Source organism: Acomys russatus, chromosome 2 (assembly GCF_903995435.1).
Source record: "Acomys russatus chromosome 2, mAcoRus1.1, whole genome shotgun sequence".
In the NCBI taxonomy this organism is placed as follows: Eukaryota; Metazoa; Chordata; class Mammalia; order Rodentia; family Muridae; genus Acomys; species Acomys russatus.
This window is the reverse complement of record NC_067138.1, coordinates 27,087,243-27,209,911: the sequence shown is the minus strand read 5'-3', so window position 1 is coordinate 27,209,911 and position 122,669 is coordinate 27,087,243. Positions and strand designations below refer to the sequence as shown.

General features: G+C 42.0%; 1 protein-coding gene across 1 annotated transcript; it reads right to left on the bottom strand.

Annotated features, from left to right (window-relative positions):
• Window positions 1-9,109: 9,109 nt before the first annotated feature.
• On the bottom strand, window positions 9,110-85,682 carry Rgs20 (regulator of G protein signaling 20). Its single transcript, XM_051159569.1, has 5 exons — window positions 85,293-85,682; window positions 24,230-24,378; window positions 17,783-17,866; window positions 12,129-12,363; window positions 9,110-9,792 (listed from the first exon to the last, which is right to left on the bottom strand). The coding sequence occupies exons 1-5, from the start codon at window positions 85,359-85,361 to the stop codon at window positions 9,604-9,606; spliced, it is 726 nt and encodes a 241-aa protein (XP_051015526.1). The 5' UTR covers window positions 85,362-85,682; the 3' UTR covers window positions 9,110-9,603.
• Window positions 85,683-122,669: the final 36,987 nt, after the last annotated feature.

Sequence of the window (122,669 nt, the reverse complement as noted above, 5' to 3'; positions counted from 1 at the left end):
CTGTTCTACTTAAACTTCATCATACTCAGGTCAAAACTGGTATTAAAGCCAAGTGTGGCGGTGCACACCTTTAATCCCAGCACTTGGGAGGCAGAAGCAGGTGGATCTCTGAGTTCAAGGTCTTCCTGGTCTGTAGAGTGAGTTCTAGGACAGCCAGGGCTACACAGAGAAGTGGGTGTCGGGAGGGTGGGCGGGACACTGGTATTGGACAGTGGTGAGAGCTTCTCATTTTCTTTTCTTTGCCTGAACTCCTGCTGGCATAGAGAGCAGCAATTCTCAAGCACATGAGCTCATCTTACATTCACACAGTGTCCCATGTGACTTTCTTTTGAAGAATATTGGATGTGTTCTTAGAGACTTTATTTTATACTTACTTCCCAGACACAGTGAGTGAACTCAGGGAAAGTGACTTGAACAAATAAATACATTTGCAAATAATGAGCCATAACTATTGTGTAAAGAGAAAGTAACAACCATGAACCTTCTTGCCTCTCGGAGTGCTGGTGAACATTGATTTCTAAATTTTGCTAGACCATGACAAATATTTTTAAATAATTATATAAGCTCAACTATCCAAATCTATATACAGTTTACAAATGAAAAGTATTTGAAGAATTAACAAAACAAGAAAGCAGCACCAGATGTGGTGGCTCATGCCTTCAATCTCAGCACAAAGTAGTCATAGTCTCTGAGTTCAAGGCCAGTCTGGTCTATACAGCAAGTTCCAAGCCACTGGAGGCAAGGTAGAGAAAGCGTGTTTCAGAGGGAGAGTGGACGTAGGAGTAAAAGGAAAATTCAAAGTGTGATATGGGGGTTTCAAATTAAAAACAGATTAAGGAGTTGTCATTTGGGACGTGTTTATTTTTGTTTTTCTTTCAAGACGATCTCACTCTGTACTTCTTGCTGTCCTAGGACTCACTATGTTTTTGTGGCTGTCCTCAAACTCATAGATCTGCCTACTTCTGCCTCCCAGGTGCTGGGATTACAGGTGTGTGCCACTTGACCTGCCTTCCTTGGGGAAGTTTCAACCAACAGATAGCTTCTGCCTCTACCTTCATTTAGCCGAGGGAAACTAGTCATTTGCAAAGACATGAAGTGCATGCTTTTAATCCCAGCTTTCAGGAGTTCATTCCATGGTTACATACGAATCCAAAGCCAACCTGTCTCCAAGACAGGTTAAAAATAAAGGAGCGTACCACTGGGAAATGTGATAGGCTAATCAGTGGTAGGGAACTAACTCGTGGACATGATATATGGATCAGTAAAAGTACTAACCACACTGGAAATTGTATTTGAAGCACTACTTCACAGAGAGCTTTCAGTGAGTTCCTAGTTAATAATGGGAGAATAATTAGCATGTGCTAACCAGAGTGTTGGAAGACCTCAAGACTGGCTATCCCATAACCAATAGCTACAGCTTTATAAAATTGAACTCTGGAAAGCCCTGGAGCAGGTTTTCTGTGGCTTTGCAGCTAGGAGAATGTCTGGTCACATAGTATTGAGTTCCTGAAATGATTTTATTAGTCAAAGTGATTCAGCAGTATTAATTCCAAGTTTTAGGAGTTTTTCCAAATCAACTCTGTACTAATGTCCAACTGGGGACAAAAAAAATAATAGTACAGGAAATTGCCTAGAATGAGTCATCTGTTCTGGTGACCTCTAAGACAAAAGCATAGAAGTGATAGAGTCTGGCAAAATTAGCCTGTATTTTTTCCTTAACTGGGTACTTGAACCTGCTTTGTTTGAAAATTTTCTAATGCAATGTGAAACTTAACTGACATTTGGAAAAATAAAAGAACTTTGGAGTTGGGGTGGCAAGGCCTTATGCTTCAGGCACTGGTTCCTGTATACTTCTCTGACTTATATAAGGGTCAATGACCCTCATGGGTCTCATTCACAGTGTCCTACCCCATGCCACATTATATTGAGTATGCTGAATAAACTGGTTGCTAAGCCAACGGGAGCTGTGTCTAGGGTTCTTTGCTTTTGTCTTTTGCAAGCAAACAAAATCTTTTATGGTGAAGCCAAGGACAGTTGATGCTTGGACCCAGGCCAAACAGGTGAAAATTAAGGCTACTGTAGATTTCCTTGTAAGAATAACTCCACGGAAGTTTCTGTTACCAGTAATTTAAAAAATAATTAGATGGGTTGAGTATTGGAGTTCAATAGAAGAACACGGGAAAGGGTGAAGAGATAGCTCAGGGGTTTAGAGCACTTGCTGCACTACTAAAAGGCCTATAGCTCTAGTACTATCTAGCGGATCTGTCACCCTCTTCTGGCTTCCACATGCACCTGCGTACACATAATACACGTAAACTCATCCAGGGGCATGCATGCACACACAAATCTTAGTAAACATATTGAGTGTACTGATAGCTATATACTGAAATAAGGGAAAATAGAAAATAAGACAGTATTCAGTAGTGGAGTATATTAAAGAAGACCATGTGAGGTGATAATCAGTACAGTGCCAAAAGCAAGATAAAGCCAAGACAAACAAAAACGTAGCAGCTATTGATAGATTTATAAATGGGGTTCAGGTACTTGTATTTAAATTGTATTTGTATTTAAGATGTTAAAGGCTAGAGTAATGGCCCAACAGTTGGCTGTTCTTCCAGCAAATCAAGGTTTGAGTTTTAGCATCCATGTGACAATTAATGTTTATCGCTAACCCCAGTTTCAAGAGATTTGATGCCCTCCTTTGGCCTCTGTGAGCACTGCACACATGTGCATAGTCATGTGCAAAACAGGTGTACAGATAAATTTGGGGCAGTGCTTGGGGGGTGGAGAGAGGGTTTCTCTGACTCCTTTTATACACCAAGCTGGCCTTGAACTCAGATCCACCTGCTTCTGCCTCCCCGAGTGCTGGGATTAAAGGCATGTGCCACCATGCCTGTGTCAATTTTTTTATTTTTTTGGTTTTTCGAGACAGGGTTTGTCAGTGTAGTCTTGGCTGTCCTAGACTCGCTTTGTAGACCAGGCTGGCATTGAACTCAAAGCGATCCTCCTGCTTTTGCCTCCGGAGTGCTGGGATTAAAGGCGTGCGCCACCACCGCCCTGCTGTAATTTTTAAAAGTTAAGATATATTTGAGGGCCAGGCATGGTGGCGCACACCTTTAATCCCAGCACTCAGGAGGCCAAGGCAGGCGGATCTCTGAGTTCAAGGCCAGTCTGGTCTACAAAGCAAGTCCAGTACATCCAGGACTACAAGAGAAACCCTGTCTTGAAAAAAACAAAACAAGATATATTTGAGGTTGTAGAGATTCAAACTGTAAATGTTATTTTAGAACATATTTTGATCTGGGCCTTTATCTACCTTGAATTGGTGTCAGCAAACACCAGAACTAGTGTAATTTTGACTAGGTTCATATTTATTGCCTTAGCTGCTATAAATGTCCCAGTTAGCCACATCTTAGAACTTTTGTCTGGAGAACTGTGATGCTTTGAGTGAGAATGGTCCCTATGGGCTCATAGGTTTTGAATGGTTGGTTCACAGTGGATAGAACTATTTGGGAAGGATTTAGAGGTGTGGCCTTTTTGGAGGAAGTGTGTCACTAGGGCTGTGTATTGATGTTTCTTTTTTTTTTAATTTTTTTTTTATTAATTTATTCTTGTTACATCTCAATGTTTATCCCATCCCTTGTATCCTCCCATTCCTCCCCCCCCCCATTTTCCCATTATTCCCCTCCCCTATGACTGTTCCTGAGGGGGATCACCTCCCCCTATATATTCTCATAGGGTATCAAGTCTCTTCTTGGCTACCTGCTGTCCTTCCTCTGAGTGCCACCAGGTCTCCCCCTCCAGGGGACATGGTCAAATGTGAGGCACCATAGTACTTGAGAAAGTCATATCACACTCTCCACTCAACTGTGGAGAATATTCTGACCATTGGCTAGATCTGGGAAGGGGTTTAAAGTTTACCTCCTGCTCAAAAACCCTTGCCATTCCCAGTTAGCTTTCTCTGCCTGGTGCTTGTGCTTCAGGATGTGAACCTCACAGATACTGCTTCAGTGCCATGCCTGCTTTCCTGTTGCTGTGGTCCCTGCCATGAGGGTCATAAACTCTTAACCCTTTGGAACTTGCGCCTCAAATTAAATTCTTTCTTTTATAAAGGTTTTATTATAGAAATAGCAAAGTAACTAAAACATGAAGTAAACTGTGAGTCTAGGAATGTTCTCTAACTTTCAGGCAAGGACTCCCAGTGCTATGTCTTGTGTTGCCTGTGTATGGGGTCAGTGTTGAGCTTGGCATTGACAGCTATAATTCCTTCGGCTTTGGGACATGCTTATTAACACTAGTCACTATATAAGTCCATTTAATAAATGATTCTCAGTTATTGATTAAGTCAAAGAATGAAGGTTTATTATTGGAGAAAAAACACATTTTTAAACGTCATATCAAGAGTCACCAAGATGGGACTAGAGAGATGACTCAGCAGTTAAGAGCATAGACTGCTTTTGCAGAGGACCTGAGTTCAGTTCAAAGCACACATGGTAGATGGCTCAGAACTATCTGTAACTCTAGCCCCAGGGGATCCAGCATCTTCTTTCCTCTCTGGGCACAGCACTCATGTGCGTATACCCCCCCCCACATATATGTAATTAATAAAATCTTAAAAGAATTGCCCAAGGTGCCTCACTGGCCATAGCCCACTTTTTGATAATCAATGAGGATCTAAGGCTTAACAGGCATCAACAACATCATTTTAAAATGACCTTTTTCCTCTTTGGTTTTAAATTGGACATGAAATAAACCCTGAAAAATGTGGACTGTTTTGCTGTTGATGAGTATTTTTGGTCAATGGTAATAACAGAGGAAAACACAGACTTGCCTTTGTTTTTATTTTATTATTTTTATTTTTATTTTTTTGGTTTTTCAAGACAGGGTTTCTCTGTGTAGCCTTGGCCATCCTGGACTCACTTTGTAGACCAGGCTGGCCTCAAACTCACAACAATCCGCCTGCCTCTGCCTCCCAAGTGCTGGGATTAAAGGCGTGTGCCACCACGCCCGGCTTGCCTTTGTTTTTATACCTTAATGTCATTCTTGTAAATTAAAATTTCTCTTTAAAATGTAACATAATAGTTTTTGGAAGTGTGTGTGTGTGTGTGTGTGTGTGTGTGTGTGTGTGTGTGTGTGTGTGTAGAAAGAGAGACTTCACAGCATATCAGCATATCACATGCAAAATAAGCTTGCCTAGATACTGAATGTCCCTGCCTGTTCGTTTTATTGGGGTTGTTGTTTTGAAACAGGGTCTATGTATTAGTCAGGGTTCTCTAGAGTAACAATTTATAGAGTGAATTTCTACCTATATATAGAAAGGAGATTTATTAGAGTGAGTTACAGGCTGTGGTTCACCTAATCCAACAATGGCTACTTTTGTATAGAAAGACCAAGAATCCAGTAATTGTTCAGTCCAGAAGGCTGGATGTCTCAGCTGATCTTCAGTAGATGCTGGGATTCTGAAGACAAATATTTATATCCATTTTACATATATTACAGCCTTAATAAAAATATACCTGGGCCGGAGAAATGGCTCAGCAGTTAAGAGGATGCAGGTTCAATTCCCAGCACCTACATGACAACTCACAACTTGTCTGTAACTGCAGTTCCAAAGGATCTGACATCCTCACACCAATACACATAAAATAAAAATAAATAAATTATTTTAAAAAGAAGTATAATTTAAATTTATACCTATCATTTGTATGTTAAGAATATGGCTGAAAAATAAATTTATAGTAAATAAAATTTTATGTGTGTGTACATGTTCCTGTGTGTTCATGTGCATATATGTGAATACACATAGAGCTGGAGGTCAACCTTAAGCATTGTTCCTAAGGCCATTTATATTTTTCAGATAGAATATCTCACTGGCCTGGTGCTTACTGATTTTGCAGCCTCAGTGGCTAGCAAACATCAGATCCTCTTGTCTCCTCCTTTTTAGCACTAGAATTGTAAGTACACACACACTCATTTTTTGCTTTTTTAGATGAGCTCTGCAGATTAAACGCAAGTCCTTACATGGTAAGCAGTTTATTAAGTGAGTTATCGCCCAGCCCTAGTAAAAGGATCTTAAATTTACATTATTTAGTTTTTTTTAAATACAAGTCAGTTTTATTTCCTTTTTTTTTTTTTTTTTTACTTTTGCCTCTTAAATAATTTTTTTTTTTTTTTTTTTTTTTTTTTTTTTGGAGATAGAGCCTCACTGTATATTAGTTTCTTTGGTTCCTGTATTAAAACACCAAGACCAAAAACAAACTATGAAAGAGTTCATTTTGTTCCAGAGGGAGAGTCCTTAAATGGCATGGAGGTTGATCCATGATCAGGCACAGGCTGGAAGAGAAAGAGCCAGCTGCAACTGGGCCAAGGCTATAAACTTCCCAAGCCTGTCCCCTGTGACATACTTCCTCTAGCAAGGCTGCACCACCACCCCAAACAACAACAGCTGTGGACAAGGATTTCAGGAGCCTCCATGAAAACCACCTGATTGGGCTGGAACTTATTAAGAACCTCATGCTGCTGTTCTCAGACTCACAAAGATCTGCCTGTGTCTGCCTCCCAAGTGCTGGAATTAAAGATGTGTACCACCATGCCTGATGCATCCACCCCCAATTTGAAGGGGAAAAAAAGCTGAAGCCTGTTTTGGAATAAAAATTTTAGCAAGTTCAATGTATTCTACATTAAACTTTATAGCTTGATGAAGTGTTTATGATTCCAATGAATGTTTTATGTAAACAGTACCATTTTGAGAGTCAAGACAGGCTAAATATCTCTTATTTGTGAGATATAGTATATGTCCATATAGAAGCTGACTCAAATTCATGAATGATTTCAAACCTGACCCTGGTTTGGTAGACATTTGGTGCATTTTAAGTAAATAGAAGAGACATCAGGGAAAAGTAAGCCAAACCCCACAATTCAGGGGCCATCACTTTCAATAAGCAGGTGATAGTAGTGATTAGCTTGCTGTGTTTATTTGGAGTCTACATGGATTTCTCCAAGTCTTCATAGAGTGCTAGTGTTACCCCGAGTCTACCAAGGAGAACAAGCCCAGAAACCCACCCCAACTGGCATGCTTGTGGGGTTGGAAGGAACTCTATCTGGGAAACCCCTGTGCCTAGCTACTGTGGTCTGCTGCCCAAAGGAGAACGGAGAAGGGTACACGGAGTGTACAGCGCTAGGAGACAGAGGACTAGTGATTCTAGGAAGAAATCACCCATAATGTGGGGAGCCTGGGATCATCATAAGGTTGGAAACGACATGCTTTAGACCAACAGATGCCCTCTTAGGTCAGTCACAGAACCCTCCTGTGTGACTATGAATGAGGAGATGAGGTGGGGCAGTAGACAACTGCTGTGAAAGTCTAGTGAGGGAGGAGTGTCAACTGTGCTAATGGACACAGGCTTGTTCTTATGTGGGAAGTGGAGCAAGCCTACAGTTCATTTTGCTCCAGAAGGGGTGTCCTTACATGACAGGGAAGAGTCCAGGCAAGGATGATGGTGTGGGAGAACAGACAAAGCTTAGGTAAGCGGAATTTGGCTTGCCCATAGGAAATGCTACTAGTCCTCTGCTGGAAACATCTAATACCTGCAGGGCTCTCTTCCTTCTTACCTATAGCAAGGCAAGCTCTTCAAGCCTTTGAGACTCGCCTCTCTGCTCATCCACACAAAAGCTTGTCTGCAGTCTTCATGCTTTACCTCCCCAGGGATTCTCAAATGTCTGTGTGCTGAAAATGCCCAACCAGTCCTCCAGCCTAGACTCTGTATTGTCATTGTTATAGCAGAGTCTCTCTTATCCAGACTTCAAACTCAGAATCCCTACTCCAGCCTCCGGAGTGCTAGGAATGCAGGTATGTTCCACCACACTCAGCTCCAAGCCTGGACTCTTGGCCATGGAGGTCCCTCTACACACATCATCTCTCCTAGTGTCCTTTTCTTTGCCTTACATGTCCTTAACGACATGCACTTGGAGTCACTCAAATACCTTCTTCACCTGCACTAACTACTGGCAGGACATATACACTCTTTCTATAGGGTTAAACTCTAATGGAACTTGCGCCAAAATATTTACTTAACCTTCAAAATTCTTTGAGCTGGGTTTGCTCCTTTCTAGGACTTAAACAACACATTGTAGGTGCCCTTTGCATGTAACCCATTGGAGAACCATAGTTATAGCCTTATTCAATGAAAATAATGGTTGGATGAATGGAATCAGAAGCGTATGCAAGGGACTGTAACCAAGGAAAATACAAGACTACGTTTTTTCTGAGAGGTACTGAAGGAGGTGAGAGATGCTGGTCTGCACATATTCATAGGTTCATAGATAGTGGAAGGGGTGAGGGACAATATTTATGAAAAGTTAGAGGTGAGGTGGTTTGTTGAGGATGAGTTCTATTTGAGGATGGGCTGAGTAATGAAACCAGTCACGATCAGGCAAAGGGGAGGCCAGGATTCCTGTACAAGGGCTGGAACTGGTGTGCTCTTTGTAGATTAAATGTCTAACCTGCTCCTGAAATATGTCTTGTTTATTGTATTTCCCAGTCATTGCAGCCATTGAATTCTTCAGGGCAGTTTAGGTCTACAACTACTTTTACCTGTTAACTCTGAGTCATCCTATTTGCTGTGATTTAAAAAGATCCTGGGATCTAAAGACAATACTCATTGGGAGGTGAAAGATGTACTGCATGCATCCCTACATGATCCATGTTCCCCAGTAATTACATATGAAGCAATACAAAATTGAGAGAAATTTGTGTTTTATTTTTCAGAGTGAAAAATACCCACATTTCTTTCAATAAAAACTCAAATGTGCTTATTTGAGGATTTGTAACCATGACAAGCTATGAACTTGAAAATTCATTCTTCAGGTTGATAGATTCTGATAATACAGTCACCCTTTCTGACTGAAGAATCACTTAAGCCTTGCTTCCCTTATCAAATCCTCGAGAGTGACTCACCTAGAGTACAGTGTGTTCCACCAACTACAACAGATGCATGCGCACGCACGGACGCATACACGCACACACACACACACACACACACACACACACACACAGAGAGAGAGAGAGAGAGAGAGAGAGAGAGAGAGAGAGAGAGAGAGAGAGAGAGAGAGAGGGTTACCATTTTTACAAGAAATAGTCACATCTCCATGAAATGTGACCCTCAGTCCTTGCATGGTGCTAAGTGAAGTGTTCAGACTGAAGGAAGGGTTAGTTGAGAAAGACTTAACTGCCTTTTCTTTGGAGGGTTATATGCTATTGAACTCATGCAAAACAAACATGTTTCCATTTGTTCTGTGTGTGTCTACGCTGCAGGCAGAACAGAGGCTAGTGCATGCCCCGCCCTTGAGAACATGCTACTGTAACTGTGAATGTGAGTATACTATTTTTCTAAGGCTGTCATATCCCTTTTTTTTCTGACAAGTATCACTACAGGTGGCTGCAGTGTCCATTGTGAATCTATAGTTCTCTGTGGAGGAAGAATCTGTTATAACAACAGTCCAAGAATCACTCTAGCACAAGACATCCTATCTCTAAATTCCCTGTGCTAGACATGGTCCATGAATTATCTTTCTTTTATTAATAATAAATATATTTGAAACCAGCTATGCTTCAACTGCTTTCTCAGCTAACGACTTCAGCAAATCCTTATAGACTGCAGAGTTCATGAACCGGGGATAGGAGTCTCTGTGCATTAGGGTGTAAATCTGCAGCTGAGCGTCATCAAATATGTGTTGGGATGGATCCACCATGTTTCTGTTGATGACCTCTCGTACTCGCGAGTCCAAGCTGACCTGTGGAGAGATGTAGCAGCTGTAATTTCTCTTTTGAAATCCATTTAAACTCCCAGAGTTGTTTTATCTTTCAAAAGACCCCCAAACCAAACAAGATGTTCTAAAGTTCTGAACTGTGGAGAGAGACTAACAGGTGAATGAAAGGGAACTCTGGAACTTAAGTGGCTCCAGTGGCCCCTGGAGGCCTGTGAAACAGATTGCTGGCCCAGTGCCAGAGGATTTGATCATACTGAGGGTCAGCATTGTATTTTCACAGGTTTAAGGAATGCTGACTTTTTGGCGGTGGTGGTGCACACCTTTAATCCCAGCACTTTGGAGGCAGAGGCAGGTGGATTGCTGTGAGTTCGAGGCCAGCCTGGTCTACAAAGCAAGCCCAGGACAGTCAAGGCTACACAGAGAAACCCTGTCTTGAAAAACAAAACAAAATGAAAAAACAAACAAACAAACAAAAAAAAAAACCACACACTGCTTTGCTTCTTTTAAATAAGTGTAAGATTCCTTTGAAGGTAGAAGCTAGCGTGTATAGATGTATCCCTGTTAATGAAGGCAAAAACCTGGGTGCTGTGGCTCCTGCCCAGCTAGACACTGGGCATAGGTTTCTGATGGGAGTCCAGGTCAACAAAAGGTGTCTGTAAAGTGAAGTGCTCAAATCAGAGGGCCTGAGAGCCAGTGGCATCCAGCTTTCTAGTCCAGCAGTCACTGCTGTATCTATAGTAAGCGTTGTCTCTATGTCTTTTTATATCCTAAGAAACTGTGTATGCCATTAGTGAACTGATTGTGGAAAATGAAGTGATGGTTGTTTTCAGGCTTGCTAGTTTATAAGTATTTTAGTAGAAATAAATACCTCCTTTCCCTCTGCCATGTCCTATGCTTGCTGGATTTGTGTCATAGCCTCCCAGCTGGCCTTTTGGAGTTGGCTCACTACCTCTCCCAACACATTCTGTGATTTGGCCAAGGGTTTTGTTTTTTTCTTTTTTTAAGTGCAAAATCTATCCTGACACTCAACTCTGTCTTGTCCTGGTTGTTGACTCTCAGGATGAAGGCAAAGTGTACAGTCCCAAGGTTATGCTTTTGAGCCCATGGCCGTTTGCTTCCTGAAATCTCCAACTCCATTTTACTATTCCGCTCAAAAACAGTCTGGACCACTTGGGATTTAAAGAAGGAAGGAGTTAGAAAGGTCTTGCTTTTGTTTCTTCTTTCTGGGACAGCCTTTTCCTCTGCTCTGCCCAAGGAAGTCCACTAGAAAATCCTCATAGGAAGCCAGAACACTCTTTAGTGGTGAGCCTTGCCATGGGCCAAGCTGGCAGTTTTTACTGCAGAAAACTTTTAAAAGTTTTAGTTCTCAAACAAGGCATAAAGGGAACCTCATTTTGTATAACTTTGCCATGAAGACTCTCCCTTTTCTAGGTCTGCTGCTACCCACCACAGCTCTGATAATTTGCCGGCACCCTGCACTGCAGGAGCACCGTCGGCTGCAATGTTCACTGCTCATCCACAACACTCTCACCCTTGGCTTAACTAGTCCTAGACCCAAGGGTGTTCTCGTTTCCTTGTGCTTCTGGCAATTTCCTTTTCATTATCCTTTGTCCATGTTCATCCTCTCTTCTTCATGACTTACTTTACTATCTCACACTGAGTATGTTGGGCCATCATCATACCAGGGATGCTGCGGGCTCTTCCTTCCTGTCTCCTCCGTGAGGTCCTTGACCTCAGAAGAGAAGCCTGCTTTATTAACCATATTCTTAGCTGAACACAGCAGGAGATAACCATGATGGTGAAGTTGGTGATACAAGGCACCTGATTTTAAAAAAAACAACCTAACTGCAGGCAGATTTGAAGAAACAAACACTAAGAGGTGGAAACTCTTAGGCATCTTTTGTGATATTAAGAAGAAGGGGCAAACCTTTGCAGTTCCAGTACTCAGTCAGCAATTCAGTAACTAGAAAGACACCTGAGAAAAAAGTGTACTCAAAATAGTGGGATTTTATTTAAATGGGTGTTTATAGGGCACTGTGTGTTTAAACAGGAAGGCTGGAAAGAACACACTCAGCATGTGGGTGGCCCTGGGTTTCTCCTTAGAAGCACAAAACAGAAAGCAAAGCAAATGAAACCCAGTATCAGTGAGAGTGCCTGGACTCTGGGGAAAACCTGATGTGAATTGTTGGTGCTTTTTCTAGGAAAAAAACCTGAAAAAATGCTTCATACTTTTTCAGGGTCTGCTGGATCTGAATGCTACTGAGTGGGCAGGGCCATGAGTATGCAAGCAGCAAGGATCCAAAAACAGCCTTGGGCAAGTTTAGCAATGGCTCTAATGAGACAGTTTTGCAGACACACACCTCTTTAGGAGAGAGAATAGAAATGTAGTCTTCGTATATTATCCTTGCTTTCTCCTCAATAGTGCTTTTATTCGCTTCCCTTTTCAGTTCTTCACAGGCCATCCAGAAAAGCATGTTTTCTTCACTGAACTCTGTACGGAGGAATTCCCGGAATGCGTTTCTTCCAGCTGGAGTGACCATTAGGTTGTCAAATGACTGGGCCCAGGCACACACTTCTTCCAGGGTGGGAATGGGGCTGAGTGGTGGTCAAAGGAAAAGGAATAAGAGGAAGATGTTACTGGTGGTGAACTCAGTTTTTGTTCCATACCTTTTCATCTCTGATACAAAAACGCATGAATGTTGGGCCCTTTTAGGAAGAGAGAGCACTATTCTCATTGGCTTAAGCTTTTGGCAAAAACACAAAACGGATGTCTGCAAATGGCTCTGTGGGACTAAAGGCATGTGCCACCACACCCAGTGCACTGTAACTTTTTGACTAACCTTATGGCCATACTTTCTTTGCATCTGGGCACATCTGACTGTACTTGGGCGTGGTGGCGCAGGCCTTTAATCCAAGTGCTCGGGAGGCAGAGGCAGGCGGATCGCTGTGAGTTTGAGGCCAGCCTAGTCTACAAAGTTAGTCCAGGACAGGCAAGGCTACACAGAGAAACCCTGTCTAAAAAGAAGAAGAAGAAGAAGAAAAATCCTGCAACCATCTGACACCAAGCTTCCCAATTTTCCCTGACAGAACTAAGTTATACGTCATACTGGCCCAACAGAACGTGAATGGGCAATGTCCACTGACTACTTTTTAAGATTCATTTAACACTGATATAAATCCAAGTTATGAGGGGGCAGCAACAAAATAATCAGCTAGGAATGGATCCTCGACCTGAAGAGCCAGAGCATTCTCGAAGGGAAGGCGCTCATCCTGAGAGAACAGCTGGACTGGACTTTGGGCTACCATGATTGCGTTTAGTTTAACTGCACTGAGATCAGGAAAAGCCTAATTAACAGTGATCATTAATATCTACTTTCTCTTGTATTTTCACAGTTGCATATTTGTATGTTTCCCTGAAGAATATATTCTGTGGCTTTCAACAATGTTTATAAAATGGCCAACCCCTTGTCTTCTGTGACTTGTTTTTCCCACTTCATTAAGTCTCTTGGGATTTACCCATAATGCTCTGCAAGTAGGACTCGAATCTCACTTTCTGGTTTTGTACAGATTTTGGCATCATAGGTAATAGCAGCCTCTTAGGTATCATATAGATAAGGAAGTATTGTAGAAGTAGTCCTTGAAACCATCTGGATACAACGTTGATTCTGGATACAATGTTCCTCGTTGGATTGTGTCATCCAAAGGCAGTCCAAATAAATGCCCAGACTCAAAGTGCTATAGGTGTCAGCATACAGGCCATTAAGCTGGCTGCCCCAGGGACCTAGCAACATCTTATATTATTACCTGCTGCCACCACCAGATGTGCCAGGTATATGGGGCCTATAAAAGGACCACCTTCCTACACACACACACACACACACACACACACACACACACACACACACACACACACAGCCCTCCCCCACCTGTCTCTCTCACTGTGTCCTGGCCACCTCCTTTCTCTCTACTGTCATGGCTCACTCCCCTTCCTTCCCCCTCAATAAACCTCCTTTATACCAGACCTGTTGTGTGACATAATTCCTCAGGGGGGTACAGCTTGGCATCGGCTTGCCATGGTGCCACCCCACTGCTGCAGCATCCTCATTATAGATCAGAACATTGGTGTCAAAGACTGAGGGTGGGGCGCTGCTCTCCTGGTGTCTGGACAAACTGGGACCCCTTCTGCTACATCCACCCTCAGCAGATCTGCTTTCTGGTTCACCAATAGCTCAGTGCCCTTTCTACCTCTGACACTCAGGTAAATTTCACTTGTCTCCAGCCTACCATCCTCATTGCTGCAAACCTGCAGTTTTCATTCTTTCTGTCTTTTCTTTTTTCTTTTTCTTTCTTTTTTTTTTTTTTTTTTTGCTTTGTTTTGTTGAGACAGGGTTTCTTTGTGTTGCCTTGGCTGTCCTGGACTTGCTTTGTAGACCAGGCTGACCTCGAACTCACATCAATTTGCTTTCCTCTGCTTCCCTAAGTGCTGGGACTAAAGGCATGCGCCACCATGCCTGGTTTCCCTGCAGTTTTAGGCCCTACTGGGCTTCTTTGCTCCTGCACTGCTTCCTGTTCCTCCATCATCTCCACTCTGGAGCTTCCTGCAAGTCCCACAGCTCTTCTAGGCCCTCAGGGCTTTTGTGATTCTGTTCCTCAGTCCTTTCCTGTAGATGAAATCCTACTATGAGAGCTCAGTTTTCTTCCTCACCTTCTGGCTTAACCAGGCTAAGCCTTTGATCCGTATAAGTGTGGTAATGGCTTGGGTCTTTGTTTGGTCCTCCTTGAGTGTAGGGATGCCCAGGACTACAGGCTGCAGTGACAACTTCCTTCCTGTCTCTTATCCATAGGAATGGTGTCTTCATGTTTTCTCACTCCCCTTTGGGATACATCTCCAGCCTCTACACCTGAAATGCTACCCTAAGGGCTCTAAATCTCTTTGCCTTTCCAATTAAATTTCTAATATTATTTAGGAACACTAAAAGCAAGCGAGGGAATGGAAAGCGGTTCCTGACTCTGTTTCTCTTTTTTTCCAAGCCCTGCCTCTTTCTCTCAGATCTCCCACCCCATGCTGCTTAACCATCTTGTCTGTAAATTGCAACAGTTCAGGACAGGTAAGACCAGAGACTGCAAAACAGCCAAGTGCTCCCACCAGTGGCTGCTCCAAACCAAGCCGCTGATCTAACCACTTCTGAGGTACGTGCACGTCATTTGTCTGTGAATTTGATTCCAAACTCTAGCTTGAGTCTGATTTCCCCAAATGGCTCTAGCTCCCAGCCCACCCACCATGCGTCACCCTCTCATCTCTCCTGGCTTCCTAATGCCAGCCTGAACTAAGTCAATCGCACTTTTCCTTCATGGACCGAGATTTTATTTTAAAAAAAACATGGCGCCAGTCAAAGGCCAGAAATTAGGACACCTGATTTCCAACTTTTCACTGGCACAGACAAGTGATCCCCAAATAGTTTATACATAAACTTGCTTTGCTTTGCTTTAGGCTCCCAAATTCTCTTATCCCTAAGCCTCTCCTTCCCTATTCTTTAAAAAAAAAAAAAAAACTTTTATCTCTGATATCTTTTTTTTTTTAAATCTCTGATTTCTTTGTACTCTATTCTCTAAAGAAAAGGTAACATCTTCAGATTATATATCTTAAGATACTCACTGGGTATGGTTTAAATCTATATAATCTACAAATTAGGACAAAAGGGCAATGGCTCCATGGTGAACCACTGTGAGCATCTACACCAAAAAGCAGACAGTTTATCATTTCGTATTTTATTAACTGGCTGTGACGTGGAACAAAGCCAGGCCAAACTACACTGGATACAAGTGCTCTGTTACAAGTGCCTCACTTCCCTACTCAGTATTCACAACCACCACGGGTTGGCTTAGCTACAACAAACTATGTAGAGGTGACCTTCATCCATATTGTATTAAGGTGTGTCTCTGTAGATTAGGTTGTTCATGGCTGAAATGGCAGTGAGCTAAATGCTAACAGACTCTGGTACTGTCATTGCTATTGGGGAATCTCCTGTCTCAATGCTGTGAAAAATTACTCCCCAATTATCTCTGCTTTGTTAATAAAGAAGCTGAAAAGCCTATGACTGGGTAGAGGTAGAGTGGACAATAAGTGGGACTGAGACTTCTGTTCCCAGTCAAAGGGGAGGGGGGGAAAGGAGAGAGGATGGGAGAGAGAGGGAGGGAGGGAGAGGGACAGAGAGAGAGAGAGAGAGAGAGAGAGAGAGAGAGAGAGAGAGAGAGAGAGAGAGAGAGAGAGAGAGAGAAGAAGAAGAAGAAGAAGAAGGAGGAGGAGGAGGAGGAGGAGGAGGAGGAGGAGGAGGAGGAGGAAGAGGAGGTCGTCACCATGGAGGTGTCGCCATGAGGACAAGGATGGAGCTTGAGGCACCTAAAGCAAGACTAGAAGACAGGAACAAGGCACATGGCTGGGAAGTAGGCCAAGCTAGCACGCGTGAGTTAGAGTAGATTAGAAGCTGATCACCTTATGGTGCTTGAAGCTCATTAATAAATGTAACAGGTCTCTGTCTCATTATCTGGGAGCTAGAGCGGACATAGAAGAAAAACTTTAATTGCTACAAACTATTATCATCCCTGCTACACACACACACACACACACACACACACACACACACACACACACACACACACACAAATGGAGGCAGAATGCGGCCATTATTGGGCCAAGGCTGAAGGTTGAGATACACCTTTCTGCTCTTTATCCTAATGCTTGGGAGCTGTGGCATGGAATTCAGTGTCCTGGGGTCTATGAGACACCTGCTACTTCTAACAAACTCATATACTGTGAGAAGTGCCAGAGGGTGTTGCTGTATCTCCCAGACTTTGAAAACCAGGGCAAATATACATAAGGTAAAGATGAAAGGAAATTTACCTAACCTTGATAAACTATTATTCTATCTGCAAAAATAAATAATATAAAACCATTTAACAATGCTATCAGGATATCTGCCTAATGTCTGCAGTAAAAAAGACATAATATTAAGAATAGATATGAAGTGGCTGGAGAAAGGTAGCATTTACCAACACTGGCTGTTCTTGAGGAGGACTAGGGATTGATTCCAAGCACCCACGTGGTGGCTCACAACCTTTTGCAACTCCAGTCCTAGAGGACCCAACAACCTTTCTGGTATCCATAGGCACCAGGCATGTACCTGGTGTACATATATACATGCAAGTAAAACACTCATATACATAAAATAAATATTTTAAAAAGAGCAAAATAAAGAACAGAGGTAACAATGGTTAAAGGAAGGTAAGTCAATAGGAAAATTGATAAGAGAAAAGAGTCGGGGGAAGAAATAGAAAAAGAAAAGCAATACAAAGCTGCTATGGGTGATGCACACTAAAACCCAGTGCTCAAGAGGGGCAGAAGGAGGGCTGTAAGGTTCCAAGCTCATCCTGCATCAAATACCCCAAAATCAAACATTAAAAATAGAAACAAAAAATCAAAAGTAAAAACATTACATTATGTACTTTTTTCTTCAAAGCACTTAGATTTTAAGTAGCAGATTGGTTGTGGTTTCCACTGAATCCACTCTTCTGCAGGGAGGAGAGGCTCACAAGACACAGGAAGTAAATTAAATATGGCATCCGGGGATCTCACAAGGCACTTCCTCGAGATTGCACAAGCAGTCATGATCCAGAGGCAGAGGACTCTTAGACCCCCCAATGCCTGTGAGGTGTGCAGAGAGCCCCAGGGGCGCTGCATTTGTGAGCTGTCACAGTGATGAGTGGGCCTGCGGGGATGAGTCTGCCTTGGGGTCACCCACATAAGTAACTATTTGCCTATGCTTATGCCAGTAACCCCAATACACCCACCAGCTCATTAAGCTGGGCTTGAGTGGACCTGTTTCTTTGATTTGCTGTCAGCGCCCTTACACACACACACACACACACACACACACACACACACACACACACAAAGCAAAAGAGAGATGCTGGCATCACTGTCAGTACTGTGAGCTAATAAAATGCAAGAGTTCACCTTTCTTCACAGGCTGGAATGTCTGTTCTGAGTTCGTGGGATGCTCTTTGGGGTCTCTGTTCTTCTTGGTTTCTGACAGTGAGGCTGTAAGAAACAAGAGGATTATATGTTGACTGAGGTGCCTGAGGAACATATTCCCTAAGTGAATATTTTCAAAGACAATTTTAGATACTCAAGTAGAATTACTTTTGTAAAAAAGAAGAAGAAGAAGAAGAAGAAGAAGAAGAAGAAGGAGGAGGAGGAGGAGGAGGAGGAGGAGGAGGAGGAGGAGGAGGAGGAGGAGGAGAAGAAGAAGAAGAAGAAGAAGAAGAAGAAGAAGAAGAAGAAGAAGAAGAAGAAGAAGAAGAGACCTTGATTATTATTTTTAAGAAAACCAAGACTGTGCTGGAGAGATGGCTGAATGGTTAAAACACATTCTGCAGAGATCCCAGGTTCAGGTCCCGGCACTCACATGGAGGCTCAAGTTCCAAGGGACTGAATGTCTTCTTCTGACCTTTGTGGCCACGTGTCACACATGTGCTACACTAACATGTCTGCAGGCAGAACAAGTACATAAAAATAAAAATATATAACTCTTAAAAACAACACAGCACCAAGAAGAGACTTGATACCCTATGAGCATATACAGGGGAAGGTCTCCCTCAGTCACAGTCATAGGGGAGGTGGGTAAGGGAAAATGGGAGAGAGGAAGGAATGAAGAGGATACAAGGCATGGGATAACAATTGAGATGTAATATGAATAAATTAATAAAATTTTAAAAATCAGCACAACACAAAGCAGGAAAACAAGGCAGGGTTTGTGACACATACCTTTAAGGCCAGCATTCAGAAGGCAGAGGCAAGTCTATATGTTGTGAGTTCTAGGCCAGTCAGGGCTACTCTGTCTCAAAAATCAAAACAAAGAGAAAGAAAATAAGACTAGGGGGTGGGTGGGAGGGTACTGGTGAAATGGCTCAGAGGGTAAAAGATCCTACTGCTAAACTTCTGTATAGTCACAGCCACGAAGCAGAGGATCCACTCCCACCACCCAAGGAACTCCCAATCTATTTGCCTGGACGGCTGGACCAGTCCACACTCCTTCTGCAATGTCTGAGAAGTCTCAAGTCTTGGATCCTTTCTCAACAGTTGGTAGCTCAGTGGATATGAAAGGTCACTGTGATTTTGATTTGCATTTTACTAATGACTGATGATGTCAAGCCTCTTTCCATATAATATGAGCTGTCACACATTTGCTCTGACCTGTGTTTATCTGATCCCTGACATTTAAATCCCAGTTTATCTTTTGTTTTTGAGAAAGATTTGATTTTTATGTACATGGGTGTTTTGCCTGCATTTATGTCTGTGTACCATACGCCAGTGTGCATGGTGTCTGCAGAGGTCAGAAAAGGGCACTGGATGGATCCCTTGGAACTGATGTTTCAGATGCTTGAGAGCAGCTGTGTGGATGCTGGGAACTGAGCTCATGTTCCCTGCAAGAGCAGCCAGTACTCTTAACTCTGGTAGCTTTATACATTTTAGATGCAAGCTCAAATGATAGTTATTTTCATGGACTTTATATCCTTCGGATCTACTCATGAGCTCTAATAATGGTTGTTTTGGACTTTTGAGGTATGTTTGCATCATCTAAAAATAGGGGGGATTTTCTCTCTAAGTTGTAGGCTCTAACTAAATGCTTCCTCTTGGCAGATGCCTACAACACAATGTCAGACAGTGGTAGAGACTATGATGTCCTTGGCTTATTCTTGAAATTAGCAGGAAAGTTCCAATATCCTAACTGCTTAAAATAAAGTTTTGTTTTGGTATTAAAGACCAAACCTACTGCTTCATGCCTGCTGAGCATGTGTTTGACCACTGAACAGTCCCATCAACCTCTGAAAGTGGATTTTTATCATTCATGATTGAAGCTTTTTTGTTTTGCTATGGCATCATTAGTGTTCCGCTTTTCCTTAACATGTTTATGAGAGTCTTTCAGCTTCCTTTTAGCAATCAGCTTTTTAAGTTTTTAGTATGCGCGCGCACGTGTGTGTGTGTGTGTGAGAGAGAGAGAGAGAGAGAGAGAGAGAGAGAGAGAGAGAGAGAGAGAGAGAGACAGACAGACAGACAGACAGACAGACAGACAGACAGACAGACAGACAGTCAGAGACAGAGACAGAGAAACAGAGAGAAGAGAGTAAGGGGTCTATTTTCTTGTAAAGGCAAAAATCATTAAAAATGCAGGAATCCTTTTGATTTATTTCTTTTATGATGCTATGCCGAAAACATTTCAATAAATAATGGTTTTTAAAAATGAAACAAAACAGAAAAATCCTTGAGAGGCACTGGGGTGGCACCCTGTCTGGCAGAGTATTTATCCTGCCTGACTTCCTGGCTTCTTTGTAAGCAGAACACATGACTGCACAGTGGGTGTGAAGAAAGCAAAGAAAAAAGGAGTTATGAATTTGACTCAAGGGTGCAAAGAGAATTGGAAGCTATATTGTGACCTGAATAATGTAAAATTTACTTGAGCTTTGACATTTTTCCATCTTATTTTGCTAAAGCTGAAATAGTTTAAAGGGAATGATGTACTCCAGAGAAAAAGCACAGACTTTGTTTACCAGGGTCTGCTGTGGCTGGTCCTCCAGAAGAAGATGATGAACAGAACCAAGACAGTGTTTGCTATACTTTAGCAATGTTCTGTAAGACTGGGGCGAGGCGGGGTGGGGGCTTCCCTTTTTAGTGAGAAAGGAAGGGAACACCCTCCAGCATTACAGAAAAAGCTTATCACTTTTATTAGCACATACTAGCTGTATATAATAACATTTTCACATGCATATAATGAATTTTTATCGTATTTACCTCATTATTCTCCCTTCTCCCCTTCTTGCTCCCCTGACCCACTTCGTCTTTCCAATCGGTTCTACTTTTAGGCCCTCTTCTGTTTCTTTCTGGTGGGCCAGAGTTAGACTTCCTTGCCTGAGCATGGGTGACGTGTTATGTCCAGGAGCAATGCATCGAAGGCCGAAAAGTTTATATTTTACAGAATAAAAATCTGAATGTTTCTCATTATATTCAAAGGCCACAGACTGAAATTCTAAGAGAAATGCCATTAGGGTTTAAGAAAATATTGCTAGTTTTCATTCTAGAAAATTTACTCTGCTATGTATGCCAACACAGACGCATCTTAAAAGAGTGCTGGGGGGGGGGGAGATCAGGAAATTGAATTGTTTTCCACTGATGTAAAAACAAAGCATATTTTGGTATAATTACGACTCCATTGATTTTGGAAAAAAAATTCTCAGCATACATAGACTTTGTTCTGTACTCTCCCTGTGTATCTGGCATCTAAATAACCACCGAGCTGATTTTGCCCTTCATTCTCATCCACACTTATGGCACCATGCAATATGTGCACTTTAGATATTTCATAAGCATTACTTTACAATATCCATTGCCTTGTAATCGCTTTCCCTCCTGTAGCACAGGAGTTTAAGTGCCAACAGCATGAAGACACCATGAGGCATGGATCCATCTATTTCCTGTTTGTGACCTAGGGAACTGCTTTCCATTTTCTCATGGAGACTGATGCCACATCTCACAGACACTTCTGTGAGATCACTATCTCTTAGGTGGCTTTCTAGGTACACATTTAAAAGGGAGTATATTTAACTTGCTCTTTTGTTTTTGTTTTGGCTTGATTTTTTTTGTTTTTCTTTTTGTTTTGTTTGTTTGTTTGTTTGTTTGTTTTTGTTTTTGAGACAGGGTTTCTTTGTCCTGAACTCACTTTGTAGACCAGGCTGGCCTCAAACTCACAGAGATCCATGGGCCGCTGCCTCCCGAGTGCTAGTATGAAATGTTTGGGCCACCATGCCAGGCTATCATCTTGCATTTATGTTAGTGTTACTGGCAGGATCACATATAGATTATCTTTTCTGTGCCATTTCATTTGCTTGTTTTTTATTTGGTCATTATGCTATGTCCCGAAACCCTGGATATTAATTGTTTTTGTTTTTGTTTTGTTTTGTTTTGTTTTTGAGAAAAAGTGTCTGATTAGCTGGAGCTGGGCTGGCTGGCCAGTGAGTCCCAAGGATCAGCTTGCCTCAGTCTCTGAGACACTGGGGCAAAGGTCTAGCATGATAGCTACCATGCCAAAGTTAGGATTTTTTCTTTCCTTCTTTTTGAAAGCTTTTATAAAGCATATTTCAATTGTTAAAATTTTGTATGTATTGGTGTTTTGCCTGCATGTATGTCTGTGTGAGGGAGATGGATCCCCTGGAACTGGAGTTACAGACAGTTGTGAGCTGCTGTGTGGGTGCTGGGACTTGAACCTGGGTCCATTGGAAGAGTAACCAGTGCTCTTAACCACTGAGCCATCTCTCCAGGCCCAGGGGACTTTTCTCTTTACAACAGATGTATGTATGTATGTATGTATGTATGTATGTATGTATGTATGTATGCATGCATGTATGTATTGTTTTTCAAGACACAGTTTCTCTGTGTAGCCTTGGCTGTCCTGGACTTGCTATGTAGACCAGGCTGTCCTGGAACTCACAGAGAACCACCTGCCTCTGCCTCCTTGAGTGCTGGGATTACAAATGTGTGCCACTGTGCCTGGCAGTAGTTTTTAGTTTTAGAAGTGGAGAGATGGCTCAGAGGTTAAGAGCATGACTGCTCTTCCGGAGGTCTTGAGTTCAATTCCCAGCAACCACATGGTGGCTCACAACCATGTATAATGTCATCAGACTCCCTCTTCTGGTCTGCCGGTGTACATGCAGGCAGAGCATGTATACATAGTAATAAATAAATAAATCTTTAAAAGTAACCCATTCCATTTGTAGGAGCCAGAGGAGAAAAGGACAGCACAAGAAAACCCATAGAATGAACTAACCTGGGCCCATAGAGGGTCACAGAGACTGAACGGACAAGCAGGGAGGCTCTGTGGATACGACCCAGGCTCTCTGCATATGTGTTCTTCCTGTGGGATTCCTAACAGTGGGAACAGGGGCTGTCTCTGGCTCTTTTGCCTGCTCTTGTTACTCTTTTCTTCCAACTGGGTCACCTCATCTAGCCTTAATCCGAGGGGAGGTGACTAGTCGTATTGAAACTTGATATGCCATGTTTGTTTCACATCCCTGAAAGGCCTGCCTTTTTCTGAAGGTGAATGGAGGGGGTGGGAGAGGGACTGGGAAGAGAGAAGGGAGGGAAAACTGTGGCTGGGATTATATATATACACATATATATGATATATACATGATATACATATACATAATATATATATATATATATGAGAGAGAGAACTCTTTCCAATATCAGTGTCATAAAGATGGTGTATTACATTTTCTTCTTGGCTTTTAAGCCACCTAAAATTTAGCTTGGGTCTCATGTTATTATTTTTTTTCAAGATGAGGATTTGATATGTTGCCCAAGACTAACCTCAATCTCCTGTACTCAGGGGATCAGTCAAACTTTGTGCCTCAACCTCCCAAGTAGCCGCCTGGCCTTGCCTTTCATTTTAAGGTAGATTTGTATATGATGCATACATAATGTATACATACATATTCTTTTCTATATTTGGTTACCAGTGGGTAAAGGCTCTCATAGCTGGGAACCTCAATTTGATCCCTGGAACCCGCATAAAGGTGGAAGGAGGGAACCAACTCCAAAGTCGTCCTCTGACTGCACACATGGGTTGCGGCACACAAGGCCACATACACAATAACGATCATGATAGACTTGACATCTCTAAGTGATGCCAAGTTTAGCTGGCACTAAGCATAACCTTATGTGCCAATAACATAGACACTTTACATCTTAGCCTCTGAGCCTCTCACTCATATTCATCCTTCTGGACTAGATATTTTGAAATTTTCTGTCTCTATTTTAGGCACATACTTTGACATTTATGTTATTAAAAAACAAAATTAACAACATGAAAGCAAAAGATGGTAACATTTAAGGCTTCGTAACTCTTGTTTCAAAGACACATCTTCAATTCCAACTCCCCCTCAAAGCCAGTAGGTAAAAGGAGGGACATTTTTAGGGATCTATCTACGCAGCATTTCTACCCAAACATGTGCTCATAGCTTTTTTTTTTATATGTTCTCTGGGTGTTCATCTATGCTAGCTTCAGCTGAAGTATCTATAACTTTCTCAACAATTAGCTGTAGACATTTGATGTGTGTGTGTGTGTGTGTGTGTGTGTATGTATGTGTCTTTCATAGGGACATAGTAGCTGTTTAAAACATATTTTCAAGCCAGACATGGTACATGCCTGTAATCCTAGCATGTGAGGAACAGAGACAGAGGGATCAGGAGTTCAAAGTTCTCCTTGATCACCAACAAAGGCTCTGAGGGCAACCTGGGCTACAAACAAGCCAAACCAACGCCCCCCCTTACTGTATGTATCATAAAAAGGCTGTACTCAAAGATTTCCTCCCAAATAGCACCTTAGTGAAAAGCCCCCAGCATTACCAAGAACAGCTGCAGCAGCAGCACCAGCAGAAGCAGCAAGCATTGGAGCCTCGGCTACCCACGCCCTGCTGGCTTGGGATGGAGCCCTGGGTCTCACTTCCGCTGCACATCTGCCGCATCCGCATCTCAGTCTGCTCGGGTCCCACAGGCTGTGAAAGAAAAAGACCCAGTTGGACTAGGATGTAGTGCTTTTGGGGCTTAAACCCAGGTGGTCATCTGTTTGGCTCACAGAGAAAACATCACATGATAATATCCAGGCCATTTCTGCAAACTGGTGAAATGTGCTTATACTTGCAATGATAGCTTATTTAGCAAAGGTAATGGAACATGGTATCAAGTTTTGGGAGTAAACTAGAGAACAGGCTTGGCCTTCGGTAGTTTACTAAGGGAGGTATACACGGGTCGCTGGTAAGTTACAAGCACAGCATTTCCAGGCTCCCGGTTCCTCCTGGACTGAACCACAACAGAGCAGTTACAAGGAAAAGTACAACCAATCACCCTGCCCAGGAGTCTGAGCACAGATATGGATGGGTACAATCTCTGCCAGAAAGATGAGCCACACTAACCTGGCTCCCAGAATGCTCAGGGGGTGCAGGGCTCCAGTGTACGGCTAGATCCATGTACACTATTAACATCTTCACTAGCTTTGTAGCATTTTACAAGAACCCTAACTCCCCGAGAGCTACATAGCACCAAGAACACTGCTTACTGTGTAGCAATTACTTAGTATTTCCCAGGAAGCCAGGCCTAGAGGCAGCCTGGGGCCTCCCCCAGTCGTTGGAGAGACAATGTGCTTTCCCATGTCCATGGGTTCAAAGCCATCTAACAGATCTATGACCTTCAGCCTGGTTTTGGTTGTTGTTGAAGATTAGAAGACTGAATGACAGGTGGGCCATATTAGTAGCACAAGAAAGGAGAACTTGCTATATCCAACTTTGCTTTTGATAACTATCTTTCATTTTATCTTTCATTTCTTGATGGAGCTAATTGAAAGCTAAAACAACAACAACAACAACAACAACAACACACACACACACACCTTAAATAGGACTTTAAAATTAAGTCCTTGTTTGTTTCCATTGACTGTGATGTAACCCTATGTGCAATTGGATTAATTTACCCATTCATTCATTCATTCATTTGTTCACTCACTCACTCACTCACTCTCTCACTCACTCCATTAATTAATTAATTCAGAAATGAGGTCTTGCTTTGTTGCTCTGGCTGGCTCTGAACTTATATGCTCCTCCTGCCTAAGACTTTTTATTTTTTATTTTTTGTGAAGAATGGCATTCTTTTAATTAGCCTAACATGTAGGTTTTGGGACAGCAAAGGAGAACTAGCAAATAGCTTCCTGGCCATTTAGGCTCACAGTACCCACACTGCCAGTCCATAACATCTTAGTCTGGACTAAACAGGCCAAAGGTTCACAAGCCTGTGTAGCCTTCTTGGTCAGAAGCGGGAGGCAGAGATATTTACCAAATTATCTACCATGTTCTATGGGCCCCACTGGGAGATGGTTTCAAGACAGAAAGATTCTCAGCTGTCCCCAGGGTAGAAACACCAGGCATCAGGTTCTCAGCTCGTCTGTGGCATTGCAACAGAAACGCAGGCAAACAGGGGTTTAATCTCTCTTCAGGACGGTCAGGCGTAAAGATGAGCCAGCACGACTCCCCGAGACCCCAGACGGCTGTTACGTTCTAAAAGACTTCGATACAACTTTTGGAGACAGTGAGGAGGATCCACCTGTCTCTGGGATGCCTGGCAGGTTTCGGGCACTGCCTAACACAGTGGAGAACACTGTTAAAATAAAAATCAATGTTGATATGTCCTTATTTTAAGGATCCTTTCCATATTTATTTTCCTGTAAATCATCTACTAAAAATGTTAGTGGGTGGGACAATCTGACTTTCCAACAGATGCAGACTCTTCCCTGGGCCTTGGGTACCTCGGCAAAGGGTTGTCAATGAGGCAGCCTGCCGAATCACCCTTAGACTAGCACCAGCAATCAGGAAGATACTGCCGCATGAAACTCCCAGGAAACAGCTGCAACTTCAAGGACCCTTACAGTGATATTCTCTTTATTCATACCTATTTCTTGTAAAACCTGAACAAATCCTGAGTACATGAGCATGGTTTAGAGACTATTCTGATGTAGGCAAGACTAAATATAACCTTATCAGTCAAATGTTAAATCATTAAAATTGGTTCTTACATATTTTCAAAAATCTGCTTTTTCAAGATTTTACTGATAGTCAATAGAGTGCATATGTTTAGAGCACATAATTAGATAAATCTGACCTGTGTAATACACTTGTGAAGTTACTGTCACAATCAAGATGCTAAAAACATGTCCTGAGCCTCTTGCCTCCTTCTCTCAGGACTGGCCTGATCCCAGCAGGGACACCTCTGGAAGGTGAGCCACTTGGTGTAGGCCAGTTGGTAGTTTTTTGTTTTTGTTTTTGTTTTTTTGAGACAGGGTTTCTCTGTGTAGCCTTGGCTGTCCTGAAATGGCTTTGTAGACCAGGCTGGCCTTGAACTTAGAGATCTGCCTGCCTCTGCCTCCCTGAGTGTCAGCTTGCTTTCTTACACACGCAAGGACCACTTGCCCAGGGGAGGCATTGCCCCCAGTGGGCAGGGCCTTCCCACATTAGTCTCTAAGCATGTCTTGGTCTTTTTCTTTGGCTTATTTTTTTCTTGTTTGGTTGTGTGGTCACATGCCATTTTATTTGTTTTTTATTTATCTTATTTTATTTTGTTTTATTTCTTAGGTGCTTGTTTGTTTTCTAACAAGACACAGAAAAGGTATGGATTTGAATGGGAGGGGAGGTTTGGGAAAACAGGGAAGAGTAGAGGCAGGGAAAACTATAACCAGGAAAAAAAAAAAGAAAAAGAAAAAATATAAGTTATTTTTCTCTTTTTTGATTTCTCTGTTAGCCCTGGCTGTCTTAAAACTTACTTTGTAGATCAGGCTGGTCTCTAAGTCAGATCAGCCTGCTTCTGCCTCCTAAGTGCTGAAATTGAGGCATGTGCCACAATGCCTAGATGAAAAAAAAATCTACTTTCAATAAAAGAAAAAAAAAAAAGACAACTACATAATGCTGTACAGAAGAGGTGCCTTTCTTTTAAAATCATAAATTTTTATTAGTCTAGGCTGGTCTTGAACACTTGATTCTCCTGCCTCAAATTTCTGAGTGCTTGAATCATACATTTATGACACTACGCTCAGCTGAGAGTTGGATTTTTATGTCAATAATTTTGATAAAGAATAAGTATTTTAAATGAGTTAACAATGAATATTAAGTTTAAAAGTATATATTAAATTTTACATATTTATAAGTTATTAACAGCATGCTATTGGGTGTATATGTTGTTTTGGGCACTTCTGTATGATGTGACTAACTGTCTTAGTTACTGTTCTATTGCTGTGAAGAGACATGACCACCAAGGCACTTCTTATAAAGGAGAGCATCTCATTGGGGTTGGCTTACAGTTTGAGGGGAGCATGGCAGCACACATCCAGATGTGGAGCTGGAGAAGTAGCTGAGAGTTCTACCCCGGGACTCATAAGCAGCAGGAAGAGAGAGAGAGAGAGAGAGAGACTGGGCCTGGCATGGTCTTTTGAAACCTCAAAGCCCACCCACTTCCAGTGACACACTTCCAAGAACAAGGCCACACCTCCCAATTTTTCTAATCATTTCAAAGACCTCTATTCTCTAATGACCAGGCATTAAAGTAGATGAGCCTATGGCGGTATTGTTTTTCAAACCACCACATTAACCAAACTAACTTCGCATGCCTTTTCACTTGGCTTCAGCCACAAGAGCGCTCTCTTTATTCTTCATCACTACTGATTCTTTCTCAGTCACACAGAAGCCATGCTACTTGCTGCTGTTATTCTATTTGTATGTGTGTGTGTGTGTGTGTGTGTCATTTTGCTGTCTACTGGGAAGACACTGCATGTGGTTTGCAGCGTCCTTTACGTACTGGCCAACAAGCCTAACAGTTCAGGATGAGTGTAAAATCCATGTCGATAATCTCAGATGCTTGACTTATAATTATGGAATTTCAAAACTGCAGAGGGCACAGATTCTTTTTTATTAATTTTTTTTTACAATTTATTACACATATATTCAATAAACTACCTACAGCAAGAAGAACCATGAAACAACCAGGAATTATATAAAAGTTACACTCTTAGTGTTTTGGCTATTTGTATTCCTATTCCTTCTCAAGTCCTGGTTGGGTTTGAAGACTAGATAGTTTAGTTTTACAATTAAGCTTAGTTGTTTAGGGCTTAAGACGTTTTTAGGTCTAGACAGATGTTTTTTTTTTTTTGTTTTTTTTTTGTTTTGTTTTTCGAGACAGGGTTTCTCTGTGTAGCCTTGGCCATCCTGGACTCACTTTGTAGACCAGGCTGGCCTTGAACTCACAGCGATCCGCCTGCCTCTGCCTCCCGAGCGCTGGGATTAAAGGTGTGCGCCACCACCGCCTGGCTTAGACAGATGTTTTAAGTTGATAATGACAAGATACGATAGATATTGATTTACATTCAGAATTTTACAGGCACAAGATCCTTGTGCTCACAGATAGCACTAGGGGAGCCAGAAACATTAAACCACAGGCTTTCTCTTCAACAGAAGGACTTTACTCCTATTTTCCTCTCAGAAAGCTGGGATTTAATGTAGTTAATAACCTGGATATCTAGAGCCAGGACTCACCCAAATTCCTCAGACTCCTGAGCACTGCTAATATGCTTATTCCTAGACTTTTATCCTATTGTTGTAGAAGAGGCCACAGGTACATTGACTTAAGCTTTGCTATCATGAGGAAACTTTCCCCAAAGTTGTATTGTGCTTAAATATGTTTTAAAAAAAAAACTGCTCAGGGTCAGACTCTAGAAGTTTGAGGCAGCACCAGCACAATTAAATACTTCTTACGTCACATGGATTGTTCTCTGCCAGCTGTAGTGTTTGCAGGAGCCCCCACATCAAACCAGCCCGAGGCAATGGGAAATAGGACTAAGACTGATGGTGTCTTATAATTTCAGATTGCAATTAAGAGATAATCTAAGGCTAACAAAGTCTGAATATTCCTAGGAACTAGACATTTAAGGGGATCTTTCAAACGTTCATCTAAATGCCAGGGCAAACTCTTATTTTAAAAAAATTATTGTGTATCTTGTGTAGGTAAGGCAGAGTATGTGTGTGTGATATGGTGTGCCTGTGTATGATGTATGTGTGTGTGATGTGGGTATGAGTGTGAGAGGAGGGGGTAGAAAGGGAGGGAGGGAGGAGAAGAGAGAGAGAGAGAGAGAGAGAGAGAGAGAGAGAGAGAGAGAGAGAGAGAGAGAGAGAGAACAATCAATATAATGAAAATGAAGTACTATGAAGAGAAAACAAGTCTTCTATTTATGGCCAAGACACAGGTTCTCATTTCATGAGGATATTGAATCATAGATGAGGTCCTAGCGATGGAAAACAAATAAATTGAAAGGGCAGAGACTCAGAGACCTTTATAAATGTGGAACCCCTGCCATCGTGACTCCATGTTAATGCTAGACTTAGGCTTGTCCTCAAGGTCACCCCAGTTACTGTAAAAACCACAAACTTTTCCAGGAAAAGAACTACCCTAGGCCTGAGCCAATCAGGGGACAGCAAGAAAGCACCTAAGGTCCCCAGATGTTAAGCATTTTGCGATCAGGTTCGACCAATCCTCTAGCGCCAACCCAACCTTGCTAGTTGTCAACCAATCCGATAACTGCCGAACTGGAAACTCCTGTTCTTTGACATAACCATGATAAAAACCCTGCCTAACGGCAGTTTGGGACTCTCTTACTAATCCACTGCTTGGTGAGGTTCGAGAGAGTCCTTGGGCTCGAGTCTAAAAAAAAGACCCCTTACTTTTGCATATGGCTTTGGACTCCTCATGGTCTTTGGAGATCTAGCGATCTGGGCATAACAAGAAACAGGATCCTACCTCCAAGAGATGCTTGTAGTCCCCCATATATAGACCAGAATATAAAGGCATTTGAAAGGACAAAAAAGTGTGTGTGTGTCTGTGTGTGTGTGTGTGTTATGTGGGGCAAGTGCATTTACCTGCTGAGTCATCCCATTAGTCTACACTGTTAATTTTGATTTCATTCTTTTATTAATTTGAATTAAAAGTAATGTCACTAGTCAGAAGAATATTCAGCTTTAATTAGCTCAGTAAAATTATTTTGAATTCTTGCTGAATTTAAACAAAATGACTTTATTTCATTAGTTTATGTTCATTATAGCTATTGTAGTTTACAATTTTTAAAAATAGTCATTATTGAGTCACACACTGAGAATATAATCAATATAGTAAAAACTACCTAATATGGAGGGGGAAACATCTCTTGTCTTTATGGCCAAGACACAAGTTCTTGCTTCATGAAGACACTGAGTCATAGATGAGGTCCAGTGAAGGGAAGCAAAGACATTGAAAGAGCAGAGACTCAAGGATCCTTAGAAACAAGAGGTAATGCCAAGGGATGCTTGTAGCCTCCTAGATTTTGAGCAGACTATAAATGCATTTGAAAGGACATGTCCCAGGAGATCCAAATTTCAAACTCATTTATAGCAGCACCTCTCAGTTCCTTTGCTTTGCTGTACTAAGTATTTCTCCATATGCAGTCGGCTAATCTGTGGCTGCTCTGTGGGGAAGGGTCTCAGCTAAATATGCACTCCTCAGAGTACTTGCCAGTAGGCCCTCTGTCACCAGCATCAGGCATTTGGACTGAGCTCTGACATCAGTCCCAGCAGGCCACAGGAATCTCTGTGCCACCTGTGCTGAAGCCCTGTGCCACCATGCTAAAGCTGGGTTATTCTTGTAACCTTTGGTGGGGTCAGGAGGCAGAGAAACAGTCGCCAAGTTTCCAATGAGGTCAGTTTTAGCCACCTGAGAAGATCCCTCTTGGTTGGCCTTCGAAGGAAAAAGAACTTTGAAAGAGCCAATCGAGTGTGTTTTAGGTTTGTCCTTCTCAGCCCTTTCCTACCTGTACAGCTGACATCTTTACACTGGCTGATGCAAACGCTGACTCCATTTCACAGAATGAGTCTAGAATCACAAATGCAGATCACCAGTGAAGATCTTCACACCAACTTTGTTGTGACTTTGGTATTTCTTATTTAGTCTTAACTTGCCATTTTATATTACTGCCCAGAACCCAAGCTCTGATCTTTTTCTTCTACCATAGGCTTTGCTATTACTTTGATCAAATTCTGTTCCTAGATCTTTTATTCCTGCCTTCTGTGTCCTGTTGATATATCACTATCTATCCAGAAAACTATTGAGAAACACTACAGCAAGACACATGGAAACTAGAAGTCTGACGTTTTTAAATCCACATTTCAGTTGGGGTGGGGAGTCTAATCAAGCTGAGGTGCTAAGTTCCTACTCTGGTCATCCATTGTTTCCAGCCCAAAATCTAGACATGGCTGAGTTGGAAAATAAGGTAATTGTATGACTAAACCAGAAAGGCAATGGACACATCAGTCATTAGCTGGAACAGCAGGGGACCTCCTTGGATTTCAGGCTAAGTAAGAGGTATGGATAATGCTACTCCAGAAGGTAACAGGGATTAAAGTAAGCCCAGGCTAATTGAGGTCTGGAGATGGGTTCACTGTTCCTGATGCATAGGTGGGGATTGGGAGTGCAGTCTAGCCGGTGGAGTGTTAGCACGCAAGGAGCAGGAGCTCAGTTCAGTTCCCAGGGTCACATACAATCCAGGCGTGGCAGGGCACCTGTGATCACAGCACTAGGGAAGTGAAAGGGAGAAAGATCAGAAGTTTGGTGTCACCCTCGGCTCCACAGTGGGTTCAATGCCAGTCTGGCCTACGTGAGGCTCTGCTTCAAACAATAATGATGACAACAAACAGCAAGAAAGGGTTGGTCTGAGACAGGAAGGAAGGTTAACAGCCCTTGTATTCCAAGAAATGAAGGTCCATTTGTACTGCATACTGTAAGAAGGAATCTGAACACCCATACTGTGAACAGTTCAGTACACACTGCTAGTATCTGTCTGTTCTAAATTAACCCTTGACCTACGCTGCATTTGGGGAGGATTGAGTGTGAGAGCACAGAAACTATCAGGAGTGAAGGGAGAGAGACAAACTGTCACCCTCCGAGGCCTGAGGAGTTCCCATAGGCTTTTTATGGGCCTCCGCTCAGAAGTCTGATCCATTGCTTCACTACTGAAAGAATGACAGCTTATGAGGCAGAGTTGGAGATTTTATTAAAATATTTAAATAAAGCCAGGCGCACGCCTTTAATCCCAGCACTCAGGAGGCAGAGGCAGGTGGATCGCTGTGAGTTCGAGGCCAGCCTGGTCTACAAAGCGACTCCAGGACAGCCAAGGCTAACACAGAGAGAACCTGTCTCAAAAAAAAAAAAAAAAAAAAAAAAAAAAAAAATTTAAATAAAGGCCTAAGTGTGAATGTTAAGAGAAAGAGAGGTTGTCAGTCTAGTCAGACACAGAGAGGATGAATGTGGGCCTCTCAAAGAATGAGTTGCAGAAAGAAAGGCATTCAAGTGTGCTGGGAACTTCTCAGGAAGACAGCAATTCATCATCTTAGTGTCAGACATTTTGATGACTCTCAAGTTACATCTCAAAAGGTTGCTAGGAAACCGTACCACCAACACCCCCCCTTTTCTCATTTAATAAGGGTGGTGGTTCTGGAGATGACTTAGAATCATAATCAGATAGGGTGAAGCCAGGAGTCATTGGGACTGCGGAGGGTCAGGATAGCCCTCTGCTCATAAAAGGGTTGCAGGTGGGATTCCTGGAGACTGGAAGCAGTTGATAATAACTGTGCCTCTGGAGTTGCTGCCCCGCAGCTGGCAAAGGCTTCAGTGGATTCCAGGGCCACGCGGCTCCTTTCCCTTCTCATGTCCCCCACATTTGCCTTTCCTTTCTCGCCTTCCTCATTTTCCCTTCTGAAATTTTGATCCCTAAAGCGTGCAAACAGAATTTCTTATGGTGCAAGGAAAAAGAATGTGTAGTTCACAACACAATCTCTACTGGACTTGTTTCAGACAAAAGGGGAGAAGCTGGGATTTTTGATGTTTAACAAGCTACTTTGACAACAGTGGTATATGTAAAAATGTTCTAGATATTTGGAAGGATGAAAATTCAACTAGTCTGTCATGAATACTTTTCCTTCCCTTGAATCTTCATCTTTAGAATAATATACTTTAAAGAAATGGTGAGGATTATATTCATGAATTTTTCATAAATATAGATATGATTAAGAGGGTATTTTGACAACTTTGTTTATGGAACCAAATGTAAAATGTTAATAAAGGTTATGTCTGTGGGTTTTTTTTTTAACCCCACAGAATTGAGTAGTTGTTACAAGCTGTAGAATAGCTGGGCCCTGAGGGTATAATCTCTTGCGTACTGTATGGCTTCTTCACCTGTCAATAAACATATGATCCGCCAATAGCTGAGGCAGGAAGTAGGAGGGAGGAGTTCCAGTAGAGAGAGTGAATGCCGGGGTGGAGTGAAGTGTGGGAGGGAATTTGCTCTGGGACACTGAGGAGGACAGATGCGTAAAACCTGAGCAGAAGTAACCAGCCACGTGGCAGAACTTAGAATAGAATAAATGGGAATATTAGTTATGAGCAAGTCAGGAAAAATGCCTAGCTATATTGGCCTAGGCGGTTGTAAATATATGTAAATATATCAGAGTAGGTATTTCTGGGAATCAGGGCATGGATAAAAAGCATGGGCTTTGGAAAACCCCAGTGTGTGTGTGTGTGTGTGTGTGTGTGTGTGGTTTTACTTTTTTGAGACAGGGTTTCTCTGTGTACCCCTGACTGTTCTGGAACTGGCTTTGTAGACCAGGCTGTCCTTGATCCCACATAGATCTGCCTGCCTCTGCCTTCTGAGTGTTGAGATTAAAGATGTTTGCCATCTCGCCCAGCTAAAAATCCCATTCTTCAAGGCCCAGTTGTACACTCTCTAGCACTAGGGAGGCAGAGACAGGCAAAGCTCTGTGAGTTTGAGGCCAGCCTGGTCTACCTTGTGAGTTACAAGCCAGCCAGGGATGTATAGTAAAACCTTGTATCAAAAAATAAATAAAATAAAAATCAAGCCCCTTCTCCTACCCCTATCCTCCAAATTATAGACTAAATGTGTGACTTACTTAAAATAGAAAGAGAAAACTACAGCCCCAATTAGAGGCCAGGAGCAGTGAGCACACCTTTAATCCCAACATGCAGAAGACAGAGGCAGGAAGATTCAAAGTCTGAGGCCAACCTGAGCTATAGAGAGAGAGCCTGTCTTAAAAAAAAAAAAAAAAAAAAAGTAAACTGGAACTTAGGTATATAAACACTAAACCACTAAACTCCCTATACTGTAAAGGGAATAAGAAAACAGAAATTGGGAGAGTGAAAAGAATTTATTTATAACTTGGTCAGAACTAGTGGGGAACTACTTCTTAGCTTCTCACTGCCTCTCAAGATGTGCTGTTCCAATTCATAAGAAGTAATGAGCCTGTGTTGAACACCTGTGAGATAAGCTGCCAGGACTGAGAAATCTCTTCCTAGAAGCAGGTTCCTCCACTGGCACCCCTGAATTCATTGCTGGGGTCCACTACTTTAGAGTCCTGGGTATGTCTCCCTAAGTCTGACTGTTAGAAGTCAGGGGTGACCACTCCTCTCCAGCTCCTTCTGATACATGGTGCTGCCTTCATCCCAGGACCTTTCATCCACCATCATCAGCTCAGTGTTGCAGAAAGTCTGTCGTTGGTGAGTGTGGCGATCTGAATGAGAATGGCCACCATAAGTTCATGGTCTGTGCTGTCACCAGAAACCACATGCTGGCCCATGATCCACACTCTTGATGGCTGTGAAGAGTAAGGGGGTGCTACTCTTGCTATTATATTGATAACTGCAGATGCACAATTGAAAGGAAGGACCATGGGAGCTTCTGTGACAAATTCTTACTCCCACCCTCCCCTCCAAGTACCAACCTAGACAGGAGGCCACCAAAGAGCGCTCTTTTTTTTTTTTTTTTCCAAAGAGCGCTCTTAAAAATTGTGATAAGGATGCTGAAGTGTAGCTCTCCACAATTGATGGCTTCTGGTGGGGATGTGGGAGGGGAGCAGCTCAGTTCTATTTAAGGAGTAGGCCACTGAGAGTTTGACCCTGCTCCCGTGAGTAATAGATAACATAAACTGGACTTTTTTTTAGTTCTTATTTTCATTTTTACTTTTTTTTTGGGAGGAGGTCACAAGGGGGTGGACAGACATGGAAAGACTGGAAAGTGTGATGGAGTTCATCATGTAAAATTCCCAGAGAATCAATAAAAATGTTATGTTGAAGGAGGTGTGCCACTGGGGTGGACTTTGGGGTTTCAAAAGGCCACAGCATTCTCTCTTTCTCTCTGCCTCTTGCATGTGGATCAGATGAAAGCTCTCAGCAGAAGCTCCAGCACCTGCCTATCGCCATGCTTGCTGCCATGATGGTCCTGGCTTTTCTGGAATGGTGAGCTCCAAATTAAATGCTTTCTTTTATAAGTTGCCTTGAGCTGGGTGTGGTGGCGCATGCCTTTAATCCCAGCACTCAGGAGGCAGAGGCAGAGGCAGGTGGATCACTGGGAGTTTGAGGCCAGCCTGGTCTACAAAGTGAGTCCAGGACAGGCAAGGATAATACAGAGAGACCCTGTCTCAAAAAAGAAAAAAAAAAAAAAAAGTTGCCTTGGTACTGTTCTTTTTTTCTCTCACAGTGTTTGAAAAGTAATTAAGACAGTGAGTGTGGCCAAGGCAACAAGGCTCCCTTCCTGCTATAGTCCCCATCCTTAGGACAGAAGCTCTAGATTGCTAATAAAGATTCCACAGGGGCTGAAAAGATAGATTAATGGTTAGGAGCACTTTCTACTCTTACAGAGGACTCAGGTTTGGTTCCCAGGACTCAAATGGGTGGCTCACAACCACCCAGATCCTCATTCTAGGGGATCTGATGCTGTCTTCTCATCTCAATGGGCACTGCACACATGTGGTGCACAGACGCACACAGGCAAAACAAACTAACGAAATCTAAAAACAATTCTACTGTGAGAGGAGCTATCTGGGAAGACTAGGCGGTCCATCCATAGTCTCAGAGTAGAGACGTAGCTACAAGAACATGTGCTGCATATATCGTACCCTCTTGCTGAGGAGTTCTAGACCTTCAAGGTAAAAACTTTGAAGTTCTACCTGAGGGAACTGCATGTAGTGGAAGAGTAAATGCTTAAAACTGACAGAAGGTGATGACTGTAGTGCTAATCAATTAAGTCAGGACTGGTACTCCTTGATACTTGCAGCAATACACAAAACGCAGACAAGGCCATGTTCAATAGGACTTCCAAGGGTGAAAGACATGGCTGGGCAAAGTGGGAGAGGCCAGTGTGCAGACTCCCTAGACCTTCCTATGTCATGAGTAGCCACAGAGAACACACTTCCCCAGCAACATGTATGTAGTGTCTCATACATGGAGTCATGCTGTCCATTATTTTGGTTGAGCACTGGGGATACTGGCATTCTGGCTAACAAAAACAAAATTCCAGACTCCTAAAGTGAAAGCAGGTGTTCAGCATACATCACATTGTTTGTACAACACCCCAGGGAAGAACTGCCACCATGTAACTGTTGACTAAAAACACTGAAAGCCAAGTCCCCAGATGCCAGCCAGGAGCTGATATTGCAAGCAGAACTGGAAATATTCTAAAGATAGCAACCTACAGCTTGCTGTGTTAATTATCTTAACTACTGGGACAGAAGAAAATACTTGGCTGAGTATGGTGGCACACACCTTTAGTCCCAGCACTTGAGAGGCAGAAGCAAGTGGATCCAGGTGACGTCAAAGATAGCCTTGTTTACCAAACAAACAAAAATTGAAGAAATAATGGCCTTTAACATACATACCCAGCAGCAGCGATCAACTGTAAACTGTAAACTGAAAAGCCACAATCAAAACATAGAGGGGGGGGGAAGCAGAAGAAAAAAGATTCATCATAAACAAGCAAATCATAAGAAGATTAAGGCTGATTTATTTTTGTCACAAACAACAGACAAGGAAACAGTGGGACAACATATTCAAAATGCCGAAAGATAAAACCATCAACTAAAAAGTCTATGTTCAAGCAAGTGCACCTTTTAAAAAAGGAAGTCAATCACCCTGTACAAAACTCAAGTCCAAGTGTATCAAAGACCTCAACATAAAACCTTATTAATGGGCTGGAGAAATGGCTTAGAGGTTACGAGCACTGGCTGCTCTTCCAGAGGCTCTGAGTTCAATTTCCAGCAACCACATGGTGGCTCACAACCATCTATAATGTGATCTGATGCCCTCCGCTGGTCTGCAGGTATACATGCAGGCAGAGCACTGTATACATAATAATGAATAAATAAATCCTTAAAAAAACATATTCACTAAATCTATTAGAAGAGAACGTGGGGGGAAGAGCCTTGAATTCACTGGCACAGGAGACAACTTCCTGAACAGAACACCAACAAACAGCTCAGACTCTAGGATCAATAATTAATAAATTTTACTTCATGAAAATGAAAAGCTTCTATAAGGCAAAGGACACTGTTGATAGAAGGGAACAGCAACCTACAGATTGGGAAAAGATCCTCACCAATCCTACATCTGACAAAGGGATAATATCCAAAATATATAAAGAACTCAAAAAAATTAAATACCAACAAACAAAATAACCCAACTAAGAAATGGGACACAGAGCTAAACAGAGAATTCTCAACAAAGAAATATTGAATAGCCAAGAAACACTTAGAGAAATGTTCAACGTCCTTAGTCACCAGGGAAATGAAAATCAAAATGACTCTGAGGTTCCATCTTACATCTATCAGTATGGCTAAGATAAAAAAACTCAAGTGACAGCACATGCCGGTGAAGATACGGAGAAAGCAGAACACTCCTTCATTGCTAGTGGGAGTACAAGCTTGTACAATCACTTTGGAAATTAATCTGGCACTTTCTCAGAAAACTGAGAATAGCTCTACTTCAATGCACAGCTTTAATCCCAGCACTTGGGAGGCAGAGGCAGGTGGATCCCTGTGAGTTTGAGGCCAGCCTGGTCTACAAAGTGAGTTTAGGACTGACAAGTAATACAGAAAACCTGTCTCCAAAAACTAAAAAAAAAAAAAAAAATTTAAAAATAGCCCTACGTCAAGACCCAGCTATAACATTTTTGAGCATACACCCAAAAATGCTCCACTATCCAACAAGGACATTTGCTCAACTACATTCATAGCAGCTTTATTCATAATAGGTAGAATCTGGAAACTACGAAGATATCCCTGAGCCAAAGAATGGATAAAGGAACTTTGGTACATTTACCCAATGGAATACTACTCAGCTACTAAAAACAAGGAAATCATGAAACTTGCAGGCAAATGGATAGAACTAGAAAAGATCACCCTAAATGAGGTAACCCATTCCCAGAATGACATACACAGTATATACTCACTTATAAGCAGAATTTAGCCATTTAGTGCAGGTAAACATACTACAAAGAAGATAAGTAACAAGGCCGTCCCAAGAGAAGATGCTTAAATCTCACTCAGAAGGGGAAATGCAATAGACAAAGGTAGTGATTGAGGAGAGGGAACAAGGCAGAAGAGGGAGGGCAGTGAGAAATAAGAGTGGAGATCAGGTTAGGCTTCACTCAGCAGCAGTTCAAAACAGATGCTGACACTCATATAGGGAGTTTAGTGGAAAAGTGGAGGGGGGAGTGTAAAAGGACCTAGAGGTGACAAGAGCGCCACAAGAAGGCCAAGAGAGCCAGCTAACCAGGGCCCAGAGGGGCCTGTGGAGTCTGAAGCACTAACGAAGGACCGTGCATGAGCTGGACGTAGGTCCTCCACATAGATGTAGCCGACGGGAAGCTCATACTTCATGTGTGTCCTCTAGTAAGGGGAGAGGGAACTGTCTCTGACATGGACTCTGTTGCCTGCTTTTCGATTACTTCCCCCTGATGGGACTGCCTTGCCAGGCCACAGCGAAAGAGGATGAACTCAGCCCTGATGTGATTTGATGAGATGGGGTAGGTAGGTAAGGGGACTCCCCTTTTCTGAGTAATAGAGGAGGGGGCTATGACCAGAATGTAAAGTGAATAAGTAAATAAAGTAATAATAACATTTTGAAAAAGGAAGTCAAAATAAAGATATTTCCAGATAAGTAAAAAGAGTAGAGGGGATGGGTGAAGAATTGGTAGGAAGGGAGTGAGGGATAGATTTGATCCAAATATCATCATATGAATGTATAAAACTCCAAAAAGAAGTCAAACAGAACATTAGTTAAATACAAAGCGATGTAACTCCTTCAGAGTACATATTAACTCTTTTTTTGTTTGTTTTATTTTTTTATTATTATTAATTTATTCTTGTTACATCTCAATGGTTATCCCATCCCTTGTGTCCTCCCATTCTTCCCTCCCTCCCCTTTTCCCCTTATTCCCCTCCCCTATGACTGTTCCTGAGGGGGATTACCTCCCCCTGTATATGCTCATAGGGTATCAAGTCTCTTCTTGGTAACCTGCTGTCCTTCCTCTGAGTGCCACCAGGCCTCCCCCTCCAGGGGACATGGTCAAATGTGAGGCACCAGAGTACGTGAGAAAGTCATATCACACTCTCCACTCAACTGTGAAGAATGTTCTGACCATTGGCTAGATCTGGGTAGGGGTTTAAAGTTTACCGCCTGTATTGTCCTTGGCTGGTGCCTTAGTTTGAGCGGGACTCCTGGGCCCAAATCTGCCTATCATAATGTTCTACTTGTAGGTCTCTAGGACCCTCTGGATCCTTCTACTTTGCCATTTTCCCGTGCTTCTCTCATCTAGAGTCCCAATAGAATGTCCTCCCCTCTGTCCCAGTTTCCTGGTAAGTGAAGGCTTTCGTGGGACATGCCCCTTGGGCTGGTATGCAGATATAAGTGAGTATATACCATTTGAGTCTTTCTGCTTCTGGGTTAACTCACTCATTATGATAATTTCTAGCTCAATCCATTTACCCACAAATTTCAGGAATTCCTTGTTTTTAATAACTGAGTAGTATTCCATAGTGTATATGTACCACAGTTTCTTTATCCATTCTTCTACTGAGGGACACTTAGGCTGTTTTCATGATCTGGCTATTATGAATAAGGCTGCTATGAACATGGTTGAGCAAATTTTCTTGTTGTGTGCGGGAGCATCTTTTGGGTATATTCTAAGGAGTGGAATAGCTGGGTCTTGAGGAAGCCCTATTCCCATTTTTGTGAGATAGCACCAGATAGATTTCCAAAGTGGCTGTACTAGTTTGCATTCCCACCAGCAATGAAGGAGTGTTCCTCTCTCCCCACATCCTCACCAGCATGTGGTGTCACTTGAGTTTTAGATCTTAGCCATTCTGATGGGTGTAAGATGGAATCTCAGAGTTGTTTTGATTTGCATTTCCCTGATGACTAAGGAGGTTGAGCATTTCTTTAAGTGTTTCTCAGCCATTTGATACTCCTCTGTTGAGAATTCTCTGTTTAGTTCCAAGCCCCATTTCTCTATTGGGTTATTTGGTTTGGTGGTGTTTAGCTTTTTGAGTTCTTTATATATTTTGGATATTAGACCTTTGTCAGATGTAGGGTTGGTGAAGACCTTTTCCCAGTCTGTAGGCTGTCGCTTTGTTCTCTTGACAGTGTCTCCTGCCTTACAGAAGCTTCTCAGCCTCATGAGGTCCCATTTATTAGTGGTTGACATTAAGGCCTGGGCTGTTGGTGTTCTGTTCAGGAAGTTGTCTCCTGTGCCAATATGTTCCAGGCTCTTCCCAACTTTTTCTTCTAAGTGACTTAGTGTCTCTGGTTTTATGTTGAGGTCTTTAATCCACTTGGATTTGAGTTTTGTGCAAGGTGACAAATATGGGTCCAGTTGCATTTTTTTACATGGAGACATCCAGTTAGACCAGCACCATTTGTTGAAGAGGCTATCCTTTTTCCATTGAATGGGTTTGGCTTCTTTGTTGAAAATCAAGTGACCATATGTGTGTGGATTCATATCTGGGTCTTCGATTCGATTCCACTCATCAACCAGCCTGTTGCTGTGCCAGTACCAAGCTGTTTTAATTACTATTGCTTTATAGTACAGTTTGAGATCAGGTATGGAGATTCCTCCGGAGCACCTTTTATTGTACAAGACTGTTTTAGCTATTCTGGGTTTTTGTTTTTCCATATGAAGTTCAGAATTGAACTTTCAATGTCTTTAAAAAATTGTGGAGGTATTTTGATAGGGATTGCATTGAATCTGTAGATTGCTTTTGGTAGGATGGCCATTTTTACTATGTCAATTCTCCCGATCCATGAGCAAGGAAGACCATTCCATCTTCTCAGGTCATCTTCAATCTCTTTCTTCAGAGTTTTGAAATTTTTTTCAAACAAGTCCTTCACTTGCTTAGTTAGAGTGACTCCTAGATATTTTATATTGCGTGTGGCTAATGTGAAGGGTGTAGCTTTCTTAATTTCTTCCTCTGCAAGCTTGTCATTTGTGTATAGTAAGGCTACAGACTTTTTTGAGTTAATTTTGTATCCAGCTAATTTGCTGAAGGTGTTTATCAGCTGTAGGAGTTCTCTGGTGGAATTTTGAGGGTCACTTATGTACACTATCATATCATCTGCAAACGGATAATTTGACTTCCTCCTTTCCCATTTGGATACCCTTGATCTTCTTTTGTTGTCCTATTGCTCTGGCTAGAACTTTGAGTACTATATTGAAGAGATATGGAGAGAATGGGCAGCCTTGCCTTGTTCCCGATTTTAGAGGAATTTCAACTCTTTTTTTTTTTTTAAGGGTTTCGAGGCAGGGTTTCTCTGTATAATAGCCCTGGCTGTCCTAGACTCACTTTGTAGACCAGGCTGGCCTCAAACTCACAGAGATCCACCTGCCTCTGCCTCCTCAGTGCTGGGATTAAAGGTGTGGACCATCACACCTGGCAACACATGGCCTCTTAGAGCCAATGGAAATTCTTTATTTGCTGGCTAATGGGCTACATGGGAACTTGTTCAAAGAGTGGTAGACACGAGCCTTACTGTTCTTGGACTTTTATGCATGGAAGCCATAGTTGGTTGGCACATTTCAATCATCAAAAATAGTTACCAATAAGTAGAGCTACAGAAGTCAAAAGGCAAGGCTAGTACATTTAGAGTCTTTCCCAGAACAGAGGACTATGATGGATTATGTCTTCATTCTTATTTTGGCAGGTCTTGGGGTCTATATGGGCTCTCAGGTCAGAATGCTGCCTTGGTGTTTCTAACACGGTGTCAGTTGTGCTAAGGTGTGGGGGCCTGCTACATCATAAAATCATCAGCTGGTTATTATTATTATATTTTTAATCAACAAAACTAACAGACCTTGAGTAGCTTGACCAAGACAGAAAGTGGAGAAGGGGCAGGGGCTCAACTTAAATCAGAAATCAAAGATGTGACATTACAATCAATAGTGCAGAAATACAAAGGGTTAAAGCAATGCTGTGAATGGCTCTGGGTCAACAAATCAGAAGACTTTGATGAACCTTAACAAGAGATTGAATTATTTAATAATAAGAAAGAAAATTCCCTGGAAGAACAGCACAGATGACAATGCTGTCACTGATGAGTTCTATTGCACAGTTAGCGGGAAGGATCTGTTTTTTGAGAGCTTTCATAAAATGGAAGGAAACCACCTCCGAACTCATTCTCTGAGACCAACATTATACTAACACCAATCCCAGGTGCAGACTCATCACAACCTTTTTTTTTTTTTTTTTTTTTTTTTAAGCACACTTGCAAGCCTCTTCATCATAATACTAGCAAACTGAATAAAAAAAAAAACACATGGAAACACATAATCCTATGACTGCCAATTTACACATTAAACATCAATAATCATATTAATAGAATGAGGGGCAAATGACTTCAATAAAAAAAAAGGCTAGGAACATTCCCTATGTTTCATGATAAAAGCACATAGCAAAAACATGATCCAGATCATTAACAAACCTACTGTTCTTATTACACCACACACTAAAAGGCTAAGGCTTTGTTCCTGGGAATAGGAAAAGAATAGCAGCTCCCACAACTTTTATTCAGCACTGCATTGGGATTCCATCTAGGGTGCTGAGCTGAAAACAATGAATGAAAGGCACTGGAAAGAACGGGAAGTGGAGTAAGTGTGTATGTGTGCATGCACAGAGGCCAGAGGGTCAAGCAAGGAGCCTTTCTTGATAGCTCTTGACATTATTTTGTGAGACAGGCTCTCTCACTGAATCAGGAGTTCATTGGTGGCTAGTCTCTATGGCCAGAAAGTTCCAGAGATCAGTCCGCTTCAACACCCTCAGTGCTGAGGCTGCAGGGTTTGCTGCATAAGAGTGCTGGGGATTTGAACTCTGGTTCCTTGTGCAGAAAACACCTCAGTCACTGAGCCATCCTCCTAGCCTAAGTAAAACTACTTGTAATATCAGTGACATGATCTTAAGCAAAAGATTTCTAAGAAGCCTGCTAGAAAAAAACCTTAATAAGTTCATGAATGTTAGAAGGAACAAAGTGAATGCACAAAACTGGATTGTGAAGCGAGGCATGGTGGTATTTGTTTGCAACCCCAACACTCAGAAGGCCAATCCAGGACAATTAAGAGTTCCAGACAAATTCTTTGTCAGCCTGGGCTACAGAAGACTTTGTCTTAAACCAAACCAAACCAAATTGAACTGAAACAACAAGTAAAAACAACAGATGTATTTCTGCACATGAGTTATGATATTAAAATAATTTGAACTACAATATTGTGAAAAAGAATAATATAACTGGAATAAATTTAATAAATATACACAATTTGTATTTTGAAAACTACAAAACATGGTTGAGTACAAAGATCTATATAAATGGGAAACCATCCCATTGTCATAAACCATAAGCCTTTATATTAAGATGAAAATATTTTTAAATTGATTCATAGATGCAATAAAGTTCCTACTAAAATCCCCACCAAATTTGTGCAGAAATTGTCAAGTTAATCATAAAATTCAAATAGAAATAAACGATTCCCAGAAAAATCTAAGCAACTTTGGGGAAAAAAAGAGAATATTGGTGAAGGCCACTTGCTGTTTTCAAATCTCTCTAACAAAATGACAGATGTCAAGTCACTGCAATATGAGGAGCAGCCACAGCCATCACCTGCAAGTTCAGACACTGACACCCAAGGCCAATTGATGATTGACAAAAGGACAAAGAAAAGTCAGTGACAGAACAGTCTTTCCAACAAATGCTGCGACACATGCAAAAGAATGAAATTATACCCCTTGCTCACACCATGGATGAAAATGAATGCAAGCAGACCAGACCTGAATCTAAGAGTAGGAACTATAGAATACTTAGGAGAAAACCCAGGAGTAAATATGGACCAAAAGCACAGGTAGTAAAGTAAAAGATTTGGGGATGATGAGATGGCTCAGTGCATGAAGGTGCTAATCCTTAATCAACAAACAACAAAATAAGATGTAATAAAATGTTTAAATGAAAAGATTTGGTAAGTTGGACTAATAAAATTAAAATCTTATGTTTCAAAAGACATCACTGAGAATATGAAAATAACCTTCAGGTAGGAGAATTTTTTAGAAGCTGTATGTCAGGTAAAGAATTTGTATCTAGAATATAGAAAGAACTGAACACACATACACACACACACACACACACACACACACACACACACTGACATATGTGCATATGCACATGTGGGCATATACAAATTTAAGAAAGAATTTGACTATATCTTTCTCCAAATAATATGTTGAAAATATTTATGCCAATGCACACAGGGAAAGAAGGTCACCATCCTCATCACTGGCATGTGAAATGCAAATCTCAGTGAAACACCACTCTTTTTTTTTTTTTTAATTTTATTTATTTTCATTTTATGTCCATTGATGTTTTGCCCGCATGTCTGTCTGTGTGAGGGTATCAGATCTTGGAGTTACAGACAGTTGTGAGCATCCATGTGGGTGCTGGGAATTGAACTCCGGTTCTTTGGAAGAGCAGTCAGTGCTCTTAACCGCTGAGCCATCTCTCCAGCCCCAACACCACTCTTTTCTGGGATGGGTAAACTAAAAAAGGACAGCAATAATTAGTGTTGACCAGACCGTGTTGAAACTTGAATTCTCATTTCTTACAGGTATGAATGTAAAATGGCTTAGCTGGTTTAGAAAACAAATGGGCAGATTTTCAAAGTGTAAAATACAGAGTTTCTAAATAACCCATCAATTCCACTCCTACACATACCAAACAGAATTGAAAACAAGTTCACATAGAAACGTATATACAAAAGCTCACACTGGCCATAAGAACTTAGACATATTTATCAACAGATGAGTGGGCCTCATCAGTTATGGTGCCTCTACCAGTATCTACATCAGTCATCTGTAGACAGGAATGAAGTAGTGGATGCTACTGTACCAGGGCTAAGCCCTGAAAATATGCTATGGTGGTTTGAATGAAAATGGCTCCGATAGGCTTATGCATTTGAATCTTTGGTTCCCAGCTGGTGGACTATTTAGGAAGTAATGGTATGGCCTTGTTGGAGGAGGTGTGTCACTGGGGTGGGCTTTGAGGTTTCAAAAGTCCATGCCAGGATCTCCTCTCTCTCTCTCTCTCTCTCTCTCTCTCTCTCTCTCTCTGTAACTTTTGGATCAGAGGTGAGCTCTCTGCTATTGTTCCAGTGCCGTGCCTGTCTGCCTGCCGCCATGCTTCCCGTCATGCTGGTCATGGACTCTAATCCTCTTAAACTGTAAGCAAGGCCCCCAATTAAGTGCTTTCTTCTATAAGCTGCCTTGGTGATTGTGTCTGTTACCAGCAATAGAACAGTAACTAAGACATATGGTAAATGACTAAAGGAAGATACAGAAGGCCATGTTTTCAAATTGTATTCATAAGAAATGTTTAGCTTAGGCATAGCTATAGGGGCTGAAAATAAACCATCAGTTTCCAGGTGCTGGGGGCCATGAGATTTGGTAGCTACAGTTAGTGACTACACAGAGTTTCTCTTGGGGCAATGAAAGTGTTCTGGAATTAGAATGAATGACCATCACACAACTTTATAGCAGTACTAAAACCCACACAATTTTACACTTTACAATGCTGAATTTGAGTCCAGTAAGATGACTCTGTAGGTAAGGCTGCTTGCTGCCGAGCAAGCCTGACGGCCTGGGTTTGATCCCTGGAACCCACAAGTAGGAGAGAACTAATTTTCACACATTGTCCTCTGATGCCCCCTCCCCCAACCCCACATGTTGTGGCACACACATGCATACACACACAATTCAACAACTGTAGAAAAAACTTAAATCATAAGTTTTAAGATGAATGACACAATTCACTCTATGGCATCCTTATATCTTAAAACTGTTTCACTAAGTGAAAGGATAGAACCCCAAAGGGAAATATTGTGTAATACCAGTTACATGAAGTTTTCTTAAGTAAATCCAGAGGACAGAGAACAGGTTAGAACAGGAAGGACTACTAATGGGTACAAAGCTCATTTGATAAAAGTGCCCTATTCATGTACCACGATGATGGCTGCACAAAGTGAAGTTCATAGTGGGTATTACAGTTTCTATATGAAATGTATCCCTTCCCCCTCCCCCGAGGCTCTGGTGTTTGGATACTTGGTCCTCAGCTGGTGGCGCTGTTTTGGGAGGTGTAGAACCTTTTGAGCAGTGCCTAGCAGGGACAGGAGGGCCTTAGGGGTGAGGCTTATGATTGATGGCCTTGTTCTGGCACCCACTTGTTGATTCTGCAAGCTCTTATCATCCCTGACAGTCTCAACCCCCACCTCTCCCCCTCCCCCATGAGACGATGAGCTCAAATGAATTCTCCCCTAGCTTGCTCCTTGTTAGGGATTTGGTCGGAATGAGAAGAAAAGTAAAGCTATATGCATATTTTATCCCAGTACTGGAAATGTAGTTCAGTTGGTAGCACCTCCACCCAGCATGCACGGTGCATTGATAGATGAACTTTCTATGAGATTGGATGTGGCAACATAAATACAGTCTTTGCTCCCTCTTCTGTATAGGGTCTTCCCTCACCCATCTGTCTGTTTTTTTAAAACACAATTTTCTTTTTTGGTTTTTCAAGACAGGGTCTCTCTGTGTAGCCTTGGCTGTCTTAGACTCACTTTGTAGTCTAGGCTGGCCTCAAACTCACAGTGACCCACCTGCCTCTACCTCCCGAGTGCTGGGAGTGAAAGTGTCATGCACCACCATGTCCCACTTTAAAACTCTATTTTCTGACAAGGAAAATGTTGTTGGATAATTAGGCCCACCTTCACCTAGCATGACCTCACTTTACTTTACACCTGACCCTATTTCCAAACTGGTGACATTCTGTGACTAGGGTCAGACCATAAAGTAGAATATATCCCAAGACCCCAGCTGTGCTAGTTTCCGTTCTGTTTCTTTGACAAAACATTGACCAAAATCAACTGGGGGAGAAAGGGGTTTATTTTATCTTACTGCTTAGAGTGCATCAGGGAGGGAAGTCCATGCAGGATCTTGTCCAGGAACCTAGTAGCAGGAACTGAAACAGAGAACATGGAGGAGCGCAGGTTCTTGCCTTGCTCCTCATATATTGCTCATCTTGCGTTTGTTTTTGGTTTGTTTATTTTCATCCAACTCAGGGCCACCTTTCCAGTGCTGCCACCACTAACCATGGGCTGGGCACCCCCTCATATCAATCATTAATCAATAAAATGCCCCATAGACTGACCTGACAGAGGCCTTTTATCAACTGAGGTTCCTTCCTCCCAGATGATTCTATTTGGGTCAATCTTCCAAAAACTAACTAGCACACGAATGCATGTCTAACACATGCCACGGGTAGTATCAAACCTATGCAAACAATGTTAGTTACTATTCATACTTACTGACGAAAATGTTTAGTTCACTAATTGGACTTTGTAAGCAATTAACCATAATATTGAAATAGAGCAGTTAACAGTGTACTGTAATAAAAGGTATGCAAATGTGGCTGCAACAGCTAGTCTGATAGCAGGAACAGCTAAACGATGATAGAGTGTAGTGCATGCAGCATGGATGAGGGGATGAAAAGGTGGGATACTCTGGGGAACAGGTGAGTTAGTTTTAACTGTCAACTTGATACAGCCTAGAGTCCCCGTAGAAAGAACTCTCAGTTGGGAGATTACCTAGATAATATTAGCCTGTGGTGTGTTTGTGAGGGATTGTCTTTACTATTAATTGATAGAGAAGGGCACATCCTACTGGGTGGTACTATTCCCTGGGCAGGTATTCCTGAGAAGCGTGAAAAAAACAATTCTAAGCAGGAGCCAATGATCAATGTGGCAGTCATCCAGGGTTTCTGCATGGAGTTCCTGCCTGGACACTGTAGCCCGGAAGTGTAAGCCAAATAAATCCATTCTTTCCCTAAGTTGCTTTTGATCAGAGTGTTTTTATAACATCAACAGAAGGGAATTAGAACATGAAGGACATGGCTCTACTACAGTAGGGTCTATGGAGGGAGGGACTCCTATGAAGCTAATCAATGTTTCAGTAGTTATTGCTGTGCACATTCGCATCATGATGATTTCATACTCTAGTTTAGAGTTGACTACAACTGTGATAAGTTGTTAATGAGAGCGTCTTAGTTTAGGTTTTACTACTATCAAGAGGCACCATGACCATGGCAACTCTTATAAAGGAAACCATTTAATTGGGGCTGGTTTACAGTTTTAGAGTTTAGCCCATTTATCGTCACGGCAAGAAAAATGGTGGCACACAGGCAGGAACGAAGCTGGAGAAGGAACAGAGAGTTGTACATCTTGATCAAGAGGCAGCAGAAGTGACTTTGATCAAGACTAGGTATAGCTTGAGCATATGAGACCTCAAAGCCTGCCCCTACAGTGACACACTTCCTCCAACAAGGCCACACCTGCTCCAACAAGGTCACACTTGTTAATAGTGCCACTCCAGATGGGCCAAGCATTCACACACATGAGTCTATGAGGGGCCTTTCCTACTCAAACCACGACAGGGAGGTTTTCAAAAGTCATCCATAAAAATTAAGACAACAAATACACATTATAGGAAAAACATACAAAATTGGGAGATTTTTAAAGAAAGCTATTTTGCAGAGGAAAACATCATCATGGAGTTTCTTGTCTCTACTTATGTCTACACACACGTACACCAATATAAGAAAACTGCAGCATGTACTACTGCTTTATGCTTCTTTATTTAGCTGGCAGGAATGTGGAACCCTTCTCATGTTAGTGCAAACATAGTTATGCTTACACAGTGTGTTAGATTTTTTTTTTTAACCAATGTATGGTAGTCCCAGTTGTTATTTTTGTATCCCAGAAATAACAAACATATAATCAAAATGTCAATGAATATAGTATTTGGTTATTGTGGTGCTTTGAATGAGAATTGCCCCCATATGCTCATTTGTTTGAATACTTGTTTCAGAGTTGGTAGGATTTTTGGGGAAGATTAGAAGGCATGGCCTTATTAGAAGAGGTGTGTCACTAGGCATGGGTTTTGAGAATTGAAAAAAACCTTCTGTTCCCAGTGGGATCTCTTGGCCACCTGCTTATGAGTCAAGATCTAAGATTTCAGACATAACTGCTTTTGTTCAGCCATCATGGACTCTAATGTGTAATGATAAGAATATGGTTTAGTTTTAATCCCAAGTGTAGGGATGTGGGGTCCTTTGAACTGTCCACAGCAGCTGGCTATGATTTGTCTCATGCTCTAACAGAAGTGTGGTTTTGCCAGCTGTAGACAATTTCTGGGATTGTGTGACATTTGAAATTCTGGGAACTTTTCAGAAAGTACATAAATTTGAGGGCCATGAGGGTTGGGGTTGGTGGTTGGTGGTCATTTAGAAGGGGGTTGGTTGGGTTTTGTTAGTAGTTGTGCTCAAAGAAAAAACAGGAAGAAAGAAATTACATTCAGAGACACCCCCTCTATCTCTGTCTACCTCCTCTATCTTTCTTTTTCTCCCATATAATGATAACAGGTAAAACTGAGGGGGGCAATAAAGGGTATGAAAAAGAAGAACCCATCAAGTAGTAAAAGTCAAGCTACACCAACCTTCTAAAACTCTAAGCCAAGTTAGACACTTTCTTTTGAAAGTTAGCTTTGTCATAGTAATAGAAAATTAACTAAGACAAAAGTTAGTACCAGGAGTGGGGTTTGGATATGGCAGAATTGATCATGATGTTTTTTTAAGGAACGTAGGAGACTTTGGAACTCTAAACTGGAGAAGTGATTGAATTTGATAAGCAGGGCTTCATAAGCCATCCTAATAGGAGCCTGGCAGACGATACAAAGAGAAATGTGAACTATGAAGGTCCAGCTCAAGAAAATTTTTATTTATTTTTACTTTATGTGAATGGTGTTTTGCCTGCATGCATGTGTGATGGTGTCTAATCTCAGAGTTACAGATAGTTGTGAGCTGACATGTGGGTGCTGGGAGTTGAACCCAGGTCCTTTGGAAGAATAGTTAGTACTCTTAACCGCTGAGCCATCTCTCCAGCCTCCCAGCTCAAGAGATTTTAAGAGGAACAAATTGCAACTGAGTTAGAGATCATTCTTGTGATATTTTGGCAAACAATGTGGCTTTTTTCTGCTTTTTTTTTCCTAACAAACTGTCTGAGGATAAAATGAAAAGCAAAAGTGATAGATTTATTTACATGGGAGAGGAGATTGCAAGAAAACTTAATGTTGGCATTATGATGTGATGCATACAATGTAGGGCAGAAAAGAAATACAAAATGTATAGTTTGAAGAGAAAAAGAGCTCCAGAAAATTTAATTCTGGAGCCATGGGTTGTGCTGAAACAGATGAGATTATGGAGTAGCCTGATATGCACTGGAATAAAGGAAAGGGTGTCTTCAGGGCAATACTCCACACAACTGAACTTCTAGCCTATGAAAGTTGAAAGCCTAGAAAATTTTCAGCTATTAAAAAACAGAGACAAAGAAAAGCAGCAAATGTGATTCAAGCGGGCCAAGCTCCATCCCAAGTGGAAAGCTGAAACTGACAACTTCCTCGTGGTTCTGGCTTTAGGGTCATGAAGCGATGCATGAGTAACAGGGTTATGTACTATTTCTTCATGGTTAAGGAGAGCCACTGTAGCCAGACAACTTGTGGCAGGGCAGCCTTTACATGAAAGTCCTGAGATGCCATTGCATGAAGCTGTAAAAGTGAAGTCTGGATTTTACTGGAGATAACAAGATACTGGAGCAAGATACTGGTACTTAACCTTCATCATTCGTCTGCCACAAACATTCACTGATGCTTTTCTTTACTACAGAAGTAGTGATATTAAGGTATCAATGTGAATCTTTCCAGAGCCATTTCTATAAATTTAAAAACATAAATGACTTTAGTTTAAAATGGCTTTAGGGCATATATCTAAATGTCATTAGACTATATGTATGTATACTTTTGTTTACTCAGAGGCCCTGCTGCACTCTCTGATCTTAAGTGACTTGGGTGGCAGGCATCTGCCCCCCTCCCTTCTTTTCCTCTGGGCTTGTTCTTTTCAGGTTAGCCAGTCTTGAAAGACAATGAGGTGGACCCTCAGCCAATGGGGAAAGACATAGTCACCACTTGGTTTAGAGCAAAACTCAAGCACACATCCTGTCCCAGTGTTCTTGCTCTTCTGCCTTTGAATGCAGCACATAGTTCTGATAAGAATTAAACCCTTATTTGTGGAGACACTCTAATTGGAGAGATGGTCTTTTCCTTTGACCTCAAACTTGGTTCTAACACACATGGTTATATATTTATGGTACCTCTGTTCTGCTGTGGTGGAGACTAAACCTGACCCCTGCAAACACTCTACCACCAAGAGTGTTTACTTACTTTTATTTTTTAAATGACTCAAAAATATTCTGTGATGGTTTGTATAGCTTTATTACATTCATTTTAATAGCTGGATAGTATTTTATAGCTAAGAGGTTTTTTTTTTTTATCTAAATAGTAAATTTGTTTAATAGTTCCCAGTAGCCATATGTAATAAGCTGGCAGATTGATTATATGTAAATGCTAAATTTCTGATGCACAAGAGAAAATACAAACAAGGCTGCTGCTGGTCAAGAACGGGCAAACTGAAACATAAATAGTATCAGTGGGTCTGGAGAGATGGCTCCGTGGCTAAACTCACTGGCTACTCTTTCAGAGGACGTGGTTCAAGTCATAGCACCCACAAGCTGCTAATCGTAATTCCAATTCCAGGGGCTCCAGTGTCCTTTTACGCTCTTTGAGGGCACTAGGCACACACATGGTGTGTAGACATTCATGCAAGCAAAATACCTATACACATAACATTTTTAGCTTATATATATTAGCAACACTAATACTAAAAATCCTCACTGATAATTTCTAGATTTTAGAGAATCAAATGACTATGAATGCTGGTAAATAAGGGGCATGAAACATACTTTTATCCTGCTTTTCCCATATAAACTGCAAGTGTGTGTGTGTGTAATTAAATCACCTATAAAGGAAGGTTAGTTTCTACCATATTTAAAAGACTCCTGGCATTCCCAGCAGAGTGTCAGAACAGCTTAACAAGTACCCAAAAGGATGAACTCATTTGAGAGAATGACTTCCCAAGTATTCGTGTTACAAAAGAAAAAAAAAAAAGTGTGATTCAAATATAAGAAATAAAATCTGTAAGGAGATAAGTTATGGAATGGGGAGGATTGAAATTTAAAGCCAAGGATCACATTTTACCTCTCAGATTTCCAAAACTTTTTTTTTTTTTAATCAGAAAGCAATCACACATTGATAAAAATTAGGATTTGAGGAAAGTGATTTAAATCCCAGTTTCAAGGCTAATCATCTGAAGTTGTCGCATCTCTGGAGACCTGCCTATCTTAGCCACAGGAGTGAGATGCAGAGAAGTAAGGGTTAGTGTGAACACGGCAGTGAAGCAGCTGAGCTGTGCTGGCAACACACAGTGGCACTCAATAACCGTCTGCCAAGCAGTGCTTCCTATGTGCAGGAATCGCTCTTTTGAGTTCTGTGGCTTGTGTGAATAGGGTGTCTCTTCATGAATTTTCTTGTTTGGGCCACCCTCATCTGAGTTAAGCCTTCTAAGTCTGTTCTGTGGTAAACTGAGGTTAGACGGTTTAGTTGGGGTCTTTACACGCTGGAACATGGGAGCCATCTGTTCCTTGAGGCGATGGTGCAACCCACAAATTCCTCTGGGTCTGATGCATTTCTAAGGGTCTGATTTCTTAATATCTGCTATAGTTTAGATGAGACATGACCTTACCAGCTTGCTTGAACATTTAGTCCCTAACTGCGATAGCCATTTGCAGGAGGTTGTGGAACCTTGGGAGTGTGGTCTAGCTAGCACACGTGGGTTGCCGGAGGCAGCCTTCAGGGTGACAACCACTTCCGACTGTGGCTGTATTCTGTGCTTTCTGGGCCCTGTAGCTGTGAAGAACCCAGTCACACCACGAGGGAACCTGAGCCAAAATGCACCTTTCTGCCCCTGTGTGGTTTTGTTAGATATTACCATTGAGAATGTTATTAAATTAACATCCTTTCAATTTATTCTGTACAGTATTTTCATGTGATTAATAATTTCCAAGTTCGATGTAACCAAAGGGCTTTTTGTTGTTTTGTTGTTGTTTGCTTGTTTGTTTGCTGTTATTTTGGTTTGCTTTTGCTGTGTGTGTGTGTGTGTGTGTGTGTGTATGTGTGTGTGTATGTGTGTGTGTGTGTCCATGATTGAAGTCAGGGCCTTGTAAAGGTAGGCAAACATTCTACTACTAAACTATATTCCCCATGCTATAACATTTTAAACATATTTTCTCAGAAAACTGTCAATTCTATGTAAGATTTCCAAATACACGGTTACAGACTTGCACACATTGCTTTTGCTTTAAAATACCTCCATCTCTGGCTGTGCGCCACAACTCACTCCTGATGCTTTACAGATCCTTAGTTAACACAGAGCTACCCTTACGTGCTATGGATCAGCCTTACTTTTTGTCAAGTGACACTTTCACTGCCCCTAGCTTCGCTTCCCATCACACCATGCTTGTCTGCTTTCTTTAAAGCTGGCCTGGGTGGGGAAAACAGAGGTAGGAGGCTCACAAACTCAAAAGCCTCCATTTCAAGGAAGCAAACCCAAACAACAGTCTCGTTTTTCATGGCTGTGGTGTTCTCAGTTACTGTTTCTTCTCTAATAAAAGCCCTCAGGGCGAACCGGCAGGCGCCCTCCGCCGACTTCCTTGCAGCAGGGCAGGAAGCTATCATTTTACCTTATTTCCTCAGTGCTGCTGGGCTTTGAGTGGCCTCCAATTATCAGGCTCTATTGCTGTTCCCTATTAGGAACAAAGCTTCATTCCTCCTGAGTCCTATTCTAGTTCATTTTCCGGCTTAGAGAGGCCCTGGGGACTAAGGTACCTCAGTGCGTGAAAAGCAGACACACACATATTCCAGGAATATCCTCAGCCTGTGGCCTTCAGAGACACCCTCACTTCTTGTTCTCTGAAGCCACGTTTCTGAGTAATTTAGCACAATATGCTCCAATTTGCTCCTTCTTTTTCCCTCCTGTTGGTTTTCCTGCCTTCTAGGTTTACCTTACCCCTGGAAAGCTTTTCCTGTTGAGTTTTGGCCTGGGTGCAGCATACCTTTCACAGATATACAATTTCGAGTACGTTCTGATGTGGCCGACTAACAGATGAGAAAGCAGACAAGTCTGGAGGGGCAAAGTGGCTGAGGGTTGGGCAGGAGCATCATGTATGTTTCTCAAACTGAGTGTTCATTGGTGGGTGAAGAAGAAGGAATTGACCAAGGCACCCCTGTTAGCCCATGCCTCTCCATCTGGGCAGGACTACAGGGAATCAGCTGAACTGACTGGAGTATGACAATAAATAAATAAATAAATAAATAAATAAATAAATAAATAAATAGCCAACTTGGCCTGGAGAGAAGACTGAAGAGTGTTGAGGTGGGAGGTACCTCAGATGTATCGCCATTAGCTTATAGAGACCAAAGAGTGGTCCAGGAAGACGTTGGCTTCCCGGCTGCTGTTCAGCCCACAGGAAGTCTTTGACAGGCCGCTCATTTTCTCTCCTTCAAGAATGCACACAAGGCTTGGAAACATCCACCGGGGCAGCAGGGCAGATTGCCTGCTAAGCCTTCTCTGGGTTTAGCAGCCTCTGAAAATAGCAACAGGTTGAAAGCAGATTCTGTGAATCACATCCTCCCTCCCAGCATAATGCTGGATCACCTGATGCTAATTAAATCACAAGCAGGCACTCTGCCAGCCCAAGGTTGCCACCTGTTATTATTAGCAGCTGGGAAACAAGCGACCCTGGCACAACAGAGGTTTCTATTTTGCTTCGTAGGATGCTGAAATGAGCTGATCTTTAAGTTTGACTGGATGCTGGTACAATATCCTGTAGCATAGCCATCACTATTAAGCCAATTTAGTTCCAGCTCATGAATAGTAATGAAGACCTAGGATGAGATGGACCTCGGAATAAGTAGACCGAAAACCTAACAAGAGCTTTGTCTTTGACTACATACAATCCTGCCAGACAGACAGCCTTTGATGATGGGTGCATATTAGCGGCCCTTCTCCATGCAATAACACTATAATGGACTTTGAAAAGTTGCTGCCTCTAAGATTTATTGTCTGAATAATTTGGGGTCCATGTGAAGAAAAGGTTGTCTCAGCTGTTACTCACACAGAGTCTGCTGATGGCATAGTAACAAAAGACTGCTCTCTGAGCCCTAGTCTCTTCCAGATGGCTGCTCACACATGCCCCCATCTTTTGAAAAGCCACTGAAGTGTGCTACTGTATGGCAGGAACTTGGAAATTTTTACAGTTTTGTTGAGATAGCTGTTGCCAAATTTGTAAGTCATTGCAGGTTTGAAGACACAGAAGACTCCAAGACTGTAACAGTTGCTTCTTCTTTTCTGCTCTTACTAATTAAATACTGCACGAGACAACTCTGGCTGTTATTTGGGAGGAAATATCAGATGTAAGAATAGTACCTGGAGGAAATGAACAAGTTATGCAATTTTTCCTGTTCATTTCCCATTGCTTTTCTTTCTTTTTTTAAAAAAAAATATATTTTATTAATATATTCATATTACATCTCAATTGTTCCCCTTGCTTTTCAAGCCAGGGTTTCATGCAGTCTGGCTGATGCTCACCTTCAGCTTCTAACCTTCCTCTTTGCACTTCCTGAGTTCTTGGTATTGAGGCCTGAGCTATCAACTGGCTACCTGTCTTAGCAGCAACAGATGACCAAGGAGCTTGCCAACACTGAATGAGCCCAGCCTGGCTCTCTGTATCCTGGGAAATAATGGACATTGCTTGGGAAGAATGGAGTCGGGTTGCATCTCCAATGATAAGCCAGCCCTGGGTACTTTTGAAAGCATTTGGTACTTATTAAGCCTTTTGTCTGAGGGAGAGCCTGGGATCTCTTCAGCTGTCTGCAGAAGCCTGTGCCAGGCAGTCCTTAACGTTTTGTGTCAGAATGTCTTCTAGCTTTTTAGGTTCCTGGCAAGGAAAGAACTCTCCTTTGAGAACTGTAGATTAATCATTACAAATCACACACACACACACACACACACACACACACACACACACACACACACACACACGCATGCACTCACGATATACTACAATATGAAAACATCAATTGGTAAAATCAAACAGCATCTCCCTAGAAAAACAAACCCATTCACATGCTTTTTTTCCATACCTTGGTAATGGACATTGCTCTTTGCCCGGTAGTTTAAAAAAAAAAAAGTTGCCAGCCATGACAGTGAATATCTGTAATCTCTCAGGGGTAGCTGAGGCAGGGGGATCTTGAGTTCAAAATCAGCCTTATTTGCATAATGAGACCCTACGTCCCCACAAAACTGAGATGGGGTGTGGGAGGGAGGGAGGGGGAGGGAGATAGAGAAGGAGAGAGATAGGGAGAGGGAGAGAGAGAAGAGAAGAGTTCCCTTTGGCTTCTCTACTTCTAACTCATAACAAAATCAAATGAAGTTTTTATTTCCTAGAGGCCCTTTGTGTTTATCTTGGCTCTACATCTTGGGCCTAGATTTTTTTAAAAAAAATATTTATTTATTTTATGTGTATGAGTGCTCTATCTGCATGTACACCTGCATGCCCTAAGAGAGCATTAGATCACATCAGATCTCAGTATAGATGGTCCTGAGCCACCATGTGGTTGCTGGGAATTGAACTCAGGACCTCTGGAAGAGCAGCCAGTGCTCTTAACCACTGAGCCGTTTCTCTAGCCTTTGGGACTAGATTTTGATGGCAATTTCTTTGTAATTCTGTCTCCATTCTGCCTTTGCATAATTAAAGAAAGTATACAAGCAGGTGAGCTTGGAGAGCATTGTAGTCAGTGTTCCTCCTTCCGAAGCGCGGCTGATGAGACATCACTGTGAAGGGTATTAGTCTGGGGGCGAGTGTATACTGTGTGAGAAACACCTTTCATGGTGGGCAGCCTAGACAGTAAAGCCTAGGGGAAGGGTGAGCCACTGTGGGTTGATTTGCTTAGATTCTGAACTCAGGGAAGAAGCACCCAGATGGTTGGGTGGTCTAACCCAGGTCCCAAAGTTGGAAGGCGCTGACCAGATTGCAGGCAGAAAGCAGTCAATTTTTCTTATAGTCTTTATACTGCTGCTCCCAAGGGACTTTCCTGCTGGAGACAGCCTAAGACACATCAGGATGACAACAAACTCTGGGACTAGGTCCCTACCACTCTAGAGCAGTCAATCTGATATATTTCTCCAAGTCTGAACTTCTCTGGTGGCAACTGATGGAGATGTCAGTATTTGTCCAATAGAATAAAAAGAAATCTTCGTGAAAACACGGGTGCCGTGCTGTCTTTTGTGGCGGTGCAGCAGGTACTTATCATAGAGTAGTCGTTTGAAATACTGTGTGAGGTGAGCTGTGTATGTGGGCGCCAGGGCGTATTTACACATGCATAATAAATCAGTCTGGCCATTCTGATTTAGAGGAAAGAGCTTCAGCTGCTAAAATATATCATTTGATACCCAGAAGAAAAACATATCAAAGGCAGTCATTCTCCACCCCCCCCCATAGTTAAACTCTTTTCTCTTTCTTAATCTCCATAGCAGTAACTATAGACTAACAGGACAATGCAATGATGTGAAGGGAGAGCCATTAAAACACAGAGAATGGCAGCCACACCTACATGTACACCCAGCCACAACAGGTAAAATAATGACGAAGATGACAGTGACAACAAGGACACTAGGCAACTAGAGCTCTTGCTTTTCTAGTAGGAATGTACTGTGATGGGCCTATAATAAGTACGCGTAGTGCCCTGAGTTCACGTCCCTTCATCCAACAATGAAAATGACAACAAGACGGGTGTGTGCTTACGGCTCTATTTAAAGAAAACATAGAACCCGGCAAAAAGTCTTTATCCTATTCAAAGTCAGAAATAGCTTGTGATGTTTCTATTGCCGTGATAAACATCATGATCATGGCAACTTGGAGGTGGGAGGATTTACTTCAGTTTACATGCCTCAATTATGGTCCATCGTGAAGGAATGTCAAGGAAGAAACTCAAGGAAGGAACCTACAGGCAGGAACTGAAGCAGAAACTACAGGAGAGTCCTGCTTATTCCCCAAGGCTTGCTCAGCCTGCTTCCTTATAGAAACCAGGGCCACAGGGCCAGGGGTGACACAATTCACAGGGGGATTGGCCTTCCCCCATCAATCATGCAATACAGATTTGCTGCAGACAAAGATTATGGAGGTAGTTTCTCAACTGTGATCCCTTTTCCCAAATGACTCTAGCTTGTGTCAAGTTAACATCAAGTTAACCCACACACTGAAGATGGAGGACTCTGGGTACTTGATTTGTATGCTTCTATGAAGATGTTTTGGTTTATAAAAAGGCATCAAACCATACGTATACTTCTCTGTCACATGTCATGCACATTTTTAAAAAGCTCAATGCAAATGGAATGATTGGAATTAGATGTGCTACCCGGGTGGACCAAGCTTAAAGATTAGGTTTTTAGTTTGTCGGGCCATCTGTGATTCTCACAAGAACAGTAAGGCAGGTGAACAAGTTTGGCCTGGGAGCAGATCCTGGCTTTAACAATCTACCCATCACACTGCATACACATTGCCTCCTTTCCCACATTCAAATATCTTCTCATGATTTCACTCTGCTACATCTTGTTTACTTTATCCAATAAATGGCTTTGACCATGGGGGTAAAAAACTAGGAAGCATGGTGGAGGAACTATTTAGAAAAAAATTTAATGACAGAGACTCTTTTTAAGTTAGAAATTCCAGGTGGGTCTTTCATGGCTCTGGAGTTCAATCTTTTGCCTCTACATGTGCCTGTACTAGCAATCACAGCTAAAAACACATATGCACACATACATATATCATATAGCTTTCTGTCTCTGTTTCTCTCTGCCCATCTCTCTCTCTCTCTCTCTCTCTCTCTCTCTCTCTCTCTCTCTGACACACACACACACACACACACACACACCCCACATAGCTCTCTGTCTCTGTCTGTCTGTCTGTCTCTCTCAGACACACACACACACACACACACACACACACACACACACACACACATGAGAATTATGGGAGTAACCTAAATCTAAGTGCTGTTCCAACACTGTTACTTTAACTTAGTACCTACTGTTGTACTGTTGTTTGATGTGAATGACTGGAAAAGATGAAAAGATGACACAGGCTAAGCATCCCCATCCAAAAATCTGGAAACTGAAATAAATGCTTCAGAATCAGAACTCGAGAACCAATATGCATCATAAACAGAAATTTCCACAGCTGACTTCATGTGGTGGATTATGATTTTTGAAAAAGCAGATGATGAACTGGGAGATGGCTTAGTGGGCAGAACGTTGGGGATCTAGATAAAAATCTAAAATCCAACATTCCTACACCCTAGCTTTTCTGTTAAAAAAAAAAAATACTCAAACATTGGTGCTGTGTCTTTGTGTCTATTGCCAGCAGAGTGAAACATTGGGGACACCACTTAGCCATCTGGCATCCATACCATTCATGGACTCAGAATGCCACTGAGGAAATGCCAATAGTGACAACAATAGCACTGCAAAGCTGAGAAAGTAAATGAGAAGAGAGATGCCACTTTGCCAGTTTGCCGAACAGCATTTTCCCACACCCAGCATCTCGAGGAAATCTGCCAGGAACTTGGAAGGCTCCAGTGTGGTGCCGTGGTCCACTGCCAGGTTCTGCAGCCTTGGTAGCAAAAGCTATCTTGTCCACTGCCGGGTTCTGAGATCTTTGGCAGTGGCCCAGGTTTACCTAGTCTGCAATTCAGAGGACATGATGATCAAGTTTTCATCCTTCTTCTAAGATGTTGTCTTCATAGGCTCCAGCATGGTTCAACCACACACATGACAGAAGCCAGTTACTGCAGGCCACTCAGTACACTAACTTATTGATATGGAACATGTGGCTCAGGCAGGTCTATAGAAACAAGCCAGAGGCTAAAGGAAATGCTACATGGGTGATGGCTAATGGAAGCCAGGATTCTTCTTGGGATGATACAATATGTTCTAAAGCAAGTTGTGGTGATGGTTATAATACCCTGAGAATCTACTTAAACCTATTTAAGGCTGTATCATATTGCGTATTAATCATATGCTCATAACACAGCTTTCAAATGCCTGTATTTTAATTCACTGAAAGGTGGTAGACTGGAAAAAGCACCCACAGGTGTACAGGTTCAAGGTTGCTTCTTCCACTAACTTGCTGGTTTTATGAGATACTGGTTGGCTCTGATCTGCTAGTGCTTGAGTCATCTCTCAGTTCTTTTCCATGAAGTTAAGATTCTGTGACTGCACGCTGAGACACATAACAGAAAATATGGAAAAAAAATGCCCAAGGGGGAAAAATAAGGAGGTAACAAAGAATAGATACGGTGCACTGGAGAACAGACTGTGACACAGGCTGCAGTGGCCTACACAGGCATGTCATGGTGGAGAAGGGGAGCAGAAGAATCACACAACTAGCACTGGTCTCTCACAGCATCAGCACCCGAGAGCATCCTCTGCTCATCTCACTCAGGCAAGGAGGAGAGGCCTACCTCAGAAGGAAATGCAACTCAAGTCCAGAACAGTGCACAGTTCTTAATATATAGCGGATACTTACATTTATGTATTTGACAAGAAAAGCGCTGGGAAACACTTTTGCTGAGCATCACACTGTGGCATTTTAGCATTTTCTTTTACAAATGTCAGTCTGCAAAGTTGAAGAACAGTAAGCTTTTTTCTTGGAGATATGCACTTTCCAGCGAAGAGAGAGAGTGATGGCATTCCACCTTTCCTACGTCTACTACCTAGGGTAGAAGCAGATACCCACAATGCACCTAGAGAGACAACAACACATAACCCTGAACGAATTACACTTCAGGTTTTATTTAATAAAGAAGACCATGAATACGTGCAATTAATGTCACATGATCTTTTGCTGTGCTCAGTCTTGTGCATATTTCATTCCCATCTCTGGTTTTGAAGTTTAAGATAGTCTAAAGCCCACAGGGTATTATGTATTATGCATACTTCATATAACCCAAAGAATGAAAATTGAAATTTGATGTGAACTTAAATCCCCCACAAATCCCCACTTCTAATAAAGTGCTGTGAGTGACAGTGGAGGCAATGATGCCAGTGTCTTCTCTGGTTCTGAAGTGCCATAAGGAGCTCAGCCTTCCAGGATGATAAAGAGAAAGAGCTTCCAGGCTCTGTAATTTCTATACAAGTCCCTATGCACGCTAGGTACCCAGGGCAAGGTGCCAGGCAACATCTGCAACTCACAGATATATTTCTCAAGACTACATACACACTTTCCTTATCTAGCACCTTTTCCCAAATGTAATGGTGTAGAGGTATCACCACCACCACCACCATCATCACCACCACCATCTTTCTCACCTCCATGCCTGCACAGAGCTACAGGAAAAGTGGACAGAGAACAATGTTTTATGGCGAAAGAAACGGAGGGTGTGGAAGCCATCTCTCAGGCCTACTGGGGGTCAGGGCTTCTAAGGGCAACTTGAAGGTCATTGTCAATATCTTTGCAGCACATCTTGGACCTGTCAGCCTCTCAGCCACTGCTGAATTGATGCCCCAGCTCTTGGGAATTAAGTTCCATAAGTGAGAGCCCACCATGAAGCCAACCTGTTTCTCCTGTTGACACAGCAGGAAAAACAAGCACACTCGATGGGGCTTCCCGGCCAGTTGCGGATCCCAAACTCCCTGGAACCTTCGGCTCTAATATCTAGTTTGCAGGAATTTATGGAACAGAAGAAACACATCAGCACCACAAGGAAGCGCAACCAGATGGAAAGTGAGAAATAACTCTCTGGGGCAAAGCTGCTGTGTGAAAAGGAAGACTGGGAGGTAGAGAAGATAACAAAGTCTGAGAAAAAATGTGGCATGGCTAGCAATTAAATTAAACTAGCTGGTCATTAACTTTGCTGGACATGACAAAAATGTTGTAGCTCCTATCTAGACATTCTTATTTAAATATGCAAATCATAGAATCATATTTCTTTTTTTTAACATATTTTATTAGATTCTTTGACAATTTTATACATGTTTAAAATGTATCCTGACTTCTATTGGTTCCCCACCCCCCACCCTTAATCTTCCTCCAATCCTAATTACCCACTCTTTCTCACTTTCATGTCTTCATTGAATTAAACTACAACCTATTTTGATAATCTTTGTTTAGAACTATCTATTTGAACTTGGTGGGAAGATAAGGGAAGACAAAGCTTGCTTCCTTAAGTCCATCAGTGGCCAATACTTCAGCAGGGATGGTTAGAGCCCTGCAAGCCCCTGTCTGATCCATGACTGACTGGTATAGGCCTGGTTTTGTGCATGGCTGGTGCAGGCAGCCACAGATGCTGTAAGGTCATGACTACGTTGTCTGCCCTATGCCTGGAAGACAGCATTTCATAGCCCTCCTCCCTTTCTTCTGGCTCTCACATTCTTTCTTCTTCTTCCACAATGATCCCTGAGACTTAGAGAGAGTGATATAAATATCTTATCACTCAGCTGTCACTTTCCTCAGCCCTGTAAGCTGTGATAGGTTTTGAAATTCATGACAAAGACAAGCTTCTCTAATGAAGACTGGGGACAAGTTTATGGGTATAAGTCTGTATGGAAGATAATCTGGTGCCATGAGAATTTGGCTAAACAACAGTAGTAAGTTCACTCATAGAGTCTAAGAATCCCTCCACTATAGTTTCTTGTTTGGTTGGTTCTTGGCTTACAGTACAAGGCATGAATTCTCTCTTGAGGAACAGGTCTCAACCTGCCACAATCCCTCCAGTGGAGTCTGTGTGACAAACGTTGCTACTGAACCTGAGGCTGCGACCCCTACTCAAGGGAGAGCCTCCTGGAACAGGTCTGATGTTCCTCCCAGGAGTGACTGATTACAGCGCTCATTGTTTTTGGGAACATCCTGACTGTTTTTTCTGACTGTTTTCTCTTTCTGCCTTTGTTTTTTATTTTCTTATCAAAGAACTTTTCTGACATAACTGTGTTTCTAGGTGACCCTTAACTTGAAAATGCAGCCAGGGGTCATTCAGTCAAGTTTACCACTAAGTTTAGCTCCTTTTGTTAATAAAAACCTGGCTAAGAATCAGTCACCAGTGAATAGTTCATACCATGACTTACAAATAAAATGTTTGAGTAAAACTCCAGATAGCGGCGGATGAGCTAAGTAAACAAACTGTCTTGACTCACAGACGTTTGGCATAATGAGAGAACATTGACCTTTGATAAAGAGGGCACATGCCCTGATACTAATATAATGACTTATGAATGATTGTTCAAGATTGATGACAACAGAATTACACTACATTCTGTATTTTTTAATTGTATGGAAAAATAATGTAAGCACAAGAGAACACCCCCATTTCAGGAGATGTTTATAAAAACCTGGCTTGCTTGTCTCCAAAATCCACTCAGACTCAAACTTCCCCTGAGTTTGTCTCTGTTTGTCACTCACCTATCTCTTGCCCACTGATGCTTCAAGAACTCCTGACCCCAAGGACCTATACCTGACTGAGACGGTCCACGGCATCAACTCTAACCTGAAAGCAGTCAATTACCCCCATAACAGTTGTGCCACTATTGTCCCAGTGAACACATCTTACTTGGCAGGTTGGTATTGTAGTTTATAGAATTCACAGCTATGTAAGACTATCCATGCCTCTCTCCCCTAACAGCCAATATAGTACCTTTAGAGCACCATGAAAGCGAGCCAGGAAGAAGCTTCCAGCTCAGGAAAAATTGACTTCTTCATCCATGTAACCAAGGTGGGTGTTATCTTCAGGAATGGGATTTATTCACTAGTTTTGGTGAGTGACTAAACAGAAGAGCAGCAGCCTGTATTGTTTGTGGCCTCTGGGACCTCTCTCACCAGTAAGTCACAGGTGTCACATATTTGGCATTTTTATTTAATAACTTAGGGCTTTCAGGAGTGGTATTATCTAGACATACAGGATAGGTTCCTTTTATACCCTCTTTTCAAAACAGCATTTCTGATTCGCTCACGAAGTAGTAAGCTGTTTTGTTTTGTTTGTTTGCTTGAGTCAGGGGCTCACATATGCCAGGCTGGCCCATGGCCAAGTGCTGGATTACAGGTACCATGCACATTTTATGCAGTGCTAGATGTTAAGCCTAGGGGTTTGTATATGTTAGGCAAGTCTACTGCCAATTGGGCCTACATTCTCAACCAGATGATGATATTTTTTCTGAGAGTTTGTCAACTAGCACTGGGGTCAGAGGGCACAATGAGTGGCCAGGGCAAGGCTCCCTTGGGTTGGGGAAATTTCAAGGAATTAGACTTGCAAAGTTCTCAGAAGCTAACTCTCTCTCTTGTTGTTTTATTTTACCAGTGTATTTGAGAAGGACATAGTTTACTATCACTGTCTCTTAAATGCTACTTAAGTTGTATTTTTACTTCTTTTAATCCATATTATAGCTTGTCACTATTGGCAACTCAATGCCATTCTCTAGATGGCAGAACCTTAGGAGTATGAGAACTGAATTTTTTTTTATCATTTCTGCCACCAGCCTTCTAGTTTGGAATCTAGTAATGAAGGCATGTGTGCAAAAGTTGAAAACCAGAATCAAGAGATGATGTTGCTGTGGGACAATGCTAGGAAGGTGTGTAGGCAGTGGCAAAGGGAAGACGCAAGATTCTTCTAGATGCTTCTTGGTAACACTTAGATGCTGAAGATGGCTGAAGCCAGAGGCAGTATTTTTCTGGTTTTCTATTTCCTGATCTCCTTAAAACTTTGGGGCTTCCATGCCCCTTTCCACCAGTTTCCTCACAGATTTTATCTTGTGTATTGAATTCACTCCAGGGTAAATTGTCCAGAGAAGCTTCTGTTTTTTCAACTGAGTTCTGAACAATACATGCTATTATTAGTCAATCTGTATTTATAAATCTTAATTCAATGTATTTAATAAATCACCAAGTAGTCTCCCCAACTAACAATTAACTAGATGCATGGTTTTCTTAGGTTTTTTAAAAAAGAAATTCTGATGTTAGTCATGACCTCTGTACCACCAATATAATGCTGATAAGTTGAAAACTTCAGACTCTTTAACTAATAGTGCAACTTTTAAAGAAAATTTATTTATGTATCCACTTTATATCCTGGTGTGTTATGATATTTCTTAACAGTTACTTCTTTAAAATACTGGCTTTAAAAATAGCATTTATAATGACAGCTCTGTTGGTGTCCTAAATTACAGCAAAAAGCAAGGACACTCTTGAACAAGGCTTCCTTGTTTGGTCCCAGTGAAAGCAGTTCTGCTTGTCATGCAGGAAGACATTTTTTTTAGTTCACTCTGTTGATGTCCTTGTGCCTGTACTACAAAAGGACTTCTCCATGACTCATGGCAGATGGAGTGTGAAATTTGTTACTTACTTATAAATGCAGCATAGTAAAAATGCGCACAAAGTTTGGTATAGGTAACCTGCTTTCTTTATATTTGTTTTGCCACAACTTATACTAATCCCCACAGTAAATTCTCTGTGATCCTTGTGGGTAGTAGCTTGGCTCCTCTGATTTGACATTACATCCACTGTCAGAATGTTCCACCATCAAATGCAATTCTGTTTCAGATGGTAAAAAATAGTAAAGTACCATCCTGTTTAGAGCTCTCAGGCTGCAATTTGCTCCTCTGACAGCTGTTTTAGCTCTTATGTGCAAAACCACTGTGCATATTATTTCCCTATGGCCTTTCTTCACTAGTACCTTTGGGGCTTGTTAATTGTCATTAAGTTTTCCTGCTAATATGAAATTCTTGAGTGTTGAAACTGTGGCTTCTCAAAGGAAAGTTTGTGAACCTTTGATTTTATTTCCAGTCCTTAATTGGAATGTTGGTCTTTGTTTTTTGTTTCCTTTCTGTTGCCAAAGCAAAAACTCTGACCAACAGCTGCTTCTGGAAAGAAAAGCTTTATCTGGATTACAAATCCAGAGATCACACACCATCACTGAGGGATTTAGGACAGGACCTCAAGCAGGAACCTAAAGGCAGGAACCATGGGATAATCCTGCTTGGTAACTCCCTGGCTGGCTTGCTTCTGGGCTCATGCTTGGGTAACTTTCTTGTCAGCTCAGGACCATCTACCTATGGCTGGTGCTACCCACAGTAGCTGGACCCTCTTGCATCAATTAATAATCAAGACAATTCCCCACAGACATAGGCCAATCTGATCTAGGCAGTTCCTCAATCATGGCTTTTCTCTCACATGACTAAAGGCTGTGTCGAGTTTCATTTTGTAGCCCTGTCTGGCCCTTTACATCAGCTGTCTACCTCTGCCTCTTGAATGCTAGGAGTCAGGGCATGTGCTATCATGCCTGGCTTGGGAAACAGCAACTTGCTTAAAAGTGTACCATCTCTGTAAGGAAAATATTGTTATTTGAACTCATCTTCACTGTCACATGGACTATTCAGGAGCCGTGTGCATTCTGTGGCTTCACTTATGCTATAGGTCAGGGCTAGTCAAATTTTTACCATGAGGATCAGGAGAGCACTAAATCTTTGAGGATTCTGTTTTTAAAAAACCTACAGCTGCCTACTTAATGCCAAAATTGGAGCTTTAGTGGGGATCACTGACATTAGGATCTAAAATAGACTTCTGAATCATTTTCGGCTTCTCCTTCTGTAATTTTCATGGCTACACACAGTGGTAGTCTACCTACATCCAAGGAATTGCAACAATTCTCTCTTTTGTGTCTCATCCACTGACCAGCTGGCATATAAGGTCTGCACATTGCATCCATCCTGTCCCATTCTTAGCCTGGGTGGATCCTATCTCTCACCTACACTATCACAATGAAAACTTAATACACCCCCTTGTCTCTGTTCTTCACAGATATCCAGCTACTGTGGCAGAATTAAGTAATCATCTTATGAAGCCACTAGGTTTAGACACTGTTTTCTCTAAGAGTAAAGTGTTTATAGTTTGGTCCCAGGATGTAGCATTGTGAGGTAACTAGTCCTTTAAGAAATGGGACACTAAAGAAAAAACTAAAGAAGATATCCGAAGATGAAAAGGTCTCTCATGCTTGTGGATCAGTAGTACTAATATAGAAAAAGTGGCCAAAAGCAATCTACAGATAAAATGCAATCCCTATTCAAAATGCCAACACAATTCTTCACAGATCTTGAAATGACAATATTCAGCTTCATATCACACACACTCACACACACACACACACACACGAGCGCGTACACATGATAGATAAAACACTGTTGAGTAATAAAAGTATGTCTGGAGGTACCCATCCCCAATTTCTAAGTGTACTACAGAGATATATAATAAAAAACCAGCATGGTATTGCCACAAAACTTGATATGTTGATTAATGGAATCAAATCAAAGATCCAGCAGACATAAATCTACACACTTATGGACATCTGAACACACACACACACACACACACACACACACACACACCAGAAATACACACCAGAAAAGAGACAGCATCATCAACAAATGGTGCTGGTCAAACTGGATGGGTGCATGTAGAAGAATGCAAATCGATCCATGCTTATCATCCCTCTATAAAACTCAAATTCTAAATGGGTCAAAGACCTAAGCATAAAACCAGATACACTGAACCTGATACAAGGGAAAGTGGGGGAATAGCCTTGAATTCATTGGTCCAGGAAAAGACTTTCTGAACAGAATGTTGTTATTAAAGGGACTAAAAACAATTAATAAATGTGACCTCATGAAGCTAAGAAGCCTCTGCATGGCAAAGGACACCATCATTTGAACAAAGTGTCAGGCTGCAGCATGGAGCAAAGTTTATACCAACTACATATCTGATAGAGGGTTGATCTCCAAAATATATTTTAAAAAATTAAAAAACTAGACATCAAGAAAAAGAACCCAATTAAAAAGTGGGGTACAGATACAAACAGAGAATTCTCAAAAGAAGAATTCATATTGCTGAGAACCACTTAAGGAAATATTCAACATCCTCAGTCAACAGGAAAACGCAAATCAAAACTACTTTGAGAGTTCATCATAGATCCCTCAGAATGGCTAAGATTAATAAAGTTATGACAGCTCGTGCTGGTGAGGATGTGGAATGAGGGAAACATGTAAAATCACTATGGAAATCCAAATGACAGTTCCTCAAGAAGCTGGGAATAGGTTTACCTCAAGACCCAGCCAAATCACTCTTGGGAATATATGCAAAGGAATCCACATCCTACTACAGAGAAACTTGTTCTACCGTGTTCATTGCTGCACTATTTATAATAGTCAGAAATTGCAAAAAAAAAAAAAAAAAAACAAAAAAAAAAAACACCAAAAACCTAGACGCCCTTCAACAGATGAATAGATAAAGAAATTATGGAACATTTACACAATGAAGTACTATTCAGTTGTTAATAAAATGCAACCATGAAATTCACAGGTAAATGGATAGAACTAGAGAAAAGTCAGCCCTTACTCATTTATGTTTTAGTTACTTTCATGGAGATTTCAAGGATGCCCCCACCACCCATGCTTTTTAATCACTGAGAAACTTGGACTCACAGAACTTGACAAGGTCTCTGATGTCTATGAATGAGGCCACAAGCAGACAGGAAACAAGGCATTTCAATTGCAAGTTTGGAAGTGCATTAGCACCTCACAGAGCTATGCTGCTCATACCACAGGTGTACACTGGCCACAGTTACATGGATTTGAGTTATTTTTGGATGGCTATCAGTGAATGCCCATAGAGTCCTTTCCTCAGCAGATGCACACTTGATTAGAACTGGAGGATGAAAACCCCAGTGTATTACCTTATCCTCCAACAGCCTTATTGTTTCCAAGACATTCTCTGTGGGCTGAGCTGATGGAATGTTATAGTTTGACAAGCCAAGGGAGAACATGAAATAGTCTTTGTTCCCTGACACTTTCATTTTCTATGCATCATACAAAAATATGCACCAAATGTTAGTGTCCTACACGCTAGGTATAAATATTAAACAGATGGAATAATATCTTTGTTTGTTTGTTTGTTTTTGAGACAACGTTTCTCTGTGTAGCCTTGGCTGTCCTGGACTCGCTTTGTAGAACAGGCTGGCCTCAAACTCACATCAATCTGCCTGCCTCTCCCTCCCGAGTGCTGGGATTAAAGGCGTGCGCCACCACTGCCCGGCAGAATAATATCTTAAATAAGCTAAATAAGAACAGAAAGTGATACAAGCATCAAAGAATTGAAATGTTTAGTTGTTATTCATTTTGAATCCCCTTTTTAAAAGGATTATATCAATTCAGAACTCTGGGGGGGGGGTAGGGAGAGGGAAAGGGAGGGAGAGAGGGAGAGGGAAGGGAGAGGGAGGTGGAGGAGGAGGGGGACAGGGAGAAGAAGGGGGAGGGGAGAAGGAGGGGAAGGGGGAGGGGGAAAGAATAAGATATTTATACAGGCATATGATTCAGGAAGAAAATCCTGTCATTGCTTTTGCATTTCTGTAGTGAAATACTTCAGAAGCAGCTTAAAGAGAATTGTTTATTTTGTTGGTCTCTGTGGACACTGATTCTGGGTGCATACTGAGGAAGAGCATCATGGTGGTCAAAGTATGTGGCACTGACCTCATGACAGACAGTAAGCTAAGTGAGACTGTGGAAGATACACCACCCCCCCAGAGACCCACCCCCAGGGCCTGATTCCTGTAGGTAAGTTCCACTTAACATGTCAAACATCTCCCAAAGTACAACCAGCAGCTGGGCCCCAAGAGTTTTGAACACAGGAACTATTCCTAAGGAAGCATAAAAAGACTCACAGGTCAGTTTCAATAAGAAGGAGAGGAGGGAGGGGACTGCAATTGGGATGTAAAGGGAATAAATAAATAAACTCAACTAAAAAAGAGAGAGACATAAAACTGCAATCTAAATGTAATCTCCTTTCCTTTTGTGGTGGTATGGCTCTAAGAGAGAAGCCTAAAAACTGCCTCTTTGTGATTAGGCGATTAGTATCAGGATAAGAAAGATCAGATTCCATTTCAAAGGCAGGAAGAGAGGAGGAGCTTCGGAAACAGGAGGGATCCCACAGCTGAAGCAAGTGGGTGTTGAACATACAAACACAGGCCTATCCATACAGATCTCAAAGAAACTATGTTGCTTCCTTCCCCCACTCTCAGTGCACTTGGGAGATGCCTTCAGCTAGAACATTAGCAACCCTGGGACACAAAAGCTAGGGAAAGTTGGGCGGGTGGGACCATACACCAGACTGAGTCTCTAATCTTCCAGGACCTAGAAAAGACTTTGTAACACTTCATATTTTTTCCATTTCTCCCTTTGTTCTTTATTTTTTTGTACCACGTGTTTATTCTTGTTTTTGCTAAACTGTCAATTTTACTTTATCATATTTAATTTTTTTATTTAACTATCTCTTATTCTTCTTTATACATTTATTTAAATGTTCCCATCCTTTTATCATTATAGGGCAATATTTTCTTGTGGGAAGTACTGTAAGCTTTGTCACAGGTGAAAGCAATCTTGGCGGGCTTTACCCTTGGACACACCATGGATACCTTGAGATAGATTGGGTGGAGCCATCCTGGGCCTGGAATTCAGGAAGCAGACCTGGGGACTCCACCTGGACTATTGTTTTTCTAATCAACCCTCAATGGGAGAAGGAGACCTGCACATGACACAGACAGGCAGAGAGGAGAGAGCAGCAGCAGGTTCAGACCCAGCTTGAGCACACATGGATCAGCGAACAGGCCGGACCAGCACGCAGGCTAGAGACACCTAGGGACCCGTCTGTCCCATGTAACGGTTACCGGAAGGTTCACTCTTTTTTCCCTTTAACCTTTTTCCCTCTTGTGTAAGCTAGTTGGGTTGTATAATAAAGTTTAATTGTTAAGAAACAGGGCCTACAAATCCATTCAATGGAAAAACGACAGCATCTTCAACAAATGGGGCTGGTCTAACTGGATGTCTGCATGTAGAAAAATGCAATTAGACCCCTATTTGTCACCATGCACAAAACTCAAGTCCAAGTGGATTAAAGACCTCAACATAAAACCAGAGACATTAATCCAGTTAGAGGAAAAAGTGAGGAAGAGTCTGGAACACATAGGCACAGGAGACAACTTCCTGAACAGAACACTAACAGCCCAGGCTTTAACGTCAATAATTAATAAATGGGACCTCATGAGGCTGAGACGCTTCTGTAAGGCAGGTGACACTGTCAAGAGAACAAAGTGGCAGCCTACAGACTGGGAAAAGATCTTCACCAACCCTTCATCTGACAAAGGTCTAATATCCAAAATATATAAAGAACTCAAGAAATTAAACACCACCAAACCAAATAACCCTATAGAGAAATGGGGCTCAGAACTAAACAGAGAATTCTCAACTGAGGAATATCAAATGGCTGAGAAACACTTAAAGAAATGCTCAACCTCCTTAGTCATCAGAGAAATGCAAATCAAAACGACACTGAGATTCCATCTTACACCCATCAGAATGACTAAGATCAATAACTCAACTGACACCACATGCTGGCGAGGATGTGGAGAAAGAGGAACACTCCTTCATTGCTGGTGGGAATGCAAACTAGTACAACCACTTTGGAAATCTATCTGGCTCTTTCTCAGAAAAATGGGAATAGGGCTTTCTCAAGACCCAGCTATTCCACTCCTTGGAATATACCCAGAAGATACACTACCACACAACAGGGACATGTGCTCAACCATGTTCATAGCAGCCTTATTCATAATAGCCAGAACATGGAAACAGCCTACGTGTCCCTCAGTAGAAGAATGGATAAAGAAACTGGTACATTTACACTATGGAATACTACTCAGCTATTAAAAACAAGGAATTTCCGAGATTTGTGGACAAATGGATTGAACTAGAAATGGTCATAATGAGTGAGTTCACCCAGAAGCAAAAAGAGTTAAATGGTATATACTCACTTATATCGAGACACTAGTCCAAGGGGTATGTCCCCATGAAAAACTTTACCTACGAGGAAAGTGGGTCAGAGGGGAGGACATCCTATTGAGACTTTAGGTGTGAGAAGCCTGGGAGAATGAGGAAATAGAAGGATCCAGAGTATCCTGGAAAACTACAGGCGGGTCTGGGCCCTGGGGTCCTCCTCAAACTATGGCACCAGCCAAGGAAAATATAGGCAGTAAACTTCGAACCCCTACCCAGACTAGCCAATGGACAGGACATTCTCCACCGTTAAGTGGAGAAGGAGAGCTGACTTTCACACAAACTCTGGTGCCCCATATTTGACCATGTCCCTTGGATGGAGATGCCTGGTGGCACTCAGAGGAAGGATAATAGGCCATCAAGAAGAGACTCGATACCCTATGAGCATATACAGGGGGAGAAGGTCCCCCTCAGTCACAGACATAGGGGAGGGGAATGGGGGGGAAGCGGGAGGGAGGGAGGAATGGGAGGATACAAGGGATGGGCTAACAACTGAGATGTAATTTGAATAAATTAATAATAAAAAAGGGAAAAAAAAGAAACAGGGCCTACATTTTCTCTTTTTGCTTCATTTTCCCCCTTTTTCTTTCAAAGAAACTTTAAGATTAAAAAAAAATTTATGTGTGTCATGGTTTGAAAGAGAATGACTCCCATAGGTTCATATATTTGTATATTTAATCCCCAATTAAACTATTTGAAAGGACTGGGAGGTACGACCTTGTTGGAGTAAGTGTGTCACTGTGAGGGGGCCTTGAGGTTTCAAAAGCCTCTGCCAGGGACAGACTCTTTTGCTCCTACTGCTATCTGTAGATCATGATGTAAAGCTTCTAGCTACTTCTTCTTCAGAATCCTGCCTACCTGAATTCTTCCATGCATTTCATATGACAAGAATACACTAAACCTCTGAGAATGCAAGCAAACCTCAATTAAATGTTTTCTTTCCTAAACCTGCCCTGTTCACGGTGTCTCTTCATAGCAATAGAACAGTGATAAGACGAGGAGTGTTTTTGCCAGTATGTACGTATGTGCATCATGTTACATTAAATTTATCTGTTTGGCCTAGGAAGTTGATAACTGACACAGAGACTGAAACATATGCCAGGCAGAATCTAAACTGACACTAATCTACTCATAAACTAAAATAAACTACTCTAAACCTCATAACATATATATATCCCAAGCAATTGACAATCTGATTTCTGGAGGCTTCTCTCCTCCTTCTCCCATCAACTGTCAACCATCCTCTCACACTCTCAACTGTCAATTCTTGGCTCCTCCCCATCTCTAGGAAGTCCCGCCTTTCACTTCCTGTCCTTCTGCCCAGCTTATTGGCTAAACAGTGCTTTATTGACAATTGTTACATCCACTCAAGACACTCCTCCACAGCATCGTGTATGTGTGCTATGCCCAGGAAGGTAAGAAAAGGGCACTCGATTCCTTGGAACTGGAGTTGTAGATGGTTGCAGACCACTATGGGAACCCATGCCAGGTCCCCTGCAAACGCAACAAATGCTCTAATCCACATGCATAAAATGTCACAGTGAAAACTCTCTTGGTATAGTAACCAAAAAATTCATTTAAAATGTAATGTTTTGATTCTTGGGAGCCAATTTCATATAAATCAAACAAATGTTCTCTCTAAATTAATATTTACAGTGTTCAAAATTTCTTAAGTTTGAAAACAGATACTAGCAAATGACAGACTTTATTCAACAAATCAAAAGTGAAAAATTCATTTCTTTGATTTTTGTACAATTTTATCCTTTTCACACTTTTTTACTTTTTATCCCAAATTTATTTGTAGGGTTGAGTTATATCATGTTGGTTTTGTTGTTATTGTTGTTGTTTAATGTCAGTTTCCCAAAAGAATAGTATAGCTTCACAATTTATCAAAGGACCAGAAGTGAAATATTTGCAAAACTTAGCAATAGTAAGAAGCGTTTCATTTTCAGATTGATGTACAACAGGACCCACCCTTTGACATCTGCCCATAGTTGTATTGAGTTCAGATCCCTTTGAATGTGTCAGCACAATGAAGCCAGGGCTCAGGCTACGGAAAAGAAGGTGATGCTCCAAGGCCTCAGAGACACAAAGGAGAAGCCACTGTCCTTGCTCCAGCTGAGACAGTCCTGCCTGCTTTCTGCCTCCAGTATTATTGTTTTCAATCCATATTCAAAGTAGATACTGGATTTTCCTCACATATTACCACAGTATATTTTTAAAAGATGTGAATGACATAGTGTAAAAAAAAAAAGCACCTTGGTAACAGGAAATTGAATATACAAATTAAGTGTGTTTAATTTGTGCCAACAGATGCCTCTTTGTAAATAAAAGAAATGTTCTTTACAAAAAATATAATTAGTGTTTTCTTAATGTTTAAAATACTGTTTTCTTAAAATCACCCCACTGGCTATAACATGTAGCAGAATTAACAAGTAGATTTTGTTGATGTTGTGTAACAGTCTTATAGGAGATTGAAACATTGTATGGTGCTGGGAAGCTCCTTACCAGAAAGGTAAACAACTCTACCCAGCTTCAGGAAGTCCCTGAAACTGACCAGATTCACTAAGCCCCTCCTTGCCAAATTTAGCAATAAAAACAGTAAAGAAGACTCAGAGACTAGACTGCTGTCTGAAAGAAGCAAAAACCAACCCAGCTGCTTAAATAGGTTTAGACCCACTGAGGCACCTGGAAAGGACCTCCAACCTGTTGAGCTGCCTGAAGGTGCTCTAGGGTCTAAGCTTTGTGCGCTGTCACCATTCTCGGGTGGGCTTTGGTGATGTAGCTGTCTTTGAGTCATTTCTATTCCTGTTAAGTAACCCCAATAAAACTCATGGTTCACCAAATTGAACTTTAGTGGTATCTGTGCTTTGGTCTGTCATGGACTCCCGATCTGTGGTGAGCAGACATGTATGTCGCAACTCTCCAGGAAGAGTTCTGTCAAAAAACCACAGAGAGTGACTATTATCAATATAATTCCTCACAACTAAATTTTATCTGAATTATTCAGGTTTGGGGGTAATTTTAAAAATTTATAAATGTCCAATTATTTGGCAAACTGTAAACTCATGAATTTATTCAGTAACACTTTCCTGGATATCAGGTTTTTATATTTGAAGAAGTTTTCTCAGAACCAAGTTTAAATGGTGTAAAGCTTAAATTTTTCATCAAACAGAATTATGTCAAAGCACAAATGCTTAAAGTCATGCATGGTCCAACACCAAAACAATGGTGGCTACATGCTGGAGGACTAATGAGGACTAATGGAAGACTAACTGCTCTTTTGAACCATGGACTGTGTACTTAATACAACAAAATGTTAAGAGCATTACACATGTTCAGACTCAGAGGTTTGCATGGAAATAAGTAGAGCCAAAATTGAAACCCAATTTTCTTTTATCCAATGCTCATGTTTTTAATCCCAGATCTATAATCTAATGCCCAAGAGCCATCAGTATTATGTGTTTCTCTAACATTAAAAAAATCACAGACATACTTACATCTTATGCATAGTTATAAATATTGCAAATATGCATTTTCTGAGTTCCACAAAACAAGTGGTATAGCAGAAAGAAAAAAATGCCATGTAACCCTAAGACAGAAGAAAAAGAAACTTAACTAAAAAGCACCAGTAGGCCAAAGGTGGTTGCTGTTCTACACAACGTGAAAAAGCAAGTAAATGGCTAACATTCCGTTTCCAAGGCAGTTGAGTGTTCCACAGAAGCAAATATGATTAAACAAAATAGAATCTCTGAGAGCTAGGGCTCACCCAAGGAGAGCAGTATGTCTTCTTCCCCGAGCTTTTCTTGCCTCTGAACATGGGTTGAGGCTTTAAACAAACTCTGCTCTCACCTAGAAGAACAAGCATCCTTCAATGATAGTGAACTTCCTCCTGCTTGGTGTGAGCCAAGCGTATAGAAGCCGCACAGGGAAGGTGGAGGGAAACCGCTTACGTGACACCAGGTTTCTTACAAGGCTCTGCATCCAAAGCCCAAGAGAAAAATCAAGGGACAGAAATGCATATAGGTAAGCCACAGTTTATTAAAACTAGAAGCAGACTCAGATCACAAAGATATTTTTGGCCTGGAATTATCAGTCCCTTATTCTGATAATTGATATACCTCTGGGGAAAATTATTAGGGGTAAAAGAACGCAGGCAATGTTTTTTTAAACAGTGACTATAAATGCAAAGATAATCCTAATATTAAATTTAGCAGACAATTAAATGGACAGAACTGATGAAAAGATTAATTTCACCAAGAAATTTTTATTGGCAAAAAAGTATCAAATGGCTATAGTACATTTAATGTAGAACAAAAGATGAATTCTGAAATTAACAAGTTGTTATTTGGTTTTTGCAGAAGATTAGGAATAACAGAAGATAGATCTAGTAAAGCAAACCACAGTTAAACGGAACATATTCAAATTGAAGCAAACACACACACACACACACACACACACACACACACACACACACACACACACGCATGACCAAGGAAAGCAAGAGGCATGATGTGAGGGGAGGAAAAACGTCTTAAATATGTTTAGTTTGAATTACAGAAACAGGAAAGAGAAGAAAAAGTAGTACAAAACACATTTAAAGAGATATTGAAAGAAAGAAAAAAATGGGGAAAAAATTCTACCATGACATACTGAGTGGAAAATTTCCAAGGCAGGTGAGAGACAAAACCCCAAATACAAGGAGTGCAGTGAATTCAAAGCAATTGTGCAAAGAGAAGACACCTGTGTGTAGCGATGTCACTGTGGCAAGCCAAAAACAAAGAAGAAAACTTCATTTACTCATTTGTTTACTTCTTCTCATATAGTCCATTGAACTTGGTATACATAGTTGAGGTGAGATGAATTTCTAGTCATCCTGCACCCACCTCTCAGTTGCTGAGATAACAGGCATTTGCCACTCCATCTGGCTCATGTGGTGCTGAGATCCGATCTAGGGTTTCCTACATGCTTGGGCAAGCACCTTACCAACATTGAATAAGAATGTTTCTCAGAGGCTCAGGAATTAGAGCACTTGGTTCCTAGTTGATGGACTTGTTTGTGGATGTTTAGGGGGTGCAGTCTTGCGGGAGAAAGTTTGTCACTGGGCATGGGCCTTGAGAGTATATAGAGAGTACACAGCCTTGCCTATATCCAGCCTGCTCTGTTTTTGTGCTTGCGTATGAAGATGTGAACTCTCAGTTTCCTGCTCCTGCTTGCTGCTGTGCCTCTCGGCCTTAAGCCAGAATACACTCTCTCTTCCATAAGTTGCACTTGGTCATGGTATTTTATCCCACAACAGCAAAGCAACTAGTACGGAAGCTGGTATCAGAGAGCGGGCTGCTGCTGTGAAGAATGTGGCCCATGCTGTTTTAGGAAGAATACAAAGACTTGGAACTTTGCACTGGAGAAGCAGACACATCCACACAAACATTAGGGATGCACCAAGAGCTCCTACAAATTAATAATGGGAGTAACAACAGATGGCCCACAAAAGTGAGCAAGGATGTAAGGGATAATTTCCAATAGACAGAATCCAGATGGTCAAAACATACGAAAAGATGGTCAACATTATCAGTAATCAGGGAGAGATGAGTGGAAGCCACAACGAGGTGGCACTGCATAGCCATCAACACGAGGAACACGAAACAGGCAAACAGCACCAAGTACAACGAGGTTGTCAAACAAGACTACTTTTCTACTAGGAATGTAAATTGATTGGGAATTTGGAACAGTTTGGCAGAATCTACTAAGCTAAATATACCTGGGACCCATCGCTCAGCAATTTCATCCTTGCTCGTACAGCCAGCAGCGATGCATGAATCAACAGAGATGCATCAGCCAAAGACATGAGTGAGAATGCCCATATTACTATGACTCAAAGTAGCACCACACTAGAAACACCTCCAATATCCTTCAGTAGTGGAATGGGTCAATACACAGCGATATCTTTTTTTAAAAGGAGCACTGTCCAGCACTGAAAAATAACAGTTCAGATCATGAGTGAATCTGAACAACGCAATACAAAGCTAGGAGGTAGATGCCGAGATTCTGAACTTGTCATAGTGGATTATTTTGAATTTTCATATGAAGTTCGGAATTCAGCACAGCCTGCATAAGAGGCTATGAAAGTGGTTAGCACTGGAGTGCAGACTTAGAGGAAGGAAGAAGACATCTTAAAGGATGGGGAACTGAAAAAGATTCTATATTATGATCTTGAGCAGGAGTCATTTCTTGTCCATGTTCAGGGAATTCTGGCAATACCTAGTGGATTGCCACTAGAAAGTCCTACACAGAAAGCAGCCATTCAGCCAGATGTAGGGAGGCCTGGGGTTGGGAGCCCTTGCCTAGATAGCAGTAAGAAAATGACATGCTTACGTATCAGGCGAATGCCTCTTTCTTCACAAAGACTGTAACGTGTATAGCTTGTGGATCTAAATTTCTCATGTAAGCATTAGAAAATAGATGAAGAATTCAGGCACTGTTATAGGCCTGTAATCCTAATAATTGGGGCACTGAGGCAAGAGCATCACAAACTTTAGATTCTGCCTCTTAAAAACCCAAATACAATGAATAAAGAAAATATAAATGTATGTTCAGATCTTTTCTCTGTGTTGGAAATCAAACCCAGGGCCTTGCACTTGCTAAGTGAGTGCTCCTTATACACAATTCTAAACAACAGTCTAATCTTGTTTTCTTTATCATTAATTATCAGCAAAACTTTTATAGAAATTAAGAAATCTTCTAGTTCATCAAATCTCATTGTCACTCTATGATGAGTTACAAGTGTTGCATATTTGGGCCTGGGGGGTTATAATGATGATCACAGCTCGATATGTTTGAGGCCTTGCATGTTCATCCCAAGAATGAAAGTACCCTTGTGTGCACATATCAACACACACACACACACACACACACGTGCGCTCACACACACATGCACGCATACGCACACACACACACACACACACACACGTGCGCTCACACACACACGCACGCATATGCACACACACACACACACACACACACATGCACGCATGCACGCACGCACACTCCCTCCCGCACAGTGCCAGCCAGGTGTTGCTATCCTTGATGCAGCAGTACCTGATGTGTGATCTAGCAGTAGCTCTTCACTCTGGAGCGTAAGCCATGACAAGCCAGTTCCCAGCCCTTTGCTTGCTCACTGTTAGACTGGGGAGCAGATGATACCATCTAGCTCCTCATCAAGTCAAATTGCTGGGTAATCTTGCCTCAGATGCATTGGTCTTAAATATGTATAGTAACATGGATTTCAAAGGATTTTATAATCTGGGGTTCGAGTAATAACTACAAGTCAGAATAGTTACCTGGCTTTAATAACTTTGGAGATAACTCAGGCAAAATAGCACTACTGGGACAATATAGGGTCTTACTCATGTTTCACAAATAATCCCCAGTACAGATAGAATCAAACCAGCAGACTAGAATACAGTAATCTATTTCATGAATTCCTAATAAAGGAATGAGCATTCCAACTGGAGGGCCATCAAAGCTGATTGTGCATGGGCTCTGAGAGATCCCATTCAATTGTGCTAGGACTTCTGCAGCCATGCCTAAACCCCCAAACGCCCAGCTCAAGGTAACATTCAGGGAACATCTCAGACAGTGCTGGTAGTCAGTGACTCACACTTATTGTACTAAATGCTAAACTATGACTCAGAGTGAATTTATTAGCTGCGGAATGACACTGCACTTATTTGAATAGAAATGAGTCACCTGGTGGTGCCCGAAAAACCATCCTGCAGATTTCCACTTGGACAGTGATTCACATGATAATTGCACTGCGACCTGACGTGACTGACACATGTCATTTCAAACTTCATTGCTGTGCAACTGGCTCGGGATCACGCCAGAGAGTCTCTCCCAGCTTAGTGTCTCATATTTCTGAGGACATATAGGCCTCCTAAGTTGCAAAGCCAATGGTAACATATTTATTCAGCTTACACACTTGAGAGAACCATGGTTTCCTTCTTCAAGGATGTAACACAATTCCTAGAAACATCTCCCCCAGGAAACACCCTGTTCGGCCTGGAAGTGGTGGCACACATCTTTAATCCAAGTACTCAGGAGGCAGAAGCAGGCAGATCTCTATGAGTTCAAGGCCAGCCTGATCTATAGAGTGAGTTCCAGGATAGCCAGGCTGTACAGAGAAACCCTGTCGTGAAAAACCTAAATTAACAAATACATTTCTGTTTGTTAAAATAACGTTGTAAGAGAAGACACCACCTCCCACCTCCTCTGCAGGCTGCTCCTTGAAGCTGTTCTCCTCCTCATAGACGGTTAACATGGCTCCATAGGAAGACAGACCTCAATATACAGTAAGATTTAAAGAACCCAAATTTGACATTCCTAGCTAAGCTATGACCATCAAACAGGCAAGTTTTGCTCTTTTACTTGCTAGTTCACAAAATCTGAAAGAATAAAGATCTCCTGTGTGATTTTAAAGGTTTTCCTAATAGGCTTCCTCATGGAAGTGACCCCCAGAGAAGCAGGAAAGAGAGTTTTAAAATGTAAGAAAATGTAGGAAAAGCTTGAACATGATTTCTAATACATTTGACCATGTCCCCTGGAGGGGGAGACCTGGTGGCACTCAGAGGAAGGACAGCAGGTTACCAAGAAGAGACTTGATACCCTATGAGCATATACAGGGGGAGGTAATCCCCCTCAGGAACAGTCATAGGGGAGGGGAATAATGGGAAAATGGGAGGGAGGGAAGAATGGGAGGATACAAGGGATGGGATAACCATTGAGATGTAATGAGAATAAATTAATTAAAAAAATAAGTAGAAAAAAAGATAAAAAAATAAAATGTAAGAAAAGCTTGAACATGATTTCTAATATAACGCTGCTCAGAGAGATGAATAGAATATGCAATTGCACACATGCCTTCATGGGACCTTAGCTCTGAGGCCAGCCTGGCCATTGCTTGTCTTGTGACCTTTGTGGTCATATCTTTATAATACCAAATAAGTACCATGATGGCAAGGCCTTGCTTTCCTGCCGTACTCCCTAGCCTCTTGCTTGTCAAAGGGGGTTCACAAATCCTCAGTGCCCTTTGCCAGAATCAGAACTCTCATCTTCCTTCAGCCCCTCAGTAGCTGAAATCGCAAACTCTCAGAATGCTTCTGAGTTTGTAAAGTGAAGAAGGAGGAATGAGTAATTGGGTTACCATCATCCCATATTTTTATATGGTAAATACCTGTTGGGGTGAATTGTTTAGCACTCTCAAGAAAATTAGCCTGTTTATTTCCTCCAAAGTTACTCTGAAATTGTCATTTCAGTGACAACATCGGCTGTTTTGTAAATACTGCGACTTAACCTGTAATTCTTCAAATGTAGAGCTGTTTAACAAAGAGAGCCTCGTGTAGCCTAGGCTGGCTCTGAACTTGCTGAGTGATGTGACTGAGCATGGCTTCAGCTTCCAATCCTCCTGCCTTACCTCCTAGGTGCTGGGATCACCTGCATGAACACCACAGGGGTTTACATGGTGTGGGGGGGGGGGGGGTGGGAGGAGCATGGTGTGTGTGTGGGGGCGGGGAGCATGTGCATTTAGGCAAGTGCTCTATCAATGGAGATGTATCTCTAGACCTCATAAACATAGCACTTTAAAATATTTATTTATTGCTTTTTTTTTTATGTGAATGTATGCATATTGGAGGAGTGCGGAAGATGTGGCCCATGTGGAGGTCAGTTCTCTCCTTTGACCTTTATGTGTGTTGTTGGGTTCCTCGGTTTAAACTCAGGTCCGGAGGATTGCATACCAAGTGCCTTTACCTGTTATAACATCTTACCAAACCCAATTCCTTTTAAAGAGTAAACCTCTCTTTAAATGCTGTTTGATGGTCACATGCAAATATTTCACAATTATTCTTAATGAAAAAGCCCATGTAATAGAGAAATGAATTGTACTTAAATTTAAATATGGAGAGAAAACAGTTACTGTTGTATGATTTGACAACAAAACCCTTATCGGTGTGTAAACACACACTTCATAGCATATGGAAATGGGCATTATACTCCTTATCTTTATATTCTTTTTTTTTTTTTTTTTTTTCTTTTGAGACAGAATGGCAGTATGTAATTCACTTGGCCTCAGGGGCTATCATTTTTTAAATTTAAATTTTTTATTTTTTGCTCAGCCTCAGGAGAGCTGGGGCTAGTGCTGCGTGCATACGTATATGTTCACAGTTCTTTAGATTTTGTGAGCCACTATGTGGTTACTGGGAATTGAACTCATGACCTCTAGAAGAACAGTCAGTGCTCTTAACCGCTGAGCCATCTCTCCAGCCAGTTCTTTAGATTTTGAATTCCACTAAGCCAACGTAACATCACTATAATAACAGTATAAATACAGTATGAATAGCCTTTTTTAAAAAAGCATTTACTTTTTATTTTACGTCAACATATGAGTGTCTGCACGTATGTGGGCTGATTACAAGCGTGTGAAGTGCTTGCTGAGGCAAGAAGAGGGTGCTGGATCCCCTAGAACTAAGGCTACAGGTTGTTGGGAGCAGCCAGCACTAGTGCTGGGAGCTGAACTCTGGTCCGCTACGAAAGCGATACATTCTCTTAACCTATGAGCCGTCTCTCCAGCTCTGTGACTAGCCTTTGTGCAGCGTGAGCCTGTGGAAACTCTACGGTATTAATTTATCAAAGGTACGTCACGCCCCTTTTGCAGATAATAAACCAAAGCATAAAGAAGTTAAGTAACCTCGGAAAGTTACAGCCTGGCTGGGATTTGAGACCACACTTAACAGATTGCAGGAAGGACTCTCCACCTCTTAGATACTACGTCTTACTCTTACATGCTTTGCTGATGTAAGATACAAAAGATGCACATTAACGAACAGAAGATAAACAGGATGGAACCCTATAAAAGCTAGGTTTCTGGCAGATAGAAATAAAATAATTAAATAGTGTGCATTAGAATTGTTCCAAAGCACTTAAAGTTAAGGATCATTTTAGCACAAATATCCTTCAGGACAAATATCCTTCAAGTGGTGAGAAGTGATTGTTGCTGGAACTCTCCACTACGCACATTTCAAGAGTAAATTGGAGTCCAATAATCCAGGACCATTTTTGCTAGTTAGTGGGTGAAGGGCTATCGCCAGCACCCAGAACTCTAACTGCAGCTGCCATTGGCAGCCAAGCTCATCCGGCCAGGTAGCTACCTGGCTGTGAAGTCTTGGAAACCCCAAGGCCTTCACCACAGTCTCAGGAAAGGATGAGGGATTTCCCTTCCAGCACTCTTCTTCCGGACAGAAATCCTCCTGCACCACCACTTTCTTCGCGCTCAGGCGCGGTTCACCGCCTGGGGGCGCAGAGGCAGCAGGTCTCCACCAGAGTCTCCAGAGCCTGTCTCAGGCCAGCCCCAAACATGCTTTCACCCCACTTCTACCAGCCGCTGTGAGTGTGTGGCTAGCTAGCTTCTCTCGCCCAGGGTTTCCCCTTGCTTTGGGATCCAGGAAGGCTCCCGACCCATCCCAGCTCCTGAAAGCCACCTCTCCTAGAGCCCAAGCCCCAGCTCCCTGCGTGGGGAGGGTAGGTCGCAACGTCTGCACACCCCTCTCCAACGCCCACCTCCTGTCGCACACTCCCGGTGTGTGTAAATCCTGCAGCGCATTCAAACCTCTCTCCGAACACTCACATGCCCCCGAGAGCTGCCTCTTTAGAGTCCTCTCTCTTACCTACTTTCCTGAAGCAGTGGGTGGGGATATCCACAAGCACCCAGATCTCCGAAAGAACCCACCCTTGTCCGGGGGAGCCGTCTGCCTTAAGGCCCCTAACCAACCCAATCCCCCCAAGCCTGAGGGCGCCAGCGTACAAAGACCCGACTCCCCACTGCTCACCTACTCCGCAGCCTCTCCGCTACCTACCGAAACCTTCTGTTGCCGCAGCCTAGGCACCTCGGCAGGTTCCAACGTCTGGAGCCCCGCTCTGAGTATTGAAAATCTAGCGCCCGGGCCTGGAAAGAAAACCATCCCCAGCGCCCGTCCCTTAAGCGACTGTTCTCAGGTGCTTGCCGAGCCCAGCGCTGAAGGAGAGGTCTGAGCTCCCACTTTCAGCTCAACTCTGCCCGCTGGCCTCTGAGGCGCAAGGGAGAGCGTTCCGAGAGTGTCACCTTCCCACCTGCGCTCAAATTGCCCACTCCAGTCTTCCGGCCCAGGGGCGCATCCTTCCCCGAACTCAGTGAGAGCTCGGACATTTTTCGTCCCGCATTGAGACCTGGGACCACCTGCGCGGTAGGTCTGATAATAATTGGTCACGAAGGTTCGGAGACCTCCTTCAGACACTGACATGCTCCAAACCTACAACCCACTCGCAACAGGCACTGACTAACCCAGAGAGCGATGGCACGCCAGGGCTTCCCCAATTGGGCAAGGAAGCGCCTGGCGCCCCAGGTCCCTCGAGCTCCTTCCACGGACGGGTCCAGGGCTTCAGGAGAGATTCAGAGAGGAAGAGGGGGAGGAAACCACGTACTTACCAGGCCAGTGTCCACTGGGCTAGCTGGCGGGGAAGCTCTGGCCCTCTGGCCTCCGTTGGCCGTGCGCATGCGTCCGGCGTGTGCCTTAGTTTTTCCTACACTAGTAAGCACGGTTTCTACTCCGCCCGCGCTGACTCTCTGCCTCCCGCTCTTTCCTGCGTCTCTGGGTCTGAGCTCCCAAGCTCTTCTCTCTTCCTCCTCCTTTCCCTTCTCTGACTCCTCTCCACCCCCGCGCTCTCTTTCCTAGGGCTAGGCAATCCCCGGGCTCGCCTCCTTCTGGCAGCGGCGCGCAGTACTTGGAGGCTGGGGGCACTCCCAAGTCCCAATGCTAGCGAAAGGAGCCCCGGACTCTGCTCCTCTCAAATAGTCACAACAAAAGAGTGGGTGCGAAGCGGAGCGAGCTTTGAGGATGCTAAAGCAAAGCCTTCTCTCTTTATTCTCTGGCCTTTGCTTGCAGAGGCCTGTTCAGAGTGAGTGAATGAGTGCTGGGACCTTGTGAATGAAGCAAAGCTGGGTGCAAGCGTAGGGGTAGGGAGAGGTCGCGCCTGCCTCTGCAGGACAATCCCCACTGACAACCCCCACTGTCCCTTCTGCCCCCAACTCGTTCGGTACAAGCTCTTCAGAAAGCTCTTCTCTGTGTTTGTGTCTCTCTGTTTCTCTGTCTCTCTGTCTCCCTGTCTCTGTCTCTCTCTTTGTCTGTCTCTCTGTCTCTGTCTCTGTCTCTGCCTCTGTCTCTCCTCTCCTCTCCTCTCCTCTCCTCTCCTCTCCTCTCCTCTCCACTCCTGTCCTCCACCCCACCCTTGCCCCCTGTCCCCCAGTGGTCACAGACTGTCCTGGCCAGCCAGAGTGGGATGGACCCACCTGGCGACTGGGATGGCACGGTAGGTGCAATGAAACCTAAGCCTGGTCTCCGGTCTCTCGCAGTCCCTCTGCAGTCCCCTTTCACTCGGGACTCAAAAGTGGTGGGAGGGGAAGCCGGGTGTGGCCGTGGAACCAGGCGCCAGCTCCGAGGACGCCTTCCAAAACCGGGTCGCAGCTGCTAGCGGAATAACCCCTGGGCAGTGCGCCTGAGCTCAGAGGGCTGAACTGAAGCAGCAGAGTGACCTGACACAAAAATAACATCACGTCATTTCCTCCCGCTCCCTCTGAGAGGGTAGAGGAGTGGGAGCAAGAACGCGGCTGCGGGCGTTGGCAACGCGTGGGGATGCTCCGGGAGACTGGAGGAAGGAGCTGCAACTACAGTTGGAAAAGATCCTCTGAGGCGTTGGAGGGCTTCCTCCCGCTCCCAGGGACTGTAGAAAGGGAATGGATGGCTTGGGAATAACGTAGCTTCTAGTGCCGCCGCGGATGTGGGAGTGTCCGGGAGCCTTGGGTGCCCTTTCCTTCAAGGGTGCCCTTTCCTTCAAGTGTGCCCAGCGCTGTTCCGACCTTCCAATATCCGGGTGCTAGACCAGGGTGGGTTGGGTCAATTGGGGCTAGAGCGAGTGCGGAAGGCTGGGGCCTCCGTACGGAGGATGGCTTTGGAGGAGTCCCCAGTACTCACAGACTCCGGCAAACTCTTCCCAGGACAAGAGTCCTCTTCTCCGGGCTCCGGGTTTAGACTTGCCAGCTTCAGACTGCGACCCCTCGGAGGTCCGCCTGGCAGTGCCATTGAGGCCGCAAGTAGGAGCAGGAGGCGGCAGGGCACTGGACAGAGCCAGGTGGTCGGCCAGGCAGGAAGTTGATAGGAGAAGTCCCAGCGTTGCTGGTGAGCCGCTGGAGGGGGTCGTCGCAGAAGACACAAGAAGAATCGCGTGGGGCAGGAAAGCAGGCTAGAAAGATGGCATAGCAGCGTCGTCGGGACAGCGGCGGGCGAGTCTGGGAACTGTGCGGGGTGGACAGCAGAGAATAAGAGAAACAAAACCAGCATATCATTATGATCTTGTTCAGTCACCTACTTGAGAAACGTTTTGAGAATTTACTTTGAGGGTGCTAGGGAAGGTCGGTGAAAGAACAAAAGAAAAAGCCCTAGGTTAGAGTTCCCCTTCAAGACTCCCCTCCTTTAAAACTATGCTGCTCAACGTTGGGGACACTGGACCAGCAGCTGTTGCGAATACCCAGTACCCAGCCTCTCCATAGGAATGCGAAATTTGTGTCCCTGTCTAGCCTAGTGCATCATGATCTGCACGTTTACACCCCCATGGAATCTTTATGCACGCTAAATGTGCCGGTGTAGAAAGGCTTAGTTCACGTCTATTCAGTTTTGTAATTCTTCCTCTTCTCTTCCATCATCCGAATCCTCTTCGCCCTGTCCTTTTCCATTAGTGATAGACTTCCTTACCAGGTGCCTCTGGGAAAGCTGTTAAGTGAGTCTTGGATGGGAGATGCCCATGGATGAAGACTTCCAGACCCACCTTAAGCTGGAGGTGGGGGATGTGGGTGGGGGTGGGGGGATGTAGGGATAGGGAAGAGGGGTTGACCAACTTGGCCTTAGCTTTTAGGGGAGTGGAGGAGACTAGAGTTCTGTTTTGTAAGCATTCCTACTGCAGGCCTCTTTCCTGAATTCCATGTGTACATCTTATTTTCAGAGTTCTTCCGCTTTCTAAAACGTATAACTAGGAGACTTAGGCATCAAAGAAGGTGAAAGTAAACCTACTTCTGTTTTTCTTGGGGAAAAAAGTAAAAAAAAAAAAAATCATTCTTGGATATGTTTAAGACTAGTAGTCAGGAGCACAGGGTCCTATAAACAGCCTTCTCAGTAACAGCACCCAACTGTGGGAATGACACTGTAAATTTCAAGTTTATCTACTTTTGTAAAAAAAGAAAGAATGAATGAAATTAGTTTTTAAAAAGGATTTTTAGTGGGGGTGGGAGTTTTTAAAAAGAATTTGCATATGCCTTTAACCCCAGTACTTTGGCAGGCAGATCTCTGTGAGTTCAAGGCCATCCTGGTTTACATAAGTGAGTTTCAGGACAGCTGGGGCTATGCAGAAGTGCAGCTAGACCATGTTTTAAAAACAACAACCTTTAAATTTGAATTTTCAGTGTTCTTGCCTTAGTGGGAGAATTAAGATGTAGTGCAGGTAAGGCTGGGAATGGGGTACATTTGGTAGGGTTTACTTACCATGCTAGAAGCCCTAGGTCAGCATAGCAAAACTGCCCATATGACAGTAATCTCAGCACTGGGGAGGTGGGAGGTAGGTGGATGCAAAGGTCATCCTTGACAGTGAATTTGAGGTCAGCATACTACATTAGAACTTGAGAACCTGGCTCAGACAAGAAGAAGCAGAGGAGGGGGTGGAGGAGGAGAAAATTTTGAAGTAGGATTGCCAAAAGGAACCATGTGTCAAAAAAAAAAAAAAAAAAAAAAAAAAAAAAAAACTTTAAAATTTTGTTCCTGTTGTTGTTTGTTTGTTTTTCTGAGACTATGCCTTTCTGAGTAGCTCAGGTTGCTAGTAAATTTTCCATTCTCTGGCCTCAGCTTCCAGAGTGTGAGGATTGCAGGTATGGGCCACACTGCAGCTTAGGGCTGTTTGAAGACCATGGCTTCCGTCTTTAAGCCCTTCCTACCTTCTTGGGCACTAACATTTAGTGTAGTTACAAACCGGAACCGAACTCTGCCAATCTAAACACCTCCCTCAAGCAAAACACAAAAACATTTCACTCTGTCTTTGAAAGAAAAAAAAAAAAGAGTAGTGGTTGCCAAGAAAAGTGAAGGGGGAGGCAGGAAGCAACGAATAAAAGTGACAGTGTGTTGGGGCTCGGGTGGGGAGAGTGCCAGGGACAGCTGGGCTCAGGTCCCAGGGGCGAGGCGCGGGCGCTCTCCAGGGTCCTGAAGGCGGGAGCGGCCGCGGGCGCTCTGAGGCCTGGCTGGGTTCCCGGACTTGGGACTCACCAGGCCTGCCTGTTTTCTTTAGGCGGTGGAAATCTTGTGGGAAGGGATTGTTGGGGTGGGGGTGGGGGTGGGGGTGGGGATGGGGGTAGAAGAGGAGTGGGGGTGGGTGGTGGGGGGGTGGAGGCAGGGAAACCTAGCAACCTATTCTCATTCATGAGACCTTTTCTGGGAAGCAGCCTAGCGCTAGCTGATTTGTCTCTGTCTTTTGTGTGTGCAGCAGAGTTGATCTGGGTTTGCATTTCCGTGTAAGCACACATTGTGTTGCTTTCCTTCACTGCCGTTTCTTGGGGAACGGGATCATTCTAAAATTTTCATTCTTCACGTTCACATGCCCCGCCCCTGTCTTCAGCCACGGTGCATTTATTTTAGCGGATGGGGCTATGAACGCCGGAGGTTTCTGGAGAAGTGCCAATAGCTCACTTGTGGAGGGCGAATGAGCCATTTGGAGAACTCAGACAGGCAGGCCACCTCACTCAGAGACCGAAGATTGCCTTGCTCTGAGAGGGAGCAGTGGACCATAGCCCTCCAGCTCTCTGTCTCTGTCCTGTCTCCCTCTCTCTGTCTCTGCCTCTCTGTCTGCCCCCTCCCCCTCTCCCCCTTCTCTCTCTCTCTCTCTCTCTCTCTCTCTCTCTCTCTCTCTCTCTCTCTCTCTGAGTGTGTGTGTTGGGGGAGGTGTTCAATACGGGGCAAAAGGCTTGCCTGCACTGAGTAGCCGGACCTGGGCGGTTCTCATGAGTGCAATTACCCGGACCAAGGTCCTAGGCCACACCTGCTTCTGCTTCCCGATCCCCAGGTGCAGACCACATGGCATCGGTCCCAGAACCCGCCACCAACCTGTGCAGAACACCAGCAACTGGGTGAAGCTAGAAGCTACGAAATTAAAACAGGACTGGCTCCTTCCCAGCAATCTACACCCAGCTACTCGCCCACGCAGGGGGAAGATAGAATGCAGTGGAAACGCTGACAGTGCCCATCACACTTCTGAGACTCTAGAGTTTGTAGAGCTTCCAAAGGGCCTGAAGACGCTTAAGGCCTTTTGTAGATCGCAGATCTGGTATCACCAGCTTCTGTCGTGTGAAAACTCGACCCTCCTTTTTCCTCTCCCCTGTTCCCAGCCAGTCTTCCCAGTCTCTCTCAAGTCCCTTTCTTGGGCATGCTCCATTGGGCATTTTGCTCCGGTCCTCTGATTCAACACAGAGACTCTTTTGAGGGAGCTGTGAAGTGTTCACCAAGAATAAAAATGTCCTAACATATCCCAGAGGAACAAAGTTTATACTCATTTGCTCATCTCGAGTCACACACCGTTTGGGGTCCTTCAACTAGCTGTTCTGTTCACAGGCCCTGGGAGCATGGCTGGGACCACAGGGGTAAGTATGGGGGGGGGGGACGTGGCGTGGTTGCGATCTATAGGCTTCAATAGCAAGGACAGAGAGAGCCACGGAGTATTGATGCAGCCACAAAATTCCACCAAAGAAGGTTATCTCAGAAAAGACCTCCAGCTGTCCTGTCCGCACCCAATTTCCCACTCCTCTGCTCTGCTGAGGGCCCTGTCTGCTCCACTTGCAACTCTGTTGTCTGTCCTTTCAGCCTGATACAAAGTAGACTCATCATTCAATCCCTACTCCTAAAAAATCTTTAGGGATTGGGCGATTTAGAGGCACTATGCTGAGTGAATATCAGACGCCCTAATTAGTCGCATTGTCTGTTGAAGGCAATCAAAATGACTTTCTGCACACAGAAAAGATACCCTCCGAACAATGTAAACAATACCTCCCAGTTTCCCAGGCAAATCGAAGTTGTTTTGCATTTGAACAGTAGTGCTTCACAGAGGAAACCCCCCTTTCCCAAAACAGGCTAAGCACCTGTAGAGTTAAAAATCATAGCTAAGACAGAGTTCGAAATTAGTTTTAATTTTATGAACTGATTTACTTTCTCCAAAACTTTTTTTTTTTTTACTGTGGCTTAGCTATATTGCATTTTAAATTTTTTTCCAGCTATTGGAAACAACATCTTTCTCTAGGACCCAAGGATCCAGTAGACAGCAATCAAGAAGTAGAAAGGCAAATTTTGCCTATAGTGATGTAAACTGAGCAATGCAATGTGATGCCTGAAGTAGAACATGGCTGGTAGAGCCACAGAGTATTATTCATTCAAGGACCACCCAACCACTAACAACATGCTTCTGTTTGCATTTAGTTAAAATCTCTATGTTTATTCCAGAAGCACGCTGATTTAAAGCAATATTTCTACAGCTCACGGTTAGTTCTGACTTGACATATTATTTAATGAAAACTTGTAGAGACATTTTATAATGGAAGTAATGACGATGAGGAACAAAAGGCCAAGCACAGACTAGAGTGGGTCATAAGTGAGCTTCTTTGGGATTCCGGACAGGCAGCACTCACAGCTCCTCCTTCCTAGTTACTTCAGAGACAGCTGGGCCCACCTGCACCTTCAGTTACTAAGTAGAGGGCTTAGGAGAGAAAGTGGGTCTTTGAGTATTTGTCATATCTCCATGGCTTGAATGTGTTCAGGGCCTTTAGGAAGGGATTTGATCATGAAGGTTCTGCAATATCTAGAGTTGCTGAGTTACAAAATTGAGTTCTTTCTAGCTTACCTGCTCTGTCTTGTCCTGTGATGCCCTCCAGTATGTTATGATTCAGCAGGAAGATTCTCACTGGATACACTGCAAAAGCTGGAACTACGTTCCTGGACTATTCAGTTGCCAAAAATGTCTATTCTTTATTTTGTTATGGAAATCGAAATAGAGTAAGACAAATCCCAAAGTAAACTCCTGACCCCCATCATCTTCTCCTTTTTAAGTCTATATCAGACCAGTATGTGTCAACTTGTTTATTATTTTTTAAAGCAGAAGTTTACTTAAAGAAACATTTTTTAAAAACAGACTTAAAACAGTTAATAGAATGAGAGGTACTTTACCTAAGAAAGAGTAAGGCAAACCCAAGAGCACTGGTATAGGCTTCTCAAGGAAGAGTCTGCACAATTTGATTATTTTTAACTTTCTGTCCCCTCTGTACCTCCTTGATGCTAGAAGTTGAACACAAGGCAAGTTACATACCCCAGCCCTGAGCCTGACCCCAGCCCCCCTTTTAAAACCCACTGCCTATTATTAATCTTTGTATTCACAAATCACCCTGTGTTACCAGCTGCCTTGACACTTACCAGTTTGTATCTTGAAATGTGAACCCTGAGCACCTCAGGATATGACCTTACTTGGAAGCAGAGTTGTTGCAAATGTTATTAGTCAAGGTGAGGTCATGCCAGGGAAGAATAGGATTCTGCTGAGTGGTCTCTTTATTTAAAAAAAAAAAAAAGGAGTGTGGACTTAGCCTTGCACATGGGGAGAACGCTGTATAGGCATGCAGACAGCGATCGGGGTGATGTGTCTATAACCCAAGCAATGCCAGAGATTCTTAGCAAGGCACTAGGACTCAGAAGAGGCCTATGACAGGTTCTCCATCAAAATGAATTTGGCCTCCAGATTGCAACACAGAAACCCTGACCGAGTTTCTAGCCTGCTTGTCCTGTCCTGCAGATTGCAGAATCAAGACTGAAGCATCAGTTCTTATTTGAATTTGTGAGCTATTGTCTTGTTTCCCAGACTTAGATTTTCCAGTGTTCTCAATTTCCTGAACCTTAAAATAAATCTTTCCAACACACACACACACACACATACACACACACACACACACACACACACACCTCACATATATACACATGTATGTGTTTAAGTACTTGTAAAGGAAGTTATTAACAATCTTGTCTCTTATGTTTATTGCTGTCTTGATAGTACCACAAACAGTGGTACTCAATAAATAGTCAGTGGTCAGATGAGCTACAAATAAATTAAAAATTATCCAGCAGCGAGGGCCCAGGATTCCTATGTAGACTATAACAATAGATGAATCTTGAACATTTTGTGCTAACTGAAAAAAAAATCAGATACAGGAAGCCAAATATTGCAAGAATCCATTCATATGAGTTACCAAGAACAGGCACATTTAGAGAGGCAGGGAGTATAATAGAGGTATTAGGGGATGAAGAGATGGGAGAATGAAGTTATTGTTGCATGGTCATAGAATTTCTGTTTGGAAAGAAGAAAGTTCTAGAAACAGATAGTGATAATGTGTACAAAACATGATATATGGGCCCAATGCCACTGAATCATATACCTAAAATGCCTAATATTGTGGAATGTGTGATACTTCCATTTTACTGCAATGAACAAAACCACCTGTGAACTGCAAAGGGATGGAAACAGATCTCAGTGGCAGAATGATCCATAGGATGTGCAAAGCCTGGGTCCATTCCTAGACTTGAAAATATAAACAAGCAAGAGAGCGAGCCAACTGCTCCAGTCCACTGGCTCTATGATGAAGATAGCAAGTTGAGCAAGGAAATACAAAATGTATAGTTTGAAGAGAGAAGGAACTCCAGGAAGTGCAAAAGGAGATGACAAGCTTATGGAAAACCCTGCTGCTATATGGAATAAAGGGACTGGTAACCTCAGGCAAGCGCCCACCCCGCTAAGCTTCCAAATAACGAAAAGGAATTAAAGAAAAGCTTAAACATGGAAGGAAACCAGTGAAAATAGAAGGCTGATGTAGATGCATTTGGAGGCAGTGTTCCAGTCCCAGCAAACAGCAGAACTTGGTAGCTTTGGCCATGTTGTTCTGGCTTTAGAGTCAAGGATCCAAGAAAGGGGTCCTGGAGTCTTCCTCCATGGCTACAGAAAACCACTGAGGTCATTTATGTGTTGGAGGTGTCTCTTCATGGAAGTTCAGGGAGACCATCATGGTCTGAAGATGCCAGAGTCATGGGACACCTGTCAAGGAGAACTGCTAGCAGGATGTGGAACCACAACAAGAGTGTTGTGGTTAACAAAGCTGCAAGGAGCTGGAGATCTGAAAAGCACCATGACATCAGATGTAGAACTGGGTAGCTTAGTGTTTGCCCAGCTGGTTTTCAATTTTGCTTTGGTCCACGGTTTCCTCACTATGTTCTCTTTCCTCCCCTTTGAAACAGCAATGTGTATTATATGTCATTATGTATTATAAGTATGTTGTCTGCTTTTTAATTTTTTATTTTATAGGGGGTTGCAGTTAAGAGATTGCCATGAACCTGAGAAAAGACTTCAAACTTTGGACTTTTGAATACAGTTGAGACTTATAGTGTTGGCTCTATTTCTTAATAATTAAACTTTATTATACAACCCAACTAGCTTACACAAGAAGGAAAAAAGGTTAAAGGGACAAAAGAGTGAACCTTCTGGTATCCGTTCCACAGGACGGGTCCTTAGGTGTCTCTCTGGCCTGCATGCTGGTCCAGCCTGTCTGCTGCTCCACACACGCTCCAGCCCAGGCTGCACTTGTTGTTCTCTCCTCCCCACCTGCCTGAGTCACATGGGAAGGGCGGTCTCCTCCTGCTGAGGGTCAATTAGAAAAACAATAGTCCAGGTGGAGTTCCCAGGTCTGCTTCCTGAATTCCAGGCCCAGGAGGGCTCCACTCAGTCTGTCACAAGGTATTCATGGGGTGCCCCAAGGGTAAAGCCCGCCAAGACTGCTTCCACCCGTGACAAAGCTTAATCTTTCCCACATTATAGCATATGGGGGCTTTTGAAGTTAGACTGCATGCATTTTGTATTATGATATGGCTACCAAGCTATGGGGGCCAGGAAGTAGACTCTTGTGGTTTGAGTAAGAATGGCCTCCATAGGTTCATATATTTGAATGCTTAGGAAATAGCACAGTTTGACAGGGTTAGGAGGTATGGCCTGGTTGGAGGAAGAGTGTCTCTGGGGAGTGAGCTTTGAAGTTTCAAAAGCCGGTGGCTCTCTCTCCTGCTGCCTATGTATAAGGACACAGAACAGCCAGCTCCTTCTCCAGCACTAAGTCTGCCTGCCTGCCACCATGCTTCCCACCATGATGATAATGAGCTAAGCCTCAGAAGTATAAGCCAGCCCCAATTAAAGGCTTTCCTTTATAAGGGTTGCCATCATCATTGGGTCTCTTTACAACAGTAGAACACTGACTAAAACACAAGGTCTAGGCTAAAACACTAGTCTAGGCTAGTCTCACACTTACAACCCTGCACCCCAGCCTTCCAAATGCTAGTATTATTAATATGTCCTACTTTGTCATTCTGTCAACACTATTTATTCATGTCTTCTATTTTTCCCCCATAAAGGCTTGGAATTCAAAGTGAATAAGAAAGGAAATAAGCGTTTTTCATCATAGGGTGGTCAGTGAGAGGGCAGGAAGATTCTATATAGAACAAGCCAGGCAAGTAGATCATTTTAAAGGTTTTAGATTTATTCAAAAGGCAATTTTTAAAAAGTCACTAAAAAGCTGAAAGGAAGCAAGTGACATGATCTGATTGCTATTCTGTATACTAGTCTGAACTGGGCCGGGTAGGGTAGAATGAGGCAAAGATGGCTACAGGAAAAAATGAGACTTTACACTGGTCTAGGTGAAAGATGATGATGATCTAAGCAGTAAAAGTAGTGAAAATGCAAAAAAAAAAAAAAAAAAAAAAAAAAAAAAAAAAAAAATTGGTGCAACTTTTAGAAGTGGAATTGATAGAACTTTGGGTGGATCAAATAAACAGAGGAGTCAAAGGGAAATTAGAGTTGATTTCTAGTGTTCCCCCCCCCCCATTCAACAGCTGGGTGGCTTGCTGGAATGAAGAAATTGAGAAAGAAAGCTTTTCGAGATGCCTATGAGTCACCTAATTGTAAATGTCAAGAAGTTTGCCCCAAGAGGGATTTGAGCTCAAAGTAGAACTCTGGTAGGAAGGAGATGTAAGTGTGTCATTAGCATAGAACAGTGTTGAAAGCCATTCCTTTGGAGCATGCAGATGGGAAGGGAAGGGGGCATAAACACACGGAGTCAGCTTATGGAGCCTGAATGTTGTCCGGCTACAAATGAACCATTGATAACATTTAAGCAAGAAGGCAATATGATCAAGTCTACATTTTAGAAAGATGTCGTTTTCCCTCTGGTGTTACTTGGAGACAGGTATGGTTGGGAAAAGGGACACCAGATAGAAAGCTATTGCAATAATTTTTTGACATGTGATTATAACCTGATCTAAAAGTGATAAAAGGGTTGGAAATAAGTGAGGAGGTATTGTGGATTCATTATGCAGGAAATGTAGATGAATGTGTTTTTGTCTTTCCACAATGTTAGAATTTCTTGAATAAAAATAAATTCACAAGGCACAGTAACTATAATGGCAGCAATTTGCCAAATAGTCCCTCCTAACTTAGTAGGTTGGGCAAGGTGAATACCGGTTCTGTTAGTCCAATCCCCCCACCATCCCCCTCTCATATACAGCAATAGCAGAGTTCAAGAGTTTTCAGGAGTGGTCTGACGAACCCTGGGGAAGACTATTTTTCTCACTCTCAGCTCTCTGTGGTGGCCTGTAGTTCTGTCTAGGATTGAGGCCCATGGAGTTTTTCCCCTTCCACATTGGCATGTGCATTGGTGGTGTCCTTGTTTAGGTCACATTTAGGCATATACATACAAACAACATTATATGGATTGGACAAGTTGTGTTTATATATTTAAGGAAAAAATGAGCACATACATATACATGTATATATATATAGTTCTGAAAGTTTTTGGGCACCTGGAGAGTGGAGAGAGGGGAGGACTGAGAGACAGGTTAGATGCAAGCACTCTGAATATATATTTATTCTATATATTTTCCTGATATATATTAACATCCATGAAACCAGGTCCAAGAATTTATCAAATACTACGGATCAATGTTGTGTAAATTTTGGTTTATATGTAAACAGGTTTTTGTTTTAATCCCAGGTGTGGGATATGGGGCTGATAGTTGTCTCCAGAGAGGGCATACGATGTTTGTCAGCTGTGAACAACCTCATGTGGGGACATGGTATTTGCTAGGAGTATAAAAGCCTGAGGAGGAGAGGGAGAGAGAGAGAGAGAGAGAGAGAGAGAGAGAGAGAGAGAGAGAGAGAGAGAGAGAGAGAGAGAGAGAGACTCCGAGAAAGGAGATGGAGGCTGCTGCTGCTCCTGGTTGCTGTTGATGCAGCTTGGTAAGAAGTTGGAGATGTCCTGAAAAAAGAGGATTGGACTTTCCCCAAGGAACCTGATGGCCCTAAACAGCAAGAAGCAGCTAAGGAAAACTATGCCTCCTCTCCCCACTGACCTTCTTTCTCTCCTGGTGTTGGGGTGTTGAGAAGGATTGGAGTGCAGTAAGGAGAAAGAGATTTAGGGAACCCAAAATAAAATAGATTTTAAAAATATGCCTACCGATCAAGTAAAGGCTATAACTCCCTCACCCAGGGAAGAAGAATAACAACAGTCCGACACTAACATGCATCGGATTCCTGGAGTGTACATCAAGAGCTAATAAGTTTTTCTTTCTTTTAAAAAATATTTATTTATTTATACAGTAGTCTGCCTGCATGAGTGCCTGCAGCCAGAAGAGGGCACCAGCTCTTATTATGGATGGTTGTGAGCCACCATGTGGTTGCTGGGATTTGAACTCAGGACCTTCAGAAGAACAGCCAATGCTCTTAACCTCTGAGCCATCTCTCTAGCCCTGCTAATAGGTTCTTCAAGTGGCCTTTAGTGTTACCTCTACCTATTCCCTCCTTTACCCTTCTCTCCTGTCACCATTCCCATTTAATACTCCCAGTTTCTCCTTTATCATTCCGTAATACTAAATGGTGTTTCCTCTTCCTTGGGACAGTGTTTCTGTGTTCCTTGGTCCTTTTCTAGGTACCTAGCTTCTGTTGCTATCTGGATTGTAGACACGTATCAAAACTGTTACGAGCTAACATTAAAGAAAAATTCAGTATTTGTGTTTTGGGATCTGGGTTACTTCACTTAGTGATTTTTTTTCTTAACCCAATCTACTTACCTGTAAATTACAGAATTTAAGTTTTTCTTAACAGCTAGTTAATTTTCCATTGTGTAAATGTACCACGTTTTCATAACTTATTCATCATTTGGTGGGCATCTAGGCTGTTTTCAATGTCTGGCTATTATGATTAGAACAGTAATAATCATAGATGAGCAAAGTATCTATATTGTAAGATGTAGAATCTTTTGGGTGTATGCCAAAGAGTATTATAATTGGATCTTGATTCAGCTTCCTAGTGGCTGTACCACTTTGCTCTCCCCCCAGCAATAATGGTATCCTTTGTTATACAGAAGCGTTTCAGCTTGAAGGTTGCTTAATTGTTGGCTTAATGTCTGTGCTATCAGTGTCCTATTCAGAAAGTTCTTTCCTGTGCCACTGAGTTTAAGCCAAATCCCCATCTGTAGTGCATATTTTAAATTTTATTTTATTGAGTCCTTATGCCTCTTTCTCCCTTCTCCATCCCAATCCCTTCCAACACCCCAATACCAGGTAAGAGAGAAAGAAGGGTTAGAGGGCAAAGAGGGCGGAGTTCATTAAGCTATTTCCGGCTGGTTAGGCTTGTTGGGTTCCTTGGGTCAACTCCAGTATTCGTTTCAGGATATATCCAACTTCTTCTGGTCAAACAACTTCATCAACAGCCAGGAGCAGCACCGCGGAGCAACAGCCTTCTTTCCCAGAGCCCTCCTCTCTCTCTGGGCTCTGGAATTTATTCCCTCTCCAGAGTCCTCAGAGTTAAGCTATCTGCAGGTGGCAAAATGCCCGTCTCAGAGCCCACACAAGGCAAATAGTTTGCTGCTGTGGACAATCTGAATCAGCCCTATATTCCACACCTGGGATTAAAAGAAAAGCATGTTTGCGTAACATAACTGAAAATTTAAAGACACCAAAATTTCCACTACACCCACCGTCTCTTTTATTACATTCAGGCATCTGGTTTCAATTTGATGTTCTTGCTTCATTTGGAGTTGAGTTTTGTGCAGGGAGATAAATACGGACTTATTTGCATTCTTCTCCAAGCAATTATCCAGTGTACTAGAACTACTTACTGCAGATGCTATCTTTTCTCCAGTGTGTTGGCTTCTTTGGCAAAAATCAGGTGATCATAGGTATATAGAATTGTGTCTGGGTCTTTAATTAAAATCTATTGATCAATCTGCCTGTTTTTATACTAATACCAAGCTATTTTTATTACTATGGTTCTGTAATAGAAGTTGAAATCTGGTGTGGTGATATTTCCAGATTTTAAAAATATTATTATTTAGGATTGTTTTTGCTATCTTGGGTATTTTGTGTTTTCTGGAAATTGAACTCAGGATCTTTGGAAGAGCAACCAGTGCTCTTAACCTCTGAGCCATCTCTCCAGCCCTGAATTGTATTGGGATTTTGGTAGGAATTACATTGAATTTGTAGATTGCTTTTGGTAGGATGGCCATTTTCACTGTATTAATCGTACCAATCTATGAACATGGGAGATCTTTCTATCTTCTTGTGTCTTCTTTGATTTCTTTTTCAACATCTTAAAATTTTTAATTATACAAGTCTCTCACTTGATTGGTTAGAGTTATCCTAATATTTTGTATTTATTTTGTTTTTGAGTCTACTGTCAAAGGTACTATTTGCCTTATTTCTCAGTATGCTTGTAATTTGTGTAGGAAGGCTACTGATTTTTGCATGTTAATTTTGTGTCCTGTTACTTTGCTGAAAGTACTTACATGTTTCTTGGTATGGTTTTTAGGGTCTTTTATGTATAAAATCATATCATCTGCAAATAAAGATACTTTGAATTCTTCCTTTCTTTTTTGTAGCCCCTTCATCTACTTCAGTTGTCTTATTGCTTAGCTATGACTACAGATACTGTATTAAATTGTACACAGGGAGTAGACATCTTTGTCTGGTTTGTGATTTTAATGTAAGTGCTTTGAATTCCTCTCCATTTAGGTTGATGTTGGCTGTGGGCTTGCTGTGAATGTCCCTTACTATGTGACGTATGTTCTTTGTATTCTAGTCTTTCTAGGACTACCATGAAGGAATGTTGGGGCTTGTTAAAGACCTTTTCTACATCTAATGTAATGATCACATTTCTTTTGGTCTTTCAGTTTGTTTATGTGGTGAATTAAGCTTATTTATTTGCTTCTGTATCCATAAAGGATATTCTTTTTTGTTGTTGTTAGGTCTTTCTGTAGTTTTTGTATCAGGGTAATAGTGGTTTTGTAAAAAGAATTAGCAAACGTTTCATCAGTGGCTATTCTGTGAAATAATTTGAGGAGTATGAGCTTTAGTTCTTTTTTTAAGGAATGGTAGAATTCTGCACTGAATCCACCTGATCCTGAGATTTTTTATGGTTGGGAAATTTTAAATTACCAGATTCATTTCACTAGTGATTATGCATTTGTTGAAACTGTTTATTTTGCTTTGCTTTAACTCGGCATGCTATGTATGTACCAAGAAATTTATCCATTTCTTTCAGGTTTTCCTGCTTCGTGCAATACAGATTTTTGTTGTATGTCCTTATGACTCTCCAAATTAACTTTTTATCTGTTGTAATGTCTCTCTCTTCATCTATAATTTTATTGATTTGTATCTTCTCTGTGATTTTTAGTTATTTTGACTAAATGTTTATCAGACTTGTTGATTTTCTGGAAGAACCAGCTCTTCATTTCATTGATTCTTTTGTTTGACTGTTTGTTTCTATTTTATTGATTTTTAACTTCCTGTCTACTGTGTTATTCTAATGTGAGACCCCTACAGGTTGTTGGTAGTGTTTTTTTCTTTTTTGTTTTTTGTTTTTTGTCTTGTGTAAGCACTTAGTACCATAGTTTAATGAGCTTGCCTCTTAGAACTACCTTCATTGTGCCCCATTGGTTTGGGCATGTTACATTCTAATTTTCATTTGATTCTAAATAGTGGTTATTGTTGTTGTTAATACAGTGCTCTGCCTGCATGTACATCTGTATGCCAGAAGAGGGCAACAGATCACATTATAGAGCCAACATGTAGTTGCTGGGAATTGAACTCAGGACCTTTGGTAGAGCAGTCAGTGCTCTTAAATTCTGAGCTATCTCTTGAGCCTTCCCTAAATAGTTTTTAATTACTTTCTTAATTTCTGTTTTGCCTGAATTTTCATTCAGTAGTAAATTGTTCAGCTTCTCTAAGTTTGTATACTTTTGGTGTTTTGTTTTTTTTTTTTTTTTTTTTTTTCTTGTTGTTATCCAGCTTTCATCAATTGTGATTAGGTAAGATGCAGGGGGTTATTTCAATTTTCTTATATCTGTTGAGTCTCGCTTTATGTCTTAAGATGTGTTTAATTTTGGAAAAAATTCCATGAGCTGATAAGAAGAAAGTATATTTTTTTAGTGTTTAGGTGAAATATTCTTTTAGGTCCAATTTGTTTATGATGTTACTTAGCTCCAATATTTCTCTGTTTAGTTTTTGTTCTGATAACTTATCTATTGGTAAGAGTGGGTCACTGAAGTCACTTGCTCTCCCTGTGTAGGGGTCAGTATGTGATTTTAGCTGCAACAGTGTTTCATTTATGTACTTAGTATTTATTTTTCTATCTGGCACATAAATGTTAAGGATTTTTAATATCCTTCTGGTAGATTTTACCTCCAGTGAGTATGTGGCACCCTTTTTCTACCAATTCTGATTAGTTTTGGCTTGAAGCCTATTTTGTCAGATATTAACATGACCATTAACCATTAACATGACCCACTTGCTTTTTGTGCCCATTTGCTTGGGGTACCATTTTCTATCTTTTTATCCTAAGATAATGCCTGTCATTGATGATGTATGTTTTCTGGGTGCAGCAGTAGTTTGGACCTTATTTTCTACTCCAATCTATCAATCCGTCTCTTCTTATTGGGGAATTGAGAACATTAATATCGAGGATTATTAATGAGCATTGTTTATTGATTCTTGCTATTTTGTTGTTATGATGCGAGATCTCCCCCTTTTACTTACTACTCTTGAATTATTTATTCTTTGTGTTCTCTTTGATGTAGTTAACCTCTTCAGACTGAAATTTTCTGTCTAAAACGATTTACAGGCTAATCTAACAATGGCTGCCTATGAGTAAGAATCCAAGCATCCAGAGTTTTTCAGTCCACAAGGCTGGATATTTCAGCTTGGATTCAGTATATGCTGGGATCCCTAAGAAGTAGCCTCTAGTGCCCATGAAGGAGTGGGCTTGTTAGCAAGGTGAGAGCAAGCAGACAAAGAACAAAAGCTTCCTTCTTCCATGGTTTTATATAGACTTCTAGTAGAAGATGTGGACCAGATTAGAAGTGGGTTTCTCTAGTTCAAATGATCTAGATTCAAGGTCTGTCTTCCTACTTCAAAGATCTGGATTAGAAGTACATCTTCCCATGTAAAATTAAGCAAAAATACCTCACAGGTGCACCCTCCATTTTTGGGTTTTTCCAGATGGAGTTAGGTTGGCATCCAAGAAGAGCCATCAGATCATATGCCTTTTGTAGAACTGGATTGGCAAACAGAAATCACTTAAATTTGTTTTTATCGTGCAATTTTGTCTTATCCATCTATTGGTATTGATAGCTCTGCTGGGTATAATAGTCTGGGTTGGCATCTGTGCTCTCTTAGAGTTTGCAGAATATCTGTTCAGGCCTCCAGAGTCTCCACTGAGATGTTGGATGATTCTCTATTCTAATGATTCTGTCTTTATATGTAACTTGGTGTTTTTCTCTTCCAGCTTTTAATATGCTTTGTTTTGTACATTCAGTGTTTTGACTACTAAGTGTCAAAGGAAATTTATTTTCTGGGGCTTCTTGGTGTTCTGTATGCTTCTTGTATCTGCAAAAACATCTCTTTATATTAGGAAACATTTTCCCTATGACTTTGTTAAAAAAGTACTTTTTGTACCTTTGACCTGGGTTTCCTCGCCTTCCTATTTACCTATTATTCATGGATTTGGTTTGGGGTTGTATAAGAAACATGTTCCTTCTCTGGAGAGCTAGACAGTAAGCAGGATTTCTCCACGACCTCTGCTTTGGTTCCTGTCTCTGAAGTGCCTGAGATAATGCTTTCTTGTCCTGATTTTATTCCATTTTGTGCCTGCTCAGGTGTTTTTATTCCCTAAGTCTCTGAACAGTTACATCCATCTTGGCAATATATTTTAGAATTTCCATGACCAGACACAAAATGAAAAAAATCTGCTGAATGTATGGCCAAAAAAAGTTACCAAATATTATTGGGAAAGGTCATTGTGTTTTTTACCTTTATAAACACTGTGCCCATGAGTGTGGTGCTGAGAGTTTTTTGCGGGGACAAGAGCCTGCTTTCAGTGTCTGATGTAAATAAGACTTCAATTTGGCTTTATATGTACCATAGCCTGTAACTTTCTCACCTGGAATATCACACTATTTCCCTCGTTGATAGAATGTGATATGAGAGTTGTAAAATGAAATAAATACTTTTGTCCCCACACAGCAATGGAAACCCTATTTAAGACAGAGACTTTGGCTTCCTTTTCCATACACCAAGGCACTCAGGGAGGATGATTTCTAGGACTTCTTTAAAAAAATAACTTATTTAATTTTGTTTTATGTACATTGGTGTGAGGGTGTCAGAGTCCTTGGAACTGAAGTTACAGGCAGTTGTGAGCTGCCATGTGGGTTCTGGGAATTGAACCTGGGTCCTTTGGAAGAAGAGACAGTACCCTTAACCACTGAGCCATCTCTCCAGCTCTGATTTCTAGGACTTCTAACCAAATCACTTTGGGGTTTAGAATGGCTAAGTCATGCCAGCCTCCAGAGTACTCTCTTGAATACACACTCATAACCCAACGCCTAGCCTTGCTTTGGAGAAGTAGAATAGAACAGGGGCCAATCTGCCTCCTTGGGCCTGTGCTCCAGAGCAGCTTTTCTGGCCCTTCTGCAGGCCTCTTAATGAAATCACTTGCAGCCTCCTGGCTTGTTTTTGCTTCTGGCCTAAGAACACTGCTGTGCATCCTCACCCTTCCCACCACCGCCCATGGGTGACTTTTTCCCTGTTATTGTCTTCTTTAATCACTCTGTGACTCTCAGCTCTTGTTTCTTTCTAGGATGAAGTTGAATGAGCTCATATGACATCCAAGAGCTGTGGTGACTTGGATTTGGCTCCATTTTTCTTTCATTGTTCCTTTGAATGCAAAGCCCCAGTCTGACTAATACGCCTTCAGTTTCTAAGTTTTGTTTGTTCTCACTCCTGGGAATGTATCTTCTGTTCCTTCTCCTGGACCTTTCTCAGTCTTCCCCTTTTCATTTTCTCTGAGCTATCTCCTATTTATTCTTCATGGCCCAGCATAGTTCATTTCCTTCAGAAATGTGCTCGTAAACTGGCTAGCTGTCTGCTGGGCTTTCTCTTACCACACACCAATTACTGCTGTGTTAGATCTTTGTTTCCCCACTGGATTATAAACTTACTATTATGATTTAAAAAAAATAAGAAAATAAGATGATTAGATAACAAGATGCCAGGCAACAGATATTATACTATATGAGGTTTATTAAGTTACCATGGGGGGAGAAGGAAAAGGGGAAAGGGTACCCCAGAGAGAGAGAGAGAGAGAGAGAGAGAGAGAGAGAGAGAGAGAGAGGATAGAGTAAGAGGTGGAAAGAGTAGAGGGGGGAGGAGTAGAGAGAGACCACGAGGAGGGTTTGTCCTTTTATATAGCCCTGGGCAGGGCCACGCCCCGTGGCAGGTAGGCAGACTGAAGCAGAATGCTAACACTGCCAGTGCCAGGATTTTTGCCATATTCAGCTTCTTGTCTTAAAGACTTAAATAATAGTAGAATAAACTGTGCATGTGTTGAATCTTTGTTAACTGGTTGAACTTAGAACTGATATGATATGGAGTTGATAATTGTTGGCCAGGATAATAATTAGGTAAGGTTTCATTATACTAAGAAGCATTTGACATTCTTCTGTGTATTTTGTGTGTGTGCATTAAGCATCTTCTTCAGTTGCTTCTCTGCCCTAGCTTTGAAATAGAGACTCTCCCTGAATCTGGAGCTCACCAATTCGTTAGACTTACTGACCAGTGAGTCCTAGGAATCCTCCTGTCTCTACTTCCTCAATGCTGGGATTACAGGAGTGTTCTATGAGGACCTAGTTTGTCCGCCCTTTACATGGACGTTGGGGATGCAAGCTCAGGTTCTCATGTTTATATAGCAAGTACTTCACTAATTGAGTCATCTTGCTGGCCCCCTGTTTGAAGCTCATGCATGTGCACACACACACACAGACACACACAGAGACACACACACAGACACAGAGACACAGATACACACACACACAGACACAGAGACACAGACACAGACACACACACACAGAGACACAGATACACACAGAGACACACACACAGACACAGAGACACAGATACACACACACAGACACAGAGACACAGACACAGACACACACACACACAGAGACACAGACACACACAGAGACACACACACAGACACACAGACACAGAGACACAGATACACAAACACACAGACACACACACACACACACACACACACACATTGGGGTGGTGACTAAAAGTGGTGCTTCTCATTTAGAATTAGAGCATTTGAGACAGTCTCAGCATGCAACCCAGACTGGCCTCACCTTACTGTCCTCTACTTCGGCATCAAGAGAACTTGGATCGTAGGCATGACCCACCATGCCTATAATCATTTGGCAGCTATGTCTTAAAGCACTGCATTTCATCTCCCCACCCCAACTGCAGCACATCAGAGATGTGGATGGAAGCTGCCACACTTGCATGAGCAAACCTCACGAGTAAGAGGTGTATCAGAATGCGTATTCAGAAAAGGCCTGATGCCAAAGGGAACACCTCTTTGTCCCCATGGCCTCAGGCTGGATCTCCCAGTTACATTCTGGTGCACCCAGAAAATCAACAAGCAAGACGGCAAGAACAAGGGAAGACTTTGTGTGCAAAGCAGGCAGCTTGCAGGAGGGCTCAGAAAGGCTGTCGGGGCTTCATAGCTTTTCCAGTCAATTATTCTAATAAAGTGAGCTTTGTGAAGCCTTACTTGGCCAGCTGTTCTCTAGTTTTCTTCCTCTTCTGGCCTGGCTGCTGGAAACATTTGTAAGCAGTCATTGGTTTCTTTGAGTTGGATGCGACTGAATTAGAACGCTTTGCTTAGCATTTGGAAAGGGCTGTTTTCTCTTGGTGAAGCTGGACGTTGGTCCTGTTTTGAAATGATGCATTTTGCAAGCCACTCAGGATTCGCAACTTACATCATCTTCTTTTAGAGCACATGAGTGTCTGAAAGAAGTTTTTAAAAACAATTTTAATTTGAAGAAGTCAAGAATAACAAGGCTACACATTATGGTGGGGATGAAGCAGGGAAACAATTTTTTCTATGAATATATTGATTAATTAGTGTATACTGGGTTCCTACTATGTGCCCAGTAAGCAAAAAGCCACTTGTTATGAAGTTTCTGGAGAGGAACCCAACACATTGGCTTCCAGCAGTTCCCAGGAACTCATGGGACTATATATCAATATATATATATATATATATATATATATCTATATATATATATATATATATATATATATATATATATTATATATATAGTTTCCTCCAATGCTGGGGATTTAATCCAGAGCCATGGGCATGTGAGGCAAGCATTATGCAACTGAGCCACACCCCACCATGAACATTTTTACATACTTACCTCATTTGATTACTTTTCAAGACAACATATTAAAATGTACATGTGGGTGTTATTATTGCCTTAATTTTATAGGTGATTAAACCAAGATTTAGAGAATGAGTCTTAGATGTGAATAAACTTAGATGTGAATAAAAAAACCCAGTTCCTGCACTTCCGAAGACATTATTCTGTATGTAGCCTTACTTCTTTGTTGCAGTTTGTACCAAAAGGGTGCTCATTGCACAACTTCTTAGGTGTTTCACAGAAAGGTATTCTTAAGTAATCAAAATTCAGGGAGGACAATTGAATTTTGAGTTTTACAAGCTGGGAGTCACACAATATTTGAACCTCCATGAGGTGTCGCCATTTAGTATCCTTTTTTTTTTTCTTTTTCTTTTTCTTTCCTTCTTTGCTTTAGAAAAGAGTCAGGTGGCTCTGGGAGCCATTATTGCAATGGCAGGGCGTGCAGAGCTGTGTGCCAAGAAGCAGCAAATGAGGTTGCATCTTGACTGGGGAGAAGGAACTTGAAAACGTAGTGAGGCCTCTACCCTGTCCCCAACTCCTAACGTGCAAAAGCATTCACTTTTAATTTTCCCTTGTTATTTCATATAAACAATAGCTTGTTTCTGATAGATAAGGCAAGCTGACTTGTAAAGTGGCTTTTTTCCAAGACTGCTTAGAAAATGAGGACCTTGCAAAGTAGAGAGCAGGCCACAGGATCAGCAAACTTTCTCTTTAAGCAACAGAAGAAGCCACCGGTGGCAGACACTGTCAATAAAGCATGAAGACCATGAAGTTGTACAAAAACAGTGAAGTAAAATATGAAAATGAATTAAGGCATTGCTTGAAAGGCAGGAGCAATGTGTTTAATATCAACTTCACATGTTTCCGAAAGGTGCAACTGAGATTTTGGACTAGAATAGAGTTTGGTTCTGAGGCAGGGCTGGAAATAGCTCCAAGTTGCTCTCTCTCTCTCTCTCTACACCTGTGTGCTTAGGTGTCTTGTTGGATCTACCTAACCTCTCATAAGAGAACAGAAAAGCTTACACAAAAACCCCATAACCCACCCATGCCCTATAAGGAGTACGTGTGGTCTATAACTCTAGGCCTTATTTGGAGAGCACCCATCCATGCATTCTTTGTCAAATACAGGGAACACCAGGAAGACATGTGGAGTTTTCTTTTAGTTATGATCATAAAGCTTATGAACAATAGAACTGAAATGCAAGAAGCCAGATATCCTGATAGAAGAAAGACAATTTTAAGGTTTTCAGAATGTACAGAATGAGAAGGAATAACTGACCCAGGACTAGAAGGCAGCTTCGGCTGCCCCAGCTTTTCTCTCCTGGGAATCTGAGATGAGAACGGGGAGATGGAGCTCTGTGTGTGTGTGTGTGTGTGTGTGTGTGTGTGTGTGTGTGTGTGTGTATTTGTGTGTGTGTGTGAAGTGGTCTTTTGAGCACATTCTATATACTCATGAATTTTATTTCCTAGTCACATGGATGTCTTTTTCTTTTCTTCTTCTTCTTCTTCTTCTTCTTCTTCTTCTTCTTCTTCTTCTTCTTCTTCTTCTTCTTCTTCCTCTTCTTTTGAGACAAGTTCTCACTGTGTAGCCATCACTGGCCTGAAACTTGCTAATGCAGATGATGGTGGCCATAAAAGCCCAGAGATGCACCTGCCTCTTCCTCCCAAGTGCCAGGATTAAAGGTTGCACCATCATGCCTTGCCATTCATATGCATTTTAAACAGGTAATTAAAAATTATGTCTAGTTTATATGTCTATGATTTTAGTTCCTCTGCAGTTTTATTTTGAATGGATATCTTTAGATCGACCTGACACTTGAAAATGAAGCCTGGAAATCTTTATTGTTTCAAGTTCAAAAATCATATAAGGAAAATATATTCTTAAGGGAAAAAACATGGTTTGCTACATAAGCAATGTCAAATTAAGTCAACAATATTGTCTGTGATTTGGGTTCCATTGTGTACATGACTTGACAACATATTTGCTTCACTTTTAAAATTCCTTTTCTAGTCATTTTAAATAAGGTTGCTGTAAAAGTCATCCCAAAGCTAGAATATGGCATATGTCTAGCATCCCAGCACTGGGGAAGCAGATTTTCAGTGCCAGGGAGAATTAGAGCCCAGCCTGAGCAACACCAGACCCTGACTTACTACTGCTCCGAAGTGAACTATCCTGTGGAAGTTTTGGAAATAAATTCTCGAGTGACTTAAGTTTGATCTGAATTATGTTTATCCACAGAATGAAAGTGGTTTCTCTATAACCTATATCAAGTTTAATCAAGAAGCTCCAGTAAAAATTCATCTATATCACACAGTGCAGTTTTCTAAGGTGTTTGTAAAGATTTTATTGTAATTGAATCTAAAAGCCTCTAGACAGGCACTCTGCCACTGAACTGTGTGTTTCCAGGCTTTTTCTGTTTGGGTTCCTAATTTAACAATGCTGTCTGTTACAGCGGGGGGTGGGGGGCAGGGGTTGTAGAAGCCTCCCCTGGCTGGGGCAGCAAGGACATGAAACTGCCTGCTTATATCTGAGTGAGTCAGGATGCAGACACGAGAGCGTGCCGGCACTCAGCTACGCCCACAAGTTAGTGTCACCTACAATCAGTTCATCTTTCCTGGCAACCCCCAGGTATGTCTGGTGTGATTATCAGCCCAGTCAAACCGATGTGAAGATTAACCATCGCAGTGTTCCCATCAGAATCTCAAACGGGGCTTATCGATGCTTCAATGTGGGGTTTCATCGTAGGGTGTGGCACATGTTTATTTGTGTGTTAATGTTTACTGGTACCTTGGGTTTCCGTATGTTTCCAGCCGCTTCTGCAATTAGACTGGCTACGGGCCCAGTTCTGATCATGGAGTACAGATGAGTAAAGCCATGGGATTCGCCTCCCCGTGATAGCTTAGGTCTTGAGTCGCCATAGCACAATACAGCCTCCCTGTCAGACACAGACAGGTTGTCTGAGCTGGGCTACACCCTGACTACATTTTCCGCTGCTATCACAGAATACGATAGACTGGATACTTTAAAAAAGAAAGGAAGTGTATTTGGCTCACGATCTCAGAGGCTAGCAAATCCAAGGGCAGAAGGGCGTGGCACTGGCACGTGCTGTGCTGCATTATGGTAGAAGATGGAAAGGTGAGAGCAAGCTAGTAAGAGAGGCGGGGAGGGGAGCCAAAGGTACTGTTGGAACAAACCTCTGTTGCGAAAATCAGCTCACTCCTGTGACAAGGACATTGATTGGTCATGGATACACCCTCATGACCAATCTTTTCCTCTTTAGCTCCACGTCCTAACAATGTCACCCTATGGATTAAGTCTCCGTTATGTAGCTTTGGGAACACACCCAAACCGTAGCAGCTAAGTACTCGATGTTATTTTTGTGTGAGTTGTTTTATCCTTAAAACTGCTTTCTATTATTTTAAATTCAAACACGGCAATTTTGTGTAATTATGAGGTGCCGCAGTATGATGTTTTGATTCATAAATACACGTTAAACAGTTAAACCATCAAGCTTATTTACATGCTTCATCTCACCTATTTGTGCTCTTGGGGGTATAGAGAATGTGACAAACAGAACCCATATATATATGTTGCACACTGCCCTTGGACCAACACTTGTCATCTTCCCTAGCTTCCCTGCCCCCATGATTTGTCTTGGGTTCTGTGAGCTAAGAGCTGAATAATTGAAGACCATTCTTTTTCTGTTCTCAAGCTTTTGTTTATACTGCCCGTCCGAGGAAAACAATATAAGCATGATTATGGACAGCTCACGGCCCTGGGTCTGCACCCTTTTGATCACATCCAACTCTGTCTCAGTCGGAAAGGGTTTATTACAAAAGTCCTAGACTCCCTGAAACTATGAAGGCTGCACATGGCAGGCAGAATGCAACAAAAACACAAAATGAGCCTTTCCTAAATTAGGTCCAAGAATGTCAGAAGAGTTAAATTAATTGCTATGACGTCATTTCCAGAGGACTTTTGGAAGGCAAAGATGCAACTTTGAGCTCCGTTAGTTCACCCATTGTCAGGGAGAAGTAGAATGAAATCTTATGGTGTCTACAGAAGGTATTAATGGTGATTTCCTGGATGCCACCATGGCAATTGATTTCTTGCTAAGGTATTTTTCCTGTCTTCTTTCTTCAATATTTTCCTTACACAAAGCACTATGGTTTTAGTAGCTCCCTTTGGAGTCCTGGGAGTTTATTTTTCTCCACTCACTGCTTAAAATCTCAAAATAAGTGTCTTATCAGCTGTTCAAGGAGTCACACGGGCCTGTAAGAAGACAGCATTTAGTCCTGGAAAGGTATTGACATTGGAATGAGGTGACATATGATGTTAAAGGAAACAGCTCTTCCACCTCATCCCTGACTATATTTATGACTGTGAAAGAATCCATGTATGCACAATAGACATCTAGATTCAGATATGGAGGTCTCACTAGGTTGGCTGTGATGGTGTCTCTTTCTCTCCCTTGGAAAAATGTTGACCCAGGATATATCTGGCGTCCCATTTGTTCTCTTTGTCACAAAAGGAATCAAAAAACGTTAATGAAGGAAAAATCTGATGAAGATAAGAACGTTAGGGTGTATGTCTATATAAAGAAGTAAGGTGCATGTTGGGAAAGTTGTAATTGATTCATAGAGAAAGACTCATTAGGAATGCTGCGTTTGGGGCTGGAGAGATGGCTCACTGGTTAAGAGCACTGGCTTTTCTTCCACAGGACGTTGGTTTAAATGCTAGCACTCACTTAGTAGCTCCTAACCATCGATAATTCCAGTTCCAGGCATTTAACACCCTCATATAGACATACTTAGAGGCAGAGTACCAATATTTAAAAAAAATGCTGTATTTTGCTAGGCATGGTGGCACATGCTTTTAATCCCAGCACTCTGGGAGGCAGAGGCAGGGGCAATCTCTATACATTTGAGGCCAGTCTGGTCTGCAAAGCAAGTTCAGGATAGCTAAGGCTTCACAGAGAAACCCTGTCTCAAAAAAAAAAATGCTGTATTTAAAAACATAATATCACATGTATTTTTCTTCTTTTGAGACAGGTTTTTTAATTTATTAAGTTGTGTTAATCTCCCCACTATCACCCAGTGAGAATAAGACCACTACCACAATTTTGAGCCAAATTTGAAGCAAACTTTAAGTAAATTCTGGACAGGATAATGGACTCTGGCCAGGTCTATTCCTGGGTTCTCAGAAAATGGCCTTGAGTCACATTTTGTAGAAGCTTTAAAAGGCAACCCCATAAGGCCGTGCATTTCTCATCAGGCCCAATCAGATGCAAGTATATATGCTGACTTATTTCCTGCTTCCGTACCTCCCACCTAAATGTGACCAAGCCCATCCAGTACCTTTGGGTGAAACAAGCGTGTATATGAAAGTGAAAACATGTGGCTTTATTATCTCCCATAAACAATAGCCTGCAGCATTTCAGAAAGTATCTTTGGGCAAGGGACTTACAGGTTGGAGGTATTTTTGCTTCTTGGATCTCTTAGAGTAATTAAAACTTAAAAAATATAACCTTGGCTTGCACAGTAGCCAAGGCTGGTCTTGAATGACCTCCACCTCTACCAAGTGCTGGTTCACAGTTACTTAGTCTTTTTCTCTGAGGCTCTAAGGTCTTGGTAGTTGGCTAGGCATGGTACCCGACACCTTTGATTACTGTACTCAGGAGGGAGAAGCGGGCAGACTTCTATGAGTTCAAGACCATCCTGGTCTATGCATTGAGTTTCAGACCAGACAGGACTATATTGTAAAAGCCTGCTTAAAAAGGAGAGGAGGAGGAAAAAAGAAAAAAGAAAAGAAGAGAGAAAGAAAGAAAAGGACCCTGGAACTTCTGAAGGGAGCCTCATTAAGATTCTCGAAAAAAAAAAAAAAAAACAAAAAACAAAAAAAAAACCTCCTAAGTCTTAGGAAAGACGGTGAAATTTACCAGATGAACAAGGGGCTCCCTCATGAGGGCATATCACAGTCAAGGCTACAGAGGAGAGACTCAGAGCAGCTAAGCTGCCTGAAGGAGATAGCCCTGCAGTAAGCTGGAGGGGGTCCAGACTTCCTGAGCTGGAGTGGGCTTCTGATGCTGCCGCTGTGTTTGAGTTATTCCTGCTCCTGTAAGTAGCCCCTCACCAATAATTCTGTAACTAACCCCAATAAACTCCTTGGTTCATCTAATGGGCCTTCGGTGGTATTATGACTTTGGTCTGTTTCTTATCTGGGATGAGTAGGTGTTGCTGTTGGCAGTTCCCCAGGAATAGCAAACATATCAGGTATATAGCTTACTTTGTATTTTTCTTCTATGTGTGTTGTATATGTTTGTGGTATGTATGTGTATATATGTGTGTGTGTGTGTGTGTGTGTGTGTGTGTGAGTGTGTGTGTGTGTGTGTGTGTGTGTGTGTGTTGCATGTCCATAAGTGTGTGGGTACTTGTGATGTGGAAGCCAGAGGAGGAGATTGATTACCCTCTACTTTGTTCCCTTGAGGCAGGGTCTAGCACTGGACAAGAAGCTCATCTGGTTCTGCTAGGCTGTCTGGCTGGTGACTTCCTGGAATCTGCCCCTCTCCACCATCTAGTGCTGAGGTTACAGGAACATGGTACTATGCTCAACTTCTATGTGTAGCTAGGGATTCAAATGCAAGGCTTCATGCTTGCACATTTAGCACTTTTACTTACTGATGCATCTTCCCAGCCCACAGTCTATTTTCTAAATTGCTTTTGGCAACTATCAGTTTATTGTGGAAATCAGTCAGAAAATCCAGATTCCATGTCAACACTCATGTGATTTCCATATGTAGCCAACAGTATTTCCAAACTTGTTTTTTACTTCTAAATCTGGTTTGACAACCTCAGTCTATTGACTTAATGAAGTTGGGCAAGTATGCAAATGAAAAGAATAACCAGAAAAGCCACAATAATAAATGTATGCAGCAAGCATGTCAGTGACATTAATCTAACCTGCCTGTGGAATGTATTTAAACCTTTTATTCTGTAATCAGTGCAAATTCACAAGAAATTGCTAAAGAAAATAAAGTGTACTGTGGCGATTCAGTTTATACCTATGAAGATTGCATAACTACAGTTCAATATCAAAACCAGGAGACCAGCGTTGGCACAGTTAATAGTGCTTACTCAGATTTCCCAGGTGTTACATGCACTTGTGTGTTTGGGAATGTATGCGTGCAGCTATGTGAGGTTTTACCACAAGTCTAGATTTGTGAATCAGCAACTACAATCAAGATGTGCTGTCCTGGGTCTGCTTTTCCCCTCTGGTATCCAGGCACCATTGTGCTGGACTGGAGGGAATGAAACTTAGCCGGGGCAGGTGGGTTAGTCAGGATCTTGGTCAGTGTGAATGCAGGAGAAACAGCCTCCTCTAGAGATGGTTTCCAGTGAAACAGCTCTCTTTATTGGGTGGAAACAGTGGCTATTATAAACCTTGGGGATTGGGTAGGGGTATTCGGGGGGAGTGTACATCATTGGCTCAGGATGCTTTATTTGCATGAAGAGGAATCCCAGGTGTTTGCTGGACATGTCCTTATAAGGAGAGAGGACGTTTAACCTGAAACCTGGCCACCAGGCTACATGACTACCTCAAGGATGGCAGTGGTAGGGGTCACAAGGCTTACATGCGCTGGGACATGCAGACCCAGAGCAGAAAGGAAGCAGTCCTACTCCTGGCGGTCTTATCAACCTCACTCTTGCTCTAGAAGGCTTCCCCCATTTGCACTGTTTTCCTGGACCCACATTGCTGTGTCACGACAAGGCTCCCACTAATCTGATCTTCACTTCTTTCTAGCTGTACCCACCACTCTGCCTTCATCTCTAATTTTGAACAGTAACTAATCTATTCTCCATCTCTATGATTTTATTTCAAGAATGGGATTATCTTTGGACATTAGTCACAAAGCATTGCCTTGAGATCTGTAAAAGTTGTATTGCATCAAAAGTTGCTTCCTGCCCTCACTTGCCACTGGAGGCCTCACGCCTACTCCTACTGCAGCCCTGCAGAAATATTTCCACTACCCACCATCCTTTGGCAGATGAAACCAGTGTCTCAAATGCTGGCTTCTCATCTCACTCAGACCTCTGCCAAAAATGTAAAATTTAGTGTGGCTGCCTGAACCTTAGTGCTTCAAGGTGTAGATCTTTCACCTAATGCTGCAGCCATCACTCAAGGGGAAGAACAGTGACTATAGAACAGACTTGAGAAAGTCCCAAAGTAGCAAAAGATGGAATTACTGAATTACTGCTGCAACATTAATTGAAGTAAAGGATAGCTATGAAAATATAGAAGCTAAACTAGTTCAAGATGCTGCCAGTAACACAAATAAAGATCCCGAGGATGGCACCACCACTGCTACTGTTCTGGCACATTGTATTGACAAGGAGAAGATCAGTAAATGTGCTAATCCAGTGGAGATCCGGAGTGTTGACTATTGATGCTGAACTTTAAAAAAGGATCCAAACCTGTGACAATCCCCGAATAAACCATTCAGCTTGCTATGGTTTCTGTAAGTGGAAACAAAGACATTGAAAGCATCATTTGTGATGTGATAAATGTGGTTGGAAAGAAAGGGCATCATTTCAGTGAAGGATGGAAAAAAAAAACCCTGAATGATGAATTAGAAATTACGCAAGGAATGAAGTTTGATAGAGGATACATTTGCCAATATTTTATTACTACACAGAAAGGTCAAAATGTGAATTCCAAGATGCCTATATTCTATTGAAAGAAAAGAACATTTCTATGTGGTTTGTAGGTGTCATAGCTGGGTAGGACTGTTGGTTGATTCCTTTCTTTAGAGCTTGCATGGTGCCTTCTGGTACCACAAAAGCTAGTCCTCAGGTAGGGGACATTCAGATCACTTCTAGCTCAGGTGTCTCTGAAGTATATGATGTCTTCAGCAATAGAAATTCAGCTTCCTCTGCTGGGCTATGGGTAAGCAAGGGCCACAGCACTAGGCTGTGTGTTTTGGGAGTCTCTTACACATCCCTGGCCAACAACTTAAAAGAGGATGTCTCATGTCTGATACTGGGCTTTTTGTTAGGTGATCTTTAGCTTTTGGAGGGAACATCATCATCCCAGACCAGAAAAGTTCATTATGACTATATATGTATTTATACACTGAATTCTTTGTATTGTGGGTTTTGGTGTTTTTTTTGTTTTTCTAAATAGTTAATAGTTTGATTCCTTGTGGCTTTTTTTCAGGCATCCTTTTTATCTACTAATTTGTTTATAGTTATGGTTTGTCAATTTTAGAAGTTCTGCTAGGTATATAGTATTTTTCCCCACTGTGGATTGAATTCGCTATTATCTATCTATAGCTGGTGCTGTTGAATATCTTTCCCTGTATTTATCTTTAGATGCTATTTGATGAATTATCACTTCATAGCTTTTGTCCATATTCTTGTTAGATTTTTTTCCTTTTCTGAGTTTTTAAAAGAATCTACTTGATTCAAGGACTTCACTAGATTCAAGGTAGTGGTTTGTGAAATGTCCCTCGCAGGCTCATGTGTTTGAATACTTGGTCCCCATGTGATAGTACCATTTGGAGGGTTGTTGAATGTTTGTTTGGGAGATGAAAACTTACAACAAGAAGTGGGTAACTAGGGGTGGGTCTTGAGGCTCTACAGCCTGGACTCACTTCCTGTCTCTGTTCTGCTGAGATGTGAGGAGTCGAAAGTCCAAGCTGCACAATCTGCAACCCTGGGGTTACCAGCCACCATATGCCTTTCCCTCAGTGATGACTGTATCCTCTCAAATTACAGAATGAAATGAATCCTTATTAATTGCTTTTGCCAGGCCTTTTGTTATCACAATGAGAAAAATAACTATTCTATGAGGTTTGCAGATTTATCTATAAAGCTCATCTTTCATGCTCTTAATACAGGTTTTTGCAGTTCGAGTTTTAAAAAATTCCAATAAGGCATAGTTAATTGACTTTTCCCTTTTATAAACGATTTTTGAGGTCTGTTTATTCTTTGCTTAATGCTATATTTTCTCTTATTTTTCTTCTAAGTGTGTTATAGTCTTCTATATAGTTGCTTGTGGTCCATTTTTGATCAGTTTTTCTGAGGTATGAGGCTGAGCTTGGGGATTTTTAATTTTTTTGTGTTTTTGAGACAGGGTTTCTCTGTGTAGCTCTGGCCATCATGGACTCACTTTGTAGACCAGGCTGGCCTTAACTCAGAAATCCACCAGCCTCTGCCTCCGAGACTGTTGTGATTACAGGCGTGTGACACCGCACTTGGCTTATTTTGAATGATTTTAATTGTTGGCCCCTCAGCATTGAACCACATTTTAGTCTATGTACTTTTTACTATTTATATGAGTTCTTATTATTTTTCTCTCAATTTTTAGAGATTATTTTATGTCCACTTTAACTTTTACTTCTTCCCCTTTTTCTTTAGAGCTTTGAAGTCCTTTTTACTGTAACTGATGGTGTGGGAGTTTGAATAAAATGGCCCCCACAGGCCCAACTGGGTACCACCAAATTTTCACTTGCTAGGAAGAGACATGTATCATTTTTATATTCACATGTAATATGAAAAGTTTGCCAGGCATGGTGGTGCATGCCTTTAATCCCAGCACCTGGAAGGCAGAGGCAGGTGGATCACTGTGAGTTCGAGGCCAGCCTGGTCTACATAGTAAGTCCAGGACAGCCACAGCTACACAGATAAGCCCTGTCTCAAATCAACAACAACAACAACCAATATGAAAAGTTTTCTTTAAAGGCAAAATGGGGCTAAAGGGACAGTAATGTCCAAACTGGACCACTGCCTGCTGTTCTTAATGGCTCCTGTACAGGCTGGAACCTGCTTATTTGTGGTAACAGGTCAAGATGCCAGATTAGACTGTTGAATGCCAGCAGAGTGCAGTAGGTCTCAGAATGCTGTCTGAAAGTGTCCTGGTGATTCTTAAATTTCTTGACATTCATTTTCATGTGATCCCAAGTAAAGCATACGCTTCACACATCTAAAACCTTAATAGCACATACACATATGTTATATAGTTATATAAAGTTGTATATATATCTAACTGCACACACAGTAACCTTTAAGAGATGCTTCTATTAATAGTTAAGAGGATTTGCTATCTTACACTGTGCAGTCTGCAAAGAAGCATACAACACTCTGCATAGGAGAAACGTCACTCTGGAAAGTAAAATGGACTGACAGCAGAAACACACACTTAGAAAACTCACTTTAGGAAGCTATACATTTAAAAATAATGCCCCTTACTTTCTTATTATTCAGATTCCCATAGAAGTGCATCATTATTCTATAGCACTAGTTTTAGAAACTAGTCTATATTTTTTTCACAATTGTCTACCATAATATTTATATCAGAGAAAAGCATTCAAGAGCTAATAGCAATAACTAAGGAAACTACATTTCTGCTTAGGTTTTCTGATTTTAGAAAAATCTCCTAAAAACACCCCAACCGGCCAACAAACAGCCAAAACACCGAGAATGTAGGTCAGTGGTTGAGCACCTGCTTAGCGTAGCTGGGCCCAAGGCTCCAGTCCCAAGTACAAGTGCATAACAAATAAACAAACAACCACAGACCATTATACAAAACAAAAACTCAAACAAAAAAAGCAATGGCAAAGGAAAGCTTGTTTAGGATGGAGAAAACGGGACAGCAGGTAATTTTTAAATTTTTAGATTTCCAATACACCCTCTCAAAAAATCTTCTTGATAAATCTTTAATAATCTACTGTGAGCAATGATAATAAAACTGGCTACTGGCTTTATAGTCATGGCGGATTAACCCTTTCCCTGCTGAAGACAGTGGGTACAGTGAAGGTCATCTTACCTTGTTACCAGGCACAGTCTGAGAGTCTCCTTTATTTTCTGTGTCTTGGTGAATTTTGGGATTATAATTTCTCTCTGTTCTGAACAGGGGCAGCAGTTGTGTCCATGTAGCCTGCCTGGAAAGATGCTCCTCGAGGCACTCCTGGTTTTCTTGTGAAAGGCTAGGCATGTTTTCCTAACAAATGCCCCGCGGGAAGCTTGTCATCTGGTTTTACCAACACCAGTGGATCCTCTGTTCTTTCGTTGACTAATGCTGGGCCACAGCTGAATCTTCTGAGGACCTTCTTGTGAAGTTATACTGAGCAAGGCAAAAGGCTGACCTGTCCTGTGGATCAGTCCTGCCTTATCCACCTGTCTTAGCTTTTTCTATTCCAGCTAGAGCTGCCCACTGAGTGTGTATGCCATGACTGCCCTCTGTAGGTGAGTAAAGAGATTTTCTTCTTTATAAGTCACTTGGCTGTGGCACTGTGTTTCAAAGTGAGAACAAGCTCAGCAAGTGACAAATGAATGTGTTGTCAACGCCATCTGAGGGTACCTGCTAGGTAGCCCCCCATCTTTTCACGGCACCCTTCTGATTTTTCCCCTCATGCCTTTGTGCCTTATGAAAGCGGAGCCCACCCCCACTCCCGCCCCGGAACTCCATGTAACCAGTGCTGCTGCTGTTCTGTCAGTACAAGGAGGGAACTGCTTGGTGTCCATGTCATTGCAGACACATGCCATTAAGTGAAAGTTGGCTACATCTGCAAGTGGCTCAAGTGTAGAAAGAAGAAAAAGTAAAACAAAAAATACCCCAGATTTATTATTTTAGGTTATGAGTGTGAATGTTGGTTTGTGCATTGGTGTGTACGTGTGGATGTGCCCATTGCGGCCATAGGTGTCTGATCCCCCTGACGCTGGAGGTATCAGTGTCTGTGAGCCAACAGTATGGGTGCTGAGAATTGAACTTGCACCCTTTGGAAGAGCAGCAGCCACTTTTAACCATTGGAGCATCTCTCTAGCCACAAAGCATATATTTTTCCAAGAACATCTCCAGGTTGTAGTTGATTAAAACCATAGCTACAGAGCCCATGAGTATGGAGTACAAATATACATGCACGTTCTATTCGCTCATGACACATGTCTTTTGGGACCAGAAAATGTGCACAAGTCTTAGCTTGTTGGCAACCAGGTGGTTTCCTCTCCTCATTCACTATGGTTACTTTGTTTCTATTCATGGATTTCATAGACAAGATACAACTAATGGAAAAAAAATCTTTGATGTCTTGTGTGCAAACACATACTATAAAAATGTCCTTTTTTTGAGACAGGAAAACCTTGGATCTATAAGCTTTGAGAACTGAGGGAAGAACATGAGCTGTGATCTTTGGTTTCGATTCCTCCTTGAAGATGTTGAGGAATATTGCCACTGTGCTTGCTCTGCATGGAGGAGGTCCTCAGCCAGACCTAGGCAAGGCAGTAACATCTGGATCCTCTAACCTAAGATGCACAGAGATGCTATCAATGGCTTTCCTGAGCTTACCTCCCAGGGTTCCAGAGTGTGGCTCAAGGAGAGTTCTGTGGCTTTATATGTCACTGTCCTGTCTCACTTTCTTGACCCATTTTCTTTCCTTTTGCTGAAGAATGAGACAGATGAATCCTTAGTGTTCACATGTCAGTAGCAACACGAGAACATAGAGAAACATCCAAAGGCTAGACTAGGGAGCAACCAGGTCTTCACTGCACCCTGAGGGTACTCTTGGAGAACAGCAAACAAAGACTTGACTGGATGCTGCCTGTGTCCAAAGAACTAGAGTGAGCCTCAATAATAATGAGTTCCCGACTCTAGGCCATTGGTACAGTGTCATCATGTTGAGGGTGAGTTTCCCATGTCAGTTAACCCAATTTAGCAACTCTCCCCACCCCAACACACCAAGAGGTTCATCTTCTGTGTGATTCTAAATCGAGTCAAATGGACACTATCACTGTAATACATCTGTTTTTGAACTTTTCTTGCCAGCAACTCTAAAATCAGTCAGGATCCCTTCTTCACAAAACTGCATGTCTTTCATGCCCTCCTGCTCTGCTTGTTTTTTCCTCACTGTAAATTTAAGTAAGCTCACTGAGCAGAAACTTGGTTTTTGCTCAGATATACAATATTATATATAAATTGCTTTCGTGTGATAGTCATGTAACAGGCTAAGACCTGAATTCAAACTGACTTATGAAAGCAACTTCTAGTGGGTGGTATGGAGGAACATTTGGGAATGTAAGAACATCTCTTCCAATCTCAGCCTATTTCAGTTTCACTCAAATCCAGCCCACAGGACATAGCTGCTAAGTTATTAATGGAAGTTGTAGGAAGAAAGGATTTCCATATTTGGCCTCTCAGGTGTTTGCTTCAAATATCCATTTTCTCCTTAGATAGTTTTGACATCTCATGATTGAAGGGGCCCTTGTACTGTGGGGTGCTTCCCTCTTGACCCAGGATTACGTACAGACCACACCCAAACACCAGTTTCCAAACACAAACCAAATATAAAGGGATCCTTTGTTAAGTAGGGCAAAGAGACAAGGTGGCTGAATTTGAATTCAGCAGACACAGCAGCAAATAGCTTTGCAAGTGTTAATTTTAAGAGGGAAATGGGAGGGATCATCTGTATTAAAATAAGCTAGGATGTGCTGGTAAACTCTTATTGGGTATTTTAATTACATTAATTAGAAAGATAAATTTTGATTCCTGGATCTTGCTGTTTTGATAGTTGGCCCTTAGTAATCAGTCTCAGGGACGAATCAGTCGTCAAATAAGGGAATGGACCATGGGGAGCTAGCTCTATGGATGTAATCTAATGGTTTAGCAAGGGGGAGAAAGGTAAAAGGCAAAACCTGTTTGTGCCATGTTTGCTGACCTTCAGGCAAAAAACCACAGAAAGGTATTATCCTAAAACTAATCAAACTGGTGACAAAGGGAAATCTTAAAAACATTCAGAGAAAATAAGAAAACCAGCAGGAAAGGGATTAGCTAAGGAGATGATGGGCTGCACACAGGAACTGGGCTCCTGTGAAGGCTGTAGGGGCTTAACAGCTGACATCAACACAACTAAAGAAAAATTGTCAGTGAGGAGTTGTTTCCCTGTGAAAAGAATATTAAAAGATGAAGGCAAAATACAGATGTTTTCAGACCTTCGAAAACTGTAAGAATTAATCAGCATTGGACCTTAACTGTGAGAACTGCTATGTAAAGTCTTTTAATGCAAAAGGAAAATGATAATTAAGACCACAAATTTGGATGTACACAAAGAAAGAATACTCAGAATGGGAACTGTTGAGGCTAGACATCAGGATACTGAAATCATTTAATTCTCCTTAAAGGTTTTTTTTTTTTTTTTTTTTAAATACTAGGGACAGCTCAGAAGTAGGATGCAAGCCCACTGTGTACGAGGCACAGGAGGGTTCAGCTCTTATCTGAAATTCTTGGGGCAATCACTGAAATTAAAAACAAAACAAAACAAAAACAACAAAAATCCAGCAATCAATCAAGAAAAATGTCTGTTTGAGATAGAAAAAAAAAAAAAAAATCAAAGAATCCTCAAGTCAGTAGCTAGGTCCTGGGTTTGGTCCTTAAGCTTTGGAGAAACAGAGATAGAAACAGAGGCAAATGGACAGACAGACAGACAGACAGAGAAACAGAGAGACAAAAAGAGGTGGAGAGTACATAGTACCAATTACTGGAATGGAAAAGGCAATCTCAGCACTCATTTTATAGATATAAGATTAATAATAGTACATATTATGGATAATTTGCTACTAAGAAATTAGCTAATTAAGTGAAACTGATAAATTCCTCTAAAGATGTAAACTATCAAAGTTAAGGGGAAATAAGTTACCTGAATAATTTATATCTATATAGGAAATGAAAAATGTAAAAAATATTCTCACAAAGTAAAATTCAGGTCTTAATGTCTTTATTACTGAATCCCAACTTTAGTTTTTGACAGTTAGAAATAACACATGGGGCTGGGGAGATAGATAAGTCAGTAATGTCTTACCACCGAAGAGCAAGGACCTGAGCTTAATTTTCAGCACCCAGGTGAA

Coding starts and splice junctions, on each gene's coding strand:
- Rgs20 (XM_051159569.1), bottom strand. CDS start 85,361: ATGCGCACGGCCAACGGAGGCCAGAGGGCCAGAGCTTCCCCGCCAGCT. Junction 24,379..85,292: donor GCCCAGTGGACACTGGCCTG/GTAAGTACGTGG, acceptor TTTCTTTCACAG/CCTGTGGGACCCGAGCAGAC. Junction 17,867..24,229: donor TGCTGCTGCAGCTGTTCTTG/GTAATGCTGGGG, acceptor TGTTTCTTACAG/CCTCACTGTCAGAAACCAAG.